This window comes from Sylvia atricapilla, chromosome 1 (genome assembly GCF_009819655.1).
Source record: "Sylvia atricapilla isolate bSylAtr1 chromosome 1, bSylAtr1.pri, whole genome shotgun sequence".
In the NCBI taxonomy this organism is placed as follows: domain Eukaryota; kingdom Metazoa; phylum Chordata; class Aves; order Passeriformes; family Sylviidae; genus Sylvia; species Sylvia atricapilla.
Genome location: NC_089140.1, coordinates 101,092,762 through 101,204,601, shown reverse-complemented (window position 1 = coordinate 101,204,601; position 111,840 = coordinate 101,092,762). Strand labels below are relative to the sequence as shown.

General features: G+C 41.0%; 2 protein-coding genes across 2 annotated transcripts; both read left to right on the top strand.

Moving 5' to 3' along the window:
- Positions 1 to 686: 686 nt before the first annotated feature.
- RAB31 (RAB31, member RAS oncogene family) lies at positions 687 to 62,481 on the top strand. The gene is given in 12 exon segments (XM_066341030.1): positions 687 to 779; positions 938 to 1,183; positions 28,393 to 28,441; positions 28,444 to 28,471; positions 30,601 to 30,682; positions 40,769 to 40,840; positions 42,646 to 42,652; positions 42,655 to 42,678; positions 42,681 to 42,704; positions 42,707 to 42,749; positions 46,668 to 46,777; positions 58,278 to 62,481. Coding segments are annotated over 12 exon segments (876 nt in total). The 3' UTR covers positions 58,376 to 62,481.
- A 15,397-nt stretch (positions 62,482 to 77,878) lies between these two features.
- Positions 77,879 to 103,191, top strand: VAPA (VAMP associated protein A). Its single transcript, XM_066329013.1, has 6 exons — positions 77,879 to 78,062; positions 94,776 to 94,928; positions 97,530 to 97,633; positions 98,817 to 98,897; positions 101,221 to 101,397; positions 102,371 to 103,191. The coding sequence occupies exons 1-6, from the start codon at positions 77,987 to 77,989 to the stop codon at positions 102,527 to 102,529; spliced, it is 750 nt and encodes a 249-aa protein (XP_066185110.1). The 5' UTR covers positions 77,879 to 77,986; the 3' UTR covers positions 102,530 to 103,191.
- The last annotated feature ends 8,649 nt before the right edge of the window (positions 103,192 to 111,840 follow it).

The following is a 111,840-nucleotide window of genomic DNA, read 5'->3' as shown; positions in this document are numbered from 1 at the left end:
AATGGAGTTACTCTTTTCAGTGTTTTCTGCACATAGCAGGAAAAGCAAAAAGCAAAAGACAGGGCAGGGCAGGCGAGGCGAGGCGAGGCGAGGCGAGGCGAGGCGAGGCGAGGCGAGGCGAGGCGAGGCGAGGCGAGGCGAGGCGAGGCGAGGCGAGGCGAGGCGAGGCGAGGCGAGGCGAGGCGAGGCGAGGCGAGGCGAGGCGAGGCGAGGCGAGGCGAGGCGAGGCGAGGCGAGGCGAGGCGAGGCGAGGCGAGGCGAGGCGAGGCGAGGCGAGGCGAGGCGAGGCGAGGCGAGGCGAGGCGAGGCGAGGCGAGGCGAGGCGAGGCGAGGCGAGGCGATTGATTCAGATGGCTCACAACCAGAGCAGTCTCCATGCCGTGCCTAGCCCAGCACATGGTGTGTAGGACTAAGCGTATGCACAGCCCCCTGCAGGATGCCGTCTCTCACAGACTTTCTCACAACTGCAAATATTTACCCCGCAGTACGAGAAAGACAAGGAGCTCCAGGCGGCGGTCCCGCGAAGGGACACAAAGATCTTTAGGGCTCTGGAGCATCTCTCTTATGAGGAGAGACTTTGGGCCTCAGAGAAGTCTGATGGGCATCTCATTAATACATATAAGTATCTCAAAGGCGGGTGCCAAGAGGATGGTGTCAAACTCTTTTAAGCCGTTCCCAGTAACAGGATGAGGAGCAATGTCCATAAAGTGAAATACAAGAGGTTTCACCTCAACACGAGGAGGAGGGTGACACGGCGCTGGAACAGGCCGTGCAGCGAGGTCGTGGAGTGTCCCTCCCTGCAGCCATTCCAAACCCGCCTGGATGTGTTCCTGTGTCACCTGCTTTAGGTGACCCAGCCTCGGCAGGAGGGCTGGACCAGATGGCTTCCAGAGGTCCCTTCCACCTCTAACCCTTGTGTGCCGCCCCTGCTCGCCAGCCCGGCCCGGGGCTCAGCCCCAGGGCGCGGCCCCAGCCCCGGAGCAGCCCGCGGGCCCCGGCGGCGCCGGCAGCGGGGGGGCAGCGGCGAGGCGGGGCCGGGCCATGTGACCGGCGGCGGGGGGCGGCCCCGGCGGGGCTGAGGCGCCTCGGCGGGGCAGTGCGGAGCGGCGGCGCCGGGGATGCGGAGCGGCCGGGCCCCGGGCAGATGATGGCGATACGCGAGCTCAAAGTGTGTCTGCTTGGAGTGAGTAAGGGCGACCGGGGGGGTCGCTTCCCCCTTTCCTCCCTGCCTCTCTCGCCCCGCAGGTGGAGGCTGTGGGCGCTGCGGTGCTCGCTCAGCCGGGATCGCTGCCCCGGGGACGCCGCGTCTCCCGGTGCCGGGCGGGGCGGAGGGGGCAGAGAATTCCTCCACGCCGAAACTTGGCAGCCGCGCACCGGCCTCCGCGGGGCGGGGGGAGGCTTTGGGGCTTGTTCTTTTTGTCTTGTTTCTCAACTTTTTAAGAGTGAGAAGGGCGTAGCGGGCTGGGAGAGGTGGTGAGCGGCTCACTTTTGGGGGTCTCCCCCAGCGCTCCCCAGGCGGGGGATTGCCGGCGCAGAGCCATCCCCCGGCGGCGAGGTCTCCCTTGGGTGCCAGAACCCCGAAGGCACCGGGGAGGGGGCTGCTGCCCACCCTGGGGGCTCGCCGAGCCCCCGTTCCAGCGGAGGGGAGCCACCCGGAGAAAAGCAGCAGCGCTGCCCAGCCCGGGACGCTGTGTCGGGTGGCTCCTTCTCCCGGGGGTCGGTCCCGTCTCATCGATGTGTTCCTCGGTGCTTTGTTTAGTTACACGTTACACGCCTGGCTTTATTCAGTTTATTCAGCAGCGCTTCTTTGACTCGACTCCTTACAGGAACGTCTTTTTTTTTTTTTTTTTTTTTTTTTTTTTTTTTTTTTTTTTTCCTTCTTCTTTCGCTTTTTTGGCGAGCTCGCGCGTGCGTTTCACATCTGGAGCAGCAATGTGCTTAGCTCTGCACTTTGGCTGCGCCTGCCCCCCTCTGCCCGGCACCGAGGCAGCTTCCCGGCAAAATGTGCCCGTCGAGTTGGGATAAACACGGCCGCAGAGCAGAACCACCTCTCCTGACAGTAACCAGCAGAGCATCACTACTCCAGTACACAAGTTCTTTTTTAAAGTCAAACATCTCGAATTACTCAGTGCAAGCTGGGCTGCTTTTAGACCCACATCTCCATAAGCGCTCAGAGAAAGCTGCATGAATGAAGGCATTTTAGAGCGAATTTGCTTTCATGCCATCCAAGTGAGTTGAACATTTGAAAACCAAACACAAATAGACGCTCCAGTTCTCTCTGATTTGTGTTGACACTTAGCCCAGCAGGAGTGGGTACCTTGCCCTGGAGTAGTTCTTGCCAGAATGCGGTGCCAGGGCACTGGAGAGTTCAGCCCAAAGTATTTGGCAGTGACCATTCCTCCTTTCTTGGTTAGAATTCCTGCCTTCAGCTTTTAAAATGGCATAGTGACAAAAATAAATGTGGTTTGTACAGACATGAGGAGTCTGTGGTAGAATATGTGGATGTGTCTTTGTTTCCTCCAGCAGAAAATGTTGTAATTTTATAGAGATGAAGTGTCTTGTGGAATGAGATTCCTCATGTGCATAATTTATTTATGTTTTGTAACACTAAAACATACTGGGGGTTTTGTAAGGCAATTGTCTACTTTTTTTTTTTTTTTTTTTTTTTTTTTAAGACGGGAAAAGAAACCTATGATGCAGCTCTGTGTTACTAGGAGTATGCAATTACTCTGTAGATTCATTAAAATGATGGGGTGGCAGTGGTAGCACTTAGGGAGATGTGTCTGCAGTTATAGTCACTTAGTAATCAGTGAGATGTTCCTTCCTGAGTTTTAAGAGTGTGTAGTCCTAGAAAACCTACTTCTGATCACAGACATCTCATTTACCATGGGGATTGACACTCTGTTTTCCCAGAAGAGAGGAATCCTTCAGATGATGAATCTCCTCAAGAAGTTCAGACATTTCTGGAGCAGGGAAACTCTGTACCTGTCTGTATGAACAAATACAGGCATTAATCTTTTCATCTGCTTGAAAGCTAAGATGGCAACTCAAAAATACATTCTCAGATCTACCAAAAGAAATCTTGACAGTTGTTTTTTTTTCAGTAGGTCCTGATTAACCTGCATTGTACGTCATAGATCCCTTGAGAATCAGTCAAGTCTGGCATGTCCTAGTCCCAAGACAAGTTCTTATCCTTGTTAGAAATATGGATTAAATTTGTTTGTAAACCCATATCCCTCTCCACTTCCGAACACAGCCCTAGGCTGCACCTAGGATCAGACAGGAGGATCACTGGCACTTTTTGGCCTCAAGATGTGCAGAGGGCCAGGGCTTGGACTGTTTCTGCCTATTCAGAATTTCCCAGTGGGGAAAAACTGCAGCTGGTGCAATGTTTGCAAAGCCACCTTCTCCACAAGCTCTGAAGCCCCATTTGGCTGTAGAGGGTCTTGGTGGGAAGGTGATGAAGAGGAATGGAGAAAGCAGAGCTGTGGTCCACACTGCCAGCCCTACAGGCTAATGCAGTACTCCAGGGCAGTGAATGGCCTGGAGTCATTGCACTGGAGATGGAGAGTAGGTTATTGGCTTCTGGATGTATCCCCACATTGCCAAGAGGGAGCCTGGCCTCTAGTTTTTAGCATCAACCTAACAAAATAGGATTTGGGTATCAGCATTTCATTTCTTTTTCCTCCGAGTATCTTCGGATTTTTAGAACTCTCCGTGGGTGTCATGGGAGTGATTTGGAGCAGCCAGGAGTAGTGCACTACAAGATGATGGTTATGGGATTTGTAGCTGTTGGAGGAGATACCAGTGAGAGAAGGGCAGAGGGGAGATCTAGGGCAGCAGGAGGGTGGGAACGAGTCAGTTTGGAAGGCTTCTTTGTTGATTGCAGAGCTCTTTGAGAAGGCATGGTTCCAGCTTGCCAGTGGGCTGACAGGAGCAGGATGCCTGCCTAATTGCCCAGTGCCTTGCAGCCTCAGGTGTAGGAGGTATAGAGGTGCAGCTGAACAGCTCTCTTAAGTATGTTGCTATGCAAGTGTTCTCAAGCCTGCTCCTAAACTACTTCCTCCAGTAAATTATTGCTGCTGGGCAGTGAGGTATCTGCATGTGGAAGGTGTTAATCTTCCGTGAGTGCAAACGCTTGAGCTCTGCTCCAAGTCCAGTCTGGTTTCCCCTGACTCTTCCTGGTCTCTCAGTCCGGTTTGTTGTTTGTTCCCAGCAGTTGTCCCTGTGTTAGATGCCACGTGCTTTGGGTCTGAGCAGGTTTTAGCTGCAGCTCAGTCTCTGTGGTGAAATGGAGTGTAGCTCTCATTTGATTTGCTTGGTGTTTCTATGTGGGCACCTTGTTGAGGGGCTGGAGGAGAGAGGGGTGTAGGGGAGCTGCTGTGTTCCTGAGCTGTACTTTAGTGCTGAAATGTGGCTGGCCTGTGCAGCTGCTGGGTTTCCTAATCTGTCTGTGGCTGCTGAGTGCCCTGTGCCTTAGCTCCCAACATTTTCTTTATGTGGGCTGGAGGAGTGATTTACAACTCCCTGCCAAATCCTGACATAATTGTGTGGCAACCACAGAAGAGATTGCCAGGTTTACGACTAAGGCAAAGTTTCTTGTCTTTGTCACTTCCTGAGGAAACTTTGGCAACTCTTGAAACTTTGGGAGGTGGTTTGCTGACTACCATCTGAAGTGACCTCCATTACTCCTTCCTTTTTGCTTTTGTTTATTACATTTTTATGGTGTGACTGTGCATCACAGGACCAAAGGAGGTAGGATTGGAAGAGGCTCGGAGGTCATCCCTTGTCCCTGAAGCCCTTCTTATTCCTGACTTATGTTTGTTTCCTCTGACTTTAAAAACTCATGTCTTCTCCCTGGGGTTATGTCCCAGGGCTTAACTGCTTTTAATGTAGAAAGTTTTTCCTGAACATAATGACTACATCTTCCCTACCTGAGACTTTTGTTTCTTTGCCCTTCTGTTTGTGCCTCTGGTTTTTTGCCCACAAGAATTCGCTTGCTGGCCTGTGTTCTCTAGCATGAAAATGCTGTCTGAAGCTGGTGAGCCTGCATTTGTAAAAGGAGTGACATTTCCTCTGTGGAAATGACACTATCATACTGAACACAGATCAGTGGGAATCTTTTAGTTTGTGTCTAAAACCTTTGTCATGGTTAATGCTTTTATGGCCTACATGTCCCAACCAAAAGAGGGAAGCTTCTGTTAAAGACAAAACTGCACCCCTAGCTGGGTTGGAGCATTTATGGAGCTTTCTTCTCAGCAGGTATGTGCAAGGTGGCCTCCATGGTAAGGTGAAGACAGTAGCACTGCACAGTGCAGAAACCATGTGTGCATCAACAGCTGCAGTGTTGTAGCCTAAAATAGAGAGTAGAGCAAACAAAGGGGGCCATGAAAAGACGAAAAATGTACTGATGAAGTAAATGTGTGCCTTCTGTAATTTTATCCACAGAAGTATCTTGTCTGAGAGAAGGACAGAGACTGCCAAGCAATTTTTTTCCCCATGTCAATGGTTCATCATCATCTGCTCATTCATTTGTATTTTATTATGTAAACAAGTAACTATCATGAGAGAAATTTTTGAGTCTTGGCCACATGGCTGTCTTCTGAAGTCACTGGTTTGAAGTGTCCATCATTGCAGCCTTTCCATCAAAGGAGCCCTTTGATCAATATCACTTTCCTAGCTAGTTATATTTTTGCATTGTAGTGAAACATCAAATTACAGGTGAAACTGAACGGTGATTTTAAATCCATAGAGAACTGAAAGACAGACACATGGTTAGCTGAACTGCATATACTTCATTTTATTGGGAAATATTTTTTCTTGATATTCCTCTTTGGTGAAGAATGCTCTGAAATTTGCACTTAGTGTAGGCACACAGCACTTCTGTATTCAATTGCCCTGTTTTGCTAGTCAAAAGAAGTGTACAAGATACTGAAGGAGACTGGGACTGGTGATTTTGTTTTTGTTGTGTAAAAATCCAGTTATGCACCAAGCAAGAAAAGCCTCTTTTCTTGTATCAATAAAAAAAAAATGTTTTCAGAAGCCGAAAGCAGCCTTTTCATATTATCTTATAAGATATTTAAATCACTAAAATCAGGCTGTTTGCAATATATACATTAAATATGTAGGTAAACAATTTCTCACAATTTGTAATTCAGAATTTCATGTTGATCTGCACCCTGGTGCTTTCTTCATATATCTACAAATCTGTTTTCTTCACTAATGTCTTCAAAGAGTTTTGTGTGGGATTGCTTAGAAGAGTAGACTGGAACATCCTTCTAGGAAAAGGAGATTGTGGAGGTCACACTGCTTTCGTTTCCAGCGGCCCGACCAAACTAGATTTCTGAAGAAGCAGAAGGAGGAATTCGAAGCAGATTTTAGTTTCAGTAGCAGCAAAGCCTCAAAGGGGAAGCTTGTTACTAATAATCTACTGAGTAGCAAAAGAGCACCATGTGGTTGGTGCCTGTTGCTGCACTTCATGGGCTCCCGTCCACTGATAACCAGCTCTGAGCTCCCATCCCGTGCTTGTAACTTGTCTGTTGAATGAGTCCATGCAGTGACTATCACCCAGAAATCATATGCAGGCTCTAGTTTTACTGTTTCTTAAATTCTCTTTAAATTTAGATATCCCCAGCCCCTTGCTCTTTTTGATTTCTGGGCTAAAAATTGGGAAATTTCTTGGTTTACAGTAGTTCTAGGGGAAAGAAAAAAAAAAAAAAAGAAACAAACCACCAAAAAACCAACCTCTACATTCTTTCTTTCTGCCAAAATAAGGAAGTTGAATGGTGATAAACTCAAATTTTTTTTCATACAGTTGAATGCCGATTTAGCCCTACTCAGTGAAGGAATGCTGAGGCAGACTATGTGAAGGAGGCAGGAACTTTGCATGCAAACAATACACAGGGAAAAGGAAAACGGTCTCATTTTCATCAGGTGGTTCCTTTTAACTGGCTTAAACCATATTAAAAGGGCATTTTAAATTTGTGTTTAAAGTGTGTTTTCTGAGACTCTGCTTGGTGGTAAGACTCGTTTCTAAGGTGATAATTTGCTTTATTGATAGGATGTGTTGCAGTTAGAGTGCAGTTGAGCTGCCCATGGGCAAAGGCCTTTGGGTCTGCAGGGCTTTTCCCTGTGGTGGTGTTTATAAACTACAGTGCCTGTGCATTTTGCTTGTGTTGGGTTGTGTCTGAGCTGGGTGCAGTGTGGGTGCTGCAGACTGCAAGTGTGCATCTATGCTGGAGAAACATATTCTTGACATATTCTGTCTAAAATTTCTCAAGCTTGTTGAGAGAAGCATTTACAGGGAGGCTGGAACCATAACTTTGCTGCTCTTGTTTTTTTGCCTCCCTGCTTCTCCTTCTTGCAAATGCCATTTGCCCAGTCTTCTTCAGGGCTGTTAGACCCTCCAGGGATTGTGATCAGTCATGGATTTCCTGGCTACATCTCTCTTCAGATAAGATCAGGACAGGGACATTTTTTTTCATTTCCTGTGCTGTGGTTTTGAGGGGAAGGCAGAGGGGCGTGTTGAAGTGAGCACCGCTGGCTTTAGCAGGTTTGCACTGTTTCAGAATGATAGAATGGTTTGAGTTGGAAGGGACCTTAAAGATCATCTGGTTCCAGCCCTGCTGCCATGGGCAGGGTCACCTTCCACTAGAGCAGGCTGCTGTTGTCCCCACCTTCCCCACAGTTCAGGTGCTGCCTCAGAAAACTGAGTGCAGGGCAAGAATTTCTCCTCAGCTTCGGTGGCTTGCCAGCCTCCAGTGATGTGGGGCTGGTTGTGGAGCTGTAGTCTCCACCCAGAGGTCTGGAGCTTCCTCCACTCATATTTTTCTCAGGATGTGCCTGGGGCCAGCCAAGTGCCCAACACATGGTTAGAGGTAACCCTTCCAAGAGGGTTGGGAAAGGAGTGGGAAGCTGGGTAGAGTTCGTCTACCCACAAGCTACCTCCAAGTCTTACCTCCCTCCAGTGCTAATCACACCTATGGGTTAGATCACCGTGCTGATGAGTTGGATCATCCTGTGCTTTTTAGAGAGGCAGAGCAAGCCTTCAGTGCTTTGCTCCTTGTCATGTCCCCCACTAGCTCCTGAATGTAGCCAGGGGCAGCTCATGTGAATATAGTTCTCCAGCCCCTCACCAGAAGATGTCTGGAGCTGCCCTGGGACACATGCTTCCAAAGTAAACCAAAATAAAAGATGTTTGTATTCTTACAGAGTTGTTTTTCTTCTTCTCCCTACATACCTTGTAGAGGCCGGGTAGTGGTGTCAAGGTCAAGGTGAATGGAAATATTTTAAGTTCCATCCCAGTTTGTAAGATGCCAGGAAAGGGACACATTTTAGTTTTCTTCTGAAACATCTTGTTCACCCTTTCCGTGAATGCTCGCCGTTTGGAGCACCACTGCCAAAAGACAAATCCAAGCTTTAGAAAGCCGCCAGCGGAGGTGGATGGGAGGCCAACTGGGAGCACAGCCTTGTGTAAGCACATGCCAGTGGTTGATTTACGGTCTCTGGCCTTGCAGGGCTGAGCTGAAAGCTGAACAACAGGCAGTGGAACAAACGCTTTTTATTTTCGCCCGGATATTTTTAAACAGAAATGCTGCTTAGTGCATGGGTTTTATATTTTTTGCAGGAGAGGGAAGAGGCATTATGGTTTTTCACTTTTTGTTTTGGCCAGGGTATGTTCTTATTTGGGCAACATGTGGAAGTGCATGTGCATGAAATCCAGCCACTAAATACTTTGTGTCCCTGAGTTATTGTTTCCTCCTTTGTCAGCAGAGTGACAGGATGCTGCAGACGTCATTGGGTGTCCTGGTTTGGACCGTCAGGGGACTAAAGTCCCTGCAGGGGACTATAAAAAACTGTAAATTATAAATATCAAGCTCTTACAGGAATTCACCTACAGTTAGGGGCTCTCTAAAGCAGATTCTCCTTTCCTCTCAAACCTGTCTACAGAGGCAAAATGAGTTACAAGAGATTCCTAACGTGGGTTTAATTCTGAAAAAAAAAATTAAATTTTGAGCCCTTTTAATTCTGCAGCAAACAAAACTTAAGTGTTGCTAGGATCTCATGGTTCATCAGCAAAGCTGTGATTCTGGGTAACAGGATGAGTCTGAAGTCACTTGCAGCTCCTTCCATGCTCATTGATGACCTGTGGGATACAACTGAAATAGCTTTAACCTTCTCTATCTTATGCTTGTTATTGGTAACTGATAGTTCATCTCAGGTACGGCTATTGTGTAAATTCTCCAGATCTATCAATTTCTTGCTCTGAGGGAATTCAGTGTCAAAAAAGAATCCTTAGGTCAACAATCTGGTGTGTGCCAACAGAGAGAAGCTTTACTGGGAATCACCAGACTTGCCAAAGACTGACTGAAAAGAGCATTTCCTTGAATGTGGTGTGGTGTCACACCAAGGATCATCTTAATTCTTGAAACTTCAATTTTTAGCTACTTGATTTAAGGGGGTTGTCACTATGTTCAATCATTTAGGATTTAGAAGCGTATTACAACTGAAATATTTGAGGTGTTGGTAAACGTACAGTCACAATTTCCATTTTGAGCATCTTCTACTGTCTGTGGAAGGAAATACTAATTTTGTTTGCTTTAGGCAGTCTCTGCTAATAAAAAAAAAAAAAAAACCCAAACTACCAAGAAAGTGAACCTCTCACTGACTGATACACACCACTGTAAGCCTCTAAGGGTGCACTTCCACTTTGTGGCTGGATGAATCTCACAGTTGATTAATTCCTGGAGGGCTTAATTCCTGGAGGGATTAGGAAATGAGAAAGGGAATATGTTCTTTCTTGAATAGGAAGCCTATTGTCTTTTTTTTTTTTCCTTTGCATACTAAATAGAAGTATTTAAGTGCCTATTTTAAGAATCATAATGTCAACATTTGAAATATACCTTCTTAAAGCTGATATGAACAGGAAGCCTCCAACCACTTTTAGCCCAGAAGTCATTCATAGTGCATAGTCCATGCTGACTTCAACCTTTTCAATACTGTGTAGACAAGCTTCCTTTTAGGATATTAATTTCGTGAATGTTCTGCAAACATGGGCTTTTTTTCTACATTATCTCTTACACCAGCAGTTTTCTTTTCTAAATGTTTACTGCTCTTGTGAAAAATCCAAGAAAGGTTGAACTTCATTTTTGTGTTGATTTGGTTGAATGTCAGTGAGGGAATTAAACCTTTTCTTCAAGTGTTATGACTCCAGCAGCAGAGTGTAGTTTATGTGAAGAGTCTTCAGAATCGATTGTTCTGTCTTTTGATGTTTATTTTTTTACCTTGGATTTTGTTTATTTTTTTCCTTTTGTTTGTTTTTTTCCTGAAGAGTGTGCTTGAAGAGAAGAACTGCATGCCAGGACATTAGACAGACAGTTGGGGCTTGTTTTATGTGACAAAAATGGCAGCTGGATAAAACCTGATAACATAAATTTGATTTGAGATTATGTTACTGGAACCCTAATCTGAGCAGCATCCTTAAGCATATGTTTGATTCTGAGCATTAGGGTAATCCCTCTCCAGCAGAGTATCAGGGTACATCCTTCAGCCTTTGCTGCATGGGCTAAATTGAATCCCATGCTTAAAGCTCAGCATATGCTTTAATGCACAGCTAAATATGGAGAATAGGATAAAACGTTTAGGTAAATTAAGTATTGGAGATAATACAGCTCATGAGTGATTGCTGTCATTTGACATTCAAGCCAGATAGAGTAGCTGAGATCTACCTATCATATGGCTAGGTTTGTTCTTTTCCTTTAGGCTGCTGGGGAAAAAGGCAGAGAGAAAGCGAACCTTTGACACCATAAATCCAGATTTAAAAAGATTGTCTGGAGGAGAGTGGTAGCCCTGCAGCCTAAAAAGTTCTTCTGGAATAGTTTATGACCAAAGAATGGTTTGGGTTGGAAGGGACCCTAAAGATCATGTTCCTGTAGACTACATTGCTCAGGGCCTTGAACACTTGCAAGGATGTGCAGATCAGTAGAAAAAGAGATGTAGAAGCTGGTGTAGAGGAGATTTAGAGGAACAGAGACTAAGGGAGGAGGTGGAGTACTGTAACTGAGACCAAGGGAGGACATGCGGGAGCATTGTAGGGGGACTGGTGAGAGGGAATGAGTAACACAGAGGAGTAAAGTCAGGAGCAAGGGAAAGAGAAACTGGGGATAATAAAACAGAAAGCTAGACAGAGCAAACCAACAAAAGGTGGTAGAAATATTAACACGGGTTGAAAAAAACCCTCCAGCCTCTCACTTGGTTTTAGCCTTCAGTTTCCTTTTAAATTATTTTAAAACCCTGACTTTGTCTTAGTGCTGTTTCATTTGTGTTTCGAAATGCTTTTGGCCAATGGAGCCTGCAGAATTGCTGTTTGCATTGCTTTAAATCCAGCTGTATCTCTCAACTAGTCAAAAGCACTGCCACAGATGTGACACAGTGAAGCTTTGGTAGGATCTCATTGGCCAGTTGAGATGTCTTCCTCAGTCCTTGTGCCTATTGTTCTGCCGTGTCTGGGATCTGTGGGAGCTCTGGAGTTAGTTCCATGTAGTCCCAAACACTCAGGCTGTGACACTGGAAGTGTTCAGTATCCAGACACTCTGTCTCGAGGGTGACTCCTCAGTACCTTCTGTGTGGCTTTTCTTACTTTGGTGGGAAAGATGAAATGCACTCTTCTACCCCTTTCTCCTTCGAGGAGATGTCCTTAAATGTACTAAATTCCCTGGTTTAGCATGCTGTTTGAAATGCTCCCAGCATGTTTTCAGTTAAGATTCGCAAAGTCTGTACACTCTTGGTCATTTCTGGTTTCCAGATTTTGAGTGAAGATGAGAAAAAATGACCAGGTTAATAAAAACTTCCTTCTGTAAGTCACTTGTAAGTTAGATACTGATTTCCTAGTTATTTTTTGTGATGGAGAGAAGAAGGTGCCTTAACAGTAAGAGCAACAAAACCTAGCTTTCCTTAAGGGCCTTTCCCTAAAAAGTTGAATTCCATGGCTCTAGTTTTACCGGCTTTTAGAAGTTGCTGCAGTTTCATTCCTGATGGAATCAATGGGAGATGAACACATTCAAGAAGTCAACTGCTTAAGGGCTACAGCTTTGCGCTGATAATTTCTCCCCTTTATGAGCCTGTTTGGTGCAGATAGCTTTACATTCAGTAACTTCACAGCAGCACACAGTAAATCCCCAGATAAAAAACTCAGCCCTGGGTTTTATTATACCGTGCTTGCTGTTATCTCTTCTGTTTACTTGCATGAGTGATAGAGGGGAAAGCACCAGGTGGGTCTTTATATGATGCTGTTTAAAATAAGTGATGATGTCTGCTGTCTTAGGGAAAACTTTACATCCAGACAATAGGTGGAATGAATATGAAATCACTACTAATTGAGGTTCATTAAACCTAACAGTTGGGTGAAACATTTCATAACACAGATTTAGGTTTAAGCAAACTTCTGATTGTCTATTTCCAGTCTTTCACATAAATCCAGGAAATGAAAACCCCCAGTTTCAAGGATTTTAGGCCTCTCCTTCATGTTGCCACCTAATGTGCACAAAGATGTGTAGTATCTACATGTAATTTGCAGTTAATTGTAAATAACAAATAATGGCAAATTTCAGAAACTCTCAACTTGTCCCCTTCCCAAAACCCCCTGGAGAAGACTCTTGTTTTTTGTGTCTGGAAGGCTGATGGAGGCAGATTTCCAAAGACTGGCAAATTGTAAAAGCAGCTTGCTTAAAGAGGGTGCTGTTAGCAGCTGGACAGCCTTTAGGCTGCTAATGAAGGACACCAGCTCACACCTTAGTTGGTCACCAGGGGCTGCTGATTTTGGATGTTGTTGTATCATCTAAAAGGAACTGATAAGCAGAGGCAGAGTTTCTGGTAATAAATCCAGGTATGGAATCCTTAGTTGCTGTCCCACCCTTGGGAATCTTTAGTTTCTGTCCCACCCTTGTGGTGTTTCCTGATCTGCTCAAGGCTAATGGTGTACAGCTGCCTTTGGCCGGTAGAGACCAGAGGAAAAGTTTTTTGCTTCTTGTTGTTGGTAGGGGACATACTCTGTACCAGGGCTCTGCCAATTTGAAGCAAAGTTTAGTGGCCATGAGGCTGGTTCCTGTTTGTTAGAGGAAATGTTAGTTTTTATAGCTGCCCCCTGAAACTGTCTTCTTCCTCTCTGTTGCTGCAGGGGAGAAGGGATTGGGCTTTCTTGTCTCCAGGACTGAAGTTTTCAGCTAGTGTTTCAGCTGGAACTTAAAATTTATGTGGCTTTTCTCTTCTTCTCTGGTATGAAATGCAATAGCAAGTTGCAGGTGGGACAGTTACAAATTGGGATGAGTATTTCTAAACATTGAATTTAATAGGGCTTATTGAGCTTGGATGGACAAATTTGAAGGTAATTGAACCCTTTTACAGTTTTCCAGGCAATTGCTGGACAATTTTTATACTAGTGAAATAGCAAGCTGAACACAAGAGCCATTTTGTCAAATGCTCTTGGTTGATGGGCTTATTGTTGGTTGTGTAAGAGCCACTGCCTTCATTTAATAAAAGAAAACTACTGTTGGCGCTTGTCGGCAATCTGCAATGTGAAATTGTAGTGTTTGGATTGGATTATCAATTTCAGACTGGTTGGAAGATTTTTAATATCTTCTATGCTGGGACAAGGATAGAAATGATTTTGTTTTCATATTTACTATGTGGCACTAACAAGCCTGTATTTCTAAATCATGACCCCTAATGATAGGATTTGACAATGAAAAGAGGTATTGGAGTATGAACGGCAACTTGTGTCAAACAGCAATTCAAGTCAAAGATTATCTCTTCATCGTACCAGCATTTTGAAAATTGCAGCTGTTACAATATATGTGGGGAAGGTTCACTTAGGAAAAGAATTTGGTTTGGAAAGAACTACACAGAATTGTTTATCCCATTTTTTGCTGGCAAGTTGTACTTGAAAACAACATTTGTCAGGATGCTGTTGCTTAATGCGTTTGCTTAACTGTGAAAACCACAGGTTATTTATGCATGTAGTCTGAAAACTAAATTTAGTTTCTCTGATCACTGCATTGCACAATGGTGATGAGGGATGTTTAACCAAATTGTTATACTGGTGTGTGTGCATATGGCCAACAGAGATAAACCCCCTGCAATCAATACTTGTTATCACTGACAATGTGAGGTATAGTGACTTGTATGTTACTTCCTTACCTAATTTTTCAACTTCAGGGACAATTATGAGGATTTCTAAGTAGATACCATTCACACATTTTTTTACTGTATCTTTAAATAGGAATTGCTCTGCAGGAGGATTACATCAAGTGGATTTTTGTGACTGCATGTGTGTTTTGAGATAGAGTGGGTAGGAAAGGGATGGCAGTATGCAGATGTTAAGGTCTCCCAGATTTGTCTAGAAAATGAATTCTGACCATCGGGATTGCCAAAATCCAGGTATTACTATTAATAAAATTGCACAGATATTAAAGCAGTACTTGCAATTTAAATACTTTTAGTGTTATTTAGCTCCTCCTGTTTGAGGTTTGACTTGCTGGAGAGATCTGTGAAGTTTGCTTTTAGTTCCTGTTTCACTGGTTTGGGGAGTGTGACCCATGGTAAACCACGGCCCAGTTCTCATCCTCACCTGAAAAATGAAATGGTGAACATTGGAGAGGTCATACTTAAGTGTCTGTGGCGGAGCCCAGATGGGAAATCAGCAAGCTGGCAGCAGGGAGATGTCAATAGGTAGGAGAGCATGCCATGGTTTGAGGTCCCCAAGGGAAGCTGTGAATGTCTGAGTGTTCAGGAACAAGCTGGATGGGACTTTGAGCAACTTGATCTAGTGGAAGGTGTCCCTGTCCATGGCAAGGGGGATGGAGCTAGATGATCTTTAAGGTCTCTTTCATCCCAAATCATTCTGTAATTCTGTAACATTTTCTTACCATTTACAAGGCACCTGTCAGGGCAGGTTTAGTGGGTTTATCTGCTGGTCGGTGTTATACCATGGTCAGGAAGATCCTATGATCCAGAGGTCAGTAAAAGGCAATTAGAGGTACGGTTCTTGTTTGGATGACAGTAACTCCACGAAGTCCCACAGCTATAGTCTCCTAAAAATTTATCCAAAAATTTCCCCTCGATGGCATACAACATTGTTGATACTGTGCAGGTTTGGGTGGGGTTTTGTGGGGTTTCCTTAATTTGTTCATTAGTACAGTAAGTTAATTGTGGGATAGGGGCATTCCTTTGAAGCTGCCTTTGCCACGTTCACACTACCCATTGCCACAGAGGGCTTCTCAAGGTGGTACCAGCAGCAGGAGTGATTCCACAGGAAGGTGCTCAGGCACTCTTCTTCCCCTCTCAGTCTGTCTCACCTTTCTAGCTCTTGTAAGTTCATCCTGCTGTCCTCTTTCCCTCCTTACCCAGGCTTTTGGCTCCGAACTCACTCGAGCACTTTAGTCAGCGTCCCTTCCTCCTTGGATCTCAGCGTGGCCGGGTGTGCCCGGATCCCGTGGTCCCGGGAGTCACCAGGTGGTGCTATTGCCCAGTGAAATGCCCTCCCTTGCGCCGCAGCGCAGCCCTGGCAGAGGGTTCAGCGGTGGTCGGGTTTGTGCTGGGGCTGTCTTGGCTGGCTCAGACAGTGCCAGGGGTCTTGCTCCTTGCCACGGGTTCAGTCGTGAGTCAGTTTTATTGACGCAGAGTTGTTTCCTGTGCCTTACTCAGCCAGTGCCTTGTGTGACAGTGAGGTCCCCCAAAGGCTGGGCTGCTGCTGCGCAGTTTGTGAGCACCCTGTTGTACTCAAAAGCTGCTTCACTGTCGTGTGAAGCATTAGCAAGTCTCATTAAGGGTATCCTCAGTCTTTGTACGGTTGGGTCCCCCATGCAATTCAGTGGGAGGAATTTTTGCTTGTTCATTGGCATGTGCTGCTATTCCAAAGGAAACTTGTGTGTGTGTGAACCTTTCAAAGGTGCTCCTCCTCTTTCTCTTTTCATCCTCGCATCTTGTTAGCCAGCCAGATTGATGTCACCTTATTTGCAGCTGGTTTTTTATAGAGATCATGCTCCTACTTGAAACTGTAGAGGCAGTTCAAAACATGGAGTTGAGCATCCTAAATGAATAGCCAGTGCCCCCCAAAACCACAATTTGAGCTGAAGGAATGCAAATAAACACCAAGTTCCTTCTTCCTTTTCACCAGGCTAAGCAATTTTCTCTCTACAGCCGCCCATAGCACATACTGTCAAGGGCATAAGAAATTGATTGAGATTCTGCTCTTTGATTTCAATTTAAAATCCTCCATTTCTCTTGGCAGTTCAGCTGCTGTTCTGAATTTGATAACTTGTGTGCAAAGGGGAAGGAAGGTTGTAAGAAAAGACACAGAGAATTAGCTGGAAATTTGATGTATGGAAGCAGTTTCTAAATAATATTATCAACAATGAAAGGCTGTTATCTTTGCTGTCCATGCTCGTGGTAGCATAGCGCTGTGGTTAACTTGCACTTTGTATGATAAGATGCAGTGATTAAGCATAAATAGTAGAATAGGAATATGAATTTGGATTTTGGGTTGGTTTTTGTTTGGTTGTTGTTGTTGTTGTTGTTTTTTTTTTTTTTTTTTTTTTTTTTTTTTTTTTTTACCAGAGTAGGTGAGCTCTGAAAATTGCAAAGCAGAGGTAGGTTTGCTGCATCTTTAATTTTACTCCTGAAGAATAGCTCTGTTGTCTCTATCACTCCACAGCCGCTTGTCTCATAAATAAAGATCACTTTATATTCTTGTACCAGCTTCACAAGAGCAGCACGATTTCGAAGTCCTGGAAGAGTAATGAGCAGCAGACACGTGGAATAGTTTGCTGGGGCAATGAGTATCACACCAGGCTGGGGCATGAACAGATAGAGAGCAGCCCTGCTGAGAAGGACCTGAGGATTCTGCTGGATGAGAGGCTGAGCATGAGCTGTCAATGTGAGCTTGCAGCCCAGAAAGCCAAATACATCCTGGGCTGCATCAAAAGCAGTGTGGCCAGCAGGGAGAGGGTTCTGTCCCTCTGCTTTGCTGTGGTCAGACCCCACCTGCAGTGCTGCATCCACCTCTGGGGTTCCCAGCACAGGAAGGACATGCACCTGTTGGAGAGAGTGCAGAGGAGGCCACCAAGATGACCACAGCGATGGAGCATCTCCTGTTCAACAGAAGGCTGAGAGAATGAGAAGAGAGGGGAAGAGAAGGGAAGAGAAGAGAAGAGAAGGGAAGAGAAGAGAAGAGAAGGGAAGAGAAGGGAAGAGAAGGGAAGAGAAGGGAAGAGAAGAGAAGGGAAGAGAAGAGAAGAGAAGAGAAGAGAAGAGAAGAGAAGAGAAGAGAAGAGAAGAGAAGAGAAGAGAAGAGAAGAGAAGAGAAGAGAAGAGAAGGGAAGAGAAAGGGAAGAAGAGTTAAAGGAGAAGAGAAGGAGAAGAGAAGAGAAGAGAGAAGAGAAGAGAAGAGAAGGAAGAGAAGAGAAGAGAAGAGAAGAGAAGAGAAGAGGAAGAGAAGAGAAGAGAAGAGAAGAGGAAGAGAAGAGAAGAGAAGAGAAGAGAAGAGAAGAGAAGAGAAGAGAAGAGAAGAGAAGGCTTCTGAGTGGCCTTCCAGTACCTGAAGGGAGCCTACGAGAAACGTGGAGAGGGACATTTTACAAGGGCATGCGATGGCAGAGCAAGGATGAATGGATTCAAATAAAAAGATAGTAGGTTTGGATTAGATATTAAGAGGACACTTTTTGCTGTGAGGGTGGTGAGGCACAGGAACAGGTTGCCCAGAGTCGTGGATGCCCTGTCTCTGGAAATGTTCAAGGCCAGGCTGGATGGAGCACTGGGTAACCTGGTCTGTTGAAAGATGTCCCTCACCATGGTGGGTGGGTTGGAGGTAGATGATCTTGGAGGTCCCTTTCTATGATTCTGGGATCCTTAAGGCTGCAGCTACAGTTCTCCATGACATCAACTCAGCATGAATGGCTTGGGATTGCAGCCCTAGTGATGATAGCAGAATAATGCCAATTATCTTGGAAACACTCTAGAAAAGTCTTTGGTTTTATATAATATTAGATGCATGGATATATCAGTGTCTCAGCCAAAGTGAATTTTTTGCTGCATTAGCTATGATACAGACATTAGCTGCTCTTCAGTCTGGCTTATCTCTGGCCAGGCACATTGCTTTGGTAGGATGACAAAATGCTTTTGGCCATCAGTGCTTGATTTTGTACTCTATAGTTTGGTGTTGCTTGTGATCTCTGGGTATGTCTTTGACAGAAGTAGATAGTTGAAGAGATTGTAATTAATATTGCAGTCTGAGTGAGGGAGGGATGGAAATACTCTTCTTTGTCTATAAGAGAGAAAAGGACGTAGCAAAATATTAAAGAAGGTGTATTTGAAACTTCGACGTTAGGGATTTTTGTTATCTCTGAAAGATTACTGGGCTGGGATCTGGTGGAGAGCAAGGAGCCTAAGACTATGAATAAACTTGCTAACTCCAAAGAAGCCATCGTAAGGACCAGTTGGACTGCATTCTCTGACTCCAGGTATGACAGATACTGGAGCAGCTATGCAGGCCTGAGTTTAATTCCACAGGATGTGTGTGGAAGGAAACCACGTGCTGAATAATCACACAGGTAGGGGTGCCAAAACTGGTAAGGCAGCAGGCATTTGGCTTTGGCTTGGGAACAGAAGTGGACAGGGCTGTAGACTCCCTTCAGCTGTGAGGTTGAAGCAGACAGTTGGTCACTGTACACATTTTGCAAATGGATTTGGACTGGAGGAAAACAAACCAAGGAGAGGGATCAGATGGTGTTTTCCATTCAGAGATGTATTGGGTTTCCATGGCAAGGCTTTGGTAGTGGAGGGGGGGCTCCAGGGGTGGCTTCTGTCAGAAGCTGCCAGCAGCTTCCCTGGTGTCCTACAGAGCCATGCCAGCTGGCTCCAAGATGGACTTAACACCGGCCAAGGCTGAGCCCATCAGTGATGGTGGTAGTGACACTGAGATAACATGGCTGAGAAATGGAAAAAAACTACTGCACAAGAGAAGATTGCAGACAGAGGGAGGAGTAAGTATATGTGAGAGCAACAACCCTGCAGACAGCAGGGTCAGTGGAGGAGAGGTACTCCAGGCTCTGGAGCTGAGATTCCCCTGGAGCCTGGGTGCAGCCCATGGTGAGGCAGCTGTCTCCCTTCAGCCCATGGACATCCATGGCGGAGCAGAGACCCTCCTGCAGCCTGTGGAGGGGACCATTTTGGAAAAGGTGGATGCCTGAGGGAAACTGTGACCACATGGAAAATCCATGCAGGAGCAGGCTCCTGTCAGGACCTGTGGACCCATGAAAAGAGGAGCCCACACTGGAATAACTTTCCTGGCCCAACTTGTGACTCCCTGGGGGACCCACACTGGAGCTGTCTGTGCCTGAAGGACTGCACCCCATGGAAGAGACTGTGCTGGAGCAGTTTGTGAAGAGCTGCACTCCAGGGGAAGGACTCAGGTGTAAGCAGAGGAAGAATGTGAGGAGTCTTCCCCATAGAGAGGAGTGAGGGGCAGAGACAATGCTCTCATGAGGAGCAGGTAGAGAAATTTGGAGTAAAGTTGCTCTCAGGAAGAAGGGAAGAGTGGGGCAGAGGTGTTCTAAGATTTAATTTTCATTTTTCATCATCCCACTTTGACTTGATTGGCAATAAATTAATTTATTTTCTCCAATTTGAGTCTATTTTGCCTCTGGTAGTAGTTGGTGAGTGATCTCTCCCTGTCCTTATTTCAATCCACAGGTTTTTTGTTAGATTTTTTCTCCCCTGCCCAGCTGAGGAGGGGAGTGATAGGATGGCTTTGGTGGGCATCTGGTTTCCAGGCAGCATTAGCCCACCACAGGAAGCCAGATACATTAAGCCCTGACTGGTAAATGTTTTTCAGTTTTAAAACAGCCAGTAGAAATATACAGGTGGTATTGAAGATGCATATAAATACCAAACAAATAAACTCAGTGCTTGACTATCTCTTAAAGCACTTAAATAGCTCTTTGTTACTGTACTGTCTGAATGCTTTACAACTATTACTGTTTTACATCCCCATAATGCTGTTACAAGGTAAAATCAAATAACTATTTTCATATAACAGCTAGTGAGCTGAGAACAACAGAGCCAAGAATTCCCGTGCCAAATGCAGTCCTTGCAGCACTAGGAGGAGGGATTGCATTCTGATGAAACAGGACTGACCTGATTGTGGGAGAACAAGTGCTGCACTTTTATGGGTAGAGGGAATTAATATAATTCTAATGTGGTCCAAAGGAAAAAGTCTGATTCTGTAGCTAATTTGTGCTCTGCGACAGCAATGTTGGCCTGAAAGCAATTAGAAATGATGTGTAGGGTTTTTGACTGTGTGGGAGTTGGCAGAGGTCATCCTAACTTAGTGGGAATATCAACTGACTTAAAGGATACCTTTGCTACCATATATTATGAGTTTAAAGAAGGGAATGCAACAAAGGGAAATGCAAACAGGGATGTTCGTGTAAAGTTCACACAGGGACAGATGACCAGAAGAACTCTGGTGGTTCCTTCTGAAGTGGGACGCTGCAGAATCCAGCCAGGGTAAACCCACCAGAGAAGGCCAGTGGTGGCCATCCTCCCTCTCCAAATAGTTGCAGTGAGATCCATGTGTTTGTGCTGGGATTGTGGGCAACTGGGTTCCAATATTCAATGTGAGTGTTTTTCATTTGACAAGTACCCTTCACTCAGGAAAGTGCATGATTGCAAAATGACACTTCTGGGAGCCAACTCTGGTCCTAGTTCTTCCCTTTCAAAAATCTGCTTTGCAGATGAGTATCTCCCAGATCTTTGCAGAAATTCCTTGAAGATCACTGGTGGTATAAGGCCAAAACTTTTAATTTAGAATTTAGAGAAATCATTAGTGTCCTGAATGAGACGTGCATCTTTTGACTGCAGAAGTGAAGCTCCAGAGCACATGTACCTGCATTCCTTTGGTTCAGGCTGAAGCCTCGGGCAGTTTGTGTTGGTGAAGCAGTTGAGAGTCAGCGTGTGAGTCTAAAAGCTGCTCTTGTATTTTCATCCGTGCAGTTATGCAGTGATAGCTTTGCTCACTTGATACATCTTGCAGATGGAAAAACTGAATAAAGGCGAGAAGCTTTTTTGCACTTCCTCCTAGACACCACTTAGCAGTGCATGGCTCTTCATTTTCCCTGGGACAAGCCTGACACTTGGCAGATTCAATTCAGTCCCAGGGGTGTCTCCGAACCTCAGTCTCCTGCAAGGTATTTTTCCTTACAGCAGTGTTTTCAGACAACTGAAAGCGATACCCAAACACAGGGAATGGCGAAGGATGTGTTTAAGGTTAGCAAAAAGTTTATTGGGTAGAGTAATTCTTGGATTAAAATACTGCCCTTGGAAACTGTGATCAGGAATCTGTTGTGCATAACTCTTCCTTGTATGTTCACACAGTTGATAAAAATCCAAAGGCAGTTTCAGATGCTCTTCAAGCTGCCTGTCACAGCCTTCCAGAGCAGCTGTAACTGGATTAGTAAGACATGGAAAGTATTGCAATGCTACCTGCATTTGATCATTTGAGTAATGATTAAAATGTTAAAGGCGGGCATAGAGGACTAATGCAGAGGCAGGCTGCAAATTGCAAAGCTTTAATTTATTTTTCAGCTTGTTGCTTTTTTACCTCCACTAGAATTTAAAAGACAGCCGTAATCCTGTACTCAGCCTTCCCATGTCATGTGCCTTTGGGTTAAGAACTGGCAACCCTGAGAGCATTCAAGATGCAGGTTGGGTATCTCAGTGCTGCGTGCCAGACCTTGCCTGAGGAGTGACATTCCTCCTGGATACCAGGCTTGACCAGAGCTGAGCTTACATTTCTGCTAAAGCCCAGCGATACTTTAGAGCCCTGCAATTTGTTTGATGATAGCTAATGAAATGCAAACCATTTAGCAGCCCTGAGATGCGATTACACTGCTGTGAATTTTCAGATTCCATCAAAGTCCTGCTGAGGGTGATGGGAATGGGCCAGGGTGATTCAACTGTAAATCAAAAACAAAAGCGTGGCCAATTCTGACAGTGGAGAGAAGAGCTCTTTAAATGTGCAGAAGCTGCTTTGCCAAGTCAAAACCAGCTGTGCTTTACAGAGCTACTGGAATGAATGGTCTCTCTGCATTTGTATTTTTGTGTGACTCATTGATTATTTTTCATCCCCTAAAGTTTAAATTCTGTCTTTCTGCCTCAGGTTTGCCTGGCCAGTTGCAAAGGCTTTCAGTGCCTGGCTTTGGTATTTAAAATACCAAATGCATTGATAATAAAGGACAGTTTTCTCCTTTTTGGTAACTTCATACTGATTCAAGTGTTTTCATCTGCACATCTTTAATGCTTCAACAGTGAAAGCTCTGCTCTGAGCAAGAGAAGGACCTCTCCTTCCTCTCTGCACTAGCACTTGCAGGAATCAAATCAGTGTTACAAAGAGTGGACTCTAACTTGGGAATTCTTGAGCATAAGCTGGCTCCTTTGCTGTTTTTCAGTTAGGGATGAATAAGCCAAGAGTGTCTGGTGGTGTGAATATGTAACAGGGAGCCAGGAATTGTTGCTTCTCTTAACAATGAAGAGCAGCCAGCTTCCTCTCTGAACAGATCCTCTTCCAGCAGAGTGGGACAGCTTTTTGACTGCACCCCAAATCTGTATTCATCAAGTTTGGTTTTTTTTTTTTTTTTTTTTTTTTTTTTTTTTTTTTTTTTTTTCCCTCCTGAAGGAAGACAGAAGGTGCTATTATCTCAATGAAAGGTATACTGAGAGGTTAGAGATAAATGTGACCACAGATGTTTCTGGTGCATTCACTAAGTTGCACTTTTTAATGTTAACCTGTCTGGAGAAAGCTTCAAAGCAGCTTGCTGGTAGGTTGTGGTACTGCTCTCTGGCTGAAACCCTGAGTTCCATCAGTGTGAGCAGCTTTGTAGTTCCAGCTCTATGCCTGATGAAAAAGCTTTGCCATGGAAGACTTCCTGAGGGTTACACTAAGTTAACCCTGACTCCATTGGTTGTGCTCTTTTTGTCTTGATCAGGGATCCTCAGAGGAAGGGTTCAGCCACCAAATGCTTGTGGTGCCTTTGCTCAAGCTAGTGTGGTTGGCAGCTCAGTTTTTGGGCAGAAATGGGCTCTGAGGAGCAGATGCATTCCTGCTGTGAGGTGCAAGGAAGTCCTGCTGAATTTGATGGAAGCCACATGAGCGGTGGGATCAGTTTCTGGCTTGTGGGAAAGGATAAAGACTTGTCAGGTCCAAATGTTTCTCATATTATTACTGAAATAACATCTTCTTTGCCTGGGGATTTTTGAGCACTTAGTATTAATACCCTCCAGCTCGCTAGGGCTCATTCTGCTTCCGATCTGTAAGAACTAACTCATGTTAAACCCTGTCAGATTTAATGAGACCTGTCTGTAGCTGGTATCTCAATGACTCTTAGTTATTGTGAGGAATGTTTTGAAGGGACAGATATTTTAACTTTAAAACATTTTTACAAATTCAGATTGTAAATTTGATTGATTCCTGGCTTTGTCCAAGCTGATGAGAAAACTTCCTTCTGAAGGAGCTATATGTGGGATCCTTATTTCTATGAAGGTCAGTTCTCCATTGCTTCTTAATGCAGATTTTTGTGGTGCCTGTCTCCAGGGTGTTTCAACCTTCCTTTAAAGATGAAATGGGAAGTTAGTCATGAGATCTGTGGTGGTTACAAGCCAGATGTTATTTTTTTCTTCTTTTTTCCTTACTTTGCAAGTGGAAGGACAGAAGGCAGTTTCTTCAGTGCGCTCATTCTTAGGGTGCCGTTTCCTCACGTGAAGTGCTGTCTAGTGTTCTGTTTTGTTTGTATTTTCAAAATCCTGGAGCCATAATGGATTTTTAAGTGGTCTACCTAATTTGACACATACTTAGGAAGCCCTGTGTGTTAACATAGCAAAGAAAGACTGCATAGTTGGGACTACAAAAGCTTTTGCAGCAGTGTGCATTATTATAGGGCTGCTGTTTAGTCTTCAGTCATGATATGCGTGGATTTTTTTGTGAATCCAACATTTATTCCATTTTCAGATGTAAAAAAAAATAATTGCATGAAGAGATTAGTTTACTCAGCACAAGAGGGCTTGACCCTCAATCTATTAAATGCTATTATAAATTCAGGGCTACAGACTGACAGCCTAATCAGGGACGTGTTTACATGGTACTATAGCTGCCTCCAACCTGCAAAAGTGCTTGAAGGACCAGGCCCTATGTATGCAAAGATATAAATGAGACATCAAGATTTAAATTAAAGAACTAAATTTTTCTGCATTAGGTTTTTCTGCTGGGATAAATGTGTTTGGAACTATAGACAGAGGAATATACCAAATGCCTATTTGTAATGGGAAAATGGTTTTCTTTTTTTTTAATATATTGCTCATGTTTTTTCTGCTTTATTTTTTTTTATCTCCCTGTAAGCTGCTGCAAATCAGCCAGAAGAAGTCAGCAGCTCTGTTGTTTGCCTGCAAATGAGTTGCCAGCATCCTGTAATGCTGCTAGCTTGAAATACAGTCTCATCTCCTTAGGAGTAATGAGAGCCAAGTGGGGTGGTTCCCTGGAGCAGGAGTGTGGGTGGAAGCACTGTTTTCTGTGGCATTCTGCTTTCCATTCTGGTGCTCTTAAAATCCTCACACCTAAATCTGCTGGTAAGGGATTTTGAAAGAACAGAGAATGTGTTTTCAGGGGTTAAAGAGTAAAAATCTGGCGTTAGTCATACTTGTATTGGGTCCTTCTATTTATCAGAAGCATCTGATACAGTTTCAGATTTTTGAATTCATTTTGCTGACCAGAGGAGATTCTGAAGTTGTAGCTATTTATCCTGGCAAACTAATAGTGGCTCAGTTACTGTGAATTACATTTCTGCTTCTTTCCTTCCTCCCTACCCCGCCCACTTTGCTTATCTCGTTACAATGTGGTTTATAACTGGTATTTTGTAAGCGTGCTAGGAGGCTTACGAAGAAGAAAAGGGAAAAAGAGATACCCACTGTTGGTTCCTGGAGTGACTCATGAGCACTTTGATTCACAAATATTATTTTTATATTTATTCATTTCTTGCCACTTCTTTCCTGGATTAGTATGCTCTTGATCGTGATGAGTCAATGACTATAGTGCTGAAGCTGAAGGGGAATGAGGATTTTTCCCAAAGACTTGTAGGATCTGTTTCTTGAAGTGCAACCTAACTCCTGAGGGCATGTTCTCAGTGTCTGAAACTCGTCCCATCCACTCTGCTCAGTGCCACCGGGACCTTTTGCATAAGCCAAGATGTTGTACCTTTGTGTGTGTTTGATCATATGTGTACACCAACATCAGGTAAAACAAAACAGGAAAACAGATTAGAGGATGTAATAGCAGAACTTTGAGAATTGGAAAAATAAATCTGTATGCCTGAATGTTACCCAGGCATGTGGCCTGATAAATCTGCTATAATCCTTTGAAGAAAAAAGAGCAAAACAAGAGAGATCATCCCCATCAGATGTTAGAAAAATAGGTTTGTGTAGAGAAAAACCTTATAGTAAAGTACAAAGCAGATGGTTGCATGAAAGGTTTATGCAGCCTTAGCAAGGAGATTTAATATCAATGCACTGCTGAGAAGCAAACCTTTTTTCTACTTCTTTGAAACAACAACTCTGCTTTCCTTGTCTTCTGTGAGAGACTTGAAAGATAGTTCCCTGTTGTCAGTAAAAGTTAAGGTCTCATTAGCTGTTTTCAAGTTGATGAAAAATGTTCATATGCCATGGTTTGCTTTGCTTTCCGGCAGGTGAATGTCTTGATTGATGGGTGTCATTACAGTTTTCAGTAACGTGGACTGAACACTGTCTAAGTCGTTTTAAATCCCATGATGGAATGATAATCACTGCCTTAAGCAGGAAGCTTTTTCTATTTTACTTCCTTCCCCTCTGTGCTCTAATTATACTCTGGTAGACGGTGCTTTGCATCCTCCAGGCAGCAAAAGGGAAGCTGAGAGTGCCTTGTTTCAACTGAACCCCCCTGGTGCAATAAATTGCCTGGCTCCTGGAAAGCACCAGCCACTGGCTGCAGCAGTGCTTGTCCTAGAAACAGGTTCACTTATGGTCCAAGTCCACTGGTTTCACTGCAGTTACTCGAGGGGTGATATTTAGCCCTCTTGGTAGTGCCAGCAACCCCAGGAGCAAAGTGTAAGAACGCCTTTAAGCTTCTGGAGGGCTGTTGGTGTGCCTGGCATATGCTTAACTGTGCTCACTGTGAGATGTGGAAGCAATAGAAACTTTGAAAGGTCCTTCTAATGTTATCATGAAGCATTCGTAAGAGGCGTGAACTGAAAGATGAAGAGGTTCCAGGAAAATGAGCTAAGCTTTAATCCATGCTTGTGGATATCATGTCCCTGCCAGAGAGCCCGGCTCCTCTTGTAATTGCAGTTGCCATTCTGAGTGACCTGTCAGAGGAGCTGGAGGAAGCAGATGAAACTGAAGCATCTTTGGGTCACTGGAGTCTAGTTTCGAACATGATGGCAGAAACGCTGTTCCCACAAGAGGGAAATGTAATTCCTTGCAACCAGTGGGTGGTAATTCTAGTTTGTCTACACCATTTAAAATCTGGAAAAATAATGAGATCCTCAATTTCAGGGCAGAGGGGTTTCTTTATTTTATTTTTGTTAGCGTGTTCTGCCATCCTGGTGTAGTAATTATACAGCGATACAGCTGGAATGATAATGAAGGTAAAATTTGGGAATAGTAACAGGATGTGTTACTGCTATTGATCAAAGGCTACAGGGGTGTTTTTAAACACTGCTCCTCTCTTTGATCTTCTTTTCCTATTGATTGAACAGAGTAGATAACAACTGTCTGTGTAACATGAGCATTTATATGGCTTTTAAGCTGACTAAAGACAGCTTTGAATTAAATATGAGAGTTTAAATGATGGTTTTCTAATAAGTGCTGTCTATAAAGGCTGGTGTGACAATACAATTTCATGTAGGCATGGTGAAAGGAAATGTAAATACAGGCATTCTTTTTCTTATTCAAAAGAAGATAACATTGCAAAATGATTATAGAAGAGGCAGAAGTGCTATTTTTAATATGTAGTTGTGTGTGGGCAAAAGCTGCTTTTCTATTTTTTAAATATATATTTATGTGTGTTGTGTTGTTAACAAACTGTATTGTCTTATCTTGGCATTTTTCATGAGTGTTGTGTAAATCAGTCATCTTAAGCTGTGAATACAATGGAGTTACCAGGTGCAATCTGGTAGTTCTGCAATCACTTCCATGAAATTAATAGAAAACTTTCCATTGACTGTTTAATGAGTTAGATTGGACCCTGGGCTGTCATTGTTAATGTCTTGGAAAGGTCAGTATCGATTTCCTGGCATTCTTTTTGTCTCTAAGGAGGCTCTTTGCAATTCTGGGGAAGACATAGCAATAATGTTATTCCTCTTCCTTGATAATTACCTGTATAATTTAAGTTCTACCTACCATCCAAGGCTTTGGGCAAACTGAAAAATGTTGCATTTTAGGGAAGTTGTTTTATATTAAATGCTTAAATAATATTTCTGCATAATTTCAAGTTTTTTCCTGCCCCTTCAGGTTACTTTGAATTTTATTCCAGTATTGTACTGCTGTTATTTTTCCCCACTGATTGGGTGTGTTAAAAAAAAAAAAAAAAAAAAGAAAAAGAAAAGACTGTTCCTGCAAATGGAATCAGCCTGCCACATTGCGGTGTAGGAAGTAGGTGTGTTGCCTTTAAAGTAATGCATTGGAGACCTCTAACGTGGCATGTGCAGGGTAAGCTGCACATTTCTGAGGATCCAGATCTTTCATGGCTCCTACCTTTGATCCATGATCCTACCTTTTCAAAACCACCCACAGCCTCTGCAAAGTTTTCACTAAGTGGGCTAGTTTGTCATGCCATGAAAAGGTTATTTCTACTAAGTCAGTGCTGTCAGAATGACAGTAAGATGTGGTGATTTTAGTCTGTTTTGGAAGCTTGCTTGGACAGGCTGTGCAACAGGCCTGAATGAAATTGTTTCTCTGGCTCTGCTGTGTAATGCGCCATGTGTTGGAAAGCACAGGGTTTGCTTGTACAAGTAAATGGCTATGCTGGATGGGCTGCAGTCCTTGCAATAGGAATATAAATAAAATCAATAAAATAAAGGGCTTGGAGACAAGGGAGTCCTGGGAAGAGGGCCAGGGAGATTTACTCACAATGCTGATGTTTTGAAAGGATAAGCCGTGTCCTCACTTTTCTTCTGAAATGTGTAATGTGCCCCACTTGCCACAGGACAAGAAGAAAGAGTCAAATATTAATTCTTGAAACCAAATCAAGTGAAGTATTGGCATCTAGGGTCTCCTGGATATGACTTCCTGACTTGCTGTTCTGGTTTCTTTGATTTTCAGGATACTGGGGTTGGGAAATCGAGCATCGTTTGTCGGTTTGTCCAGGACCACTTGATCATAATATTAGCCCTACCATTGGGTAAGTACCACACATAACATCACTTTGGTTTCACTGGTCAGGGGGGTTTCAAATCTTACCCTTGAGTGATTAAGTCTTAAGGTCCTACAGCCAAAACAGTCTGAAGTGGGAAGTTCTTGACAGGACAAAAAACAAAACCCCACAACCAAGAGGCTGTGTGATCAGGTCATCTCATAGCTGAGTAATGGCAGGAAGACCATGGAAGCCCTTAAGTACCTTTGTTGAGTCTCCTGGTAGGCTGGGCTGACACATGGACAGTGTCTGTTTCCCCACAGATGTGTTTTTGTCTAAGTTTAGGATGTGTCACATTGTCCTTTCTAAAATAAGGAACAATGCAATTTAAACTAAGTATAATTAGTTTATATTATATCACTTCTTTAAAAACTGCTAAGCTTCCATGTATCAGACCATCAGAATCCTAACAGCAGTCCTGTAGTAGATTTTAATTGAGATTATTTTTTTTCTTTTAGTATCTTAGGGATAGAACTTCCAAGTCCAGTGTGACCTAGAAAATTTTTTAAAGTTATGGATCTCTTATGGGAAAGGAAGCTATATGGAATGTACAGAAAGGAGCAATCTGGGGGGAGAGATCTGATCTGGCATGTGTGTCAGAAGTGTTTTTAAGTTGTCCTGAGAGGGGCTGGTATTGATTGCTGCGTGTTGTTCAGAGGGCTGGATGGTACCTTCTGAAGCTCTGCCTTTCAGTGCATGGAGAAGTCTCAGCTGGAAGCTGCACGTAGAAGTTCCAGGACAATTTGGGATTCCTGAATGAGATGAATAGAGAAAAATGGACAGAGAGAAAGGAAGCATGTCATGAATAAAATTACTGGCTGAAGGACACTTGTTTTGCAGTGAAGGAATTGATGGCAACTGAGTGATTTTCTTGTTACTGCTAAACCATAGTAGCTTTTTTCCCCTAGTAGTTGCTGTTTCTAAGTAAATGCCTTCTGCTCAATTTGGAAAACAATTTTCCTCTGTATCATAATTATGAAAACTAAAGGGTTTTTTCCACTGGGATATTAAAATGGCTAGCTTCGCACAGGTGATATTATTTGTCTGCACAGAAAAGGGTTTTCTTTCTTTGAATTATTTGACTATTTTAAATAAATAATCCTTTCAATCAACACTAGCCACCGTGGATCTTTAAAATTCCCATTTCTGAAGCTGTGAAGTGTTACTTGTTGGTTTGAGAAGGAGAGTAACAACTGAGAGATCACACCCTGAAAACAACCAAAGAAATGCTGCCTTTTTTTTCCTTAGATAGTATTTTAATAAACAATGCAGCATTGTTAAATTCAAGCAATTTGCAGATGGCTGTAGAGCAGAACTCTGCTATATCATTCTCAGGAAATGTTTTGTTCAGTCATATGTCCTTTGATGTCATTCAGTGCTTTTGTAACTACCGTGCATTGTATCAAATGCATCGTATCAAATGCATCTTTATGAGCCAAGAGAATTTTACCACAACAAAAATGGTTCAGCAGTACCCAGATAGGATGGGGAAAATAGAAATCTGCCAGAGTTTGGCAGTCTCTCCTGCCAGCTTTCAAACAAACTGCTATACTACCAAAAAGTACTATAAATTTGTATCCTTTTTTTTTCCTAAAAGAAGAAACTGTGAAAAATAGACCTATCTCATTTCCTATAGAAAATAAAAGAAATGACAAAGACGACTTCATCCCATTGAAAGGGAGAATAACTTCTTGCATTTGTTTACCATACTTCAGCAGGTGACTTTTCTGTTCCCTGGTGATCCAGTCTCATACGTTACAGTGAAAAGTGGCACATGATGTTGTCTGTTGCCTTTTTCTCAGGTCTGTATCACCAAGAAGATGGAGCTAACAAGCAGCAGAAGCCACATGTGAATGGCAGGAGCATTTGTGTTCCTGGACCCATGAACAAATGCCCTCTGAACTTCAGAGGCTTTTCCCTTCTTGTAAAAAAAATACATCTATAGGTAGCATATGTCCTATCTGAGAAAAGAGAGACTTCTACTTCTGCAGCTGTTTTATGAAGGTTTTGGAGTTTTCCCAAATGCAGTCTAATCCAGCAGAACTCACCAAGGTCTACAGGGTACATATTCAGAGTGTCAGTTATGTTACAAATTTCTCTTTCTTTCTTACTTCCAGAGCATCCTTCATGACTAAAACTGTGCCATGTGGGAATGAGCTTCATAAATTTCTGATCTGGGACACAGCTGGTCAGGAACGGGTGAGTATTAGTTTGCAGAATGCTTTCATTATCCTAGTCCCTGTTAATGTGTTGATGTACTTTTTCTAAACCTTTCATCTTCAGGAGACTTTGTTAGTATCAACTTCCTGAACCTTTGCAAGCTCTGCAATGCAGTGGTCAGCAGGCACCAAGTATGTAGGCTCCCTTTCCCATGGGTGTGGAAAATGCAGAGACAGGCTGACCATACCACTTACCTAAAAAAACCCCAAACCATGGTGTGAATTGTTGGCCACCTTCCCCAAGACAGCTTGAGCAGTGCCCAGAAGCATCCAGTTCCCCTCTGATTTCGTCAGGTTTATGTGTGGCAGCTCTTATTGGCATTGGAAAGGCTTTGACTTGCAGCCCATGGGCTGGGGGGTCTGAACTTAGGTGGTGACTCTGTGGTTGTCTTGGATTGGGACAGTGAATGTGGGCATGGCTTGTGTCTGCTTATTATTTAGGAAATTACCACCGGCAACCTGAACCACTTGGGGTTTTGTCTTGATTTTTTTTCAAGTGTATAAAGTGAATTGTCAGATCAAGCAGGTTTTCCTCTGACTTAAAAAAAAAAAAAAAAAAAAAGCCATAATGGATTTTTGGGCATTAGTTTATCTTGACTGTATGTAAGTCTGGTGGATTTTTTTTTTTCTGTTAATAGCCTCAGTGGCAGTAGTATGCAGTAATAGACTGTAGAGCTGTAGGTTTCTCTTAATATACCCACATTTGTCTTGAGAAATATAGGAGAAATGGAAAAAGCTATGCACACTTCTAGCATATTCTCAAACTTGTGAAATGGCACAGTGTCTCTTCATAGGAAATTGTAGCTATGTTCATATAAGGTTGTGATAAAATGAGATGCTTATACAGACTGAGATGTCAGTCCTGATACATCTACTGGATTCTCCATACCTTGTAAGTGAACTGTGGGCAAAGAAGGTTTTTGCTCTTAAGTGCAGGAAATTGTGCTTTTATTTTCAATGCACAGTGTGAGGTAAAGTGATCCTGATGAAATCTGTTGGCTCACAACAATTCAGTAAGTCATTCATCATGGGAAAATGGACCTTGAAAAACATATTTGAAGTATAGCCTAATTCCTTCCCTTGAATCTTGTTTGTTCCATTTCTGCATGGTCTGGAGCTGATAACTAATTATTGCAAGAGGTAGCAAAAGTTCAGTTTCTTTCCCATGGTTTCAGTTTCCTTTCTTATTCTTCTCTTTTCCCTCCACTCCCATGCTCTCCTTGCTTTTTCTTTTCCTTTTAGCACTTTACACACAAAACTCAGTTGGATTAATACTTATATCAAAATTTAACTATTTTTCTACATATTCTAAGGACTCTCAAAGCCCTTTAAAAGTAGGTGAATAGTAATATGAAAGAAATGATGCCTCATTTGAGGCAGGAAATCTGTGACTGAGCTCTGACTCTTGGACACAAAATCCATTCCCAACTAGTCCCTTATGTTTCCTCTCAATTTTTTTAGCTCATCATTTTTCAAACATCTGCTTTCCTTTTTTTTTTTTTTTTTGTGCGTGTGTGTCTCTGTGTGTGAAGCTGTGGTGAGCAGTGAGCACCACAAACTTGTTAGCTTGCTTGGAATTTATTACAGATAAGACATGTTAAAGGTTTTAATTCATTAGTAATCACAAATTAGTTGAGGGACCATCTTTTTGTTCTGTGTTTGCACAGTGTATTCCCAGTCCTTCGCTAGGACTAGGAAAGTGTAGTGATATAGTAAGCAAAGTTCATTGCTGTTGAGTGCAACTACAGAGGCAGACAAGTTTTCCAAGGTGAGGTCCATACTGATCCAGGTCATTCTTTGTATAGAACATTCCTAGTTAACATTACAGCTAAACACATGATTCTTCTCAATATCTTACTCTAATCAGGGATTTTTGGTTGCTTTGTTCTGTGTTGCTCCTTCTGATCTGCTATTCAAGAGCAAATGCCTCCTTGCTGTTAATTTTTTTCTAATTGTCCTCTGACCAACAATGATGACCAACATTTCCAGCCTATCCCATCCTCTGGGCCTATTGCTGTTTTCACAGTGTACTAATAAATGTCTTCTGAGTGTTGCTTCTGCTTTGAGAATTGTCCTTCCCTTGTTCTTTGCAGTTTCTGTTGAGGCTTTGTGTTCCACTGCTGAAGCCTAGCAGTTTTGTCAGTCTGTACTTCTGAGGGCAGTGCTCAGGGCTTCCTGCTCTTTCAACATCACCTTCGTTTGACTTGGCTCTCCTAAATGCAAGGCTGAGCACAGGCTTGTGCTTATTCTGGAGTGGTACCCTGTGCTTCCCCAGCTGTGCCAGCTGTGTCTAGGTGCTGATGTGGAGCCTTCACAGCAGAAGAGCCCTGGCTGAGATGTAACTGAGGCCTCACTTATGCCATGAAAATTAAGTTCAAATCTTTAGCATGGTAGAGCAGGCAGGCAAAAAAACAACAGTAGTGGCACTTCTGTGATCCTCATTCCTGAGTTTGTCCTTTTCATGAGTTTTTACTTCCCTGTTCATGATTTTCTCTGGGAAACTGCTAGCTTGGAGTCAGTGCTGCAGAGTGACAATAATGCAGCAGAAAATGGAGATTAAAAGCTTTTCTATCATATCCCTGGTGGGATATCCCACACTCAGTGAATGCTGAGTGTGCTTCTTAGGAGGAGACCTTGGAGAGCGGTATGTGGCTTGCCGTGAAGAATTCACATAGTACATGATTACAAAAGGAGAGAGAGCTTCTTAATTTTTTATCTGTTTTTTTTCTTTCCCTTTTTCTTGACTAGAAAGAAACAAGCTGGCAGCACACTTCACAAAATCCCCCTCTCTTCTGTGCCTAAATACTGGTCTCTGTGGACCTGGTTGCTTTGTGTTGGTGTGCTATGCAACAAACTCGCTTTATTTTTTCTTGACAGTCACTTTCTCTCCACACCAGTATTCCCCAAATGTCACTCGTTCCCCTCCTATCTCACGTTTGTCCCATTAGCTTTGAATTATTGCCACAGACTTCGGGACTAAAGTGCTCGACAATTATGTTGTTATTAGCAAAGATTCCCACCCCTAAGAAGAGTCTCCTCGCAAGTTAGTTAATGATGTTTTATTAGCATATATTTTGGTACGTGGTGCCCTAAGTAGCTTCTAATTACGCTTTGTTTGAATACCTTGGGTGGCTGCCAGCTTTCCATTTTTCGAGCTGAGGAATATTGTAGCAAACAGGGAGTCTGAGGACCGTGTTTCTAGGGCAGGAAAATTTATCTCTGTCCTTTTTAAATTTACCGTGTTGAACTCTGGGACTTTTAATTTTGTTTAATAGAAAGGCCTCAATTACTTGAGCTCAGTTTAAAGCTCAATAGGAATTACCCTGAGTTGTGAGCTTTTTTTTTTGTTGTTTAACCTTCTCCATTTCCAGAAAAGACTGACTGATGACATGTCCACAGCTCTTTATAGCTCCCTCTTTTCTGAGTGGCAGTAGTTGTCCTGGTGATTCAGAGACAGTGTCACAACACCATCTATCAATGACTTGAATTATTTCTGTGGGCAAAACGCAGCCTGAATTTTGCTCTGTGCTGTCATAAATGTGTCTCTGATGGTCTCCCACAGCTCAGTCAAAGTGGAGGTGGCTCACTGTGTGCGGTGTGAGGACCTCTTGCATGCTGCAAAAGTCGACAGGTGATTTGGCAGTATGTGAGAGCAAAAGTGGTATTTGAACTAGCAAGCAAATATGTTACTTTTACTATTTTCAGATGAGCAGAAATCATGGTAAATCATTTAAGGGATGCATTTGAATGTGTTTTTGCTTAAGCTTCAGCAAACTTTCAGCACTTGTGGTTTGATGATGAGTCATGGTTTTGGTGTAGTGTCTTTTTCATCCTTTGTTTAACGACTGTAAACTTCAGAACACTAAGCACAGGTCACTTCTCTGATGTTGCAAAAGTTTGTTTTCTGCCTGTTTGAAATATCTTTAAAAGGTTAACCTAAAATGTTGAGATTTTCCTTCCTCAGTCGAAGAATTCTTAGACATTGAAAAAAAGGCTCTCTTATATATATATTTAATCTCAGTTTAACTAGCAAAAGTACCTGTAGATCAGAGACAGAAAGATCTTTCATGATTTACTTGCTAATCCATAGGACTGGAATTTCAGCCTTCAGTCATGTAAGGAAAACTACTCAAGGTTTTAAAATGCTAAATGGTATCTGAAAGTGGCTTTCATGCATAACATTTTTTTCCATTTGCTCTTTGCCAGCTGAGAATGTCAGGAATTTTGTATCCCTCTCTGTTAAGAAGCTTGTGTGTCAGGATAACCAGTTTAATGCTTTTGGGTTTGCCTTTGCTTCTCTGTGCACCACCACAAATTTTTTTGTTGGCAGCCACTACCTTGAAGCTGTCAGGAATGGGGCATGTAACTGCCCACACTTGGGCAACTGTACTTCAGGTGGTTTTTGGGACAGGATGAAGGGGTTTTGTGGGAGTGACCTGGCAGGAAGGCCCAGGGCAGGAGAAACAGGACACCCAAATCACCTGCAGAAGTGTGGGAATGGCCTGCTCAGCAAGGGGACTGAAGTGTTTAAGAGTCCAGAAAGTGTGAGCGTGTGTAACAGGAAAGGGAAGGAAGTTGCAGGGCTATGATGCTGCCTGCACATGTCAGCAAGTAACTGAGCCAGAGGCTGTGGCTCTCCTTGCCATTTGTGGCACAAGAGTAAGTAAGGATCTCTGACCTTGAGAGGAACAAAGTGATTTGGTCTTGGCCACTCAGGCAACATATGTTGTCAGAGGGCACCTTCATAGGAAAGGGAATGAAATTTAGTCAAAGGATCACAGCTGTCAGGAAGCAAATCTTGTGCTGCTGTGCACCTGCAGGTGCTTGAGAAGGCACTGTGTAGGAAAATCATAGCTGAATTCGAAGTGTGTAACACTTGCTGAGCGCTGATGTGATTCTGCTCAAGTCTGTGCACCCTTATCCTTGCCAGCTGTGCATATGGGCAGAATTCTAATCCTTTTGCAGTAAGAGCAGGTGATGTTCTTTACGGTCTAGAAGAGTAAAAGCAACCCAATACAGGAGTTAGGTGTTGGTTGTGGTCGTTGGTTGTGGTCGTTGGTTTTGCTTTTGCTTTTTTGCCTCTTGTCTGTGGAATTGAGAAGAGGCAGCCCTGCTGCGGCAGTATGCCAGTCCTGGGATACAGCACCACAGGATGGTGCAAAGAGCTGGACTGAGTTAATGTTCCCTGGTGTGCCTGGCAGATTGAATGAATCCCAACTGTCTTCAGCAGCATTTGTCAGCCTGTATATAAACAAGCAGGAGTGGTAGTTTTTATTTCTGTGTTCATTTGGCCTCTGTTTTGCTTTCTAAATCAGCATTACATTGGACAGGGTTAAGAGGCTTCCACTACCACAGCTCAGGTGTGATTTATGTTGTGTTCCCTTGATTTTGGTTTTCTGTTCCAAGTATGATGTGACAGTGTTCCTTCTTCCCCATTCTTTACTGCTAGTAAAGAGGAAACCTGATAGGTGTTATCTGTGACCAAATATGCCCCTCTGTGATGAGATGCACAGGCAGCAGAGAGCAAAATACTACACTGCTTTTAAATAAGTGGTGAACGGCTGCTTGGTTCCGTCTTCTGTCCTTTGCAAGGGCAAAGCTTCTATTGCTTCATTGAGATGGCCAGATGAGGGGTTGCAGGATCCCAAAATATTCCTGGAATCAGTGAGAGAAACTCTGGTTATGTTCAGCTTGCATTTTGCACCATGTAGGACTGAATTTGCTCTCTGTACTATGGGGTCTACAGCTGTAAAGGCTTAGGCAGCTTCTAGTTGGACCCTTAGAAAAAAGGGGTTCTGCTTTCACAGGAAATTTCATAATGCACGTGTGGTCTCACTGTTTTGCTTGATGTCAGAGATGATGAACCACAGGTGCAAAATGGATGTGTTGTAGAGGAGCACAAGGAAGAAGGTGCTCTGAGCCCAGTCAGCTTTGCTCCAGGATTCAGGTGACTGTAGGTATGGAGCACAATGAGTGTCTCCAAGGAGGAGACTCCCGAAAGTCTGCATGAAATAATTGATTCTGGGTTTTGGCATGTCTTCGGTAAAATAAGTTTCTTATTTATATTTGAGTGGTACTTTCTGCCTGGCTGTTGGACTGGAAAATGCACCCCCGCAACTTGAGTATGGCACTGTGTGGATTAGCAACCTCAGTCTCACCAGTTGTTATCAACCTCTTCAAAAGGCAAAATGGGACTAATGAGTAATGCAGTTGGTCGAATAGGCAACTTTTTTTGGTGGACACTGAATGAGAGGCATGAAACTTCTAAATTCCCACAGCAGCTGACCTGCTAATGGTGTTTTACTCATCATACAGAGATGGGAGGTGTTCCCAGTGCTTGGAAGGTGGAAAGCAGTTGAGATGAAGTTTGGTAGTGTAAGTACCAAGGTTCTGTATTTTTTGCTCCTAACAAAAACATGTGCTGTAAAGTTGTAGGTGAGTTTTAAAAAAATTTTGAGGAGGGGGAACAGAGGAGAAAAGCCACCTCTGAATGTATTCACCAGTTAAAGGATGATCATTTGAGTATGATGCAGCCATGAGAAAAGTGTTAGGGGTTGTGCAGTTAAGGCTGTTATTGAACAGTCTATAATGCTGCATAGAAATGTGGTCACCAGCAGTCAGGAAAAATGAATTAAAGCTGGACCAGGCAAAGGAAAGGTTATTAGACCCTGATTTGTCCCTTTTATGTTATCTTCAGAGTGGAAGAGCCTGGTATAGCAGACTGGCAAAGTTAAATCTGCAAGCTTGTCACTCTGTATTAATATTTCTGCTAAAGGCAAGCAGTGATCCCTAAATTTTACTAAGTCAAGGTGCAAGCAAATTACAAGTAATTTAGCAATTAGGAATTCAAAGGTTATTAATTGTCAAACTAATATGATCCCTGTAGCAGTATAATGAAAAAGAAAACTAATTATTTTAGGCAGAATATTGATCAGCTTTTGAAATGAGTTAGGAGTGTGATTATTTGTGCTGGTGGAAGCTGATGGACATCTCCTTCTTGTCTGTGTTTTCCTGTTAGGCCAAGGGGATGTGAGCTGCTCCTGGCTGCAGGAAGGGCTGACATCTGCCAGAACGTGGCTCTTGGCTGCAGGTTATGGAGGGGCTGACTCCCTGGAAATTTGGGACTGTAACCTGAGTCTGTGTGGCAAGGCTGGGAGTGGCTGCCTGAGCATTTTTAGGTGGCCCTTCTCAAGCAGGGTTGTTCTTATGACAAATCTCAAACTGGATTGTTTCTCCTAATTTTCTTGGAAATTACTGGATACAGAAATATTGAGCTATAAAATCAAGGTTATAGACATTGTCATTTATAATACAAAAGGTAGTCCAGTGAGATTTAATTTTGTGATTTTTTTTTTGTGTGTCACTTGTTTTGGGCATCTGTCCCACATTTGGTCCTTGGCAGGTGAAAAATGTGCAGATTAGTATTTTGTATCCCTTTAATTAATTTGGTGTGACTCTCTTTTCCAATTAATTAGGCCAGAAAAATGTTCAAGAGGACTTTGCTTTTGGGCACTAATTTAAAAGAAAAATTAAACATAATATTTGAACGATATTGGAAAATTCATGTTCATGAAGCACATTTGTTAAGAGTCATTGGATCACGAAACTCACAGTTAAATTTTTTAGCCTCTCTTGATTCATTCAGTGTTACAAAGAGGCTTTTCCTGTTTTCTTGTAGAAAACAGTTATTTCTTGTGACTGGGACATAGTGTATTGTCAGTTTTTCATTAGGCTGTATGAGTGCTGTATGAGAGACTGACAAAGGGTTTTTTTTTTTTTTTTTTTTTTTTTTTTTTTTTCTGTTTATAAATTATTTTATTTTTGCTTTCTGGCGCTAACCCTGCAAATATTCTTCAGTCAAACAGCTATTAAGTGAAGTGTCTTGTCAGCAGGCCAGAAGAAAGGGAGTGAAATTCCCAAGATGTTGTACAGGTTCTCAATCTGCTTTCAGGGTCAGTCTTGAAGGAATTTGGAGTATGTGAGTTTAACTGCATGGCCCCTGTGAAGTGTGATTACTGTTATCTGAGAGTTCTTTGCAAATTCACGAATGCTGTGTTATCTAGATTAAAATGTAATCTAGATTAAGACCAAATCAGCATGTATGTGTAGGGTATGTATGTTTTTTCCTGGAGTTTATGGACTGGGAGAAGTGTGCACACACCATGAGAGGCCAGATGTCCCCTCCACAGTTAAGGTTCCTGACTTTCAGGCTTCTTCAACACAGTATTTATGTTGAGGAGAAGATCTTGGAGGTTCTTGAAGATTGTAGGAGATAACTTCTAGTTGCAGGCATTCAGTGAGCCAAGCAGGCAAGATGCTCTCCTAGACTCCTTTGTGATTAGGAAGGACTTGGGGGATGTGGTAGTAGGTGGGCTGCCTTGGCCACAGTGATCATGAAACAAGTAATGAATCCAGTGTCTTCTTTAGACCTCCTCTGCTGTTAACATACTTGAAAAAGCCCTTTTGCTATCTGAAATGATGCCTCAAGCTTGTCAGTGTTTAAGAAGCATTTGGACAATGCCTTTAACAAGATGCTTTAATTTTTGGCCAGCCCTGAACTGATCAGGCACTTGGTTTACATGACTGTTGTAGGTCCATTCCAACTGAATGGTTCTGTTCTGTTCCAACGTACTGAAAATTTCTGTTGTGATTTAGGAGCCTAAAAATTCTGGAAAGCATTTATTGCATTAAGCATGCAAGTAATAAAGCTACACACTAAAACCCCAGAAAGCACACAGCTACCCAACTCCCTCAGGATCTTGGCTGATCCCATTTCTTCCGACCACGCTTCTTGACTGATTCCTTTCTTTTCTCATCCTCTTTCCTGCTGTTTTCTCTTATTAATGAGCTCTCCCACCTGCTCGCTCCCCAAAACACTTCAGCACTTGACCATCTGTCACTGCTGCTGTGCATCCATGCTGTATAAAAGAAAGCGCCGACCCTGAGCTGGTGTGCGTGATCTGTGATAAATAGCTTACAACTGGCAGTGAACCAGCACTGCAAATAAATTGCCTGATACATTGCACGTGAAACAGCAAGAAACGTGGAGGCTGCCTAAAGTCTAAATGCTCAGTCAGTAGGTACAGCTCTGGGAAAAAGATGTGGCCAGTAAATGTGCAGGGGTTTGCAGTGTACACGTGGATCTGTGCATGTTTGCTGGGCAGTGAGGTATGATCCTGCCCTAATCATGTATTTGATTTAGGCGCTGGCCTCAGTTATTAGCTGCAGCTTAACTATGCTGCTTGTGCAGATAACTTCCCCCCCCCCCGAAAATTAAAAAATGGCTGTGTGAGCATACTGAGACTGAAAGTATTTTCCAAGAAGATTATTTTGGTTTGTTTGAGATTAAGCTTAGTTGAATCAGCAGAAAGACTTTTCTTACTTCCTTTCTCTAATTGTAATTGTAAGCTGAAATTCTAAGTCAGCTGCTTAGTCATTGATAAATTACGAAAATTATGCTGTTCTTCTGTTGTTATAAGCAACATGTTTATTTCTTGGGTTTTTTCCTCAAAGACTGTTTCCTTGAAACAAAAAGCTGAAGAGTAACTGCAAGAATCCATGTGTTTTGAAATATCTGTCACAGGATAGGATAGGTAAACAAGACAGATGTTCAGATTTTTTCCAAAAGTTAATTTTATCCAAGTTCATTTGCAATGTTTTATAAATTCAAACCCAAGATGAATCCAGTCTTAGATCTAGAAAGCACGACTGTGGTTTGCCAGGGGAAGGGGTCCCCTATGCCATCAGGTTAGGCTTCCAAGTGTAGTTGATCTTCCTGTCAAAAATTGTCCTCAGAGCCATGCCCTGTAATGGAAATGACGCATTGGATCAGTAAGTGCTGGTTACATAAATTTAGTGGTGTGAAGGAAGAACAGCATGAGATAAAGGAGGTCTGGCTTCTTGTGTTAAAGGAAAATGAGAGATGGGTGACCACTAGTAAGGTGTGTTCTCTATGGGATGAAAAGAGGGAGTGGTCCTGTCATGGCAAGTCTATGAGACCCGGCAAAGCATGTGATAACTCTGATTTATTGATGATACTTTCTTTTGGGGGTTTATGTTTTAACAGTTCCATTCCTTGGCTCCAATGTACTACCGAGGTTCAGCAGCAGCTGTGATAGTGTATGATATCACCAAACAGGTAAGACCTTTGGGATGCTTTTGCCTTTGTTAACTCCTGTGTTTGGGCTTGAGTTGGAGTTAAACCCTACAATGCAGAATTTGATTTGTCTGGCATGTATATGCTTCTTCAGTAGTTTGTGTGGATCTGGCTGAAGGTGTCCAACTGGCTTAAAGCATTAAAAAAAGTTCTGCTTCTGTGTTGGTTCAACTTCATGAAGACAAAAGGTTGGAGACGCATTTTTGTCAATGTTTCTTTGGGTTTCTGCTGGCTAAGTAGACAGGATTAATGTCCTGCAATACCCCCTACCACCACCTATGTTCTCTGTGTGGGTTGAATTTTTACTACAAAAAGCAGCTGTTTGCTTTATCAGCTGAGTAGAAATTAAGTTGTTCGCGTATTACTGATTTTAAAACGAATTATTTTTGTCCTTTCATGTTTGTATTGCAGGTGTCATGTCTTAATTTTGAAACTGGTAATGAAATCATAAATCTCTGACCCTTTGTCTCAACATTATTAATTTGGAATGGAAATCGTATTTTTAGATCCTTAACTTCTCTGGGTCATTTCTCAGGCAGAGGAGGGTAGGAGATTCCAGCTGCATGCCTCCTTCTCTCCTTTTGGAAGACAGAGCCGAGTTAGAGGCAGTGCTAATGGATGGCCAGGAGAGTTCACTAGCATCTTGTTCCTTTCTTGCCAATTGACTGACTTACTACGAGGTTGGGAGGGCTGGTTTGGTTCCCAGTGCATTAGTGCAATGGTGGTGGTCACTGTTGTGCAGCAGTGCTCTTCTCTACTGCTAATTTGCCAGGAAAAGGTGAGGAAGAGTGAATCGTGCTGGATTGGTACTTATGATTTAAATATCCTACAGTTGATCTTGTAATATAGTGTAAGAATAAAATTGTTTTGCCAGCCTTTTTCCAAGCTTATGTGGAACAGCTCTCAGGATAAGGGGGGAAATAGGAGAGGAAGGTCAATGTGTATTTCACTTTCTGATGCTTAATATTCAGTGTTAATCATTAAAGCAGAATGATTTTTTTTTCCCCAAGTGATTGATAGGGCTCTGCCTTCGGTGATACTGATGCAGCTATTGCTGATTTAGACACAATTCTTCTGTGCATTTCTGAAAGGAAAAAATTATTTATAACCTATTTGGGAGCTCACTTAGTCAGTAAAAATTTCAACTGTGCATTATAATTAGAATCACCAGAAAGAAGTGTGATCTTAAAGCTACTACTTCACTAATGTAAAAAAAATAGAAAAATTACTATTAAAAGGTAGGTAGCTTAGATAGAGTTTGATTTTTGTGCTTGAAGGGGAAAAGAGCCGAGTGAATTGTCACCTCTCTTTTCAGTTTTATGAGTTATTGAAGTTTACCAGATTGCAGATTTGGAAATTCAGGGATGTGGATATCACTGTGGAAGCTCTCCTGGATATTACCAAAATGTGACAGTGGCTGACATGGTAAGCCCACTGGACAGAAGTGAAATTAGGACAATGAAGCTCACTTTAAGTGAAGGAAATGAGCTACTAGATGAGCTGGGTAGTTTCTTCATCCCTGGAAGTTTAATACTTAGGTGCTGCATTGGAGCAGGGAGGAGGGGAAGTGGAAAAGATGGAAGCATCCAAGTTCAGAATTAATTTGAAGAAGTCTTATTGCCTAAAGCTTGAAAAGCAAATTGCGTAGACAGGTAAATGATCTTCAGTCTTGTGATCTATATAATCATTATTGCATTAATAATGTCAAGCTGTGCTCTCTACTTAAAAAAAATTGGCAAATACTTGGCAGAGAGTGTGCTGTAGCTTACTTTGTATTTCTGACATAGGATTCATTCATACTTTGAAAAAATGGGTGAAAGAACTAAAGAGCATGGTCCTGAAAACATTGTATGGCCATCGCTGGAAACAAATGTGATCTTTTGATATTCAGGTAAAATTTTTGTGTCGTTTCCATTGCAGTAACCCTACTTGTTTCTTCCCTTCAGGTAACATTTTTGATTCATTGTTAAAAGTATTAATTTTGGCCTCCTGTATTATAATCAGTGATTCTAGCAATGTACCACCTCAACAACAACATCACGACCTTGAATTATGTATTTTTTTAACATCTCTTTTACTGTGCCTTCCTCTTTATTTGTACAATCTCTACAGTCCCTTTATCTGCTGAATCATGGGAACAGAAAAGGGTTCTCTTATTGTTTCTCCCTTCCATTCTGTTAAAAGGTGCAGAATGTAGTAAGTGGTAAGCAAAACCAGCAATGTAAAGGGGAGGGTGGGCAAGAGGTAAATATTAATCACACAACTTTGAGAACTGTGATTTGAAAGAAGTGAACTGTTTCATAATACTAGATGTAGAAAGTGTATTTGGGGTTTTTTTTTTTGGAGCATAACCTCAAGTAAAACTTTCATCCCCTGTGTGAAGCAAAGAACTTCCTAGATAAAAGAGAGAAGTGTTGACTCCACAGCCTGCAGAAGAGCTGAGATTATGCTATTTGGAATAAGAGTGAAGCTAGATCACTCTTCTGCTTGTAGTTCTATTTTGGATTTGCATTTATCCTTTCAGAAATGGAAGCACAATCTGCGTACAGTAGTGATTCTGTTTGTCAGTTCATGACTATTATTTCTTGCTTCATCTCTGAGTACAAACCAATGATGTATTTGATGCTTTCTCCTTATGACCTCACAGTCTCTTGTGGTTGTTCAAACAGATCCTCATTATTTAGTTATCATTACTTTGGCCCAGATTCACCAGAGCTTCTGGAGCATGCGTGTAACTTCAAATAAGTGCTACAGTGCTTTATTGAATCAAGGCCTATGTGAGGGTTTAACCTGCGTGAGTTTTGTTTCATTTTCCCCCTGCCACTGTCAGCCATGAACCAAAACAAATTGCAACTCACTGCTTTCTGTAAGTAGTGAGCAAGCCATAATTCTGGCAAACTTCTGGTTTCTGTTGTTCTAGAATCAGGGACACAGATGCGTTGGCATTTCCTCTGTGATGTTGCCATATGCTGGTCAACATGGTGAAACTGAGTCCTTCAAGACAAAATTTCCAGATATGGAGGAGAAAAAAGAGGAAAGGATGGTTATAGAAAAAAACCAAAAGCCAGTTAGCATGAATCAGGGAGTTTGGTTGCCCTGAGAGTCACTTTTAAATTTATCGCATAATATTACCAGCAATACAGTTTCCAGATTAACTCAAGAGTCTTCAGTTTGGAGATGGCGACAAATGGCAACAACTGCAAATGAGTCCATAATCAGCTCTCTTCCTGCTTGCTGTGGCACCAATGGAAGACTTAAAAAATCCTGCATCCCAGAATGTTGTGAAAGTACTAGACTTCCTCACAGAGCAACTGTGATCTTCTCACCACATTATTATCAACCACTACCTGTAGTTTACTGATTGCTGATACAACTCTTGCTACTGTTCAGCCAGTATAGCTCTTCTTTGCACAAATTGTTTTGCTGTGCAAATGAGCCTCATTGTACTCCGTGACCTAATGTCTTTAATCTTTTTGGCTTTTAAGAGAGAGGACATTTTTTTCTCCTCATAATTATGAATAGTTTTGGTAATATTTTTTGTGCAGTTGTTCTTTCTGCATCCCCCAATCTTTTTTTTTTTTTTTTTCTGAAGTTATCCAGTTACGTCCAGCTACAGTTATTTTGGTGGAATAAATAGAGAGTAGACTATCTCATATGTGATATATTTTCACAGTTCTTCCAGAAATCTGGTTGTTTATGCAATGCATGCAGCTGTTTGCATTCTCTGTCTGCTTTATGTCTTTCAGATTACTTCAGTAAAAATGGTTTTAGGTGAAACATGTCACCAATTTATCAGATTGTTTCCAATGAGTAGAAAATACACATGCCTTTAGGCACAGAGAATCTACAAGTAAGATAATGTGAGCACACCGGAGCAAGCTGCTGTTTGTATGCACGTTTGGCATCTCTCCTTGGGTCTGTAGAGCTTTGGCAGATGTTTTGCTGGATATCAGAGAGCTGCTTTTAAGACCAATGTGAATAGATGCAAAAGAGGTCAAGCTGACCCAGTTCAAGTTTGATTTCTGCCATCTCTATGAGTGTAACAGCTAATGTAAGGAGGAATAAATTTATTTCTCATAATCCTTGACTATGTTACCCTCCTCGTTCAGCATCTAAAGTTTGGTTTTGAGCTGCCAAGATGTATTTGGGACACTTAGGGGTCACGCTATTTTTCCTCAATGTTGTTAATAAGCTCTCAGCAATTCTTGGTGCTCTGTTGAAGTAAATTTCTTCTCCCACTTTGAAGGAATTTCTACAGATAGGCAAGCAATTTTATCAAGTATAAATCCTCATCTTTGTTGTAGTACTGTCAACTCGTAGAACTGCTGAATGTTCAGCATACTTCTAAGTAATAGGAGTAAGGCTTAAACAGGCTTCCTTCTGATGTGCCCTGTTCTTTGACCGGTCATTAAAAAGACTTTCAAAGACAGGAGATGAAATTTCAATGCTAAAATGTTGTGTAAGTGTCCGTAATACTTTTTTGAGCATTATAGAATTCAACAGTTGTAACAGCAGCTAGGAAGTGTTCACTTCTCTAAAAATGTAGTTCACCTTCTTAACAAATTGTATTCACTGGAATCCATGGTTAAGAGAATCAGCAGAATTTCATGCTCAGATCTTCATTCTGTGCATCCATAATATTTCCTTATTCCATAATTTATCTGGACTTCTTTAAATCCTTGACATAGTCTTTTTACAACATCCTTATCTCTAAACTAGAAGGAGATGGATTGAGGGTGGCCTGTTGGATGGATACGCTGTCGCATCTGGAGGGTAGTGGTCAATGGCTCAGAGTACTGATGGATACCAGTGGTGTCCTTCAGGGATCCTTACTGGGACCAGGTTATTTAATGCCTTCAGTAATGACACAGACAAGGGATCCAGTCCACTCTCAGCAGTTTGCTGATGACACAAGCTGAGTGATGTGTCTGACATGCTCATACTGTGAGGAAAACTGTACGAGGAGTCTCTGGATTGCTATATTGGAGCTGTGGAGTGAAGTAGTTGGTTGCAGATTCTGCTGTTGCTGAAAAATCAGGAATAGAGGTGGTTACAGATGGTGGCACATGGCAGGTGCAGCTCTGCCACCTGGCTCAGCGAGATACAAGGCTAGCATGGGGCTGGTTTGTTTAAGGCAGAGGTTTTTTTTGAGTGTTGTAAACTGTATTTGCCAACTTTTGCCATATCGAGTATTGGTTGTTAAATGAGGGTGTTCTGCTGGTGATTTTAAGATGGTGTCACTTTGGTGGAAATGGCAGAGAATGGTGTCTTTCCCCAGTGAACTGGCACTCACAGATTGCTGTTGCTGATGTTATCAAAGTCAGTGGCTTTCATATCTATTTCAGAATCTCTTGTTTCCTTGCTGCTTGCAAAGACCAAAACATACGATGCTCTATCATTTTCATCCACAACAGTTGTACCCTATCTTGTTCGAATGTTTGGCATGTGGAGAGTGCTTTTCTTATCAAAGTCAAATATAAAACACATACAAATGTGATTTTCTTTTAATTATCTTCCTTTTCTCAAGGCATAGATTCAACAGCAAGTCGCAGAAAACTGCAGATTGATCAATTTTGTTGAAATTTTGATATATTTGAATAAGATGATCTAAATGCCATGTGAAGAAAGATAGTACTGTTTTTTATGGCAATGAAGAGCTTGGTAATGTTTTTTCTGATCAGGCTGTGTTTGAGGTTGTTTGGGGTTTTTCTTAAAATTAACTACTTTTTTTTTTTTTTTTTTTTTTTTTTTTTTTTTTTTTTTTTTGTAATTTGACTTCTTTTATTTATAAATGTTTAATTTTTTTCAGGGAGGTTCCTATAAAGGATGCCAAAGAATATGCAGAATCTATAGGTGCAATTGTTGTTGAAACCAGTGCAAAGAATGCTGTTAACATTGAAGAACTTTTTCAAGGAATAAGTAAGTAAATGTTCTCTTTAACTAATTAATTTTGGTTGTTTAGAAGCTTTCTGAAAATAGCTGTCTGTTTCAGGTCTATAAACTACTTTCCCCAAGGGCATCAATAAATCCTACCAAGCCTGTGGTATGGCTGCTATTTATGCAGATGTAAACTAAGAAAACTTTGAATACACCAGAGCAAAACATAGTAGATAGTAGATACAGGGTAAGCCTGTTCCTTCTAAATCTGCATATAAATCCTGGCTTGGGTCACATTTGCTGTTTCAGACCAAGCCTGCTGTAGAGGCAATACTGTTGATCTTATCATCATGTTGCTAAAAACTTAAATGCTGATAAATGCTCCTGGAGGGCATTGGCAAGTAGAAGGTAGTCATTGCAATGAAATACATTAAAAAACCCCAAAGAGATACATTTCTCTCCAGGCCTTCTAAACATGATGAGACTGGCACTTGTCATGAGGAGAAGAAAAACTGTCCTGTTCAGTTTGCCTTCCAGGGGTTCCAGTGCTGGTCACTGTTCACAAGTGGGAAGGACCTTGCAGGCTGGAAGGGGCCTCCTGAGAACTTGAGTCCACCTTTCTGCCCAAGCAGGACTTGGTAGTGAATTCACACTAGATAACTCAGGCCACTGCCTGGTTGGGCCTCAGAGCAGAGGTTCCACAACGTCCTTGGGCAGTTGTTCAAACAGTCCTCATAGTGACATCCCCGCATCAAGCCAGAGCCTATTCTCATTCAATTTTCTCCCTGTCCTGGGTGCACCTCACTGAAGAGCCTGGTTTAGTTTCTCAGCAGCCCTTCCCATGGGTACTGACTGGCAGCTTTGTGACCCACCAAAGCCATTGCGTCTCCAGGCTGAGGTGGCCCTATTTCCTCAGCCTCTCCTCACAGGGAAAGTCCTCCAACCCTCACTGTCTTGTGGCCCTCCTGAGTTTGTGCCAGCCTGTCAACATTTTTCTTGTGTTGTGGGGCCCAAAGCAAGTGTGACTCAGCTGGTGTTAGATCACATCTAAAAGGGGATAAAACTTCTTTGCCTAATGTTCTGTCTTGGCTCCTGTGGCTTGCTGCTGGCTGTCTCTGCTGCCAGAGCGTGCTGCTGGCTCATGCTCAGATTGCTTCCCTCAGGTCCTTTTTGGGCAGAGCTGCTTCCCAGGCAGCCAGTCCCCAGCCTCTCTCATAGCCAGGGGCTCTTCCTTCCCACAAGTAGTGCTTGGCATTTGTCCTTTCTGAAGTATGTAAAGGCTCTTTTTGACCCATATCTGCCTCCAGCCTAAGGCCCTCTGAAGAGCAGCCTTGCCTCAAGGATACTGAATGCACCTCTGGGTTGGGTGTCATCGGGGTTCAGAACCTTCAGGCTCTGATAAAAGGTATTAAGCAAAGTAACTGGCCTGTGGGTAGACACATCCTATGAAACACTGACCTCTGGGTCTGGTGTTCCAGCCAGCTACTCACACAGCTAACAGTCTGCCTATCTAGACTGTAACATCACTGCTTGAACATACCAGGAGGCTGCAGGGAGAAGTATCAAAAGCCTTGCCAAAGTCAAGGTAAACAACATCCAGTGCTCTCCCAGTAACGCTGTCATAGAGGGCAACCAGGGTGGCTGGACATGGTTAACCCTTGGTAAGTCCATGCTGACTGGTCCTGGTCACCTTTGTCACCTTCTTATGCTCAGAAGCAGCTTCTCAGAGGATTTGTTTCTGTGGTTTTCCCAGGAAGCAGAGACTAACCAGCCTGTAGACTCATGGCTTGTTAAGCCCCTGTTTGAAGACAGATACAACATTCACCTTTCTCCACAACCTTTCAAAAACAACAGGGATGATAAAGAACAGTGTTGCTCCCTATGCACCCTCAGGCTTGTATGGGTTAAGATTTCTTAAGAGCTCCATGGTCTGATCTTCTTCCACTACTGCTGTTTCCTCCTCTCCCTGAGTCCTCTTCTGGGGTGCAGAGACCTAGGAGACAGCATGTCCAGACACTCAGCCTTGTTTCCCTGAATTTATTTTATTTTTGTTTTATTTCACCTATTTTTAATCAGCTGATATTGTCTAGCACACTTTGCCTGGGATGGGGCCTGTTCAACTGTTTGCTTTGCTTACATGGGATGTATTTGAAATGGTAATGAGAACCAATATTCCTAGAATACACTACCATTCTTTTGCCTCCTTTTAAAAAGGAGGTGTGTGCCACATGGTTGTCTGGAGGAACTGGTTCTTCCCTGTGATAGTTTACTTGTTGTCTGCATCTGATGATTGCAGATGTTCTCGCAGAGGAACTCATTCGTGCCACATAATTAAATAATTAGTTTCCATCTTGATAGGCATTGCTGCAGCTGGCAGTGTGCACTGTCCCTAATAGTGAATATAATAGATGAGGAAAATCAGCTAAATTAAGTTTAGTATGAACTAGATACCCAGGCAAGTGCACTTAATTCCACAGGCAATTACTTCTATATATAGAAATATTTGGTCTCACTGGGTCTACTTGTGACCTTATCAAGCACTCAGCAGAGAGAAAGGAAAGAGTTGGTAGAGTATGTTTATAGAAATATAGTGGAAACCAAGTGAAAAATGTTTGATTAGCAGTAGAACTAATTTGTGTGATTGTGACTGGGCGGAGAGTATTGGTAAGTAACTTTCTGATGTTTTACACAGTCTTGGTGCAATTTCCAAAAAAGCCTGTCTCTGCCCAAGTTGCATAGCAACATTTCTGCCTTTTCAGAGTATGAAATCCTCCTGTGGCAATGTCTCCTACCCTGTTGGCTAATTTTGTTTGTGTGATGCCCTAAAAGTCACGCTGCAGCTTTAGTTGTGCTTTCATGCTGCGTGAGAGCTCCTGCCCTTTTCCCTGTGCTGCTCATGAAGGGCATGGTGCAGCTCCCTGGCCTCTGAACAAGGAAGCAGCAATTTCTGTTTACCTTGGACTTTGTAGGTAGACCGTATATGTTATCTATTTTACAGTCTAAGTTTGGAAGGATATTCCAACATATATGGAGAATTTCTCTATCAAATCCTCCTTGAAATTGATAGCCCAAGCAGAAAGGGTAGACTTTATTTTAATTTTGCTAAAATTTTACCTCCTTCTTGCTTATGCTTTTCATTTCCCAGGGACATTTTAACATAAAATTTTTCTTCCTGAGATGTCTAACAACTGTCTCTTTTCAGGGACAGTGTTTGGAATGGAGTGAAATAGTATAATGGAAAAAATGTACTCATAATGATAGAAAGAAGGCATAAAGAAAAAAAGGGGCACTGGTATGTTTTGTTGACAGATAAATCTTGGAAAAATTACAGAGATCATAGAAAGATTGCTTCATTTCTAAGGTTATTATATTACACGAAAGGATTTTTAAACTAAGATTTTTTAAAAGTTTCTTTCACAATTTGAGTATTTAGCTTCTTAGAGGGATATCTTCATAGCACTTTCTCAACACAAATCTATTGTCCTTCATTTGTCTCAAGAAAATAGAAGATGTGAAAGACTAGAACCAGTAAAGTTTCTGATTTTTTGAAGATAGGTCAAATTTGGCAGGAGAGGTACTCTGCACTCGCTGTACTTGGGCAAATGAGGTTGAGGAGGCAGACTGAGCAGGAGAGTCAGCAAAGTCAGTGTTCCCTGCACTGGGAGGTTGCACTGAGCTGAGTAATGGGCTGCAGCTCCTGGGGTCTGTTGTACCCATGGGATTTCAAATGGTAAGCCACTACACTTAGCCTGGATTTGCTTAGCAGGCCTGGCTGAAGGCTTGCTGTGATTGTGAAAGATCATGTGACTGATTTATGCCTCTGTAAACATGTAACAAGTATTTTTAATACAGTTGTATATTCCTCACTTTAGCTCAAAATATTCAGCTAAATTTTTCCCAATGTCTTTCTTTAAAGGATTTCAACATAAAAAGGGCTTAACATTCAGTGTTTCTTTCATTAGTTCCAGTAAGGTTTTTTTTAATAGCTGAGTTTCTATAGGAACAAATGTTATTAACCTTTTATTCCCGACCTTAAAAGAATCTTAGTCACACTGGCTCCTTGTTGCTGGCTTTTTGGCAGCAGCAAAAATGCCAGGAATGTATTATACAATAGCAGTGTAATAAAGTTGTAACCTGTGCGGGGGGCCATACCAGTTCTGTGTTGCCCCTTCTTGTTTGTGGGACTTTAGCCTACTGACCTTTGCTTGTGCCTGGCTGGTTTTCAAAGACTAAACAAGCTACCTTGTGTGTACTATCATTTAGTGGCAATCATACCCTTGCAATTCTCAGACACCTGTTCATTTACCAGCTCAAATAAGCCTTAGTTACCTTACTCAAATCTGGTACACACCCAGCTGTTTCCCTTCAGCCCGTGTGTATTGCCTGCTACCTCAGCGTGAAGGTGCTCCAGATAGGAAAGAGCAGATTACGTAAAAGCTGTGGCTCCCTGCTCAGTGCAAGGCTGCATCAGGAGCTCTGGAGGGGAGTGGGTAGTGGGACAAGCAAGCTGCTGAAGAGTACCTAGCTGAGCGAAACATTAAAAGAACTTGGGATTAAACAAAACAAAACAGTATGGCTGTGTGTTTTCTTTAAAGTTTGGCGAATCATAGGACAGTAGAATGGCTTGGGTTGGAAGAGGACCCTAAAGATAATCTAGTTCAACTCCCCCACCACAAGCAAGGATGCCACCTAGTAGTAGATCAAGTTGCTCAAGGCCTCATCCAACAAATGCTGGCGATCTAAAAACTGTGCTACCAAACTGAAGCATTTCAGCTTCCTCTGTTGAGGGTGAGAAGGAAGTGGGAAAAACATTATCAGAACACTATGGAGACTGTGCAAAGTGTGGTTAGCACACTCACTCTTACTGATGCTTCTACTACGAGAAGTAGAGACACGCTGATGTTTAAAATCAGATAAGAACATTCTTCCTAGATAAGGCTTCCTAATTAGAGCAGTTTCTGTCTTGGGATTCAACCTTTCATGTGGTAAATGCTCATGAAGCTATTGATTTTCTGATGCCTTGCCAGCAGCTCATATATTGAATATTTAATGTAACCCAAATACTTGTTTCCTAGAAATACTGGGAGATTAAAAAACTAAATCAAATTCAATCTCTAGAGTTTACCGTTTAACCAGTTGTATAGTGGACAAACTAAAGAGGAAGGTATGAAATACCTGTGCAATGGGGATGGGATCCTTTCCAGCAGACCTTCAATGTTTGCACTGACTCAGATGGGCTTGGATGGGTGGAACTGCAGATGGACAGTCTTCAAGCTTTGTGAGTGATGAGTGTGGTGGTTTCATCCTTTTATCTGCTGATTTGCAGAGATCTGTAAAGTACTTTAAAGAGGTCTATGGAAGATATTTTAAGAAAAGGAAGTACATTTAGGTTACAAAGAAACTTCAAATATGCCAATTTTTAAGGTAGTCCAAACACATAACTGAATTTTTGCACAGGGTGTGAAGGATGGAAGAACATTGTCCAAACTTATATTTGAGATTATATTCTTTAGAGTTTATGTCCCTGTATTTCAGGATTAGTTCATCTCTTGCTTTCAGACTTTAGTGCAAAACTTAATGACCTTTGGACTGTTCCTAAAGTTAAACATGTGAGGTACTGGATTTTTCTCCAATTAAGGAGCGCACTTCAACTTAAAACAGTAATAAATAAACTGACACAGCCCAAAGTTAATTACAGCAAGATCTTGAGTCAAGGTTAGATCTCTTAGTAATTAAGTAATTAGGGATATTGTTGTTTACTTTGATACATGCAAGATTTAAATATTTGTTTGGGTTATGTCTGGAGATTTTAATTAAATGAGCAAAATGTAGTTGTATTGCTGATTCCCCTAGAAAGAACTTGTGTCAGCAATCTATGCTTTTGCTTTAGATCAGACCAAAGGCTTTATTTTTTTTGCATAGATATGCTGTTAGCTGTACTATTAGGAGTATTGAAATAATTGCAACTTAACTAGGTTTACTTATGCAATAGATTTTATTGTAAAATTTGTTGTGTTGCCTTGCATGAAAACTTACAACATGAGTAAACAGACATCTCTGGCAACTGGGGAGATCTTAATATCAGTGTAAGTAGGGAATGGGGGGAAAGAACTACAGACTAGTGACCCAAGCTTTATAATCCATGTGAGAAACTTCTAAAATACCACTGAAATAGGTTTCAGAGCATGAAAGAATTTGGGGAGATAATGAAGTGGGACTGTTTTAAGTCCTATGAGTACAGAAAACTGCCAAAACTACTGGATCAGATGTGCCTGCTTCACGCTGCTGTGTCTTCACAGATGGCTGTTCTTTGTTAGCGAGGTTTGCAGAGGCTCATCTTGCTGTGATACGGCTGGCAGTTTGAGGAGGAGGTTCTGGCCATTGTGTAATTGTTGGACCACTGCTTGAAAAAGTTAACCTTTTCTCAGGTGAGCCATTAGAAAAGTCACCTGAGCTCTGACAGGTGTCAGGCTGCTGCTCTGGGGCAGAGTGAAGTGGATTTCACCTTCTTCCAGCCTCCTAAAAATTATGTTGTACGTGATTTTCAGGAAGATGGAAAGAAAGGCAGAGAAAGCTATTGCACAGGACTCTGATTGCTTCTTATCCTTGTTGTGTTAGATAGCAGGACTCTGCTTCTCGAATGGCCTGAAGTTGTGTCTGGGGAGGTGTAGGTTGGATATTAGGAAAAGGTTCTTCACCCAGAGAGTGCCTGGGCACTGGAACAGGCTCCCCAGAGATGTGGTCACAGCACCACAGCCTGACAGAATTCAAGAAGCATTTGGACAGTGCTGTCAGGCACATGGTGTGATTCTTGGGGTATCCTCTGTAGGGTAGGCGTTGGACTTGCTAATTCTTGTGTATCCCTTCCAACTCAGCATATTCTGTGATTCTCTGAGTCCTTGGGACTTGACTTGACCATCTGGCCAGCTCAGGTTGATCACAACACATCTATTTCCACAGTAAATGAGTTATCTGTTCCATGCATTGTTGTGCTTGTCCCTTTGTCATCATGGTAACAACTGTTGCAGGTTTTTTACTGAGCCTTATGCTCACCTCTGGGGTTGATCCCAACCTTTCCTTTCATGCAGTCTTTTACAGGTCAGTGATGAAACTAGTTTCATGTTTAAAAAACCCAAACAAGAGCAAAAACCTCAGCTCCCAGCCTGATTTTTCTGAGCTAGTGAACGTCAGAGCTTCCAACTGGAGCATCACTTTCAAAAAGGAATAAAGAAAGCAGCTTTTATTACTTAGATGATGCCTCCTGCTTCCAGCTGCAGCAGAGCAATCCCTGTCCATCTTTCTTCAACTTCTGCTCACTGAGCTGTTACTCAGTTTCTGTTGTCTCTTGCTACTCTGCTCCACTTTTCATTTGTCTTCATTCCCATTTTGTTTATCTCTTGTTCCACCCTCCCATTTCCCAATCTCTTTTCCTCTGGCACTGTTAGAACAGCAACGCCCACAGTGCTGATTAATCTCTTAACAAACCTCAGATTCAGTAGCAGGAGTTGGAACTCTGTGAGGCTTTGGAGGAGACTCTGACCTTCATCCTGGACTGCCTCAGCCCGACCCAAACATGCCAGAAAGGAGGAGATGCAATTGCTTTAATGCTTTTCATCTGTTAATCTGGATGATTCACTTCAGAACTGTGGCAATTTCTGTAACCTACACTTGAGCAATCTCTTCTGACACTTTTTATTTTACACACCAGTGTTTACTGCCATGAAAGAATGGAGGACACCAAGACCTCTTCAGGAATGTGCAGAGGTGGATGGTTATAGTTTTGTTGCAAAAAATCTGTGAAATGTGGTCTGAGCCTTAGTGAAATGAAATCAAAATACATAATCTTGTATTTAATAATAGTGCAAAATCAATTTTTAAATTGCAGTCTGGAAGTTACTCTATGGACTTCTATACCATCTCAGTAATATTTTATCCCTTGAATTCTTCATTTCACCAGTTCATCTGGAGAATTCTTAGATAAATGTGCATGCATTCTCTGTGAATAGCTATTTCTTCTGGAATCCTAAAACATACTCCTGGTGATCTTTGGCAAGCTGGCAAGTTGTGTCCTGCTCTTTAAAACAGGGTGAAGACTATTTGTGGTCTAGTTTGTCAGCTTAAGTAAACAAGAGATGAGAACAGGTTGTCCTGAGAGGGTGTGGATGCCCCATCCCTGGAAGTGTTCAAGGCCAGGTTGAATACAGGTTAGAACCCCCCTGATCTTTAAGGTCCCTTCCATCCCAAGCCATTCCATTATTCTAGGAGTTCAATCTGATCATCCTTTTAGGCTGACTCTATCTTTACCAAGCAGTCTTCAGTTTGATCAGGAATTGCCCTAGTGTTTTTATTTCTTCAGCATGAGAATTGCAGGACTGGATGTCAGAGCACTGGTGCTTCTCTCTGACATAAACTGCATGAAAGAAATAACCTACAGCATTACTAATTTATGGTATTCAATACCAGGGTATTTTTTCATTGCTCTGGAAGAGAGACTATGGATGCCAGGGAGACACAAATTTTAAATGAGTGTATACTTTCCAAAATTAATTCAGTTTGTGACCTCTGTTGATCCTGACTCAGTGCCAGCTATATTTGAGTTGGTGTCAGCAATATTGGTGCCATATTTATTAGGAACTGAATGACAAGATGAGATGATCACAGTGCTTTTAGGTGGCAATAGTGATTGAGCTGGGTTAGAAGCAGGAAGTGTAGATGCAGGCTCAGCATTTCACTGCTCATCCTTAGTGTTCTGCTGCTGCTTAGGCTTTTCTCTGTTACAGTGCCTATTGTCAGGGAGACCTAGGGAAAGACAATAAGTCAGCTAGATTTCTGACTGATTTTTTTATTCACTTTCCTTGATGCCTGATGAAAAATCACTATCATTTGCTGTGGAGCTGGTTCTCAGGTGTTAGACTGAGTTTTATGCTCCAACATAATTACGCCTGTCATGGTAAAAGCTGCTTGGGCAGGAATGTCTTGTTACTAAAAGTAAAATGATTTAACTTGATTGTTTAATAATTCTGGTAATAAGAGAAATAATGAGTGAAGGGAAGAATCACCTACTGAAAAATATTCTCAAACTCGAAAAAAAGTGAAAGTTTAGACTGTTTAAACATCTATTTCCTTACATTGAGTTCAAGGAGGGGGTGGTGATGTCAAAACAGCAGAAAATGTGACTAGTTCCTGACAAACAATACTTAAGTTCAAGGACCAGAATAACTAGACAGAAAATAGGTCTGGAGATTTTCTTTTGTCTTTATTATTTATAGTTGTTATCTGTGTGGGTCTTATTATTTTGAGAAATTACTTAAATCTGAGTGATTCTTAACAATATATATTGTGTCCTGGTCTGAACTGGAGAAACTGCTCACTGACTTTGAAGGCTGCGAGGTTTTTGCTCCAAAGATGAGCTTGCCTCCTTCTTGGAATATACATCAGGAGTACTGTAGAAAAGACCTAAAACTCACAGGAAATATGAAAGCTGAATGAAAAACAAACAGAGGTAATGTCTTCATTTAATGCAAAGCTCTAAAATGAAAGGCTACTTTGCACATTAAAGCTCTCCTCTTCCAAAGTTAGAAGAACCAAATGTTTAGAGGGTATTTGCTTAATGGCAAATGATTTATGGAAGCTATGTCTGTAGATTCCAGTTTTTTAGCTACACTGTGCTCTGCCTGGGTCAGATTGACAGGGTTTTATTCCACTGAGACTGAGTTGAAAGCCCTTTGGAAGTGTTAGGTACCTAGTGCAGACGTTCCTCACAGGTCTCTATGACGACAGCATTGCCTTCTTGGAAAGCCTCTCACAGATACCATATTCTTCATATTCTCTAGAGCTTTAGGAATTAGTGGATTCTCTTTTTCTCCAAACAAAGCCAACAAAACTAATCTATGTAACAGCTGGGTCTATAACCACCTATTCTTCTTTTTTATTTTACTTTACAAACATGAAGTCTGAACAGAATGTTAAGCAGGATGTGAAGCTGATATTTTAGTGACTGAAATAGAGTTCAGCATTGTAATGTCAGTGCTTATACGTGCTTTGGCTCTCAAGATACACATTTTTCACTCTGTTGGACCACATACAGTATCTTTACCGTAGTAATGTGAGGATGGTTCCCTTTCTCATTCAGTTGCACAAACACAGAAGATTATCTGCTTTAAAAGTCACACTTTTCTTGTACAGCATATCTGTGCAGAACTAACTGAATAAGAGAAAATAAGAATGTTGGCTAAAGGTAATTTAAGGACAAGTTTTACAGATCAAATTTTGCTGTTTGATCTCATTGGGATTGGATTCTACCTGAATGCTTTTAACTCACCCACCCACAACCACTCCCCCAAATAATTTGTTGGACTCAGGCTTCAACATGGGTACATAATTCATAACACGTTTGGAAAGAGAGAGCTGTGAATTACTGAAGCCAAGGATGGGGAAATCTAAACTGTAAAATCCACCTGGATTATGATGAGCTGTTCAGAGGGACTCTGTGTTCTCTGCAAGTGGTATATAAGAAACAAATGTTAAATATTTTAGCTCATGTTGTTTAACATGGGTAATGGTAAACCCAGGAATAATTACTAAAAAGTGGATTCAGCTTCAGAAAAAAAATTTTTAGGAAATCCACAAAGTGATGGGAAAGTACATTACCATGACTGTAAAATCTCAAGGTACTGATGGAGAGCTCACACAAGGATTTAATGCAAAAGCCAGGTGCACACCAGAGAAAGAGACAGGATGGATTGGACCTGAGACATTCTTTTTTTTCCCATTTATTATTCTTATTATTAAGCACACTGTATGTTGTCCACTAATAGGAAGCCAGTTAGACAAAAGATGCAGCAGTGCTAAAAGGGCATACAGGGGAGGGAGTTGGAGCAGTGCCTTTCTGCCCCGGGGGAGATCTCTGGCTCTCCTGTAATGGCTGAAATTCTTTCAAACACTCTAAATAATTACTCCATAAGATGATTAAAAAATCAAGAGAGTTTGTGGGGGAAGGGGGAGATGGTGATGTTCAATAATCAAAGCTGTCAACTGGAACGACATGGGTACCCCTAAAAAAGAGGAAGGGAATCAATGGAAAGAACAGATCTGTTTTTCTTTTCAAGTATAGGCAACATGTGTTTAGTTACAGTGTTTTGTAAAACTCCAGTGTGCTAGGACTAAATGCCATGCAGATTTATGATGGGTACAATCTCATTAAACTTGTACCATTCACATTTAGGTGGAATTAGGAGAAAGATGAGAGTTTTCTCTTTCTAAGTTGTAAGGAGCTCAGTAAGTTAACTTTTTAAAAAACACATAGATAATATAATTTCAGTGTAATTCATGCCTTCTCAATAGCCATATTTCATAGATTTTTTAATGTGAAAGATTTTTTTCATGAGCAGGATACAAGGAAAAATATTTAAGGTATGGTTGTTTTCTTGTAAAGTTTCATAGATGTAATTCTTATGCAAGCTAAATTCTTCTAACTGTTACCTGAATGGGGTGTTGTTCTTACATCAAGAAAACTGAATTAATGTCTCCTCATGTGTTTCAGGTCAGCAAATCCCACCCTTAGATCCTCATGAAAACAGTAACAATGGAGCAATCAAACTTGGAAGGCAGACTTCACAGATGGGGAGGCGGTGCTGCTGACCCAACTTGATCTTTTTAGATTTACTTGAAAAACAGCACCATTTGTTGTTTTTTTTTTTGGGTTTGGTTTTTTTTTTTTTTTTTTTCACTGAGAAAGGACTTTGTGATCTCAGTGACGTGGCTCCTTATCTTGACAGCAGTAATTCCAATACTTCCCATGAGCAATAATTCAAGGACCAGAAGCAGAAGGCTTTACTTCAAAAGGATTTTGCAAAACCCAGTTGGAAAATCCTCTCTAATATCCTGTCAAAATTACAGTGTCAAAGTACTCTGATTCTCTGTTTAAACCAGTGACTGTTGGTTTGGTGGTTTTTTTTAATAAAAAGATCAGTTTATCTATAAATTAGGTTTGCTACAAAAACTTTTCTTACATTTGTAAAGTGGACTTGGTTTAGAGTTTTTTCTGTAATAATAGGGTGAAAAAACCCCATAAAACCTGAATTTTGGCTTACAGTTTCTCTGCCATGTTTTTAGCTGGACTCTGCTTCACGATTTTTCTAAATCTGCAGCTTCATCTCCTACTTTTAGTAAACATCAGCAAGAAGGGGACTGAATTTGCTAACTGAAGAAAGAAATGGATCCAAAGGATGACTGAATGCAGTTTTTATGGACTGGAAGTTAAAATCTGTGTCAGGAAGTGCTGTGTATGTGGAAGAAGGAGTTGTCATGAAGAAAACTGCTGGATCAGAACTACTCCAGAAAGAAGTGAAAACGCAGCCGCTGTGTAGACTGGAATGATTTCTTGTGCAGGGTGTGTGTTTCAATAATTAGTGAAAATGTAAAAAGAGCATAAAATTAAGAGGCTTAGTTGCCACTTCTTACCAGAATTCCTCCAAATCTGTGCCCCAGACCAAAGTTGTCTGTGTTCAAAGTTGCATATTCCTTGGTTTCTAAAAGAGGATACCACAGTGCCCCACTCCTCATGGTCTCACTGCTGTGCTCCAAGAGGTCTTTGAATTCAAAGAATGATATTTAGGTGCAAAAAGCTGCTCAAGTCAGCACAATATAATTTGGGCTTAGATGCTGGAATCTAAAAAACCAAATGTGAATGTTTGCTTACAGATGCAAGTCCCTGAATTTGTAGAGTAGTCTGCTCAAGTGTGTGGGGATGTGGTGTGGAAGACACCCTGTGTAGTATCTTTGAAGTGTGATGCACTTGGAAATGCAGTGGGGAATAAATTCCTGCAGAGGGTTATGAGCTAGAAATAATGTAAAACCATATGTGTTTTCCACTTACTTCTTTTATGAATGTGTGGGACTGAGATGATAAAATCCAAATTTACCTTCTTCATCAATTTCATTGAAAGTGGGAACTAGAATAAGAAATGCTGTATTCAGAAACAGAGCCCAGCCTGAATTCCACAACATTAATTTGTTCTCTTATGAGGAAAATTATTACCACTGCACATTTTCAGGAGGGCTTATGAAAAGCAAAATAACTTTCCACAATAAATCGTGAACAGGCAACCTAGAGTGTAGTTTCCGTGTTGATATATAGAAAAACAGACCTTATTGGCTGGTTGTGAGATTGCTTAGATAAAATGTCACTAATTGTTAGGTCTTGAAACAGAGCCAGATAAAATCAACAGGAACATTTTGTCTCCAGAGGGCTTGGAGCAGTATAAGTGGGAAATATCCCTCTGGATTTTATCTAAGAACTTATGCTGCACTGTTTTTTCACATATTTTCACATTTCTCCTATATTTTGGCCTTCTTTGAAAACACTTATTCTAGAAAATATGGTCTTGGATATTTTGGGTAAACTTTCAGTTTTCAGCTGTGCTGATGTACAATCCATGTCTCTGACTCAGAGCAGCAACTATTTTACTGATAGTCTAGGGTCATTTAAGTGAAAATTCAGTAATCCTCATTGTTGATAGCTGGGGAGGGAGACAGGCTCCTTCAGGGAACATTTAATTCCATCCCGGTACAAGCAAGTCGGCCAGGGAGGCCTGGCTCTTTCACTTGGTTGGGGAAGGAAAAGCTTGGCCTTCAGTGCTAAGGAAATACCAAACTTACCAACATCACAAGTTTCATGCATTTTGTGGGGTCTATGACCCAATGCTGGAAGAGATCTGATTCCTCCTAGGTAAAACCCAGTAAGAGGCTAGACCAGTTACCCAGAAGAAAGGTGAGATCACACCCATGTTCTTAGAGGTGTTATAAACTTCAGTTCAAAGTATAGCAGTTATCCATAATTGATTTTTTAAGCTTTTGTAAATCACCATTACATATTTCTATTTTTTTTTTAACATGGCATCTCAAAACTTACTAAATCCTAACTGAGATGTCTGAAAGCTTTGCAAGACAATTTTGTGAGTACCTTGTATACTTGTATGCTAGAACTGGCAATTGATGCTGATCTTTATGGGATATTGTCCTGCACAACCAGCTCTCACAACTGGATTTGAGCAGTATGTGAATCAGAACAGGTTTACGAGTTATATGTTAAAATAGTTTTAAATTGGAAGCTTTTACAACGGATCTCTGACAGACTTTAAAATTTGAATGGTGACTAAATAGGTTTTGGTGGGGCTAATAAAAATCACTTTATTCTGCTTTTAGTCAAGAAAAAGATTTAAATTAATATGGATTCTGATTGTATAAGTTCTTGTGATTTGGGTTACTGAGAGCTTCAGTAGGGAAGTCTGAAATCAGAAGAAAAATAACAGGCCAATGTGCTGTGCAGAGCATTTTGCATTTTCTCTGAACACAGGGCTCACCTTTGACATTGTTGCCTCTCTGCTGTTTGTCAAAGCCAAGCTGGAGCTTTAATGTGCCTCTTCAAATGGGGCAATTGTTTGTAATAAAATAAGTGATTTTAAAATGTAAAATTAATTATTTCTGCTACCTTTGGTTGCCTGTGTTTTTTGGAAAGTACCACCACCCTTCATAAACAGCCAGAAAAATGACAGAAACCCCCCAGCCTCGGAGCTGAAAGTTTCATCAGCAACTGGAATTCCTCTTGGTAGTTAATGGCTGGTGAAAAGCTAAATTACTGTAATTACTGTACTGAAGCACCTGACTGTGTAACCGATCTTCTCTAATAATAGTAATAGTATCAAAGCTGCAGTTCTTTGTTAGCCAGCTGGTGCTGGGTTTGTCCAAGACTGATTTTCTCACAAGAGCTGGCAGCAGGACTGAGGCACAGGCTGTAGAGTCAAGGATATTTGGTGGAGCTTTTTTGCACTGTGAGTCAAGACTTTTTTGCACCCTGTCCAGTTGAGGGTGACTTGCTTTTCTGGCTTGTTGTGAACTAGTTTAAAAAAATTATGAAGGAACCAGTTTTTGTATATGCTTTGCATATATGTGTGTATATAAGTACAGTTTTATATTGTTCTGCTGACATGTAGTGTTTTTTCACTATGTCAGGTTCTCATATACGACACATTGTATTCTGTAATAACATTTTTCTGTTAATGATCATTTCACCTTTATGAACTTAAAGTTGTGGATCAAATGTAGCAAGAAGATAGAGATATGCATAGGTACAATTTTTGACTTGCCATTCTTGTGCATGAAAATGGCATATTCTAGAAAATGTTTGTCTTGGAGACTGAGAAAAGGGCCATTGTTCTTCAGGAATTGGACCTTAGAAGTAATAAAGTGGCACTCAAAAGGAAAAAAAAAACTTACTGTTTTTGCTCACAGTACAACATGTCTGTCTAAAGTGCTGCAATGTAACAGGAGTTGTATCAATACCTAAAGAACTTATTTGTCATCCCATGTCTTCAGTAATGGCACATGGGAATAAGCATGACTAGACAGGCTACATGTGTGAGCATTCTGGCTGTCATCAGACTGTTTCACTACAGTGCTATATTTTACTAACCTACCCTTAATTATTTAAACCAGTGTCAGTGATAAATTGCCAGTTTAAAATCACCTGCTAGGTACTCTTCCTCTGTTTTGTTTATATAAGGGCTTTGATTGGGCTGGACCCACTTGCTTCATGTATGGGATGCTGCAATCTGTTAATACTTTACCTTCTGTTTTACATATTAATGTATCATACCTAATGATATTTTTTCCCCCTAAAATGTAGTTTTTGTGTTTTATTTAACCTACAATGATTAAGGCTAATAAATGTTTTAAATGCTTCTGAACTGGGGATATCTCTTGTTTCAATAAAGCAGAACAAGACAGCTCCCATTTTGCACATCCCTTGCTCTTGAAAAAGGGCTGGCTGCAGTCTGTGGTTTACTTGCCTGGGATTTAAATGCTGCTTGAAATGTGTGTGGCTGGCCTTTGAGCAGAAAGTGAGTGCATTCCTGGGGGATCCTGCAGTCCAGATGAACTCCAAAAAACCAGAAAAAGAAGATCTGAAAATCCCTTTGCTAATTTATTTGATTTATCCATTAGAACAGAGAGACCTGAGTGGCCAGCATCTGCTTAGAAATTTAGTGTAGTAGCTCTCAGTAGAAAGTGAGCTTCCAGTTACCACTTGCTTTGAATAACAGCAATGACTAGTATGGCACATGAGACACTTAGTCTTTTCTATGTTTTTATTTAGGTGTACATTTATTTTTCTGCCCTATTTTATGTCCCTCCCTCAGACTTGTGTCTAGGAGTTAAGAATTAACGCTCTCTTGATTAGTATGTAGTATTTCACTCCCCTTGGTGCTATTGTTTCAAGAGGTGTTTAACCACACCAGCAGGTGGGGTTTTTTTGGTTGTTTTTTTTTTTTTCAGTGTTTGGTTCATATTTTTAAAGTTGCTACCACAACTATAAGGCTTTTAATGAAGAGCTGTTTTTTTTAAGGAAAAACAGGGTTTTGGACTAAGATTTTTCTGACTACCTTGATAAATTCAATGCAGAGCAGTACACAAGAAGCAGTGTAACTCTACAGCACAGAACACCACTTCTCTGTGTAATGAGAAACCAGTATTTCAAAGAGGTTTCATACCTTATGACTTTAGTTACTGCTGGAAGATACACAGCAGGATCTGTTCCTTGCTTCAAAGCAAGTAAAATTATCTTGAAAAAAATTATGTATCTTACCTCCAGCTGTGCACAAACAAGAAGGAACCCAGGTACATAACTGTAACCTGAAAGGTGATACACTTAATTGATGGAACGCCGAAGTAAGCCCCTTAACTATTACCAGTGTGCTGTAAAATCTGAAGTGAATGCAGTTTTGCCCTTAGGTCTTTAAAGAGAGTTGTGTCCCTGAATGGATCAGTCCTTGTGTTGTCAGTGGGAGGTTTTACAGGCCTTGGAAGCATGTGCTTGTAGTGCTCTAGGTTAGCTTGGAGTTGAATTTAGTGATGAGAGGGGAGCTATACAATTGGCTGGAAAATCAATCTCCTCTGCTTTCCTTTTGAAGACTGAAGGTTATGTCTTGAGGTACTCAAGGAAAAGTATTTGACATTTTGGCCTTCAAAATCTTCACCACTGCAGCTTCAGTCTCTGCAAAGAGCATCATAGGACACCCTGCTGTGATCTCCTGAGCACTGCACTGAAATCAGGACAGCAAGGCTGATGAAATAGTCTGTGTAGCTACTTCATACCTCCACCCCCTCACCTAATCTGCAAAACTCTTTAGGCCACTACCAGGTTTTGCCTCCCTTCCCTGAAAGGAAAAGAGTAACTTGCAGGATTATTATTTTTTTTATCCCCTCTCGATCCTGTTCCATACAAGGCCACAGAATAATTTTATTTAAAACTGTTAAAACACTCATAGGAAGATAGACTAGCTAAAGGTGTTGTACAAATGGTTTTGTTAATTGGTGCTGGTTACTCAGTAAGGACTTGACATCAATGATAAGATGGATGTCTTCATTGTATAATGGGGTTCTTGGCCATCAATAAGGTCCTCTTCTGGTCTACTCTTTTTTGCCAGCTGGACCAGGGATGAAATCATTGCTTGATATAAATGCTCTCTCACTGTCCAAAAGTAAGACTTTCCACTAAAAATTATAAAATCAATAGCTAGCCACATTTAGCAGGTTAAAGATGAGAAAGAATAAGTAATAGCATAATGTGGCATAATACAGCTTTTTTCATATCTATTTCAGGTGAGTTTCTTGTGTTTCACTTAAGAAGAGTCCTTATTATAAAATGCCTGTATTTCTGATGCTACCAAGTGAGTCTTGATGCAGATTAGTTTGCCTTATCACCTACCACTGCTGTGTATTTTATTCAAATAGGAAGACATGCTCTTGATGCTCATTCATAATCATTGTGTCTTCAAAGCATAGCTGTGGAATTGTTTTGTAACACAGACATTGTGAAAACTTGAAGGTAGTACACTGACAGAACTTGAAGTTTAAGAGACCTGTACAAACTTGCATTTAGTGTCACAGCAATTAAGTTTTTAATAAGATATCACTATTTAGTGTGGAGAAGAGGATTTTGAGGCTCCTGTGTTAAACATTTAACAGCTTGGGAAGGATTTCTTTTTTCTGGCTGTTAAATTACTAATTTTTTATCCCTGAGACTGCCTGAAAAATCTCTCACCATCTGTCAAAAGTTTTTTGAGACACACCTTATTTATGATGAAACACTCAACTGTTCTGTTTGCTGCACTGGGAATTTTAGAAAACAAAAATACATTTCCCCTACAGTCCATTTAATTTACATTTATTTTACTTAGTCAGTGCTACTCCTGCTCCCTTCACAGCAATAAAACACATGTTTAAATAAGAAGATAAATACCTAAATCCCTATTCCCCTACATCAAGTAGAGTACCCTGGGGAAATGATCTGTTACAGACTAAAACAGAAATGATCCTTATGCTTCAGATTACATATTGACAAAAACCAATCAATAAGGAAGTCAGCTTACATGTCTGAGAGATGCCCTTGAGGAAAATGAACATCACATTCCTTCCTCTTGGTCAATATAACATGACTTGGGGGGGCAAGCAGTAGCATTGTTGTTACCAACTAAAAATAAATTTAAAAATGTTAGGATAGCAACAGTTTCTCTTCACTTGTTTATTGCGTTGAAATGTAGGTTAGTCACCTTATAAAAGAAATCCCTGTTACCTGTCATCTTCAAAGACACTGTCAGCTTTGCTGACAAATATGTGTTGGAAGTTCTCACAGGGGTTTAGCAAGAGAGAGCAATGGATGCAGCCTGGATGACACAATGCATTTCTGTATTCCAGCAAAAAAGCCACATCATCACCAAACCTATGGAATCACTACAATATCCAAGTTCTTGAGTGTGTTCATCACTCATCACATAGGACAATTTTGCACCATAGAAATTTACCAAAAAATAATAAAATGTGTAGATGTAATCTAGCAAGAGCTCTCAGAGAGAAGGACATGCAAAATAAACATGTAGATTTTCTGTGCTATTTCTTGAGACTGACAGAAACACAAATGAGAATTAAATAGCTTTTCTGGCAGCATTCCCTTTAGAGATACTGTTTGTCCTATGAGTTTTGTCACACTCTGTAAGTCATTCCTGATTCTCAAGGAAAATTTGCTTTCAAGGTGGCAACCTGAACTGCCTGCTGGCACCCAACCAGCTCCCCTCCTACACTACAGCCTTTGACACCAGAATGATTCTCTCCATAATCTCGGTAGAGAAGGGACAGAAGTCATGCGATATGCTGGAAATATGAACTCCTATTGATGTAGGAAAATGTTTCAACAGATTAACTTGTTTTCTTATAACAAAGACACCAGAAAAGGAGACAATTTTTTTTAATATATGTAAGTTTTTCACCACAGTATTTTTTTCATGCAATGTTTTAGGTGGTGAAATTTCTGGAGGAGAAATAGGTTTCTTGGAATGAGAATGAAGCCAGAATGTCTTGTTGATTACAAAATTCAGAGAAGGGAAAATAATACTTAGAACTGAAAAGAAGCGACAAACAACATGAAGATGAACTGCCCTAGAAGATCCTCTTCATGGTGGGTGACAACCCCTCTAAGGTGATAAGAAACATAAGCTATGTCTGAAGTACAAAATCTAGATTTGGGGTAAAAAGGGTATCACATTGTAAATGGTCAGAGCGCATCTACACTCGCTTCATGGCACAGCCATGCCACCTTAACACCATTGTTACTTGAGAACCCTAGCTAATAAATAAGCATAAACAAACACAAGATTAGAGTATATAAGGTGCCTGTGCTCCACCTATTAAAAAATGATACCGTATCTTTACCTGTGGGTATGCCTGAATCTACCAAGTACAAAGTCCATGGAATAAAAGATGATACCCATTCATGAAGTCCATGACACACCAGTTACTGAGTTGGAACTCTGGACAAAGGGCTTTGGCAAATACATTCCAGTGCATTTATTCATATACCCTGCCTGTATGGTTTAGCTTTTCATGATGCTTGATGCTGTCTGAGCAATGTCTTGGAATGATGGGTGATTTTGCACAAACTATTTCAGAGAAGACTAAAGAAGAAAGAATGAGGTGGTTGTAAATGTATCCAAGTAGATTTATATTGACTGATTTAACCACAGTATGTAGTATGTGCTTAAGTAGTTGCTGCTGGCAGTATAAAGGCTTTACAGTAACACAACATCCATCACTGAAAGGTAAAATGGAGGGATTTTTAATTTAATTTTCTCAGGAGGAAATGGATGCCTTAGAAAATCTGCAAGCTTGAGTCATCAAGTCATCACTGTCAGCGGGCATGTCTTTCAGACACTTCACCTTATCTCACTGTGACTCACACACCAGGGGAAGATGCACACCATGGCAAAAAATTGCACTCTCCCCTATGTGATAGACACAGCTGAAAAAATTACAGGGCCTGAAGCAACTACTAGATTAGAAGGAGAGCTGCCAGCTGAGAAGCCTGTTTCTCATCACATCCATGACAGCGAGGTAAGGATGTCTGGGAGCCACAAGTTTCAAAGCTCTAAGAAAGTGGTTATTTAGCTCTTCGGCAAAATGACTCAGCCCAGGTCTCTGGTAGTGCAGGAGAGCCTGAAGTTAACAAGGCAGCTTTCTGACAGGTCTGCTTTCGAAGACAGCTAGCTTTCCTGGTGAAATGGTACCAGGATTCCCATGAGAAGTCCTCATTTTCCAAGAAGTTCAAGGAAATACATGATCCCCACCATTTTCAACTAGCTTTGGAAATTTTCCTTCCATTTAGTGGCACCTCCAAGCCATAGCAAAATCCTGGATGTTACATAAGTCCAATGTATATTTCAAGCGAGGCAGCCACAGGCAAGAAGTCAGAGTTCAGGAACTTGTGATTTTCTACTGGTATCTTCAGATCACTCTGGAAATATAAGGAGGCCATGTGTCAAGCTAGGCCATCTGATTTTATACACAACCATGTCATAGAAAGTGTGTGATGAGGAGATTGAAAAATTCTGTCAAATTTTGTAGTTGTGACCATTTTAAACATAACCATTACTATAATATCACAGTTGTCATTTGCTTGCATCTTTTATACTCAGAGCAGGTCTGTGGAGGCTGTGCATCAGTAAGAAAACAAATAACCAAGTGAAAATACTGGATGTTCAATCTTAGGAGGGGCTAAGCCAATAAGATTACTCTTTAGGCCATTTTCACATGTTTGGTTTCCAAGCCTGGAATGCAATCTTCAGCAAATCTCAGGAGGATTGATCTGGATAACTTTGATGAACAACAAAGCATTGTATTTTTTACAAAGTCACACTTTAAATCTGAGAATTAGATTCTTCTTTTAAAACCGTCATGAATTTGGGAAAGCTAGTGTATTCCACTGACATCATCTATGATACGTCATTACTATTTTTCCCCTTTATATTTACTGAATAGTGAAATGAGATTTTCAATCTTACATTGATCTCTTAAGAGAGTGAAATGGATAGAATGTGAAAATGGTCTAAAGAGGCCATTATTTTATTAGGCCTCAGCCTCCCCTAAGACTGAACATCCAGTATTTTGTCTTGGTTAAAAGTTTTGTTACTGATGCTTAGTCCAACAGCTCTCTCTGTCACAATTGTATAGCCTCTGAATAGCCAACAAGAGCAAAATGCAATGATTTCTTTTTTGCCTTTGATATGATTTCATGTAGGGACTAGTTTTGGATAATAAAGCACAGTTTTTACTACGCTACTTTGAAAAGTTGGAATTTTTTCTGTTATCATAAAGAACTGATTTTTTTTTCATTCTCACTGTGTGTATGAGAGAATGTTCATCAGTGAAAACAAAACACAATTAAATCTTCAGGCTTCAGTGCTCCCAAAGAGTATGACAAAAAAAATGGTGGAAATACTGTTGGAGCCATTCATCTTCATTCTGAAATAATATTGTTGGTGCACAGGGGAGATTTCAGATGACTGGTAAAAAGTGAATATAGCACACTGTAAAGAATAAATGCAAGGGGGTTGGATAATTATAAGCATTATATAGACCCTGGGCAAAATACTAATGAAAACAGATTATAAAGACAGAAATAAACAGAAATTATTCATAGGTAGTATCTTATGTAATGTTAATAAATATATTTTTGTGTGGGAAATGGATGCACTCAAGCAACAAGATGAGACTAAAAGGCAGTTGCTTAAGATAGATGTATTGAGTTAATACACATGGATTACTTTAAGTCATTTGATGTAGCCCTGCATGATAATCTGGTAAAAAATGCAGTACTATACAAAATCAATTTACCTATATCAAATGCTCTGGGAACCAATTAGCAGCCACATCAGCATGTTTTTACTCTCTTCTAATGGGTTATTTAACAGCTTCAAAAGAGCTAATACGGCTCAATATCTTTATCAGTGATCTGGAAGAAAACATAAACTCTGCTGATAACTTTGCAAATTACACCAGAATTGATGGAAAGGAAAGAATGAAGAGAACAAAATGACATAAAGGTACTGAGGGTATCTGGTATATTGAAGGTATCTGGTGCTTCAGATCTTAAGCATTAAGCCACTATTTAAAAATAGAATGAATCTCAATGTGGAGGATACACTAACTGCTATCTTCAAATGTGGGATCCTCTGAAGCTTCTGATGCTGACCCAGAGAAGTAGAGTGATTAATGAATAGAAACTATTCTCTGACCCACTGGAGGTTCCCATTTTCCTCATTTCTATTATTTGTCTTACTCATGGAAGGAAAAAATGCAAGGAATGGCCTGGTATAGGAAAAAAAAATCACATTCCAGATTTGCAGTGGCTAACTCTGTTTTTCTATAGATTAATTTCTATTAAATTTCTTTTTCTCATACTAGGGAAAAAGGAGGGGAAAACCCACTGGCCTCCTTTGAAGAGAAAGGTAGGGGAAGTTTACTGGCCTGGCTGAAAGCTAGTGGGAACATAGAGGCAGGAACAATGTGAATTAGGAGAGAGGGAAAGGGAAAAAAACCTGCAAAAGAAGAAAATTAGTTTTGAGGTGATGGACTGGGAGTCTCTCACTGTAATGTATTTCCCTCTGAAGAGAGCAGAATTGAAGACAGGAAACCTGTGGCATTAAAATAGAGACTGCACAGTTAAAGTCTGTATTAAAGGCATGATCACCAAATATTTACAAGCATTTAACTTTATAAATTAAACAGTGAAAGTCTATTTATAGTTTTGTCTGCAACAGGTATGTAGGCAGAGGGCCAAGGTAGCAGTTGAATGGGTACAGTCTCCTAACCTTCCTTGCTTGTGCTTGGTGTTGGAGGAGGAAAATGGTAAATATTTACAGTTGTAGGTGGAAAACTCTGCACATGGTTGCAGTGTCCCTAGCATAGGTAGAACTCTTTAGAAGGACAGAAGGGACTGGGTTCCCTACAGGGAAGGGAAGCATCAGAAAAACATGACATTGCTGGCTGGTGAGTGCACATGGGTGAGGAGTGGAAAGGTCCCACATGAGGTCAGAGCACTATTTGCTACATGAGGCTTTTTGCAGGCCTTTTTAGCCCTTGCAACTTGCAAAATGCTGTCAGGTATTACTGATTGGCCTCTGCCAAGTGTTCATACCTCTTTTAAGGTCACCCACCAAAGTACCAGAACAAAGTCTGAAAGACATAGCCCTGTTTTTGTGCAGTGTATCAATTACATATTGAAATCTAACAGGTCCTCATGGATATCATTTGTACAATTAAAGGATAAATAATTCAGTGTTTGGCAGTCAAAGACTCCATCCATAATAATATGCAGACTTTTTTGTTTTGGTTTTTTTTTTCCTTCCCAGAATGCAAAGTAAATATTTCATAAATGATCTCTCAGGTAGAGAGTGCTCCAACGTCTGTGCAGACACAGAACACATCTGCAACAAACAAACCAGAGTGGGGAGATGATTTTAGAAACCTTGTGTCTTTACTCCTAGACATAATAAATTAGACAAAAGCAAAGAGTTTTCATGTGCCTATCAGCCCCACATTAGTAGGGCCTTCCTGCATCCATTAAAGAAGCATTAGGAGCCCACGCCTATTTCCTGCCACAAGAAAAGGGAAACAGGGAAAGAATTTCCAGGAGATGCCACAATCCACAAAAGCAGATAGAGTGGCTATGGATGCCCACAGGAGCTGTGATCTTGCATATACCCAAGTTCTTCCCCTTATGCAGAACTTCATGTATCCAGTATTCCTCTCAATTGCATAGAAGTGCAATTGTAGAGGCAGACCTTTAGCTGGAATAAGTGCTTGGGATTTAACTGATCATTCAGAGTGGAGAAAAATCCTTATGTAATTTGGTATCAGACTATGGGAAAATGGATATTTCCTCATCAGTCACCACACAAAGGATTGAATCCACTGACAGCTTTAATGTCTCCCCTTCTTTTGCCCTGCTCATTTTCAGGTTCTCAGCTAATTTGATCTTTTGGCAGAGACAAACATTTCTTTCTCATGTTCATGATACCTATTTATTTTTAAAGTGTTGTTAACATAGTTTCAGCTGTCTCCCTCTGTCTGGCCCTGCCTAATTGATGTAAAAAATAGCAGGCTAAAATGTTCTTCCTTGAGAAAAGTTGCTAATTCCCCCCCAGAGATCATCTCCTTGTGTCTGCCTTCAGTCAATTCCACTCAATTTTGTAAGAAAAATCTAGCACTGCACCTTCAGAGTGTGTTTACTTTCTCTTGTAAAACCATTGCAAACTAATGTGCCCTGGGAAAAGGAGTTGGATTCTTCCCATTTGGAAATACCATTAACAAAACTGTGGACCAAATTCCATATGCAGCTCCAAATTACACACTCAATTAGGGCCTGATCCAATGCTTATTAAAGTCACTTGGAAAATTCCCCCAGATTTTAATGGGCTGTAGCCCAGACCTTGGGAAGTGGAAGATGCACTGCAGATGATCAGTTTAATCTTTGAGCATGTTAGAATTCATGCAATGATAGACTCATAGGGCTGGAAGGGACTTCAGAGATCACATCTCAAGGCAAGATCAGCTAAATTTACATCTCCCAACAGATGTCTAACCTGTTCTTGAAGGTCAGTGACTGGGACACCATGGATTGTGCTTCCAGCCAATCTTTCTTGTTAATAATCCTTACTCTTAAAAAGCTCTTCATAACTGCTCTAAATCAGTTCTTGCTCTGATCTACACCCATTACTTCCCGTTTTTTCAAAGTAAATGAGAGAAGACTATTATTTTTCTCTTTGCTATAGCTTTGAATGTATTTGAAGACTATTACTGAATACATGAGACCATCTTTTCTTCCTCGGGCTAAACAATCTTGGTACTTCAATCTGTTCTTATGTTTCAACCCATCTGTTTTCTGGATCTTAGTCAATACAGGTCCTTTCTTCTGGACTGCCTTCACTTATCCCACATATTTTCTGACAGATACTGCCCAAAACTAGACAAATCGCTTCAGCGCAGGTTTTATCACCACTTTGTAAAGTGGAAGCAGTTCATGTGTCAGGCACAGACCCAGCACAGTGCTTGTCTTTCACACGGTGATATGACTATTTGCTCACATTTACCTTGTGACCCATTAGAACTGAAACTGGGCATAATTCACAAAAATAATTTGAGGGCTTTCTGGGACCGCTGGGGAGATGCTGAAGGCAGAACTAGCAATGCAGAGCTGCTGTAGAGCAAATGAGAAGGGGAATTTGAATCCCAGTTGCCAGAGGGGTTCTTCAAGCTAAGATACAGAAAGATCATGACATTGTTCACAAGAGTATCAGTTTGAGACGACTATAGGGCACTACCACGCTGGTTCTGCAGAATTACTTCTCAGGTAAGACTCTAATGAGTCTTTTAAGAGTCTTTAAGGAGGCTTTAAAACTTCTCTTCTGGAAGCAAGTTTCAGCTATGTACTTATGTTTGTATACTTAGCTACAATTTTGATTTTTGGCTATTTTTTAGGAAAGTGTTGATTTTTAGATGTGCATCATCAGCAAACAACAGCCAACACACATACACATAGAGTCTGCATTTTGTACATTGAATTGTCTCATTACATTCCTCATAAATGAGTATGAATGTAAGAATCAATTCTTGAAACAGTATTCAAAACTCCTCTTCCTTTAACACTCCTTCCTTTAGCAAAGGACTAATGGCTTTCAGCACATTTGAAATTGTCTGGGGAATCCTTCAGTTCTTTAAATTGTACTTGAAACCACAAAGATAAGACAACACTTCTGTCTTGCTCTTACAGAAGTTAATGGTCCAGGGAAATTTTGTGTTCAGTAGAACAGAATTAGGTCCAAAATATGAAAAGCACATTAAATTTTGTGCCGCAGCTATTTATGAGAATGCCATTATGTGTTATTGGCTTCTTTCTTCATGAATATTCAACATGTATTGTGTGTTTTTATAGTCATTTACTAGGGTAAAGAAATATACTGTAGTCAAACCAAGCTGAAGATATCCAACTAAGATCTACTTTTCCATTCTGTGGCAGCATTTGAATAGGGCCATAAATCTTCAATAATGATATGGACTGTGTCTTAATCTCTGATTTACAATATAAGTGGGCCTAAAATTATATATGTACCTCTAGCAGTCAAGTAAATGATGACTAGAGCTGCTGTAAAAACAGTTTTGTATTTCACAAGAAAAAGAGCAGCACCAATTTCCTTAAAAAGAAATTGGAACATATTCTTAGCTTTATACCTTTGCATTTTGTAATATTCACTGACTCAGCAGTGCAGGATGCATGAGATACTTCACTGAGTGAGACCCAGAATTTTCCCATTAACACAACAAGAAATGTAGCACTTAGTTACTCCTTCTGACAGTCTCAGTAACAGCAAGAACTGGCAAAGAAGGTTGTGATATTGTTTTATTGTAAGACATTTTCAAGTTCAGAATTGGTGGGACTGACCAAACAACCTGCGCAATAAACAGTGGAAAAATCTATTAAGAAACCGAATCTATTCTATTACTACTCAGGTACAGAGAGTGCTTATTTAATATACAATAGCAAACAGTTTTGAAAGATGTCAAACTATCTCAAAACTGAAATAATATAACAATACTGAATTTGCAGAATGAAAAACACCAGGATCTACAAATACACAGGACAAATATTGACCTCAGATTAAAAAAATATTATCCTTTTGCAAGCAGTGATGAATACACTAAAGGCACTTCTGGAATGACAGTATTATCTCACTGAAATCAGTGACAGGAGTTCTATTGACTGCAATAGATCCAAGGTTTCATTCCTGAGCTGTGCTGGGAGGTGATGAAATGAAATAAATCAGATGTTGGAGAAGGTTGCCAGATATTGCTGATCAACAGCACAGGTGTTGTTTTAATATAAAAAATTACATCTGTTTGGATGAAATAGAAGCATTAGATCAGAAATGATACTAAATGCAATAAAACAGACCAATGCATTATTAAGCTTCAAAATGTGTTCAAACAACAACGACCACATTGAAAAAACAGTGGAAATTGAGTTGGAAATTGAACTATGGCCTTGTGGGGGTCCTTTGCAGCTTTGGTGATGATATATCCCCCCACATCTTGGGGCTGTGCCCTGTCCTTCATTCACTATGCTGTTGTAAGTATCAACTCAAGTCTTCCCTCTACCCATGATGACACCTCCTGATGTCAGTCCCATCTTCTGCACAGCCATGTCCAACAAGGCGTTTGCATGGGAAAACCTGTAAGTCCTGTTATCATATTAAGGAGAGATCCAAACTTCTGGTTTTGCTCAGTTTTTCTTAAACAAGAGGTTTAGAAGAATTAGACAACAGAGATACTTCTGTCTTCTACATCTGCATAGTGAAATCTTCTTTTGCATTTGTACTCTTTACTGTTTTTTTTGTTTTTTTTTTTTTTTTTTTTTTTTTTTGTTTGTTTTACCTCATTAAAAGGAGATAAGAGAAACTTTTGTGGCATTCAGCATTTTGCAGCCATTTCCCATGTCTTGATTTTTTGCAAGCTCTTTTGCAAGACCCAGCTCTTCTGGTATAGAAGCAGCAGCTAGTTCTGGAGGCTGAGTTACTGTTTCTGAGAAGTGTGCACTGTGGCTTAATCTTTGCTTGATTCATAAACAGAAACAGAGAGAGAGTGGAGATAACAGAGTTAACATTTTTTTCTTCTGTGTTAACATAAAAGAAGAAAAACCTCCCTTTTCCAGTTTATCTTCCAGATCCCAAGGGTAAGAATGCATAAACAGAGTGGAACATTGGTTTTGTTAACAAAGCCCAGCAGACCACCAGATAACAACCTTAAATATTGCACTGTAAATAAAAGACGTAATTTAAGATGCTGTTCTATGTGCATCATAAAGTAAGTCTGGAAAAAACCTGCAGCCAGAGTAGTTGCAGAGCCCTAGTGACATTTGCACACATAGGTCATGTAATTCCACCTACTGAAGCCAATTCCAATCAGGTAAACCTGCTCTGAGGTGCTTTTCTAGAGCACTTTTTACTTGTTTCTTCTTCAGCCAGTGATGGTAATAAAAGTCATGTGGGTTTTGGTGTTGGCAAGAGTAGTGTGGAGAAAAGTAGGCAGGAATGATGGTGGCAGGCCCGGGGGAGGGGCAGGCAGCTGAGATAGAGCGTGGAGGCTCCAGTGCAGAACCCGAACCTAGATTATTCAGAGGGTGCCCCCAGCCCAATGGCCCCACAGTCCTTCCTCCGTGGCTTGGCTTGACTAGAGGTATTCACCAAAGAAATTATGTGATCCACAAGTATTACTATGAAGAGGTGATTTTGAATTAAAACCATTGAAGTTCTCTCAATGTATTTACTATCAGGACATATTTTTCAAATGGGTTAATATGTCCCTATACATGTTCCTAGCATACCTACACCAGACTTTGCAAGAGTCCTTCTGACTAAATTTTCATTACCTGTACTCCAACCTTGCATGAATACAAACATATATCTTACAGCCAAATTTTTCAGAAGCAGATTTAGGACACAGAAATCATCAAGGTTTGGACGGATTTGACTGTCTGGGGTTTTTTTGTTTGTTTGTTACTGGTACATTCAAATACCCCAAGATGTACCATCTGCTTGAAAGTATGGTATTAATGAAAAGGCCCACTGTGACAACACTGTATCTGACAAAACGTGTTAGCAAGGAGGATGGCAAACAACTCATGTTCTTGCCTACTAATAAATAATGGCTCTTATTTCTCATTCAGGATTTGTGAGAGCTCAATTTCTCTCAACTTTTCACAGAATTGCAGAATTGTTAGAGTTGGAAGAGACATCTGGAAATCATCTGGTCCAGACCCCCTTCCAAAGCAGGGTCACCTGAAGCAGGTGACACAGGAAGGCATCCAGGTGGGTTTTGAATGTCTCCAGAAAGGGAGACTCCACAACCCCTCTGTTCCAGTGCTTGGTGACCCTTAACATAAAAAAGTTTTTCTTCATGTTGAGATGGAACTTACTGTCTTTCAGTTTATAGCTACTGCTCCTTGTCCTGTCTCTGGGCACCACTGAAAAACTTTGGCACCATCCTCTTGACACCCACGTTTGAGATACTTACATGTTTAGTGAGATCCCTTCTAGTCTTCTCTTCTCTAGACAAAACAGGCCCATTTATTCCCTGATAATATTCCTAAGGCTTAATGCAATGACAGATTTCCTACTTTAGTAGTTTTGGCTGTTTCCAAGGCCAGAGGGTCAGGTCCCAGGTCCCTTTGGACAGGACCACAGCCGTGCCAATGAGGGTACCTGGCAGCAACTGGGAACTGCCCCACCCATGAATAGCACCGACCCGGGTCAGAACCACCAGTGCCGCCGGGACTCACCACCCAGGCTCGCTCTCCCTTCTCCACTTTAGAGGGAATTTAGGTCAAGCCACTGCCCCTGAGGCCGAGGGAAGGGCGCCCGCTGCTGTCCCCCCCCAAGACTACAACTCCCGGCAGCCCCGGTACCGCCGCGTGGCATGCCGGGTGCTGTAGTTCCCCCGGCGCGGCTGCCCAAAGCGCCGAGCCAGCGGCACCGCTCCCGCTCGAGCTCTGTGTGTGTGCTCGGGAAGGCGAGGAGCGGGGCTGCTGCTTCTCCCCGCTCCGCTCCAGCCACCGCTGCATGTGGTGCCGAGCGGCGGCATGGGGGAAGACTACTGGATCGATCAGCCGAGCCCAATGGCGTGAGGTTCAACAAGACCAAGTGCCCGGTCCTGCACTTGAGTCACACCAACCCCTGCAGCGCTACAGACAGGGGGAAGACTGGCTGGAAAAGCGCCCAGCAGAAAGGGGTCAGGGGATGCTGCTCAACAGCAGCTGAACGTGAGCCAGCGTGTGTCTAGGTGGCCAAGAAGGTCAATGGCATCCTGGCCTTTATCAAGCGTCATGTGGCCAGCAGGACCAGGGCAGTGATTTCCCCTCTATATATAGCATTGGTGAGACTGCACTTGAGAACTGTGTCCAATTCTGGGCCCCTCGATTCAGGAAAAACATTCATGTGCTGGAGCGTGTCCAGATAAAGGCAGCCATGCTGGGGAACGGTCTGGAGCACATGCCCTGTTAGGAGCGGCTGCAGGAGCTGAGGGTGTTTAGCCCTGAGAAGAGGCGGCCCAGGGGGGCCCGTATCTCTCTACAACTGCCCGAAAGGACGGTGTGGCTCGGCGGGGGTCGGTCCTTTCTCCCGGGCAATTAGCAACAGGATGAGCGTACAAAACCTCAACGTGCACCACGAGAAGCTAAGGTTGGACACTAGGACTAATTTCTTCACAGAAAAAGTGATTAGGTATTGGAATGTGATGCCTAGGGAGGTGGTGGAGTCACGGTCCCTTGGAGGTGTTTAAAGAAAGACTGGACGTGGCACTGAATGCCGTGCTCTACCTTACAGGGTGGTGTCCGGTCACAGGTTGGACCTGATGATCTCGGAGCTCTTTTCCAACCCAGCTGACTCCGGGATTCTGACTCGCTCTAGCCGCCTCAGCGGGAAGGAAAGCTCTGTGGGAATGTCCGTGTGTCCGTGTCCATACCGCTATCTGCCTGTGTGTACGGCTGAGATGACCCCGCGGCGCACGGGCGCATGCGCGCAACGACAGCCGGGGGAGCGCGCCGCCGCCGCCGTGCCCGCGCAGGGGGCGGGGCTGCGGGGTGTGGAGGGCGCGGGGCCGCGCTCGGGGGCGCGCAGCAGCAGCGGCAGCGCCCGCCCTCGGCCCGCGCCCCGCCGGCAGCGCCCGCAGAGCCGCGCCGAGACACCGCCCGCCCGCCGCGAGAGAGCGGCGGCGCCGCCGGCCCCCTCCGCCCCTCCTCCTTCTCCTCCGCCTTCTCCTCCGCCTCCTCCGCCCTCCCCCCTGCCCCTCCTCCCGCCGGAGCGAGCGAGCGAGATGGCGGCCGCCGGGGCTCTGGCGAAGCACGAGCAGATCCTGGTGCTCGATCCGCCCACCGACCTCAAATTCAAAGGTGAGGATGGGGGAACCCGGCGCGGCGGAAGGGAGCGGGGCGGCAGCGGCGGGCTGTCCCGTTCCGCCCGGGCGCCGGGCCGCCTCCGGACGCCGCGTTCCCCGCTGCCTCCCGCGGGCGGGCCGCGGTGCCGGGCGCTGCCCGCCCGCCGGGGGATGGGGGGCGCCGCCGAGCCGGCCAGCGGGATCGGCCGCCGCCATCTTGGGATCCCGCGGGGATCCGCGGTGCCGGGTGCCATCGGCCGCCCCCTCCCTGCCGCTGCCGCCGCCCGGCCCGCCGTGTCACCGCCGCCCGGCCCGCCGTGTCACCGCCGCCCGGCCCGCCGTGTCACCGCCGCCCGGCCCGCCGTGTCACCGCCGCCCGGCCCGCCGTGTCACCGCCGCGCTCGCAGGCCCGGCCCCGGGGCAGCGGCGCCCGGGGGCGCGGGTGTCGCTCTCCGGTCGCTGGCGGTGCGGGCTCCCTCTGGCAGCAGCGGGCAGGAGAGGCCCTGGAGCGGGCGGTGGAAGCGTTGCGAGGTTCCAGGCTTCACGAGGTTCCCCTAACGTCTGGCCTTGTCCTACTTTTCCTCTCGGGCGTGCTGGGGCCCCGGTGTCCGGGCGGAGCTGGTGCGGCTCTGCACCATCGGTGCCCGGCACCCGCCCCGGTGCACCGCAGCCCGGCGAAGGGCTCCCCGCCCTTTCCCCGGAGCTGTCATGTCTCAGGCAGGCTATCAGGACCTAAACAGGGAGCTCGCCTCTTCCCTGGGAATGAGGGAAATGGAATGCGTGCCTTTCGGAAGTTTTATGTGTGCTGTGTGTTGCGTGCCGACCGCATGGCTGTGACTGCTGACGTGCTGCTGTCAAAATAGGTCCCAGCTAGTGCTGGTATCGTGTGTGACTGTGGTTTTCTCTCCTCCTGAATTAGATAGTTGTGAAAGGAGAGGATCTGCCAAAAACGAAGTGATCGTTTAAGGCAAGGACATAAAGAAAAGCATGACAGAACATGTAGCTTTTGTGATGATGTGTTATACCTGTAAAGGGCATTGAGAAAAATCTCAGAACCTTTCAGATTTGGAATCATCAGTATTAGGGTTTTTTTTTTTTCATTAAGTAGTTAATACTATGCGAACTTATATTTTTAAATGTTGTGACTAGTGTCAGCACATGTACGTGCCTAATCTGTGCATTCTTCTGTTTTCCGCTTTTAGTAGGCTCATTTTTCATTGTTTTAGAGGACAGAGTGGAATTTATGATGTTGTAAAAATCTTCCACGGACAGCTAGAACAAATGAATGTTTGTGTCAGAAAAAAACCACTGTATTCCCCCAAAATACCTTTGGTCAGGCCCAGCATTTAGATAAATTAGCAAACTATACTTGTTTTATTGATCCGTCAAATCAATTATGCCCTGACATCTAATTATGCATATGAATTTCGTGATAGCTTCAATTTTAAGTTTTTTTAAATTGCACTTTCATACACAGAGTCAAAACCCTTGCAGGAACTTGTCATTTTCACTTGACTTTTTGTTGTTAAAATGCTGCCGGTCTGGCTGCACTCACATTTCCGTATGCTGTGTTCAGAACAGGTTGATGCAAAAACAAGTTGGGGGAAAATGAATTATTTTAATTTTTTTTTTTTTTAATTAAAAAATGAAATACTGTGTCTAATTCAAAGCCTGCAAATGTTGAGATGTCTTTGAGCTGGAACCAAGCCATACTGGTGTGATACGAAGCAGTGTGTTGTTAGAGTAAATACTAGATTAGAAATTTTGTCTGTGTGAAGCTGTTGTCAGTCAGTGATCTTCATTGTGCTGTGTGTTTATGCACTTAGAGCATGAAATGTGTATTCTTCAGACATAAACTTTGGTTTCAGGCTAATGCATATATTAGGAAAATTTCTGTAGAGCAGACTAGGCAAAAACAAAATACGAAGCATAATGAGACTGCAGCACTCTCTATTACTGTACTATTGAAGTAATATACTATAGAAAGTGCTATCAGTTGAGAGAGCATCGAGTGCACTCTCAAGAAATATTTTCTGTTTATTGTTTAGAGGTGTTTAAAATGGTTTGTGAGCCAAAAACTAATCCGGTTCTAAAGTACTGTGTGGAAGAATACAGTATTGGCAGTAGGGAATTCTGAGTGTCACCTTTTAAAAAGTAATTGGTTAGCAAGAAAGAGAATATATGACTTACAATAAATGTAGCATAGTGTAGGAAAAGCATAAAACTTTGTTAAAAGAATAAAACTACATTTTTTTTCAGTGCAGCAGGTTATTCAAAGTTATTTTATTGGTACAATCGTCTGTTTTTATTCTTTTTAATACTGTTGATGCATATGTAACAAAGATCCAGTTTAAGTCTAAACATTTGAATTGAACAAATGATTTTGTTGGTTTTCTTGCCTCAGGAAGTTGTAATGGATTTGCTGACCTTTAGGGTAACAGTGGAATAGTGTGCCCCTTTACAACTATTTCATTAAATCATCCGTAGTACTTATCTTAAGAAGTTGTTAACAGGGCTTTAAATTCATCATTGCCTGATGAAATTGCTTTTTTTATTAATATAACCTAATTTACTCTGTCAGCAAAAATAAGGTCTGTAATACATTTATCCTTGAATTTTATTCAGCATGATTCAAGGGGAGTTCTAAAAAACATGTCCTGTGGTATCTAACACATGACATGGTTCCCTTGGTGTCCAAGATTGCAATCCTGTTTTTATAGTCCTTGTAGTCCTAGAAATTCCAGTCATTAATAGTGTTTGGGTCATGGTAAATTCCCTCTGTCCCCCTTTATAGGTAGGTTTCTTTGGATTCTGAAACTATCAGGAATATCTTAAGAAAAACCACAAAACAAATAAGTATTTTTCATAGCGTTGTGCAGATGTGACAAGAGGAAAAGTTGTACTTAAAAGTGATGAAACCAAGAGGCAGTTGATAAACTACGTAATATCACTTCCAGACACTCAGTGTGGAGCACTGAGAATTTGCCTCGTTGCAAAATTCTGGTCTTGTACCCAGGTTCTTCAGCCATATTGCTCCTGCAGGTTGGCTTTCTGTAGTATTTGAAAGTATTTTGTTTAATTTCTGAAACCTGAAGCTGTTGGAGTTTGTTTAGGACTGCATAGGAAGAATTGAAACACAAGACACTTAAATGCAACCCATTTGGAAAGTGGAACATCTGCTTCTTACTGGTGTCTTCTTCATGTGGCTCATACATGTAATTGTTGTTGGTAGCTCTACTTTTGTGAAGATTATGGGAATCTGGAGTTGGTGCCCTGTGAGTAAATATGGTTTTTAAATTTTTTTTAAGCCATCATGTAGTTTAATAGCAACATTTGAGGTTTTAAGTTCAAAAATTTGTAGCATTTTTATGGAAACTCCTTCTTCCTTAAGCTGGAGAAGCCAGTTTTGAAATTTAAGTAACATAGATTTAAGTTGGTCTTGGATTATGGTCCTTTGTAAAAAAAAAAACCTAAAAACACCTTTAAAAACCTTCTCATGTTTAAATCAGCCATAAGACATGCTTCTGCAACACCTAATTGAAAATCAACACTAGTTGATTTGATGAGCTTTGGGAGATTAGTAGACAGTGTTCAGAATTTGAATTTCATGTGATTCAGAGGGGTCTGACTAGCAACACAAGGTTATAAAAATGCCTGAATATTCTAAATTTATATCCTTTCCTCAAGTTCTTTTTTACAAGTGTGAAGCCCAGTTATGTTACCTTTGTAAACATCTCAAGATAATGAGCCACTCCTTTCCTTTAGCAGAAAGGAAAAGAAAATTGAAATGTGTCTGTGTGCAGTAAAATTTCTTTTTGATGGGTTGAGTTACTAGGAGAATTCAGTGGGACAGAGAACGTTTAATTTCTGATTGTTGATTTGAATCAGAGTCTAGAATTGTCAGTGTGTAAAATCAGCTATCAGCTGGTGTGTGTTCAAATGACTTCATGGGAGGCAGAGAGCATTCACTCAAGTGTTGCGGCTTATTCTGAAATGCAGATTTCGACAACCTTTTAAATAATACAAAAATATTGCTGCAGATTATTTTGTAATCATTACACTGCTATTGGTAACACTGAAAGCCATGGGCTATGTGTTGCTGCAAATCGAGAAGGTGGAATTTAAAGGCAAAAATAGCTCAATGTTAAATGCATCCCTTGCCCTCAAGGTCTGTTGCCAGAATTGGCCTATGATGCCTTTTGGTGTAGGCAGAGTTTGAAGTTCTCAAGTGTGATCTTACTGCCTTACTTGTGTTTATCTTAATTATGTCAAATTTTATGCCTGTTTTCACTCTCTTCAAAGTTCCAATAAATTTGTGATGTCCTGATTTTCTAACACAGGGTAGAAAAAAAGGTGATTGGGATGTCAGTTTTCTGGTATCTTCATTCAGGAACATTTTTGAAACTAAACAGTGGGAGTGTAGAGGGTGAAAACTGGTTGTAAGTGATTACTAATATAGTTGTGACTTTCTGATACTTTGAATGGTTTCATTTAAGTTAATATTTTTGCTGGCTGAGAATTGCATAATGGCAACAAAGTGACTCAGTACACGACACATAGTCTGTCTTTTTTTCTTTTAAATACAAGAGTGGTTCTTGGCATTGTTTGCTCTTCCTATATTTCATTGTTTCATAGTTCAAATGTAGTATTTTTTAGTATTTTAATATCTCTAAATTATACATATTAATGAAGATTGAGGCACAGGATGATTTATGGGAATGTGTTGAGGATGAAAAAAGAAGATAATGTTTTTTACCCGATGTTGCTTATTAGGTGGTATTGTGTTATACAATCATCTCTAGCACTGTGCTAGACTGCGTTTAAAACTGCCTCATAAAAAGGGAGTTATATTGATCTGTGAAGTCAGGTGTATTATAGTATTAGATTATATTTTGGCAGAACTAGTTTGTAGTTTGTTTTAAGATTCAGTTATGGAATATTTTCCAGTGGTGATAGAGGTATACAGCGGTGAAGATTTAGAAGTTTTGTCCTTTACCTGAATTTTACAGGGCTCTGTTTTACTTAATATTGCTGTTGCTTCACTAAACAGTGAAACACTATCCAAGCCTCACATCTTGTCCTTCTAGTGTGTACCAATGATTATTGGCATAAAAGCTTCACCTTTGCATTGTAATTACTATAAAGTGCCTACTCATGCTGCTTGTTGATAGCACAGGCAGGTGTTCTAGATCACCGCAAGACATTTTTATTAATATTATAAAAACATGCTGTATTATGCATGAACAGTGTACTCTTGTTCAAGGCCAGGTTGAAAAGTAGAAAGCTTGAGAGGAGCTGTTTTATTGCATCTGTAAATAGGTCTGAATATTTGGTGCACCAACTGTCCATTGTGGAAATATAAGTTGTTCCTGGTTTGGCCTGACCGTGGATTGTGAATGTTTTACTTTCTGACCAACTTCATCTTTGGGAGATGTTTGTTAACCAGACCTTTGTGACCATCAGTTGCTATAGGATTTTACATGCTTCCCTTACAAGCCATGAATTCAAGTAGAAAAAGTTTCTGAAGAGAACTTGTTGTATGATAAGTGGAAAACTAACCCTGACTAATTAGATGGGTGTTACACCGTCCAGTTTGGAAGTTGTCAGTTTACAAGGCTTGTGGTGTCAGATGAACCTGATAAGTGAGTGTAAGTTAATGTCTTTAAGAAGAAAAAAAAAAAAATCAGCAAAATTACTCTACTAAGATAATTTCTGATGTAGTATTTTTGAAAATAAAAATGCATAAACACAAATTAAAATTGTTTTTCTTAAGGTGGTAGGACTTCGGGTGTGGTTATCTTGGCCTCTAGCTTCTCTTGCCTTTTAGTGTTGTTTTGGATTGTGTCAGGTTATTTCCTGACATTTTAAATAATTTAGCAATGTAGATGTCATATTTCATTTTAGTATTTGAAAGTATTTAGAAATAGATGGTTATGCAAAGGAAAATAGATATTTTCAGTTCATTCCTGTATGAACAAGGTCTTGTGAATGAAGATAGTGTGCTGAATATTATCCTGCTGTAGGACTTCATGTGTTTAATAACATGAAAGAGGAAGAAAATAAAAAAGAGAAATAAGTGTTTGCATGAAATGTTGGCAAGTTTAAAAACTAGCCAAATCAGAATTTTTCTCCCCTTTGTTTCTCAAAATGTGGTCTTACTTGGATTAAAATCTTACTTTGACACTCCAGTGCTTGAATTGATCTGGCCTTAATGGTAAGCAAAGCTTTAGAGGAAAGAATAAAGACATTGGGGTAGATGGAACATGGAATAAAATGCAGTGTCCCAGGTGGAATATGGCAGTCTGATCTGAGACCTTCTCCATCTGTGATATTGGGGATTGCCCTAACCCGTGTGCAGGACCTCGTACCTGGCCTTGGTGACCCTCGTGAGATTCCCACGGGGCCACCCTTCATTCCTGTCAAGGTCCCAGTGGATGGCATCCCTTCCCTCCAGTGAATGCATCGCTCCCTTGGTGTCACATGCAGACTTGCCAAGGGTGATGTGACTTCCACTCAGTGTCATTGATGAAGATACTGAATCATTCTGGTCCCAATATCTGAGGGATACAGATACCACTTGTTGCTGATTTCCACTTGAACATTCCAGAATTGACTGGAACTCTTTGAGCGAACCACACAGACAATTCCTTGTCCATCTAACAGTCCATGCATCAAACTCATATCTGTCTGATTTAGGGGTGAGAATGTTGGGAAGGACCGTACTGAAGGCTGTGCAGATGTCCAGGTAGGTGACATGCATAGCTTTTCTCTTGTCCATTGATGTCCACCATAGAAGGCCACTAGATCAGTCAGGCAGGATTTGCCCAGGGTAAAGCCATATTGGCTGTTACTAACTCCTTCGCTTCATCACATTTTGATGTATTTTTGAGGGAAATCTGTTCCATTTTTCCTTAATGACCTTGGTATGGGTGAGAGTGGGCTGGTACAGCTCACTGGTAAGGCAAGGTTAGGAGATGTGATGAATGCAAAACAAAAAAATTGGATGTGTCCTAATAATAAAACATTTTCTTAGAAGTGATGAAAAAGAAGTAAAACTAGTGACTAGTACTTAATCATGGGTTTATTGTGAATGTGACAAGTCATTAAATGGTGCAAATACAGGACTATAATTTTGTAGTGAGGAAAGTATTAATGTCAAGGTTTTTTGCTTTGATGAAGCTTCATCTGAATGCATCCCTGGCTACACCTAGTCAGATAAAATGAACTCAAATGGGAATGATGCAAAGACAACTTTATTAACACAAGTGAAGTAGAATAGCTTTAGCTTGTTAATCTTAGCAAAATGAAGACTGAAAGGGGATCTGATTGCTATCTATAAATACATCAGCAAGGTAAGCACCGGGGAAAAGAAAATCTATCTAGATGAAAGGATAGGATTGGTGTAAAAATGAATTTGCTTCAAGAGGCTGTGAATGTATTTAGATCATTAGAAACTTAGCTGAACCTGAATCATGTCAGTCTGAACCAATCTTCTAAAAATCACATGGGCAAAAATAGTTTTAAATTCATCAGATACCATCTTAGAAAATTAATAGTTTTGTGTGGATTTCAGGAAGCTTCTCCTAGGTCATGAGTTGACAATGTTCTTGAAAGTTTGGTAGGACATTCATGGTGCACAAATCTACATAGAGCAGATATGTTGTGTTATATTCCAAGACATTAGAATAGCTTGACTGAGATATGTTTATTTTTTTTCCTTTGTAAAAAGGGATATCCATGAATTTAAAAATCACATACATGGGAGTAAGTGCTTCATATGTGAAATAAACCTAATAATTCTAGTCCATGGGGTTATTACGTTAATTTAACCTGTTATCATGTTTAAGGTGCTAATAAGGCCAGTAAACATAGTAGACCCACTGAAAGTAAAAACTGTTTGCTTTTTTAATTTGAATGTCCACTCATTGTCTACCAGGCATATTCTGGGTTATAGCTCAGGTTAGAACTCAGCTGCTTCTGTAGAAGTGACCTGACTGGTCCTGGAAAGTGTGGCTGCATTAGCTCAGCTCAGAACTGGGCTGTGGAGTTTGTGGTCCTGCCTGATTGACCAGACCGACTAAATGCAACTTCTGTTCGAAGCAGGTGTTTGTTGACATGAATGGCTGTAGGAAATTGCTGTACTTGGCTATCAGTGGCTTGGGAATGAATTGGAGACCTGTAGCCTGTGCTCCAGAGAATGAAAAGTCACCCTGAAACTTCAGTGGTCTATTGGTGTGTTTGGGAGGCAGTCCAGTGTCAGCTAGACCTGTCTGTAGGAGATTTTAATGTCTGATATACAAGTCTGTTTTGACCAAGCTCTATGTTATGAGCTGAGGGTTGGATGCCATGTAGCAGTCCAACAGCTAAAACTTGGGGTGTTTTTTTTTGTGTTTTTTTTTTTTTTTTTTTTTTTTTTAAGAATTTTCTGGGCTTTTGTCCATGCTGGGAGACTTGGGAATTTGACTGATTTTTGAAGTTACTTTGTTACACTGTTGGGATACTGCTTGCAGGGAAACCAGTGAAAAGCACAGGAGCTTTGCTGGTCTGTTCAATGTTTGTGTCTGGCCTCTGACAGCCAGTTCTTGGAGCACCTTGGGAAAAGTGCAAGGCAAGAGTTTTTGATCAGGTCTTCTGTTGGAAGACTGATTTTCTATGTGCCACTACAGCTGTCATCTGAGATGATTACAAGTGCTCTGATTACTACTATACAGTTTGAAGAGTATCTTGTATGTTGCAATGCAGATCAGTTAGGTGTATCCAATGGGAGATTTCTTATATGACTATGCATATGAATTTTAAGCTGCTGGATATTTGAATTTTTTAAGCAGCACATCTGGGTTTTTCAGCCTCACTGAAGCCATTTGTAAGCTATAGCAGGTTAAATACAAAGCAAGTTTAAAGGGAAAAAGGAAAGGGAAAATTTACTTGTTTATTTATTTCTGTTGATCAAATATGTTAGTATTCTGGAAATTCAAGAACCTGTGTAAATGTCAAACTCACTAGTTATTCTATCTTATGCAAGCAAAGAGAAGAGTTGCTGCAGCAGGAGGGGTTTATAACATAGCCCTTACTGAACTAAATCTATACTGAAAGATTATGTGTATATATATATTAGTTGCTTCAGGACTTTGGGGGGATATTTTGATGGTTCAAATGTTCAAGTTTAACACCACTGAAATATTTCTGCTGTTCTTGTTATTTCAGCAGTGCTTTGGCATGAATAATACTTTATTATTAGATCCTGAAGACTTTATCCTAGTAGAATTAAGAGCTACCAATTTTAGTATGCTCTTAATATGTCTTTGGCAAGAGGTAATCAAGTAAAGCTAAATTGCAAGTAAGAGATTCACAATATTATGGAGGTTAAGTTACTAGCATCCCTTTGATGTTAGTAACCAGGCAGTTCTTTAGTAGTGGCACTCTTTCAATAGGAGAAATATCAAGAAATGACATATATGACTGGCTTGGGCCTAGATTGCTAGATTTTAAAGCTTAAGGTAAACATCAGCAGTAAGATCTTTGTATTAAGTTATTTTGTGTTAGAGCATCTTATTACTGGTGGTGTTTTGCTGTTGTTAGGCTTAAAAAACCATTGCCCATATTTAATGTTAAATGCAGGACAGTCTACATTTAGTCTGTATTTTATGTAATATATAAAGAAAATAATGTTCTCTTGACCAGAATTCCTGGTAATGATCTGTGGCTGTACTTTACCCTTGAGATAGATGCTCACTGCATTTTTACTGTGGTTTCTTGGCTACTAACAACATTTCAGTCACAAGCTGGGGTGAATAAGAAGTTTTGATCTAGAAAAAATATGTAAGGAAATGTTTTGTCTGCTTTGAAATGTCACTGGTGTTGTATTTTTGTCTTTTCTCTGTCAGAAAGGCAGGCAAAAGGTTTCAGCTCCCATTTCTCCTACACCAGCCCCCAGTAAAGCATGTGTGCCAGTGTCTGCACAAGCGCCTCTAATAAGCTCTGTAGCCATATGCAGGCTCTGTCCCTTTGACAGAGGAAGATGAGCTATTTTAGGATTAAAAAATGGGCATTGTCTCAGCATTTTTTAGAAAGAAAAATCTATGATAGACACATCAGCAGCATGAATGCTGACAGCATGTCATCGTGGGGAGATCAGATAAAATCTGATGTTACCCCTTGTAAACAGTGGTAGCCTGGAATCAGCCCTCAGGAATTGTGGACATTGGGGTGTGTCAGCTTTCTTATAAAGCCTCTTCTGCATTCTGTATTTTACATTCAGGTTGATGATAAAATATAACTATTTCTCAAGTGCCAGGGTAGAATAAGAAGTGAAAGATTCTGTAATGCTGTTCTAATATATGAATATCTTCCTGGGAGCCATGGTTATTTGTAGCTATAATTAATCTCTCACCTTCATCCACTGATTATTCCTGATCATTCATATCCCTGTTTAAGTATTAATCCATGAAACCTAAGCTATTATGCTTCATAGAGCATGAATAATTTTAATGTAGGTGATTTGTTGGATTTGGGATTTTTCTTCTAGTTGGGGAAGGTATTTTAATGGTCACGGTTCTGGTATTTCAAGAGGAAGGAGTTATGCTCATTGGCAATGCATGTTATATATTCAGATTTTTTTTCATAGAGAAAAATTTTCATATTTTCAAGAATATTAATTTCTTAAAATGAATTTATGGAAATAAACAACATTCTCTTTTTTTCAGCTATGTCAGCTATGCTTTTTTCAGAAAGTACTATAAAATTTGATTCTGAGTAATAAAGTGCTTTGTATATATTTAAGATCAGTTTTCTTATCTGATAGTCAGGGTAGTTTTGACTTGCTGCAGAACACAAGTATATCTCATTTTTAGATGTCTTTTCTTCAGTACCTCTGATGGAAGATGATCTGGTCAAGGAATACTTAAGTAAGCTAGACATGGTAAGTCCAAGGACTCTGGTGGAATGCACACATGAGTGCTGAGGAAGCTGGCAGGTGGACAAACAAGCTGACAGGAACCTTGTGAAGCTCAACAAAAAGTGCCAAGTCCTGCAGCTGGGGAGGAACAGCCATCCAAGCAGCAGTGCAGGTTGGGATCTGACCAGCTGGGAAAGCAGCTTTGCAGAAATGGCCCTGGGCATCCTGGTGGCCACCAAGCTGATCATGAGCCAGCAATGTGCCCTTGCTGCAGAGAGGGCCAGTGGTGTCCCAGCTGCATTAGGAGGAATGTTGCCAGCAGGTTGAGGGAGGTGATCCTCCCCCTCTGCTCAGCACTGGAGTGCTGGGTCCAGTTCTGGGCTCCCCAGTACAGGAGAGACATTGACATAATGGAGAGAGTCCACAGAAGGGCCACAAGATGATGGACTGGAGCATCTCTCCTGTGAGGAAAAGCTGAGAGAGCTAGGGCTGCTCCAGCCTGGAAAACTGAAGGCTTGGGAGAATCTTACTGGTGTATAAAATACCTGAAGGGAGGATGCAAAGAGGATGGAAATGGGTGCCCATGAGCTGACCAGGGGCAATGGGCACATCTTGAAACACAGGAGCTTCCTTCTGAACATGAGAAAATACATTTTCACTCTGAGGGTGACCAAGTAGTGGCACAGGTTGTCCAGGGAGGCTGTGGAGTCTCTGCCCTTGGATGTATTCAGAAGCTTCCTGGCCATGGTGCTGGGCAGCTGGCTTCACGTATCCCTGCTTGAGCAGGGAGTTTGGCCCACATGACCTCTAGAGGTCCCTTCCAGCCACCACTATTCTGTGATTGCTATGTCAAATGATGGGAAAGAAAAACAATTAGATTTTGGCCTAATTAAAAATTTCCGTATTACATCATACAAATAGAGATTACATGGAACTTTCTTAATTTTACTTACTCTTTCTTTACTCCATTGTTACATTTGATTCTGGCAGAATGAGTTGCTGAAGATTTTACTCTGTTCCTCTTAGATCTATCCAAAAAGTCAGTTTACTTGGTCTCAAAATTTGTCTTGCTTGGTTTACAATATCACTGTTAGTTTTTATTCTGCTGACTTAAACTTATTTCTCATTTACTAGGGCTCAAATTGTCAAATGCAGTAAGTGAGCTTTCTTTGTCTGCCCAACCTGACTTTATTGTGCACCCAAAGAAAACTACCTGGTCTGAATTTGTTTTTGTTAAGGTGCATTGAAGTGTTCTGTATGTTTCAAGTGCTCTTGCAAATTCAAAGGTGATGCAGCAGCTGCGAAAAAACAGCATTCCACTTAAAGCATATAATCCCCTTAGTTTTTGAAGTTATACTGTAACACATTTTAAGGAGTTTGAATTCCTTTTGCCAGTCTGTACTTTTTTTATGTGTACTTACATTGTTTTTAGATGTGGCTGAATGTATCACTTTGCTGTGCCAATTTACAGCTTAAATAAACTTCAATTCAATGCATAAACGAGTGTTTTCTGGCAGACTCAGCTTAGATATTGGCTCCTGTCACAGCTACAGTTCATTGTCTTAAATTGAAGAGGGCAATATGCTTAACATTTAAGCTGTTTCGTAAAATGCTGTTGATTTTGTTTAATAATTCATACTCATTTTTGTGCAACTCTACAAGTGATTTGCCTTCTAATTATCAAAGATTTTGTGTAATTTAATAAAATTATAATTTCTTTTTACCCAGTTTTTGGTAGAGGTGGTATTTTAAGACAGGCTTTTTGTGTACATTATGACAGCCTTACTAATTTTGAATGGAGCTTCTTGCTGACCAGACCTGCCCCCTTCTCAGAAGTGCTTTGTTCACTCTGTACTGCCAACAGCTGGAGATACCGCCATGGGTCTCACTTTCCTGGTGGTACCAAGCCTGTATAAGTTTATCTAAGCTCTTTCTTCCCACACTAGGAAGGCCTGTTCACATCTTCTTTTTTTCTTTGATGTTTGACCATTTCATATGGTAGAAAAATGGATTTTGAAGCTAGGACAGTGAAGGAGACCTGAATCTGCAGTGAAAATGGCACTGTTGATGAATAAGATCTCTGTATGCATCCTACCTGTCCAGTAATATGAATATTTTGGTTTTTACTGCAGCATAACTGGCGAGCTTGTGGCAAGCTGGGAAACTTGGCACTGTTTCAGCAGTAGAAATTGGCTCTGCAGAATCTGTGGCATTTCTTCCTGCCCACTAGTTGCTGTATTCCAAGCTGTGTAGTTGCCAGAGGCAACCCTGGCATTAATGTTGTGGTGACTGCACTGCAGGATAGCTGAAATAGAAACTCAGCACATAAAGTTTTTTGGATATGTCTGGTATTTCTGAGTGTGATTAGGCAGGTGTCTGTCCTTTTTTTTCTGTGGCCCTCGTAAGTCAAAGTGACAGGAAAACTTGTGGCATGGATTGTCACTGCTCCATTCAAAACCAGTTGGGACAAACTGGCACTCTCACAACCTTCATTCCAGGAAGATGCTGTAATTGGTGTCTTGAATTTACACTACTAAGAGAGTTGTTAAATTAACTGTCCCCTCTAGAGTAACTCTTGACTTCCAGAGGTTATTAGATTGAGATTACAGGTTTAGAAAGCACTGACCTCTCGTCATTAGACTTCATGTTACATTGTTATATAGCCTGAGGATTTTACTAGTTGAATTACCACAGCTTCTCGATGTACAGTTAGACATAAGCCTGTCTGAGATTTAAGTGCTTAAATAAAAATCTGCTTGGACCTGAGTGTCATGCAAGCAGAAGGTGCCATGCTATTTTTGAGATGATAATGCTGGCCTGGTGTAGCTGAATATTTACTGAGATGAAGTGGGTGTGCATTTGTCCGTTTTGATGTGTGAGCAGAATGTTTGTATCCATCTTTGCCAGTTCTTTTCCTTGTTTACATGCAGTCTGTGTAGTATGATCCAAACATTTCTCCTTCCTGGTTCTTCTGCCCCTGCCCAGCATTTTTCCTCAAGAATGGTGGTAGTTCAGGCTTTGGCAGTTAGGCTGTTACTGCCAGCTTGTACTTCATTTTCCCACTCCAAAGGTAATGGTGCTTATGTTTGCATAATACTGAACTCTAGAATCTTCTTCAGGTGTGCAGTTTCTTTTTTGAAGGGTATGTCGTGCTAACTTAGATCATGTGGCTCCTCTGAAAGATACTAGATTTTTTTTTCAATTATTTACTATCCTTCTGTCTGTCCCTGCCTGTCCCTGCTCAGATCCATTGCTGTTGGTTTGCCACTAAACTACCAAACAGCTGGGATCTGCAGGAACAGTGAGATTCAGTCATATTTTCCTTTTGTGTACTAATTTTTTACTGCCTCTTTATTAAATCTCGTGGTTTTAAGTCTTGAGAGACTTTATAGACCTATTTTCTTTAAAGCTTTTAGAAAGCAGGTGAAAGGTAAAGCTGTCATAAGCATCCTCTAGACCTTGAAAATGATTTCAGTCACCTCTGAAATGTCTGATTCTAAAAAATGTCCCTGAGCTAAAAGCCCTTTTTTTTTTTTTTTTTTTTTTTTTTTTTTTAAGCATCCAGGAAATGCAAAGGAGGTCACTGGATTCATGTACCTGAGAAAGAAAAGCAGATTTCTTTTAATTATCTGAGGTGTTGAAGGTGACAGTAAATATCAGAGTAATTTGAAGAATGTTTTGAATCCTGTCTCATTATTGCACACTATAAAAAGGCAGGCATGGGGAGACCTTTCATGTCTCAAAAGAAACAGAACATCTTTTATTTTTGTTGAAGAACCAGTTTATCATCAGTTTATAAATTCACTGTTCCTTTTTCTTGAAACAAGCTGGTTTTGAATAGTATAGCTCCTTTTCTTGATGACTGTGCTTTTCAAAATGAGCCTCTGAACTGTGTCTTTTTTTCCTTTGTGCAGACTGTCCTTAGTAAAAGTAGTTGAGAAGACTGAGAAGCAGAGCTCCTCAGGTTGCCTAGAGTTGCAATTATAAAAAAGTAACTCACAAATTTGAAAGTGAGATTCAAGGTGCTGTTTGCCTCTGAGCACTGCAAAAGCAGTGGTTATTAGATGACTAATAGGTTAGGTGTTGTTAGTAAAACTCCCAGAATAACTTCCTCAGAAATGTGTGTGTAGCTTGAAAAAAATACATGTTTTGTGTATTGTGAGTGGATCACTAGTCTTGGAATGAGAAGAGTATTCAGCTGTCTGGTTTTAGTTCAGTTTGTGGTATGGGTGATGGGAGGTGTTTTTGGATTTTCCCCTATAGGTAAAGACAGCTGGATCCTGCAATAACCATCAAAAGAGATGAGTGGCAGGAAGCTTTCAAGTAATTTTGTAAATCCTGAGGGCTGTGTCAAATCTGCCTGGATTGAGAGGATGACTTATTTCATCCACCATATAAAGTCAGATCAGGAGTGAAGTTCCAGACAAGTAATAACCAGTTCCTATTTTGTCAGAAGAACCTCACTGAATGTAAGCCTAGCTCACATGTATCTTCATCTACATCTCAGTATTCTAGTTCTCAGTGATTCTCTTTGTAGTCTTTATGTATTTGTGTCTTTGTGTTTTGTGTTAGGACTGTTTAAGGCTCTCTCAAAATCAAGTGTTTGGAATAAGTTCTAGAAATAAAGGCATCAGCCAAATAGTGAGCCCTCTAGTGTAGTAATGTGTTTGATAGTGGGCAGAACTATTTCCTTCAGAGAAGTGCAGACACCTCTGTGGAATAAGGTGTTTAGTAGAGAATTGACTTCCTATGTCTCATGCGATTAATGCTTTTGTTGTACCCTACCACTTATTCATATCACTTATATTTTTCAATTTAATCTGAAGTTTGCTTTCATTGTAGTTTTTTAATGGAAAAGTTGTTGTGTTTTCTGACAAATATTGATACTGATAAAAATTATTTTGTAGTAATTTAATGTGGAGTTTTAAAGAACCAAAAAGAAGGTTCTTAAAAGTTAATGTACACATGGAATATTCTTGAATAAATTTCGTGTTCATATGAAATACCATTTTTCTAGAGTCCTTTCAGTCTTGCTTTCCAATGACATAAACATTGATAAGGGAGGTTAACACTGCTCAGAATGCTCTGAACCTTATTTTTTGTGCTGCTACTGTGTGGCATTGCATGAAGGTGATCTCTGCTGGAAGATGTGCTTTTACAGCGTGATATTGAAATTATGCCTCTTGTCCAGACTTGGAAGGAATTCCTCTCCTGAAGGTTTAACATAAATACAGTTTAGAGAGTACACTGCATTGAATACATGAATATAGCAACTACAATTACAATAGCAACTCTTGATTTTCTGGGGTTCAGTAATAAACAGAGTATCATTTCTCTTGCTTATTTTGTGTTTAAAAGAGGAGATTGGTGCCTTGTTCTGTCAAATCTGTAGGAGCTCAGAAGCCAACGGAAATTGAAATCTCAAGAGCAGTGACTGTATTTTAGTCTCAGTGTTTTCTTTCTTTAAACAATTGAAAAAACATTTCGCTTCTATTCTTGAAGAACAATTCAGAATGTGACCAAGACCTTCTAGGTATTTCAAATGGTAAGAATGATTTGGTAAGAGCTGCATGTACAGATATGAACCACTTGCCAGCAGTTTGAGCCTGTTGTAGTATTTAAGAGTTCTTGATTGCTGTAATGTATATTGGTATAACTAAGGTGATAGAGCACTCTTTCCATGTTACACCGTGTATGTGCCTAACAGCTGTATGATTTAACCTGCTTTTAGCAGTTTGTTGGCAGCAAGATAATATTTTAAGAGTTACTTGTACTGTATGAACAGATTTCTTCAGAGTTACATGCATATTTAAAAACGACCAACCTTTTTTTCAGGTCCCTTTACAGATGTAGTAACTACAAATCTTAAACTACGAAATCCATCAGATAGAAAAGTATGCTTCAAAGTGAAGACCACAGCACCTCGTCGATACTGCGTGAGGCCAAACAGTGGAATTATTGACCCAGGATCATCTGTAATTGTTTCAGGTAGAAACAAATATATGCAGTTGTGGGTTAAGTGTTTTTAGGGCCTTTGATGCAGTTCCCTAATGCTTGATCTTAAAGACTGTTTGAAGTATGTTAGCTTTTTAAAACTTTCTGATTTTTAAATAAAAAGGATTCCCCTCATTAGTGTGATGGCAACTTGATGTAGAGCTGCAGTGATACATGAAAAAATCCTCCCTATAGAAATATTTGCCTTTGTCACATTTATCTGTGGTTCTCTGAAAGGAGGAAAAGCAAGTTGAAAATGAGCAGTGACAATAACAGTACCTTTACCTAGGACTACTATATTTATGTTTATATCCTGAAGTAGAGCACTTCTTGGCTGTTCTGATGTGCTTAATGTGTAACATTTCATAGTTTATTGCATTTAAGAAAAAAATAGTTTACAATTGTATCTAGTTGCTTTTCTCAAGAAAATGGGAGGACTAGATACTAGATACTAGTCTTCAGATTTGGTAAATTATTTTTGTAGGTCATTCTCCTGACTATTTTGTGGTAGAATTTCTAGAATTAGGGCAATTCAGGTTGTAGAGATCAGAAGGAATACAGGTGTGAACTCCTAGATCTCCTAGGTCCTAGAAAACCAATTGTTTTAGAACCCTTGGAGATCTCCGTAGCAAAGCACAAGGGAAATGATGGAGCAATCCTTAGAGCTTTTCAGATTCACATTCTTACACCCTTTGGGAAGTTTAAAAGAAGCTGTAGAACTATCTTCAGATGATACATTCAAATGATGCAAAGAAAGCAAGAAAAGTTTATGATTGATTAAAACCTTAGAGTAACTTTCCTGGGAGGAGTTTTCCAGTCTAATGTGATCTGTAGAAAAACCTTCTTATTGCTTACCATGGGAAATCTAGCATCTGGACATGTGGTACTTATTCCCTGACTTAGGGATGAAAGATCATTTTACTGAGAATTGTTTTAAGATTCAAGTAGTCAAAAACTTCTTTATTTCCATCTTCAGCTACAATTTACAGCCATTTTGCCTTAGCTGTGTGTTTGATCTGCTATCTGGGATTTTTCCAGTGGATAGTTCGATATCACAATCAAGATCTTGCTGGCATTTCTCTTCAGGGAATTGAATAGATTGAGGGATTACATCCTGTGTGTTCAAATAGTTACAAATCATCCTCTTAAAGCTTTAAATATTTTGGGCTTTTTTAAATGAGTCAGTACTGGTGCTGTAAACAATATTGTGGCTTCAGGATCTCCAGTAAAGAGAAACATGTCACACGGCGTGAGTCTTCAGTTGGCATAGCAGGAAGTCTTTGATGTGCCTATTTCTGTATTACTGGATTCTCATGCAGTTATTCATCTACAGTGACCTCAAGATGTTTTCAAGTTCAGTTGTTTAGTTGCAGTGATTCCACAGTGCTTTTCAGAACCAAGTTCTCTTCCCCAAAGTGTCAGCTTCATCTTTTTGTTTTTAGGCATATAATTTCTTTAGGGTCATTTGCTAAGATACGTGTGCAGATTATTTCTCTAATGACCCACTTTATCTCGTTAGCCTCTGAATGGAATGTTTTCTGTGCTGAGTCATCTTTCATACAATTGAAAATAGATTTCTTTCACATTGTTGTGCAGAGAGAAATAACTATAGGATACTGTGGGTTGAGGCTCTTATGTTCAGAACTGAATGTTGAGGTAGTGTTAGCTGTCTTCAGCCTGTTTAATGCATCATGCTGGTTCAGAGCCAAGCTAGTTTTTAAATTCATTGTCTGAGATGTGATTTGGCAGTCATTTTAAGGAAGTCCACTGACATTTTTTAATAATTTATTATATTCAATTGTGAATCACCAAGTAACTTTCTTCAGTCATGTTTTTCCAAACATACAAAAATTTCCAAAAATACAAAATCCATAAGAGCTGTTTTTCTTTACCTTGATTCTCTAAATTTACTATTTATTATCTTGTCATGTATTGTTTGTTAACTTGTTAACAGCAGTTGCTTTTTGTTGGGTTTTTTCTTCTTATTATAGCATGTTACTCTTGTTCCTTCTCAGCTTGTTACTGTTACTTGTTAATGTTTTTCCTTCTGTTTTGCATTTTGCTAGCTATATCAGTATCTCTGCCGTAGTTTTTTCATTGCTATAAAATAGGTATATATACAGGTAACTGTTACAGGACTCCATGTAATTTTTCTCGTATATTTTCTGAAGCTGCTTCTGCTTCTCTTAATTTTGCAAAAAGATATACTGAACTGGAATTCCCATTCTGTGGAAGACAGGTGTATGTACACTGCCAAATAATTTATCTTTCCAGGTCACTGAGTCCTTATCCTTTGGTGGATTGAGTTGCAAGCCTACTGCCACATACACATATTTAGATGTAATTTTTTTGGTCACTTTTACAGGATCTGTTTGTTCATATTTTTATATGAAATGCCTTTTCCTATGATAGCTACAGAAATAATCATGTCAGCCACACCAGACTGTGACCTCTTAGTCCCTTTTTCTACAGTGTTTGCACTGCCTTTGCATTTTAACTTTCAGTGTTTGTTCAATGAAGAATAAATCTAAAGTGGACAGCTGCTTGCTGTAGTGATTAGCTGAAGAATCAGTTGTATTTTTTCCTTTGGAACAGTAATGCTGCAGCCTTTTGACTACGACCCAAATGAGAAGAGTAAACACAAGTTTATGGTACAAACAACCTATGCACCACCAAATATTACAGATATGGAGGCAGTGGTAAGTAAAAGTAGAGTAAAATGGCTGTTGTATTTTTTTTCTTAAAAAATCAGGTGTAACTGTAAATGATCCATCTGAAGATGATTTGGGTTTTCTCTGAACAAGTGTGACTTCAAATGTCACAGAGTTTTTAATAAGAGGAGATACAAGCTCAGTTCTTAGAACTTGCCTGTAGTGATTAACCTAGAGGTTATTGAATGGAAATAATAGTGAGTCTAAGGTAAGGTCAGTTCAGTGTTAAAATATGGACATATTATCCCTTTATATGCAGCTAATTTGAAAGAGATGAACAGATTGAATTTGAAGGAATCAAGAGTATATTCAAGCAGCAAGCCTGAAGCTGTATGAAAATGGGTTCACTCAAAGTGTGTAAGTGAAACGTTGAATGGGATGATAATGAATTAAAACATTTTCAAGACTAAGATATGTCTTGAAAGATATTTACAAGATACCAAGTGGCTAAACACAGCACAAATGGTAGATTTATTTTCTGTTTTACTAGAACATGTTGTAGCTTTAGTTCTTTGGCTGGGTTGGTCTGATGTGAGATCCAGAAAGAAGACATGTAGGTTTGTGCTTGTTCAGAAGTAAGGTGCCTGTTTCTGATTTTACTGGCTGGCAACAATGAGAATGAAGCCCTCAGTTTTCAGGATGTGCTGGTTTTAGTTTGTGCGTGGACTCACGTAAGTATGTCCTAAGGGGGAGGTCAATGTTGCACGTGCTTTTAACTCTACAAACTATTTGAAGGAATGCCTGGGTACACACAGGTGCATTTGATGTTCTCTCAAGGCAGAGAAGGAGAGGGGAAACAAAGGATAAACATGAGATTTTATAAATTATAGAAATCCAAGAGGCCTTTTCAGGTTTGGGCTCTATCCCTTAGTCATTGTGTGTTAAGAAACCACTGTATTGTCCACTCCCTATTTCATACAAGCCTCTGATGGATCCATCCTTTCATTCAGTTTACACTTTCTCATTTCCAGACTTGAATAACCATTTCTAGTTTTATTACTTCACAGCAGTGAGTGTGAACAAAAAGCATTGTTCATAAGCAAGTCTGGAAATTGCAGGGAGGGTAAGCACAGTATTCAGCTGTACAGGAGGCCAGTGCTAAGAGCACTGGACTGTTGAGATGTTTGCATGAGTCCAGCATGTTAAATAACTCTATTAATTGTTTTCTTAGTGGAAAGAAGCGAAACCTGATGAGTTGATGGACTCCAAATTGAGATGTGTGTTTGAAATGCCCAATGAAAATGATAAACTGGTAAGTAAGGAATGAGAAACTGTCATACACTGACTGGTAGGATCGCACAGAAATTTCACTTTTTTTTAACGTATTTGATTTAACGATTAAATGAATTGATGGAATTTGTACTAAATTAGACAGGAGGGGTGTTCAGTATATATATAGTTCAGTATATCTTTTTAGAGATTTGTAGAATCATGGAACAGCCCAGGTTTAAAGGGGGCTTGAAATACCATCTGGTAAAAGATCTTTTCCAACAGGGAACACTGTCCAACCACATCTTAAAAAACTCCAGCAATGGAGAGCAGTGCTAAAAAAGTATCTTTTTGTTATTTTTCTACTTTATAGTTTTCAGATGCAATCTCAGTTTAATCTTGGGGGGAAGGGCATGTAGAGATTGCTTTGTGGTCTGGGTTTTTTTTGTTGGTTTGTTGTTTTTCCTTATGTTTTGGTAAAGGATAATTTATGAGATGAAGGTGTAAGCTTCCTATGTTGTGTGTTAAACAGTAAAAACATAAGGATTGAGCATTTATTATCAAGACACTTAGTTATCTACTTTCTGGGCTTTAATTTTATAAAGTGTGTAATGTAGTAAGAGAAATGTAATGGGTTATATACAAAACTACCTCCTTTTGTACTTTCTTCTAGGAAACTGTTCCTAGGGACAGAGGAGCTTACTCTTTAATTTAAAAAGTCAGCTCTTTACAGACACTCTTAAAGGTCTTATGGCCCTTTTAGGGCCAACTCTTTAGGGCCATTTTCCTTAAAATGCAAGAGCTCTCCATCCTGATGTGTAAGAAATCAAGGAAGGCAGGCCAGAAAATGGCATGGCTGAGCAAAGATCTGCTCCTTGCATTGAGGAGTAAGAAAGCAGTGAACAGCCAGTGGAAGCTGGGACACGTGACTTGGGAAGTACAGGCGTAGGGTTTTAGGGGTGTGTCAGGGTGGGATCAGGAAAACTAAAGCACAGATGAAACGAGATGTGGCAGATGTTGTGAAGAGTAATGAGAAGGAACTCTGTAAGTATGGAATATGTCAGAAAAGGAAGGACAAGGAGAGTGAACCCCCCTGATAAATAAGAAAGGGGAACTGGTGACAAATATGGAGAAGGCTGAGGTGTTACTAACTGAGTTCTTTGCCCCAACCTTCACTGGCAGTCAGGCTTGCCATGTCTTGGGGGTTCTTGTGGTTGAAAAGCTGGACATGAATCTACAGTGTGTGCTCACAGCCCAGAAAGCCAATTGCATCTGGGACTGCATCACAAGAAATGTGCCTGGCATGTCAAGGGAAGAGATTCTCTCTTGCTGTACTCTGCCCTTGTGGTACCCCATCAGAAGTCCTGAGTCCAGCTTTGGGTTTCCCAGTGTAAGAAGCCTGTGGACCTGTTGGAGCAAGTCCAGAGAAGGACCACAAAGATGCTCAGAGGGCTGGAGCACCTCTTGTATGAAGACAGGCAGAAAGAACTGGGGTTGTTCAGCCTGGAGAAGAGAAAGCTCCACGGGCACATTGTGTGATAGCACAAGGGGGAATGGTATTAAACTAAAAGAGGAAAGATCTGTGTTAGATGTTTGGAGGAAATTATTTACTCAGGAGGTAGTGAGGCACTGGAACAGGTTGCCCAGAGAAATTCCCCATCCCTGAAGGTGTTGGATCAGGCTTTGAGCAATCTGATCTGGTGAAAATTGTCCCTGCCCATAGTGGGGAGAGGGGTTGAAACTAGTTCTTCTTTGAGGTTCCTTCCAGCCCAAACTATTCTATGATTGTGTGATTTTGAGCAGAGCTGTGGGAATTAGATTGTTAGTTTTAATATTGTTATTTTCACAGGTTTTTGTGACTTTTCAAAATTAGTAACTTGTATTTCAGATCCTGTGAGACTTAAATTTCATGTTTGTGCAGCACTTTATTTTCCTTCAGTAAAAGTGCAAACCATTTGTGTTACACATACTTCATAGGAGTTTGTGACATGACCTGTTTTGGTTTTACTTTGTTTTGTTTCTTACTATTGCGGGATTACTTTCTTGCTTTTATTTCCAAATCCCACCCCCAAATTCACATGCTTTTTGGTGTATTTTATGCCTTGTTTTGGATACCTCCTGAGTCAGTGTTAAGCAGGAGAAGTATTAATTTGTGTCTCAGTAGAGTGTAGTACCAGGTAAATGCAATTGTCTCTTGGTTTTTTAGTACTTGAGCTAATCAGAATTGAGCTGTCAGTGTGTCTGTTCATGTTACTGTAAATATAAGTCTCATTGAATTATATTAGTAGCTTCATTGTTTTACTTTTAAGCTGTGGATGATTTTTCTCTAGGTAAGTAAATTCTCAAATCATTCTTGATGTTTGTAGAATGATATAGATGCAAGCAAATCCGCTCCAGTACTGAACACATCTAAGCAGGATGGACCGATGCCAAAACCACATAGTGTTTCACTTAATGATACTGAAACACGGAAGCTCGTGGAGGAGTGCAAAAGACTTCAGGCAGAGATTATGAAGCTGACAGATGAAAATCGGCACCTGAGAGTAAGTTCTGTGTCCACATTTATATTGAAGTGGTTTCACTCTTCTTGATTAAAAGGTCTGGTTTGTAATTAGGCCAAAAGATGTATATTACAGCAAGTAGATAAAGGTGTTAGAATGTCAAGATTGATTCATAATAGGACTTTAGTGTCCTGTATATAATATATATTTTGAACTTGTCAGTGATTGAGACTTTGTGATTGTCATGATTGACATTAAAGCTGCATAATTTTCTTAATTGAAGTGGTCCTATTTAAGGTGATTTTTAGTTACTTTAAGTCAAAGCTTCTGAATTAGTAGCTTTTTAAAAGTGCTTTGTCTTTCATTAATAGTGAGTAAGTGAGATCCAAAGCAGTAATATTTTGTATTATAAACAGCTAGTGAGCAAGAGCAATTGTTTGGGCAGAAGAGGTAAGCAAACACCACTTTCTTGTACATTTATGTAGAGGTGTCATTTCAGTGACCAGTAACTAGTCAATACATTACTTTACATGTCTTTTCTATATATTTGCTTTTGGAACAGTTCTGACAATTTCATTGGCCATAGTAGCCTTTTAAAGAATGATAAAATAATATGATATCTCCACACCTGTTATTCTGATGACATCGACACTAAACAAAGCAGATGTTTCTCCTTAACAATAAGGAATTACTGCTATTTAATTTTGACACACATTAAGTAAGAGCAGAATGCTTCATTGGGCCTAGCAAGACTTCTGGTATATCTTTTAAGCAGAGGGACTAGTGAAGAGAGAGTAGTGAAATCATGGTCCTTATTTAAAATACGGTTTTCAATGTTCATGTTTTGGATTTTGGTGTCATGTAATGTTGTATGTGTTCAGGGTTTTTTTTTAAGCTTTAGTTTTTTTAAGCTTTAAATAATATGCAGCAATAAATATGGCCTTTTGAGTTGTTTTTACTATCCTAGTGATGTATTTATGGGTTTTTTTCCATCTGTGTTTTTTCCTCCCCTCAGGATGAAGGCTTGAGGCTCAGAAAGGTAGCGCACTCGGATAAATCTGGATCACCCACAGCTTTGGCCCTCAGAGATAATGGCTCTAATTCTCTTCCTTCACTTCTTGTTGTAATTGCAGCCATTTTCATTGGATTCTTTCTAGGGAAGTTCATCTTGTAGAAAGAATGAGTGAGAGAAGCATGCAAAACTGCAGCTTCTTTATTTTTTTTTCCTTTTTTTTTTTTTTTCTTTTTTTTTTTTTTTTTTTTTGTTTTCTCTTGGCCAGAAAAAGGTTTGTTTACCTACCACATCATGGGTAGTACGGCCCGAGCAGCCGTTCTTGTGTACAGCATCATAACAGGCTTTGCCTTTAATGATCTCGCACGGTTAGAAAACACAATCTGAAAAGACAAACTGTTCAGCTGCTGGACAAAATTGTACATTCAGTCATCAATAGCAGGTATCAGTTGCACAGTCAGTCCTTTAAGAAAATTCATAAATAAAGAATTGTTCTTTCTTTCTGTGGTTTTAATAAGAATTCAAAAATTGTTCAGAGTCTTGTAAATGTTATTTTAATAATCCTTTAAAATTTTATCTGTTGCTGTTTCCTCTTGACAAATGATTTATTAGATTGCTAATCCCACTCATTCAGGAATATGACAAGAGGTATTCTGGGGGAAATGGTGCCTCTTACTGTGTAAATTTTCTCCTTACCTTACTTTGCTAATATCATGGCAGAATTTCTTTCTTATTCCTTGTGAGGCATTGTTGAGAGTTATTCATCCTTAACAGTCCTGTCCCATAATATTTAACATGACAAAAGAAATAAAGTTGTTAACAGATTTTTCTGCTGGGTAGCCTGTTTGTGTGTGTCGTGCTTTTAGAGGGGATTCTTAACAAGTTCATTGTTCATGGTAATTTGCTACTTGTAACAAATGGCTATTTTGAAGTTTATTTGCTTAAGTCTCTGGCTTTGACTGTTGTAATTGAAGCTTGGGAAAGAAAAAAAAAAGGTTTCCATTCCATTTGTTTAAAAAAATGAACTGTTTTCTGGCTGCTTTCAGCTACTAAGAGGATGGTTATCAAACTTGTTTTGGGATAGAATAATTTGGATATCCAGCAGGTGCAAATGCCAGACATGAATGTTTTCAGTATATTAATAATTTGCTTGGATTGTGCAGGAGCGTAATAATCAACCTTCTGTTCCATCTTTGGATCTTCTGGGTGTCTTCCAGGAGTCAACATTATTCTTTGATTTCTTAAGGGTAATTAATTCACATATGTTAACTTACTCCTTTTATAAATCTGTCTTAGCAGATATTAAAAAATGCAAGTTGAATCATTCAGACACCCGTAGTGAATTCCATGATGCAGAAGAGTTGATATTTGCTGAGTTGCTCACCTTTTGCTCAGTTGCTCACCTTTGGGAAATAATCATTTTATGCAACTCTTGGCAGATCTACCTGTTTTAACCATGTATAGTTAGGTTTTAAAAAATGCATTTTTTGGGGTCTGAAATGCTTCCCTGCACTTAATCTTACGTCTTGCCTCATCTCTGAATACGTCATAAAAACAAACAGTAGTATTGAAACAAAATATTATCTGTACTTCTGAGTAAGCATAATCCAATACAGGGAATTACTTGTAAACTTGAAAAATTGTGGAAGAGGTATACTCCTGTAAGCAAAATTGTGTATGCTCTTGGACAGCTTGACTTGATGTGGTGCAGCTAAGTGTGTTAGACCTTGGTATATGCACACCTTATGTAGCTGAGAAAAATGTTCTGGGAAAGATGTTTGTTATCTTGGTTGCCTTTGATTTCTAGTGCTTTTCTTTTTTTAAGAAAAAAAAAATTACATCATGTTCTGTCATAGCTCTCTGTGACAAACTTTTTTTATAAAATCTTGCACATGTACAAGGAAGATGATGGACAAAATGCAAATACTGCTTATCTTTTCACTTAAGCATGCAAGCACTGATGTTTCCAATTACTTGTTCCAGTGTCTGCATTCAAGTCTCCTTCCATCCTAGTGACTGGAAAAAACTGTGTTAAGGTTTTGATTATTTCAGTTCCGCTGGTTCAGAGTGGTGTATTTCTTCTGATTTTTTTTCTCTAACAGAACATTTCCACATCAAACTTTCATAGCCTGTTCCAAACTGATTACGTGGAAAATAACGAAAGCAATATTGTGCAGGATGTAGTTTGCCTCACACAGAGCAGTCATTCCTGCGTTGAAGGGAGAAAAACCAAACAACCCTCTGGAAGATCTTAAAATGTTTACAGCATGGTGTGTGGAGGTTTTCAAAGGTGCTAGTGCTTAGAGGACTTTAAACCAGAAAAACAAGTCATTGCTTAATGCAGCTGACTCAGGTTTTGATATCTGGCAGCAGAAATATGGTAAAAGTAATGATAAAATCATAATGAAATAAGTTTTTTTCATAAATAAGAAAACTGTTGATGGTAAAACTTTGGTCATGGTTTAAGTGATGTTTTCAAGGTGAAAGTGTACAGCACTCTTGTAAGCAGAATTCTCAGTAATGCTCTAAGGAGTCTGTCTTGGTTTCCCGTAATCCCTTCATAGCTGTATATAAAATGTAATGCTAAAACTATTTTGCTCTCAGGAGTCACTTTGGATGAGATCAGCTGTATTCAGTGAATTATGTAATATGGATTAAATTGTTTGTCTTTGTTCCTGAAATGGTTAGAACTTCTTGCTTTGTCTATCTGCTTACTTGTGTATGTAAGCACAGGGAAATACCGTCTCTCCACCTGCTCCTGGTGAGATGAGCAGAAGGTGATGCCAATAAAGTCATATTAGGGTAAATGCCTAACTTCAGTTAAATACATGTTGCAGGTTGCTCTTCTGATTTCTCAAAAGAGCAAGATGATACAAGTATACAGTATCAAAGTAGTTATTTAATCTTTTTTTATGAATATAGCACTTTAAAAAAAGGGTAGTATGGTTGAGGGGAAAAAAAATAAACCTAGTTAACTAGAAGATACAGCTTCTGTAGTAATTCTGGGCACCAAATTTAACCCACTTTAAAATATATATATATAAAGTTCATTTAAGAAAAAAATAATTTGTATCAGTGCACAAGCTATTTGTGCATTTCTACTCATTCTCTTAACAGCTGTTGACAAACACTATTGCCCAGGCTTGCATGTTTCTGCTGCTATGTTTGAAGCCAGCTTACTTAAAAGAAGCAACCAAACATTAGCTTGGAACTTCATTATCCTCCTGGGAGGAGGGAGGGTGGAGGGAGGAGTTGAAAGGTGACACTTTGCCAAAGGGGAAAAGACAAAGTCAATAAGCAAAACTTATCTTTCAGGCCTTCTTCAAAGTTATTAAAGGTTGAAGTGTTAATAAACTACTAAAAATGTAGCAGTGTCCTTTTTATTTTGGAACTTCTCCCTGACTCCATTCTATGGACTGCTGCTAGTGAAGAGGTGTGTCTGGTCCCATGGATGCTGTTACTGTTCTGCTCTAGATTTTGCTGGTAAATGACAAGAGGCTGCCTTGGATGAAGAGTCAGCGTTGGAGTGAAGACAAGTGCCTGAATCCAGGCAGCACTCTGAGGGTGCTGATGGGTCTGTCAGATTTATAAGGATCTTCTTGACAAATAATTTTCCTTTTGGGAGTCCCCAGGTTATCTGTGATTGACTTGCTGGAGCAAACAGTGTCTGGCAACAGTGTTGTTTCAGTCTGTAGCAAAAGATGGAATGAGAGCTATGCAGTTACAGAGCGACCCTAATAAATATTTGCTCTAATACTGAAAAGCCCTGCTTTCCAAGATTGTAGGCATGATTGAAATCCCATAGCTTGTCATTTTAGCCACATTGCTGTGAAGGTAATAGTTCACTGCCTCACCTGCTACTCTCTGGTTCCTGTGGAATGGCTTTGTGGGGGGGCGTCCTGGAAGGCCCATCTGTTTGTAGCACTCGCCCTTGCTGCTAGCAAGTCTGTCTTTGCTGATCCCGAGCTTCTTGGGTAGCTGTAGAGTGATGGCACAGTGGAGTGTCGGACAAGAGGGGAAGCTAAATGCAGGAGTCAGTTTTCACAAGGGTTTGAGCTCCTTCCTGTGGGAAGTACTGAAACTAATGATGATAAAATGAAGTAGGTTATTTCTTGTCCAAATGTGTTTCCCAGAGGCACTCAAATAGTGTAACCAAGTGATTGAAGTTGGTCGGTTGTGTTTTTCTATTTCAGTGTGTGTTAGGTAAGTGGAAGAATTGCTGATTCTGACAGGGCTGCATAAGCAGAGGTAGTGTTGATGTTGTCACCTCTTATTTGTTTCCTGTGTATGTGACAAATCATGTAGAACAGAGGTCTTGTGCAAAGACAAAAAGTGGATTCTTACCTTTTATCTGGCATTGTCATTACTGCCAGGGGGTGGTAAGGTGCCTGTGCCTCATTTGCTGGGACAAGGGTTTATGTGCTTGTGTGGTGAACTAGATCTGGAAACTGCTTTGGATGAAATTACTGTTTCATCTCCTACAAATTATGTTTTAACTAAATCCTGGTGTAAGCATCTCTGCCACATTGCAGTGCCATTTGATTTAAAATTTGGTACCAGTTTATGTAATGCTGGTAGCACTGCCAGCAGGGTATTGAATCCCTGTTTGTACCGCAGCTCTCTCTTGCTGGCAGTGGTAGAAGGCTGATGTCCTCCCTCTTCCTTAGAAAAGACTTAAAAGGATGTTTGTGGTAACCAAGCACAGAGGTTTGAGACAGACAGCCATAATTACAGTGAAGCAGTCTGAGCTCAAACACTTGAAATAAGTGAAACAGTAATTGGAGGGTGTCTGAAATAGTTATTGTTACCTTTTGAATTGGTTGATAAGAAAAAAAGCATTGTGAGTTGTTTTGTTTAGGTATGGTTTTTTTTTTTTTTTTTTTTTTAAGATAGACTGCTTATCATCCAAGTTCTGCAAGGGGGGAAAAAAACCCCTGACAATCAACCAACCAATTGCCATAGTGTAGGAATAATTATTTCAGGATAATATGGAAAGTTTTTACTAATGTTGGTACAGGCTCACATTCAAATGTGAATTTAGAGAGACTGCCATTGGGGTTCAGTATCTAGGCTTTTCTCGCAGTTGATAGTAGTTAAATAGAAGTCTTTGTGAGTGTCTTGGTCTGCCTCGTCAAGGATGCATTATCCTGGCTTTTGAGATGGGGGAACTGAGGCTTGAGTGTTGGGGCAAATGACTAGGTAGTTTAAGCACAGCCCTTATTCTCTGGCATACACTCTGTCCTGTTTCCCGTCAAGTATTCCTTGAGCCATGTCCAAGTCTTTATTTTGGTTGGTGTTGGATTTCAAAAATGCTGCTTCATGTTGCTTAGTTAGACATTTGTAAAGGTATTTTGAAGCAGCTTCCTAAAGACTTAGCTGTTGCTTTGCTTTGTCTGTTCCTGAAGCCAAGTGTTCAACAGACAGAAGACGTAACTGTTAGGTGTTTAAAAGTGGAATATACTCACTGGGATTTATAATGCCTGACCTCAGCCAAAGGTAGTTGAGGGGGGAAAAAAAAAGAAAAAATATGCTAAACATTTGGGTGTGTTGTGTTTGTAGTCCTGAAGCATAAAAGTCAGTCTGTTGCAAAAAACTTTTGTGGAGCCAGTGTTGTTTGCACTTAACAAGTAAAAGAAAGCAAACTGTCCTAAATGTGTACAGCTGCCCTGTTAGCGGGGATATATATATTGCTGCGCTGGGTTTCTGTGGCAAGGCTTTGGTAGCGGAGAGGGGCTGCAGAGGTGGCTTCTGTCACAAGCTGCCAGAAGCTTTCCTGATGTCTTCCAGAGCCATGCCAGCTGGCTCCAAGATGGACCTAACACTGGACACAGCCAAGTCTGTGGTGGTGGTAGTGATTCTGGGGTAACACGGTTAGGAAGGGGGAAAAGGTACTGCACAAGAGCAAATGGCAGCCAGAGAGAGAATATGTGAGAGAAACCCTTGCAGACAGCAGGGACAGTGAAGAAGGAGGAGGAGCTGTGGCAGGCACCAGCACTGAGACTCCCCTGCAGCCCATGGGGCAGCCCCTATTGAGGCAGCTGTGCCCCTACAGCCCATGGGGGTTCACAGGGATTCAGAAATTCACCTGCAGCCCATGGAGGACCCCACGCTGGAGCAGGTGGATGCTTGAAGTGGCTGTGACATTGTGGGAAACCTGCAGTGGAGCAGGCTCCTGGCAGGACCAATGGACCCATGAAGAGAGGAGCCAATGCTGAAGGTTTTCTGGCAGCACTTGTGACCATGCTGGAGCAGTCTGCTCCTGGAAGACTACACCCTTGGAAGGGACCCATGTTGGAGCAGTTTGTGAAGAACTGTGGCCCATGGGAAGGACTCAAGTTAGAGAAGTTTGTGAAAGACTGTCTCTTATGGGAGGGACACCATGGTCGAACAGGAAAGAGTGTGTGAGTCGTTCCTTGAAGGAGTGGCAGAGACAATGTGTGATGAACTGATCACAACCTACATTCCCCATCTCCCTGCTCTGTTTGGAGGGAGAGAAAATTTGGAACAAAATCAAGTCTGAGAAGAAGAGGGGAGTGGAGGGAAGGTGTTTTAAAATTTGGTTTTCTTTTTCATTATCCTACACTTACGTGATTGGCAATAAAGGAATTTGCCCAAGTAGTTTGTTTTGCCCATGATGGTAATTGGTCAGTGATCTCTACCTGTTTTTATCTTAACCATGAGCCTTTCATTATATTTTCTCTGTGAGGGGAGTGATAGTGCAGCTTTGGTGAGCATCTGACATACAGCTGTGGTCAACTCACCACAGTTGCTCTGCCCATGGAAGTGGAGAAGTATTTTTCCTTTGCTGTTTTGATAGCCCAAACACAGATGATACAGACAGCTACTTCAGAAGAGCCAAGCACTTCTTTTTTAAAACCTAAACATGTTTGACTCTTGCAAGCAAAGATACTCCAGAGTCCATCTGACTCAGAGGTTAAGCCCACTGATGTGTTTTCACTCAAAATTAGTCCACGTTGCTACTACTGCTTTTCAGACTGCAGTAGACTTCTGCACTGGTATGAAGGTTGGTCTGATGAATATTAGGAATGAGAATAGAGTAATTATCTCAGTTTCTTAATGGTTGAGAGACATTATTTTAAATCCTTGTGTAGTTTATAGAGCCATGCTGTGGAAAGGCTTAGGAAGAAAGCCTACAGGAAGCAAAACCTGATCCTTGAGTCCAGCCCTCTGGAACTGCAATCAGAAGTACTAAGAGTGCAGCTTTGATAATGAACTGAGTGTTTCTTAGAAGTTTATGTAGTGGCTATTTTTCACTGCTTGCCTTAATCTCCTCTGCTTAGTTTGAAATACTGAAGTGATAAACATGAGATACGTGTCCCACATCTCAGGAATGGTTGGTGTCAAGAAAATGGGAGTATGGTGGGAAGAGATAATAAAAATGAGGTGGACTGCTTCAGAAGCCGCTTTTTGATGGCTTTATAGTCCCAGGACACCTGGACTCTTAGAAAGGTCTGTATGTGCTGCCTTCTTTCCAGACATGTGCTGAAAACTGCTGTGCCTTCTCCAGGCATGGGAATTTCTCTCCAATTTTAGGGTGTAAAGCCTCAAACATGGTGGTTTCGCTTGTAAACAGGAGAATGCCAGGAGAAGGATTTTCATTTTATTCATGCCCAGGATTGTCTAATCTCAGATTTCCAGTGCAGCCTTCAGCTTCATGGCACTGCATTCTGACTGCACTGAATACCTTGAAATACTTTAGCCCTTGGGCCTCTCATTTCACATCCCAGCTTCAAGAAAATGAGAACAGATTGCCTTCCTGATCAGGTGAAATAATCTCTTCATCCTTTCTCCACAGGAACCAGGTTACAATGGCAAAGGAAGGTCAGTGTATTTGTGGAAAAACTTGACTTAAAAGAGACAAGATTTATGTGATGGCAGCATTCTTATGCTGCTCTTTTCCTGTGTGAATTTGAAATCTAGTTCAAGCCACATTTGATAGAGAGGTGTGTGTTTCACAGATACCAATTACCTCCAATTAAAGGAAGATTAGAGCTTGGATGAAAGACATTTAAATTGAATCTCCCAGCCTGGACAAGCCTGTGTGGTAAACTAGAAAGATACCTGTTCTTCTTGCTGCTGTTGGACCAGTTAATGCTGGCACCCTTGCCAAGCTGTGGGCATGGGCACAGATCAAACACCCTGGCAGCTGCTGGCAGTGGCTCTGCTCTTGTCAGCAGTGGGGTGAGAGATGAGTGGGCTACAAGGGAGCAGGTTGGCAGGAAAAATGAGGGAAGAGCTGTCACCAGACTAAGCTCATGGAGTGGATGTGGAGGTGAGAGTGCTTGATCTGCCAGGGAGCAGGAATGGGTGACCCAAGAAACCTGCTAAGAAATGGGTTGAAAAATGCTAAAAATTGGAAGAAAGTATAGTACTGCATGTTATGCATCCTCTCTGCTCTGCTCTGTTCAGGCACTTCAGAAACATGAATGGTTCAATGATTGCAAACAGATGGGAAGAGTCTGTTCAGAGTAGCCAAAACCAAGCTCAAAGTTTCTTGTTGACCAGGGCTTTTTTATAAATTTTGAATTTCCAAATCTACTTTGTTAGGTGTGTAGAGGTTGCATGTGTGGAAATAGAGGTTTAGAAATGAAGCAGCTAATCAAAAATAAACCAGCAGTGTATGGAAGGGCCTCCTGATTTCCTTGGCTACTGCTCAGGGAGAGCAGCAGGGAACAGTGGTGACTGGAGTCCTCTGGTACTCTGCACACACAACATGGCGCATTAGGTGAGCCACATCAGCATTAACTGCCCTGTTGGGATGATGAGGGGATTATGCAAAACCATTTTACGTGTCTGTGTATTTTCATATTTACATCTGAGTCCTGAACACTGTTCTTTCTGAGGAGCTTGTATGTGGGCTGGTGGTTACAGCAGACTGGCTTTCTAGAGGGCCTTGCATCGTAGCGTACATTTGTAATTGCTTCAGTTGCCTCTAATCCATTTTCTTCCTTCAGCTGCTGCTCATTTTCAAGTTACTTAAAAATTGCTGATTTTGAGGTTGGCTGTGTGCAAAAACACTTCCTTCCTTCTTGCCAAATTGGAGCCACCTCATCCAAAACCCCTCTGAAATGCACTCTGAGCCTCTGCAAGTGTTGAGACCTTCAAAGACAAACATGAGGCTTAAGCACGAGAAGGCTCACACAAAGCAAATTTCCAGCATCCAGGAGCAATTGCTACTGCTTTTGTGAAGTGCACAGGTCTCTGCTGAAAATGCAAAAGCAAATTAATATTTAAGAATTTTAAATACAGATTTTTTACTTTTACAGGAGATCCTTCCCAGTCTTATGCCTCATGGCTCCTAAGTCCTGTATGCTCCCTTCTGTGTCACTATACATGGATACTTATCTCCTAATCACGGAAGCTAAAGCACTTGCTTTTATAACAGGGTGAGACAATAACAATGTAAGATTTAAAATTATAGTGTATCTGTCAAAATTCTGTTATCCCCCCCC

Excerpts from the sequence above, each read along its gene's own strand:
- VAPA (XM_066329013.1), top strand. The coding sequence starts at position 77,987 with ATGGCGGCCGCCGGGGCTCTGGCGAAGCACGAGCAGATCCTGGTGCTC. Across the intron at positions 78,063-94,775 it reads CACCGACCTCAAATTCAAAG|GTCCCTTTACAGATGTAGTA; the intron begins GTGAGGATGGGG and ends CCTTTTTTTCAG. Across the intron at positions 98,898-101,220 it reads CCAATGAAAATGATAAACTG|AATGATATAGATGCAAGCAA; the intron begins GTAAGTAAGGAA and ends TGATGTTTGTAG.